A 142,291-nucleotide genomic window follows, 5' to 3' on the forward strand; every position below is an offset into this window, starting at 1 on the left:
GAAAAAAATATGAACGGATTCCTATGCACACTGCACCTATTTTATTTGTAGTGCACACAAAAACAGGAAAAACAATACAATATTTAAAACGAAGAATGATTTTATTCAACATAAACTTGTAAGTATTTCAATGGGGTGGGAATACGAGAGAGGGGCGGGGAGAGAGAGAGAGAGAGGAGGGTGACAGAGTAAGAGGAAGGAAAGGAAAGAGGTGCCCACGCCTCAGTCTCGTGGCAGCGGCAGCATCCGGCTGCTCCTTCCTCAGTGCCTTCCGGGTGAGAGTCCTGGCGCCCTGGGCCCAGCTGCAGCACTGGCAATGGGCACTGCTCCTTTGCACTACGTTTGCATTTCCACGGGCCTTCCTCAGCATTGGTGGGCTCCTCCAGGCTCGACTCCAGCCCCAGCTGGTCCATGGGCTGGTCCCTCCACCTTCAGACCCGCTTTGCGTGGCAACCAAGGAGGAGGAGGAGCATGTGTGAAGAAGGAGAAGCTGGGTGGGGTGGGGGGATGGCGGCAGCCGCCGAACCGGTGGTCCCTTCCCAGCGGTTTGAGGGAGCTGCCATTAACGGTGGCAGCGCCTCACTCACTCTCTCTCACACACACACCCCTCCCTGGTGCGCAGGTGCGCACTCGCACCTGGGATCGCGATGGGATTGATGGGCGGCCAAGTGGGATGGGGCTGGAGAGTGTGGTCTGAGAAGCCAGAAGGGATTGGACCCAGCTGCTTGCAGTAATAGCGGTTCAGAGGGAAAGAGGGAAGGAAGCTTGTGTTGACTGTGGCCATCCGGGCAACAGGAAGGAGGAGCCCCATGGGTTCTGCAATTGCCGGACAGGCTGGGTTCAGGACCCTGGTGGGCCAGATCTGGCCCACGGGCCCTAGTTTGAGGACCCCTATGATATACGGTACCTGTTGGCTCTTTATTGGTCCATTCTGATTTGTTTTCAGGGAGAGTATATGATGTTGCTTCATTATCTCACACTTTCCAGTCACTTTTGTTACCACAAAATGTATTTTTCTCTCTCTCTTTTTAAAAGGTTTGTCACAGAAGAGCACCAAATCTCCTTTAATTGCACAACCTAAATTTGCCAGTACTCGACTGAATCCCATCAGGAAACGGCTCCGGTGCGGAAGTTGCACAGTTTCCTTTTGGCCTTTCCCATGCATTCTTTTCACAAACCAGTGGCACTGGTTTCATATTTACAGTGGTACCTCGGTTTGCGACCGCAATCCGTTCCGCGGAGGCGGTTGCTCACTGAAGGCATGCTTCTGCACATGCGTGAAGCACCGATAGAGCGCTTCTGTGTGCTGCGCAGATCGCTTCTGCACATGCGCGAGCTGCGCAGATCATGTCTGTGCATCCAACGCCACGGAACCTGGATGTAAACACTTCCGGGTCCGCGGCAGTCGCTTGCCGAAGCAGTCGCTCGCCAAGTTAGGCATAAACCGAGGTTTGACTGTACAGAATTATAGCCTCTACAGGAAAAAAAGCCATTTGGAGTTGGGCTCTTTATGTCATCAACCTGTAGCGCTGATGTAGTAAATGGCACAGGCAGAAAAGGGCTTTTGCAATCCGCCGCCACCCTGCCCAATAAAATATTCTGTCAATATACCCAACCACAAGGCCTCAAGGTGGCTATGCTTAAAAGGATTTAGAACAAAATATGGGAAAGAAACGAAAGAGGTTCTGAGCATTGTAAAATACTGAAAAGTGATGAGGCCAGCTTGAGAATGTTAAGACACAATGTACACAAGTATCAAAAAATAAATTCCATATTGCAAAATGGATATCCAATCTCGCAGAGCTGCTTGTGAAAATATGTGTATTCATGGGGAGAAAGTAGAAAGAAAGGAATGCACTTCCGATCATGCATACATTTGTGAATTCAAAGACTCTTCATGAATAGCAAATTCAGTTCTTGCTCTGTCAATCTTACTCCTAAATATCAAAACCGAAACAGATGGTGCTACAGAGACAATGGCTTTGTATACTGGATGTTCATAGGTACCTCTGAAGCCAGAAGACATTATACAAAAGCCATTCCAGCAAACTCATTGTCACACAATCACAGGTGCAAATGATGTTTTAGGAAAACAATTTCAAGGAGCACATTCATATGGGCATAACACAGGCATAGGCAAACTCGGCCCTCCAGATGTTTTGGGACTACAACTCCCATGACCCCTAGCTAACAGGACCAGTGGTCAGGGATGATGGGAGTTGTAGTCCCAAAACATCTGGAGGGCCGAGTTTGCCTTTGCCTGGCATAACATATTTGATATAGGTGAAAATGCCACAAATATTTTGGATACCTTTTCTACAGGAGGAGAATTAATTACGGTACTTAGATATATGTCAATGGTGAGGGGAAATTGTGTTTTGTTTCGATTTTAACTGATTGTGGATTCACTAATAGCTGAATGGGGGGGGGCATATTTCACAGTGATATAGAAGTGCACAAGAAGTTAGCATCCAACTGCAACCCTGTACAATTTATATCAAGGCAATATTGTGGTCACTCAAAAGTCGGTCATCTGAAAGCAAGAAAGCATTTTCCTCCATTCTTCCCCACTAGTGTAATGAATTGTGTCTCACAAGCAGCAGCAGCAGCAGCAGCAGCAGCAAATGGGAACTTGAAACGAAGTGTTGCAGTGCATCCTTAGCTGCTAACAGACTCGTGGAGGAAAAAGAAAAAAATAGGAGCCAAAGGAACCACAGAGTGGTTTTCTCTAGAAGCTCAATAAAATTCCGTAAGGCCTGAAAGCTCACAGACCTTGTCAAAATATTTTATTTTTTGCAGGGGGTGGGAGCTAAAAGTGAGTTTGTGGTTGCACAGCAGCCCTTCCTTCCCAAACTATAGCACTGTTCGATTACATTGATATTTGCAAACAACAGTTCCGGTTTCCGCCTGCAGGAATGGCGGACCTGTTTTCCATCTCTCTGACCTTCGTAAGGAATTTGGCGGTTGCTAGGGGAGTAAATGGCAACCCCCTACCCTCTCCGGGGGTTACGGAGAGGGGCCGCTGGCCCGCGATGCGCCCAGACCCACTCCGACTGTTTTTGGAGTGGGGGGAGCTTGGGCTGAGCACTTACGAGGGCCAGGACTCCCGGACGCTAATCTGCATGGCGGGGATTTCCATGGTTAAAGAAGATAATTAGGCTTAAATCTATGGACATACTTCAGAAGGAGGGGAAGAAGCGCTGTTTACTGCTGAGAAATTTATGCTGCTGAGGGAGAGGAGTCAAAGATTGTACTGCATCTGGAAGAAGGATTGATGGGGACGGAGCGATAAGGGAAGTGAGTTTTTATTTTTTCTTCATATATGTTGCCTCGTACCTTCCCGGACGCGATGTCCTGGCTTGTTTGGAGTGAAAGAGAAGCAAAAGACTGTGTGAGTTGAACTTTATAACTGTTGTTACTGAGCATATTTTTTAAAGATGTGGAGTTGCCGATGAGAAAAGCCCCCCCCTAGTCGGACGGAAGGAGTTCTGGACGCGTTCGGAGGATTTATGAGCTGTGACGCACTTTAAATTGGAGCAGCGACCTGAAGCTAAGTTCAGCTATAGGGCAAGGAGATCCATTAATTTACCAAGAGTTTATGGTTTGATGTTTGGGTCTCCTGCCTGGAAAAGCTGTAAATTCTATAAAGATCGTAAATCTTCATGGCTATGAGAGAAAACGAAAGTGATTTGAGCTTTTTAAGATGGCGCTGCTTTGAACTGCTTCGACGCAACAGGGAGCTCCACTAAGAAGATTTATGGGGAGGCTGGACTGATTAACTCACACAGGAGAAAGAACATCTGTGAAACTTTGTTTGATATTTATCTCAGCAGCTGGGAAACAATCGGATGAAAGTGGAAAACATCTATGTGACTGTAAGGGGAAGATCTGGATTATTATGAACTTGGAGGACGATTTGAACTTTAGAAAAAAGACGGCAGTGGACAGTTGCGAGGAATTCCCAATTTCTTGAAGCATGGGAACCCAAATAAAAAATTCTTTAGATGATTTGGCATAACATTCGGTTTGATTGATATATATATGTGTATAATTTGAAATATTGAATGTGATATAATTGGTTTTAATTGGAAAATTAATAAAAATATTTTTTTTAAAAAAAAAAGATATTTGCAAACAACAAATTAAGACATGAAAAGTGTTCCTGGACTTCACTGGTTCAGGGTGTGTGCAGGGAGGTGAGGGGCATTTGCATGATCTGATGTTTTTCCATATGGGAAATCCCCACACATAGAAAATGAAGTGTGAGAGTCCAACCTAGCTTCCCTTCTACCCCGGCAATACAAGAGTTTTGAACGTCCTGGGAATCTTTTTTTTTTCATTTCAGAAGCATTCATCCAAGTGATCTTCCACCTGCTATTTGAAGCGTCACAGACGGGAAACACATTCACCAGCTTATCTGTGTAAAGCAGGATTTGTTTCATTCAATATCTTGGGCCCTGCATGGTTGCCAAGGCTTCCTCCTTCTCCCTACCTGCTTCTTGTTCTTACTATATGGTTTTCTTACCATATCTCTGCTTTTCACCATCAGTCAATTGCAAGGAGGAGGGAAGACAGTCAAGACTCCTGCTTATGAAGGGTTCGTTTCACCAGAAGGCCTTGTTGTGTGGGGAGAAGCAGAGGGACTTTCCAGATGTTTCTTTTAGCGTGCACAGATGTTGCTCAGGTCTCAAAATATTGTTCCGTATGGAGCTCATTCCGTTGCAGAGATGTTGTTATGCCCCCAAGCTGAAACATTACATAAGGGCAGGATATGAGTTATATCACTGGTGCTGGATCAGAGCTCGTGCTAATAAAGTGCTAAAAATAAAACTCATTTTAATCTTTGTCTGGAAAGGTCCGTGCACCATATGCTTTTTTGTTCCAAGCTGTGCATTGCGTAGCCATATGGTCCCGAGCAAATCATTTATCTGGGCTTGTTTACGCATCTGCACAAGAGATAACTGACAATACCTTGACATTGCTATTGTGAGCTACTGGAAATGTTGGAGGGGGGGGCGAAACTAGCTTGCTTGTTGTGTTACAAGCTCCCGCTCGTCTTTTTAGGCTCATTATCACGGGTTAACATTTATTACTCCAGGATGCAGGATAAGTTGTCAAGGATCTTTCTATGAAAAGGCAAACCACCGTGAGGTGCAAATATTTAAATGTATAAACAACCTTCACACATACAAGGAGATTAAAAAATGTGTGCAGAGTCTCATACTCGAAGTCTTAAAAGTCCAGTATAAAGTGCAATAAAGTCTGACAATAAAGTGCTATGATGTATCATGCGTTCTTATCTCTTCCCATACGTTCTTATCAGGGCCGGCTCTTCATAGACCCCCGGCGGCGCAGTGCACCATGGTGGGGGGGGGGGGGTAAGCTGGGCGCCGGCCTGGTAAGGAGGGCGCCGCGCGGCAAAGCCGCGCGGAAACCAATTGCGCCCTGCGAGGGCGGGGCGGGCGGCGGAGCAATCTCCGCCCCTCAGCACCAGGGCGCGCGATCTGCTCAAGACGCCCCTGGTTCTTAGCTCATCCAAAGATAAGATAAGATCCATGAGATAAGAACGTATGGGAAGAGATAAGAACGCATGATACATCATAGCACTTTATTGTCGGATTTTATTGCACTTTATACTGGACTTTTAAGACTTTTAAGACTTCGAGTATGAGACTCTGCACACATTTTTGAATCTCCTTGTATATGTGAAGGTTGTTTATACATTTAAATATTTGCACCTCACGGTGGTTTACCTTTTCATTGTTTCGCCAACATCACCGTGGTTGTCTCTTTGTTGCTGCTACTCTAAGGATCTTTCTATGGCAGAAAGACTAGTTTCTACTCAAGTAGAATTAAGTAGGTCTCTGTTGCATTGCTCTTTGCTCCTTTGAATCTGCTTCCTATGCTTTACCAGGAGGAACAAGAATTACCTGTGGATACATAACTCTGTACTGATGACAGGTTGGCTGGGAATAGATCTGGATGAAGGAAATTTCACATAGACATTTCATTCTGAAATTTCCTAAGACTAAACGCAGAAATAAGATCCAGTTGATAGGAGATATCTATCCTCTGTAGCACCCCCCAAAAAGAATGCTACTGAGAATGTTACCGAGTGATGGCGATGATTTAATTGATTTCTTACCTTCCCTTTGCCACAAAGTTGCAGGGCAGGTTACAGCTGCAATTTTAAATTTTGATATTAAAAAATCAGTTTAAAACAAATACAATCAATATATCTCATGTGTCAAAGCTAAGGGTAAAGAGGTGTGTCTTCAGTATGCAAGGGCACAACATAATTTCTTAGAGAGAGAGAGAGAGAGAGAGAGAGAGAGAGAGAGAGAGAGAGAGAGAGAGAGAGTTACAAGCTTGGTGGATCCGGGGAGGGAGGGGGTACTGCAGACATAGTGTGGAAGCCAAGAGGTGTTAGCAGACCTTGCATTTTTGGTGGATTAGATTAGAATAATCAGTATCTGGAGTTTAAAGGTTTTATTCATGCAGGAACTATTTACAGAATGCATGGAGGCAAATATATAGAAGACATGTCTGGAGAGAAACAAAATGGCTCAGCTTTTAGGGGTGGAGTTAACTTAGACAGAGAGCTACCAACAAATGCTGGCTAGACTGCTACACAAACAGGGCCCTCTGGTTGTTTACAGCAACACATGTATTAACAAGAAGCTTAAGAGAAGGAAATGCATTTACTTTCCTTCAACAATAGAGTGTATCCTCCTAGGAAAATCCAGTGAAGTTCCCTTTCAGTTCTACAATCCTAGGGTAACTGACCATTGGAGCAGATTGTTCTTTCTGGCAAGAAAACAAATTAGTAGCAACTGCTGCTTCTTTGGCCAATGGATGGAACCCAGCCAAGTCTACACAACCCTTACCATAATGTGAAATCTCTTGCAAGTAAAAATCATATACAATATTAAGGTTTTTCTTTTCACCTTTGTCTAGACTACATATGTAAGAGCTTACTACTTCAAGGGGCAAATGAAGACATTATCATGTGCAGGATGAGGATAAGAGTCACTATGCAGAAGCAAACGCTGTGAGAATTGGACCAAAACTGTAGTCTCATTTTATACTGTTACAAGGTGTATGTCTGAACCCACATACATGCCTACCACACATGCGTCTTCAGCGTACAGCTCTGAGAGGACTGTAATATTTTGCATGGAGTCAGTACGTGCCTCCATTTAAAATGGTGTACACCTTTCACCCTTATGCCCATAAAGACCTTTGTACAGCAGAGTGTAAATAAAGATTGGTTTATTACATGGAAATGAAGCATATGAAGTATATAGCCTTTAGTCATCAAAGTTACACATATGCTGGCAGCAATAAAATCATTAAACATGCACCGTAGCTGTAAAGAGTAGAGTCATTCGCTGCTGAAAAACCTAGAAAGAATCATCTCAGGAATATGCCTTCTCTATGGAGAAAAGAAAACCAGGTATGTGGGAATATAGCTGTACTTAGAGCAAGCAGAGCACATTGGCAGTGATATGAGATAAAAGTTTCAGTGGACAAATAAAGTGAAAGAAATGAAAAAAAGGAAAACAAAAAGTGCTTTAAACTGTAATACAATACAGTTGTACAATACAACTAAAGATGAATTTGTGAAATCGAGCATGATTAAGTGGGCACAAGGTGTGGGTCACAATATTGATTATGAATTATGGGGAAAGTTGTGGAAAATAAATATGAAATTCACGACATGTTATGCGATAAAAGAAAATATGATGAAAATGACCCACAGGTGGTATTTAACACCCACCAGATTGACGAAAATGTCTAAAAAAAGAAAAAGGTATATGTTGGAAGTGTAATGAAAATGAGGGGGTTTTTCCGCATGTGGTGGTCCTGTAAAGTAATTAAGGAATATTGAGAAACTATATATAATGAATTTTTAAAAAAATAATTAAGAAAACTTTCCCCACCTGTGATGTCCCAAAAAAACAAAAGAGTTTATTACTATATGCCACTGCCGCAGCTACCGGTAGAACCTTATCGGCACAAGGGTAGAGAACAAGTATAGTACCCACTATCCATTCTGAAGGAAACCAGCCCTGAGTGCTCACTGGAAGGACAGATCCTGAAGCTGAGGCTCCAATACTTTGGCCACCTCATGAGAAAAGAAGACTCCCTGGAAAAGACCCTGATGTTGGGAAAGATGGAGGGCACAAGGAGAAGGGGACGACAGAGGACAAGATGGTTGGACAGTGTTCTCGAAGGCACCAACATGAGTCTGACTAAACTGCGGGAGGCAGTGGAAGACAGGAGTGCCTGGCGTACTCTGGTCCATGGGGTCACGAAGAGTCGGACATGACTAAACGACTAAACAACAACAAGGAAGAACGACACTGTAAAATGTTTCAATATGCCGAACTGGCTGCTCTGACGAACAGGATAAGAGAAAATAAAGATAAGTAATACAGGGAGGAATGGATAATGTTTATTGAATAGTTTAAGAACCAGTATAAACAAATACATAGCTTAGCAGATCTTGAGTACAGTGGTACCTCGGTTTACAAACACAATTGGTTCCGGAAGTCTGTACTTAACCTGAAGTGTACTTAACCTGAAGCGAACTTTCCCATTGAAAGTAATGGAAAGTGGATTAATCCGTTCCAGACGGTCCGTGGAGTACTTAAACTGAAGCGTACTTAACCTGAAGTGAACTTTCCCATTGAAAGTAATGGAAAGTGGATTAATCCGTTCCAGACGGGTCCGCGGAGTACTTAAACTGAAAATACTCAAACCGAGGCGTACTTAAACCGAGGTATGACTGTAAATCTAGCAGAGTTGAAATAGAGTTTTTAATAGATAACAAATTGGATGATTAAAAAGATGTGGATTACACGGAGTAGTAGAAAAGCAAAGGAACCAGGATAAGGGTGGAAGGGAAGTCATATGGTATATGTATACATGCTGTAATTGGTACAAAGTTGTAAGTGGGACTGGGAAAGGGGAGAGAGGGGGAAGGGGATAAGTATGCTCCCTGTTCCTGTTTTTGAAAATGCAAATGAAATAATAAATGGGGGGAGGGGACTGTAATACAATGCGATATTTAGGTATATAAATAATGCTATTATTCCGACGAGTATACATATAATTATTAAGTCATTATAATTTTTACAAGTGTGTTCCAAGTGTCATCATATTTATCCATACACTTTTATAACTCCCCCTGCTACCTTCTTCTGAATTGTAGGGAGATGCCCAGGCAGTGGGACATCTCTGCAGCATGCTGAGGAGACGTAACCTTCTCACTACACTTCTGATTGCTTTGCCATGGGGTCTTCTTCTTACATTGTGGCATCAGTACCCAACTACCCGCTACCTCAGCCTTCTGAGAAGTAAGTGCACCAGGCGCAGCCTTACAAAGAGCTTCTGTGACTTTCCCCCCATAGCAATTACAGGGGGAGGGGAATTAAAATAAGAATGTGAATGTGGTGAAGGTCTCGGTGGCACTGCAGTGGGTGTTTTATGATTTATTCTCTCTGTTCGACTTGCCTTAGAGGAAACAGATGAAAATGTGATGGCCAAATCTCTCTTCAATAATAGCACATCGCTCGCAAGGGAGGATGGACTTTCATCAGCTCAGCAGCCAGCTGTTGGGGCAGCTCCAAAATTAATCTGGAGCTATGTGTACTCCAGGCCTCTCCCATGGTCAGAGGCTCTGCCTGCCATCTTTGTGATCACCCCGACCTACAGCCGGCCAGTGCAGAAGGCTGAGCTGACCCGTGTGGCCAATACTTTCCTCCACGTGCAGAACCTCCACTGGCTGGTGGTGGAAGACTCTCCCAGAAGGACCAACCTAGTATCCAATCTGCTGGAGAAGACAAGGATCAATTTTACACACCTGAATGTTGAGACTCCCAAGAGTCTGAAGAACACTTTAGGGCTCCCATCTCACAAACCGAGGGGCACGTTGCAGAGGAATCTTGGACTGCATTGGTTGAGGGAGAAATTTGGCACCACACCGCCACCAGAGGGTGTGGTCTACTTTGCTGATGACGACAACACCTATAGCCTAGAGCTCTTTGAGGAGGTATGAGACTCGAGTTTAGGGTGGTTTCATCTTTGGGGTCCATTATTCAGGCATCACAATTTTGTTTTCTTTCTGACAAGCAGATGCGCTACACAAAGAGGGTGTCCGTCTGGCCAGTTGCCTTTGCCGGGGGCCTGAGGTATGAGTCCCTAAAGGTGAGCTCAGCAGGCAAAGTGGTGGGCTGGAAGGTCGCGTACGACCTTAACCGGCCTTTTGCCATCGACATGGCTGGCTTTGCCAGCAGCCTCAGGCTGATCCTGGAGAAGCCTCAGGCCACTTTCAAGCTGGACGTGAAAGAAGGTTACCAAGAAACTAGCCTGCTGAAGGATCTGGTTGCAATGGATGAACTGGAGCCCAGAGCTGCCAACTGCACAAAGGTTAGCATGGCCAAAATGTTTGTGCAATTGCCTCCCCCCCCCCCCCCGCCATCCACTTCCACTATGGAAGGTGCCTCTCATCAGAGATTAGGCAGGCCAAAAGTGTTTTGTGAGCGCGTCCAGTTCTGTTGCATTGGACACAGAGCTTCTGGGGTACCGCAGATGGTGCCGTAACTATGACATCCAACAGAAGGTTTGGGGGGGGACCAGATTTTAGCGTCGCACAGGGGTGCCACTGAAATTTGAGACACCATGGTCTGCCACTGGGTAGGCACCCACTGCCGAGCGTTTCTGGCATGTTTTAGCATCTTACGGCAATGAACCTTAAAGTTTTACTGATATTTTATGAAATGCCTTGTGGCTCAACATTGTGTGGCTACAGAGTGTGCTTAGTCTTCATTTGGGGTGTTCCCAAACACTGGGGTTCCACCAAGCCCTCTGATCCCCCTCCCCCTTGTGCAAATATGGGTTGTTTTGGTTACAAAGGGATCCGTGCTCATGGAATTGTTTGTTGGTTTGTTTCATAAAATTTATATCCTGCTTGATTCTAAAAAACAAACAAAACCCACCTTAAAGCAGTTTATAGAAAGATCATAGAATCATAGAATCATAGAGTTGGAAGAGACCACGAGGGCCATCCAGTCCATCCCCCTGCCAAGCAGGAAACACCATCAAAGCATTCTTGACATATGGCTGTCAAGCCTCTGCTTAAAGACCTCCAAAGAAGGAGACTCCACCACACTCCTTGGTAGCAAATTCCACTGCCGAACAGCTCTTACTGTCAGCAAGTTCTTCCTAATGTTTAGGTGGAATCTTCTTTCTTGAAGTTTTAATCCATTGCTCCGTGTCCGCTTCTCTGGAGCAGCAGAAAACAATCCTTCTCCTTCCTCCATATGAAATCCTTTCATATATTTGAACATGGCTATCATATCACCCCTTAACCTTCTCTTCTCCAGGCTAAACATACCCAGCTCCCTAAGCCGTTCCTCATAAGGCATCGTTTCCAGGCCTTTGACCATTTTGGTTGCCCTCTTCTGGACACGTTCCAGCTTGTCAGTATCCTTCTTGAACTGTGGTGCCCAGAACTGGACACAGTACTCCAGGTGAGGTCTGACCAGAGCAGAATACAGTGGTACTATTACTTCCCTAGATCTAGATGCTATACTCCTATTGATGCAGCCCAGAATTGCATTGGCTTTTTTAGCTGCTGCATCACACTGCTGACTCATGTCAAGTCTGTGGTCTACCAAGACTCCTAGATCCTTTTCACATGTACTGCTCTCAAGCCAGGTGTCACCCATCCTGTATTTGTGCTTTTCATTTTTTTTGCCCAAGTGTAGTACCTTACATTTCTCCTTGTTAAAATTAATCTTGTTTGCTTTGGCCCAGTTGTCTAATCTGTTAAGGTCATTTTGAAGTGTGATCCTGTCCTCTGGGGTATTAGCCACCGCTCCCAATTTGGTGTCATCTGCAAACTTGCTCAGGATGCCCTCAAGCCCATCATCCAAGTCATTGATAAAGATGTTGAATAAGACTGGGCCCAAGACAGAACCCTGTGGCACCCCACTAGTCACTACTCTCCAGGATGAGGAGGAGCCATTGATGAGCACCCTTTGGGTTCGGTCAGTCAGCCAGTTACAAATCCACTGAATGGTAGCATTGTCCAGCCCGCATTTTACCAGCCTCCCTACAAGAATATCATGGGGCACCTTGTCAAAGGCCTTGCTGAAATCAAGATAGGCTACATCCACAGCGTTCCCTTCATCTAACAGGCTTGTAATTTTGTCAAAAAATGAGATCAGATTAGTCTGACATGACTTATTTTTCAGAAACCCATGCTGACTTTTAGTGATCACAGAGTTTCTTTCTAGGTGCTCACAGACTGTTTGCTTGATGATCTGCTCTAGAATCTTTCCTGGTATTGATGTCAGGCTTACTGGGCGGTAATTGTTTGGGTCCTCTCTTTTCCCCTTTTTGAAAATAGGGACAACATTTGCCCTCCTCCAGTCTGCTGGAACTTCGCCTGTTCTCCAGGAATTATCAAAGATTATTGCCAGTGGTTCTGAAATCACCTCTGCCAGTTCTTTTAATACTCTTGGATGTAGTTCATCTGGCCCTGGAAACTTGAATACATCTAAACTAGCCAAGTATTCTTGTACTACCTCCTTACTTGTTCTGGGCTGTGTTTCCCCTGCTGAATCATCTGCTCCATATTCTTCAGGTCGGGCATTGTTTTCTTTTTTGGAGAAGACTGAGGCAAAGAAGGCATTGAGGAGTTCTTCCCTTTCTCTGTCCCCTGTTTGCATTTCACCATCTTCTCCTCTAAGTGACCCCACTGAAGATAAGCAATAAAATGAAATTACAATTTGAGTACACAGTTAAAAAATTAAAACGGATTAAAATTACCTCAACTCAAATTAATCCCACATTAGCAGGAGTGATTGTTATTTAATTGGTTTTTGGTTTTTTGTGATATCCTGTGCCATCTTTTAAAAGGGAAGGTTATTGCTTTGTTTTGTTTTTTGTTTTGATTATTTACTTGGCGTTTTTATCTTATATTTTATTCTGTGAACTGCCCTGAGATCTTGTGACAAAGGGCGGAATATACATCTAATTCATTAATTCATTACTAGAAAGAGCAGTATCAACATGCCCTCCCAACAAGGCTTGCAGTTGCTATCGATGTATACATGTTCCAGAGATTCTTCTGTTCAGACATTACAGTTCTGTTCAGATGTATACGTTCCCAAGGCTTCATGGATGGCTGCCGTGCATATTTGCCAATATTTGCCTCCAGGCTCAGCCATGACATCCTAATAAGGAGCACATTCCTTCCGTAGGTCTTGGTCTGGCACACGAGGACAGAAAGGCCACGACTGGGTAATGAAGGCGAATACGGATTCACAGATCCAAATATGGAGGTGTAATCGGGAAATCAATAAGAAACCAAGAAGAGACAATGCAATGCATTTTAAGTTATTAAATGGTATGGTGTATTTTTGTTGTTGCTGATTCTCTAATCTAGTTCAAGACAGATTCAAAGAGAAATTATATTTCAAGAATAAATTTGGGGGAGGGATGCTGATACCTCCTTCAGATATCCACAATCCTTTGCACAAACTTAATTTCAAGCTCTGTTGAAGATTGTATTTAGCCGCGCGTTTAGGAAAAAAATGCACTGGTTTAATTTCTGATACAGATGCGTGAAAATGAGAAAGACGGACCTTTGGCTGTGAAGATAGCTTCATGCATGGTGCTTAGATAGTCAGTTTAACATTGTCATCCCCCCCCCTGCACTACAGCTAAGCTCAGATGATACTCAGAATAGCTACCGTACCCTTGGCATGCTTCAATGGAGACAGTTGTAGCTTTTAAAAAGCTATCAAGTCAACTCTTAGTTCAAGAAGACCAATAAATAAATAAATCTGCATTTAGAAAGGAAACCTGTGACCTTGATAAGAACTTCAGTTCGGATTGAGAAAACTATGCCTGTTTAATTGGGATTTGAAAGGATGGGAAGGATGAAAACAATGCAGTCTAAAAAGGAACTTAACAGTGAAACCTATGCACCTTTACCCGGAAATTTAATAAGCATGCACAGGGTTGCAGCCTATTTAATATATAGTACCACTTTAGATCTGGAGGGACGTGCTTTAAATAGAGGATGGACTATTGTCTTAACTCCACAACAACTTAATACAAACAAGAGTATATCCTCTTCATTTTATTAGCATCATCACTTTTAGGGACTCTGGAGCCACGCCCTTTTAATCAAAGTCAGCTTTTATTCCACCACCACTACTGTCTAGCTATTCAAAGCCCTATTCAGACATTCAAAAGAATACCACCCCATTTTTGTGCAGTTTTGTGATTTCTCCCATCCCCCACTGGGTTTACGGAACTGAAGTCAGTGGGATTCTAGGCAAAATGTTTGTTTATCAAAGTATTTAGAACCCGATACCAGTGCAGTTTACAAATGTATAACACAGTACCTCTCCACACACTTACAGTTTAAGAAGACCTGGAAAATAAAGGGAAAGGTCTTGAGTACATGGAATAATCTGAGACTCAAATGTTCATACTAATGAAACCAGTATAGAACTATTATGAAGGCTGACTGGGAACCTGACTATAATGACTATGACTAGACAAGCTTACAAGGTGATGGTAGAAGAGGTCCAGACTGGATCTGACTGTGGTAGTTTGGCATGTTTACATCCAGAACATCCACAATTAATTAGAAAGGGGTGAGCCGGCTGAAGATTCACTTCAGCAAGTGGAAGGAATTTCACAGACGTGAACAACTTAGATCTTATGATCCTAATCAGGGGACTCAGCTAGACTGGTGTAGAATAAGCGATTTATATGTGTTGTATGTGCAAAGTGGATGGCGCTGTGGTCTAAACCACTGAGCCTAGGGCTTGCCGATCGGAAGGTTGGCAGTTCAAATCCCTGCAACGGGGTGAACTTCCATTGCTCACCCCCAGCTCCTGCCAACCTAGCAATTCAAAAGCACGTTGAAGTGCAAGCAGATAAATAGGTACCGTTCCGGCAGGAAGGTAAACGGCATTTCCATGTGCTGCTCTGGTTTCGCCAGAAGCGGCATAGTCATGGTGGTCACATGACCCGGAAAAACTGTCTGCGGACAAATGTCGGCTCCCTCAGCCAGTAAAGCGAGATGAGCACTGCAACCCTAGAATCGTTCGCGACTGGACTTAACTGTCTAAACCTTTATGTGCAATATAACAGTGTGCCACCAGATGGCGCTGTGAGGTACCATTTTTTCTGTACCTGTTTTCCCTGTTTAAATTTACAACGCATTTAACTGAAACACTTCTTTGATGTGTCTAGTTCCAGCACAGTACTTATTTATTATTACTATTTGTTAGGGCTGCCATACGCCCTAACAAAGAAAGAAATGAAACTGGTTCCAGGAAGCAGTGTCTGCAGTGATGCTGCTGATAAACAGCAAACAATAGGAAAAAGGAAGCAAACCATGGAGATGCTGACAGCATGTTTTGAGGCTTCGCCAGGTCTGTTCAACCTTCTGCAGCTGCTCCTGCCGTCACCCACTGTTGTATCTGGAGCTTTAATCCTATATAATAATGTCCAAGTTGTCCCTGCGTCCAGTTGTCCCGTGTGTCCCTGGGTCACTGCGCATGTGCCCCAGGGATACAGGGATTGGACGGAGGGACAACGGCCAACCGCCGCTCCGCCAACCGCCGCTCCGAAGTCCAGTCTCATGCTGGAGGTGCGCGGCGAGGCGGCGGGGGAAAGAAGCGCTCCCCCCGGCAGCCTTGCCGCGCACCTCCGGCATGGGACGGCGCTTCCTCGGCCGAAGCGGCAGCGGGCGCCGAGGGAAGCCGGCTTTGGCTTGGCGGCGGCGGGAAGAAGAGGAGGAATTCCTCCTCTTTTTCCCGCCGCCGCCAAGCCAGTCCCCAAGCCGAAGTGCGGCGCGGCGGGGGCTTTTCGCTGTTTGACTTCCCGGAGTGAAGGGGGAGGCAAACGGCGAAAAGCACCCGCCGCGCCGCACTTCGGCTCGGGGACTGGCTTGGCAGCGGCGGGAAGAAGGGGAGGAATTCCTCCCCTTCTTCCCGCCGCCGCCAAGCCAGTCCCGGAGCCGAAGTATGGCGTGGCGGGGTTTTTCGCTGTTTGCCTCCCCCTGGGGGGAAGGCAAACGGTGAGAAGCCCCCGCTGCGGGGTTGCCGGCTCTGTCGGGTGGGGGGGAGGGAGAAGCAGAAGATCTGATCGGTCTTTGGCTTCTCCCTTCCCCTGCCCAACAGAGCCGGCATTTGGCTCTGTCAGGTGGGGGAAGGGAGAAGCAGAGGATCGGATTGCTTCTCCCTCCCCCCCACCCGACAGAGCCGGCAACCCCGGGATCTGTGCTTTCTGTCGGCGGTGGTGGGAGGGGAACGAACGGAGAGAAAGGGCTGCTTTCTCTCCGTTCGTTCCTCTCCCCTCACCACCAACAGAAAGGGCTGTCGGCGGCGGAGGGAGAGGAAGGAAGGAGGAGAAAGGGCTGCTTTCTCCTCCTTTGTTCCTGTCCCTCTGCCGCCGACAGCAAGGACAGGTCCGCGGCGAGGCGGGGGTGTGTGTGAGAAGCGCTCCTCCCCCCCGCCGCCTTGGCACGCAGCGCCGGCATGGGACGGAGTTTCGGAGAAGATCTCCCCCCCCTCGCCGGGCACCTCCCGCATGAGACGGGGCTTTGGAGACCTCCGAAGCTCCGTCCCATGCTGGCGCTGCACGAGAGCAGCGTTCTAGCGCCCGTTTCTAAACGGGCTGAATTCCACTAGTCCTAGAATAATAGGCAAGTAGGGCTTTATAATGTAGTAATCTGATTGGCCGTGGGAGCCGTCCAATCCGGCTCCATAAGGGAAGTTTGAACCAGCCTATCAGGTGTGACCTGGGGTGTGAACAAAGGATATATAGCCAGGCAAGCACTGGCAGACACACCCGATGACTGACTGTTTTTATTACAAACTGAAATAAACTCCACAAAACTGAAGGATCTCTCAGAGTATATACTTCACTGGCAACACGGATGGGATTCCACTGAGCTGACCACAGTGCACCACACCACAGTTGACTGCTGCCCACATCGCCTCAGTGCGCCGTGTATCCAGGCTTCAGCTCTGGGACCCAAGGAGCCCAGATGTCCACCAACTGCAGCTTCACGCTGTTCAGCCCAGCTTCTGGAGACTGGGATGGGTACACTAACCGGTTCCAGTTTCTCCTAGAAGCAAAGGATATCACTGACGCTGCCAAGAAGAGGGTGACCTTCTTTAGCATCTGTGGAGAGGAAACGTTTCAGATCACACAGGTGCTCCTTGCGCCCCAAGAGGTTGTCACCGTTCCTTATGATACAATCATGGAATGGCTGAAGGGGCACTTCTCGCCACAGCCCTTGGGGGTAGCTTGCTGCAGCACCTTCTATTACAAGTGGCAGGCCCCTGGGGAAACCATAACCGGGTATGTGACCTCCCTCGGTCATGCCGCCCGGCTCTGTAATTTTATAGAGTTTGGGAACATGCTCATGGGTGGCCCGAGGGACAAGAAGTTGCAGCAGTGCCTCTATGCCAAGAAGGGCCTAACGTTCCAGCTTGCTCTGGAGGAAACCCTGGAAACCGAAGCAGCAGAGAGGTCCGTGCAAAGCTCCCAAGCGAGCCTATCGTTCCAACCAAGGGCCTACTGCGAGGACCTCACAGACAGCTCAGAATCCAACTTGGAAGATGTACACCGAGTGCAGCGGCAAAAACAAGCAGTGCATTTGCCACAAATGCCTCGGCCACCGGTAGCAATGGGAACTTAGAGGGGAGGAGTGTTGTCTGGAGCTTTAATCCTAGAATAATAGGCAGGTAGGACTTCAGAATGTAGTAAACTGATTGGCCATGGGAGCTGTCCAATCCAGCTCCAGAAGGAAAGTTTGAACCAGCCTATCAGGTGTGACCTGGGGTGTGAACAAAGGATATATATAGCCTGGGGTATGGGAGGGGCTGACAAAGTAAGCCCTGAGAGACACACCCGATGACTGACTGTTTTTATTACAAACTGAAATAAACTCCACAAAACTGAAGGTTCTCTCAGAGTATATTTCACCTACCCAGCTGCCCACCTTCCAATTTACATGTTTTGTACCCCCAGGCCCCCACACACCCACAAAAGGTATTAAAAATGGTGTCACACAGAAGCAAAGGAATCCGAACATTCCCACTTCACCTGACAAAAACAAAAACACCCCACCTCTGTTCATCCGCCGCTCTGAAGGCCTCAAACACACATACGCACACCAACGTCTGATGCTTTGGACATGGTTCCCCAAAATCATGCAACATCAACCAACCGCACAGGCTTCCTAGCTTCAAGGGTAACGTTTTGTCCATTTGACAACCCTGTTTTTATATTGGCATAGCATTTGGGAGTACCTTAATGGATATTAATTACCTTTAACGAAGGTTGGATTTCTCTGAAAACCAAAATAGGATCAAAACATTTTTGTGTGTGTTCACATTGGAGTAATTGGGGCATTTGCTTTGGGCCATGTTTGTTTGTTCAGCTTCCAATCTTTCTATTTACATGGGCTAAGATGGAAACCATCTGAGTCTGTCTCTTCTTGGCTGACAGTTCCTGGGGACCAATAAAAAGGGGGTTATTGCTTGCAACAAATGTTCCCGTTTGCTTCAATGTTTGATTAAGCACTCTGAAGCTAGGTCGTTCTGTGTAGAAGAGCACCTTGAGAATTGTGTGCTATCCACCTGTCTAGACTGCCGATTATGGCTATCTAGAAATGGCCATGTTTTATTAAAAAGTTAGTTATGAGGATTCATGCAGGTTCTTCACGATTCTTCATTACACAAGTTTCTTGGTTTCGAGGTGCACCCATCAAAGAACAGCAGGGGATTTATGACCAAGAGTCAAATTAGCAGTGAAGCTGTCTGGGGCTGCAAGTTTGTGCCCTCACTCTACTTTTACTTTAAAAATAAAAGCATCCACCTCTTATGGATGAAAAGAAGTACTTAAAAATTGGTGGTGTCAGTGGTGTCGCCGCGGCGGCGGCGGCGGTGTGCCCCAGGTGCCATGTCTGGGGGCGGGGTGACAAGAAGGCACACTGCGGGGGCTCACAACAGCACGAACAGCCACCGCGGCACCGCAACCGCACGTGGATCCTCCATTCGCAGTTGCAGCCATTCGCAGAGGAGCCCAGTGCCAGAGGCAAACCGCTATGTGCAGCGCATGTGCAGTATGTAGTGACACCGCACATGCACTGTACATAGCGGTTTGCCGCCGGCGTCACTCGAGCTCTGTACGGACAGCGGTGGAATCCCTCCGTTGCTGCTACAGCCGCAAACGGAGGACCCTCCATTTGCATCTGCAGCCGCGAGCAGAGGATCCCAGCACCATCCATACAACGCTGGAGCGGCGCCGGCGGCAAACAGCTATGTACAGCACATGTGCCGTACGTAGCGATGCCGCACACGCGCTGTACATAGCGGTTTGCTGCCCCGGGTGTCACAACGCCTTCGTTCGCCCCTGGTGTTGTGTGTGTGTGTTGACATTCTGGCAGCCCAATCTTATTCTTGTTCCTCATCCACCCACAGCAAGTTCCACTGATTTCATGCTGCTTAGTCCTACAAAGTGTGTATTACAGCCTGTGGCTTAAAAAACAAAGTATGTGGCTTGATCTGACTGTCTATTTGTAAATGAATGATTGCTGTTAAAGCAGAGTAGAACGAAGAAATACATTTGTCATTTGAATGAGCATTTTGCCCAATGCCAGTTTCTCATTTGCATTGCAAAACAGTTGTAATTAAATTTCAACCTCATGTGGAAAGGTGATTGATTTGGATATTTTTTTTTAAAAAAAATTAAGTTTCAACATTTTTTAAAGAAATACAATAAAAACAGCATTCCGTCTTTTCTCTTATTTTTGTCGACTTCCCACCTCCTTTTCCATGGGGTTCTTGTTTCTCTCCTTCTGCTGCACCCTATCTTCTTGATTTGCATCATCACGTAGCTCCTATTCAAAAGTTATTTGGTGTAGAAAGAATGGCAGTTTCAGATAGAATGGAGAGAGGCCTACAAACACAAATCTGTATGCACAGAGGCTTACAGTATTTCAGACATGAAAATGAATTCATGTAGACTGCCCCTCCCTTTGGTGCTGGCGCTGTAGTAACAGTGTCAGAATAGGTTCAAGGAAACCAAGGCTCAAATCGCCACTCACCCATCAGACACACTGGGAGAATTTGGGCTAGTCACCTACTTTTCTCAGCCCACCTTATAGGATGGGCTGTGAGGATAAAAATGGAGGGGGAGGAATGATGCATTGAATGCTACCTTGAGATCCTTGGAGAATGTGTAGAGTTTATTTTCTACACAGAACAATATCTGAAAAGATGTTCCCTGTCTTATGGTTACTGTTCCATTACCTTACACATCTCCTGAGAGACCTACCTATAATGCAGACCCTCTTCTCTGGATAAACTACCCTTGTCCATTCTCGCTTTCAGAATGCTGCTTTGCTTCAATGACAGCAGACCTTCTAAATTGGACTGAGTATTGGGATCTAGCTTGAAAACATATCTGTAAAGTATTCTGGTGAAGGATTTCATCAAGCACAGACTACCCTTCTTTCTGACAGACTGCTTTGCGTCAGTAAGTTTGCTGTGCCATGTGCAGTCTCTGTGGCCTTGGGCTAACTTAGCAGGTCTGTCTCATTCCTGAATACAGCACTAAGGTCCCAAAATCAGATTTGCAAAGATTGGTGGTGTATATTGTTGTTGTTTAGTCGTTTAGTCGTGTCCGGCTCTTTGTGACCCCATGGACCAGAGCACGCCAGGCACTCCTGTCTTCCACTGCCTCCCACAGTTTGGTCAGACTCATGTTGGTAGCTTCGAGAACCATCTCGTCCTCTGTCGTCTCCTTCTCCTTGTGCCCTCCATCTTTCCCAACATCAGGGTCTTTTCCAGGGAGTCTTATCTTCTCATGAGGTGGCCAAAGTATTGGAGCCTTAGCTTCAGGATCTGTCCTCCTAGCAAAACTGGTGAGATAGTGGAATCAACCCAAAGGGGTTTAAGGCAGCAATATACTAAGCTTGAACCTACCAAATAAAGTCGCATTTTAAAAACTAACTGGGAAGCATAAACTTGGTTTTAATAATTGATGGTGATGATACTTAAAAACAATTGTAGCATGTCTATAAATGTAGTGGAAGCTGGCAGCCACATGATCTACTAGTCATTCTGATGCATTTGCTGCTTCTCAACTTTTTCTTTTAATCTAAAGGCATTGTTATGTTTCTGCTATGAAATGTTGATACTCTCACATTGTTATAGCCCCGAGAGCTGTGCAACTTATATCTCTTATGTTTTGCAACACACAGCGAAAGTTGCAAAACAGGACAGCCAATATAATGTGGAGGGTGGAACACTTGCCCTATGGGGAGGGGTCGGGAAATGGCTTTTAAGGGCCTTTTGCATGTGAGGCTTTTTAGATAAGAAGAATAAAAAACAAGTATGTGGCATGAATGTGTTACAGAGAACGAGAGGGAAGGATTCGCTTGAGGAGGAGTCAGTTGAGAGAGAGGGAGAGGGAGAGGGAGAGGGAGAGGGAGAGGGAGAGGGAGAGGGAGAGGGAGAGGGAGAGGGAGAGACTCCGTCTGACAGGCGCCGATTCCTTCTCCGTAGGCTAAGGCAGGAGCCCTAGTGGACTCCGTTTCCCAGCATGCAACCCCACCGAGAGGGCCTAGTCGTCACGTTGCATCTCGGGAGCTGTAGTCCTAGAAACCCTTGTTATGCAAAAAACACGGGGATGAAGCGAGGAGGTGGGAGGGTCCCGACGACAGCCCTCTGGACGGAAGTGTTGCACACGCGCGTTCTCTCAGGCGGGCAGGTGAGCAGCCCCATCTCTCGCCCTCGGCGGCGGCACCTGTTCGCTTGTCAGGCTTCTCTGGGAGCCGGGGGGGGGGTTGCGGGGGGGGGGAGGGAACGGGGGCATCGTGTGAACCGTCCAGAGGTGGCGGGTGGGGGCCGGGAACCCAAGCAGGCCGGGGGGTTGGGGAAGAAGGCAATACATATAAAGTTGCCCTTTGTCCCGCAAGAGTGAGTTAAGCGACTCTCAAAGTCTGCTCGACTGCAGCCTTTAAAATAATAATTAAAAAAAAATACTTTGTATAAACAAGCAAACGGGCAGATAGGGGTGAGGGACGGTCGCCTACTGCTGGCACCGAAAGCTAAATCGAGGGGTTTTCGCTTCGCTCTCGGTCTCCACACACAAACACGGAGTAGCTTTTCCTAACTCGGGTCTTGCTGGGTGTGAAACATTTCAAGGCGCGGGATTCAGCCCTGGATTTGGGCTGTGTGGCGAATTGTAAGGCGATGATGGGACTTTGCGCTTCAACTTTTGAGGGGTGGTTTTTTTGGGGGGTGGGTGGGGTGGGTTAAATTAAAATTTTCCCGCCTCTGCCAGCGCTGCTGCGTCCGCTTCTCAACCCTCCTCTTCCACCCTCACCCCCCACGGTTGTTTTCCCCTCAGAGGAAAAATACGAAACGTCACAGTTCTGGGTGACAATAATAATGATAATAAAGGAGTCCAAGCTGTCATACGCTGACTTAATCCCGCTCAGAGACGCATTGTGGGGATAACAGGCTGTGTTCCTGGCCTTGGTACGTGATTTTTAAAAATGGCAAAGCCAGGATTTTTGTTATTTGGGCCGGGGGCAGGCTTTTGTAAGAGGGGAGGGAGGGGCAAACTTCAGATTTGTATTGGTTTTGATTGATTTGGGGAGGGCAGCTTTTGAATGATTTGGTTATGCCCATGTTTGTGAGAAATAAATTAATAAGGGGTTCCCCCACCACCACACATATGTACGATCCGAGTTGCATAAGACCTGCGAGGGGTTTGCTTTTTAAAAGCAGCTTTCGTCACTTTTTGAGGACTCGCAAAGCAGTGTACAAACAGAGTCAAGGCAAGATGTCATGATGAAATAGCCACCATTGTAAGCATACAGGCTAGAATAAAATTCTTCCTGCCCCACCGGCTAGAGGATTACTGATTCACAGCTATGGTAAAATCCTGAGGTTCTCAATTGTGTTCAATAGGAAGCTCTCACCCAGCATCACCCTAATGGAAGATTCAAAAATGGCTTCCAGTGTGAATGCGCAAGCTCCCTGTTTGCGCAATTGATGGTTTACTCCGTTCTGTTGTAGAGTAGGCAGTTTTCTCCAAGAGGCTTCTTGCCACTTGCATCTGCGCATGTGACTTGGGTCACTTGGGTATGAAAAAGGTGAGCTGGCAAGGCTCTTTTACCTCCTTTTAAGATGTCCCCACCAATCCTGCTGATTTTCAGCAGTTGTGAAAAGTCTGCATATGGTTGAAAGTCTTTGTATCGATCTGTCTGTATTCCTCCCCACCCCCATGTTCCATGACTGACTCCTGATATTAAAAAGAGTATTGGGGGTTCAGGCATGATATATTCTAATAGTGTGCTACACTGTTCTATAAGATCAAGTGAGTATTTCCCCTGTGCTTCACGGACGCTGCGTTCTGGATTTTGAAAACCCTGAGAGTCAAAGACCATTTGAAAGAACAGTCATTCTTGTTTCAGTGACCTAGGACATGTTTGAGTGCCAGATCAAATTACATTCAACTTTCCCTGTCTGGTTGAAAAAACACCTGTTCTCAGATGAATGGAGAGGGTCAACCAGCTAGCAGTGAACCACACTGAAACTCTTGCACTACTGGGATTATATTCAAGTAGTTCAAAACACCCAGCTGCCATAATAATTCATAGAACAGCAAGAAAGGCCATAAAGTACAATTGCTTAGCAAATAAAAATGATAATATATGAGAACAGCAATGAGAAAATATATTATTAATAATTCTTTTTTTTCTTCTGGATGAGTAAAATGCTTTTTAGGACAACAGTTTACTTAAAACACGTTTTGTAATGGTTTTATGTACAACAATCTATTTTACTGTGTTAGAAAATGATAATTCCTGTGAACATTCATGCGAGGTGTGCTCAGTGTTTTCATTGCTGTTGCAAGTTTATCTTGATACCCAAATATGTTGCTAGTCCTTAATATTGTGAGTATGCAATGCGGTTTCTTCCCAAGTAATGCATTTGGTTTGTCTGTTTACTACAACATTTGTAATTTCTATTTTCAAGTTTTATTTGCCTATGTCTTAGGTGGCAAAAATTAAAATGCCTGTGTTTTAAGTAGCATAGGGTGCTGCCTCTCATTCACTTGCTAGTACAGTATTGGTTATATTTGCTTGTACAAAAGTAGGGGTCCAGTCCTATATTGCATTTACATGCACTTTGCAAAATGGGCTGTTCTTCTGAATAAAGTATGCATAGCATTGCTTTGTAAAATTAAGAAAAATGACAAATAAATATAATATTATGCTAATTAAGTGTTAAATTATGTATTTTGTATTGTTAAAGCAGCAAAACAATTTTAGGTTTGATAAATAATTAAGTAAGTATTGAATATATTTGAATTTCTCACTGAATTGGAAGCCTGGGATTCACAGTTTCTAAAATTTTAAATCTAGGCAAACACACCACCAAAAAGGACTGGCTCATGCTTAGCAGCGAAAGAATGCTGAGTCTCAGTTGGAAAAGAGAAACATAAAACTTAGGGTTGGGAGGAGAAATACTGTAGATTATTCTGATTCCTGAAGGAGGGCCGGGCCAACTGACTGGAACCCTGAATAGGAGTACTCTACACTGCAATATTGCTTTAGATCCTATTGTATTATATGTAATAATTATGTTTGGGTTAATCTTTCTCCTGAAACAAGAGTTTCAGTAACAGAAATAAACTTTATTGGCTAAAAAAACAGAATTTTATCTGAAGTGTGGAGATCGTGATCTGCACCAAAACGTAATTTTAAATACCAGCATTTTGAAACTGTTCCTACTTCCACACCACAGTGGCAAGTGGGAAACAGGTGACTATAGATTGCCTCCAATAAATGCTCATACATTTATATAAATTAGATACGTAAATGAACTGAAAGTCACAGCCCTCCTACTTTGGCTAGAAGGAACTGCTTCTGCTGTCAGCCTTTTTATCCATCTAACTCAGTTTCATCAAGCCTTGACTGGTGGCTGTTCTCTAAAGCAGGGGTCGGCAAACTACGGTCTGCGGGCCGGATCCAGCCTAATTGCTTTCAGGATCCAGCCCACGGACGGTCTGTGGATCAGCGTGCGCCGTGGGGATTTTGTTCATTTTTTTTTGCGCTGCCATTTTTTTCCTGTGCCGCCATTTCCCCCCTCCCTCTCATGTATTGCACCTCCTCCTCCTCCCTCCTATTAAAAGTGCGAGCAGAGGTGGGCGCCAATCGTGGCCAATTGCCTGCAAAGGTGTGTGAGGCCTTGGCCAATGTGTGGGCAGTGGCTGCACGTGATCAGCGGCTGCCCCGCAGCGTGGAGCCAAAATCATCTCAGTGACGGGAGGAAGAGACCAAGCGGCGGCGGCTCTGCCAATCAAACGCCACGCCTGGTTTACCTCAGTGGTGTTTGATTGACAGAGACGTCCCCGCGCTGCTTGGCCTCTTCCTCCCGCTGCCACTCAGCCTCTTCTGCCGCCACCGCCTTGTACCCACGAGAAGCAGCAGCGGCTGCGGCAGGTAAGGTAAGCGCAGCGGCTGGGGTGGGGAGGAGAACTACTTGCCTCCTTCGCCTCTTCTTCCCGTCCTGTCCCCCCCCCCCCCGCTTCTCCAGCCCGCCACAATGTCTGAGGGACAGTGGGCCGGCCCGCGGCTAAAAAATTTTGCCAACCCCTGCTCTAAAGCTTCTGGCAGAGGGCTTTCATAGTCATGTTAGCTGAACTGCTTTTGACTGGAGACACCAGATGAACCTGGGACCACCTAACATGGTCCCAGGTTCATCTGGGACCACACTAACAGATGAACATGGGACCACCTAACATGGTTCCTGCTTGGCAGGGGGTTAGACTGGAACTATGATTCTAAGAGGTCAAACAATTGTTAGTTTATAGTTCATATGCCATTATATCTAGTTAGAAGTCAAATGTATTGTTAGCACCTTTTCATTGCTTTTCTCATTTTAATTGCAGGTTGGATAATAGAAGAATGAATAAATATGCACAGAAGATGTTTAAAATCTAAGATGTTTGATCGGCAATAAGGTTGCATTATATCCTGTGAAAACATTGGGCATTTTCCAAAGATGCTAGCTCCCTTCTTCAGCTGCCCAATGAGAACATTTACTGTTCCATTGCACTGTACCCATGAAGTTAAAATGTTGGTGTGTCTTGAAGAATTAAGTGTTTAGCCTGAGTATGGCTTTTGGAAAGAAAATGTCCCTTTCTCGAGTAGAAAATCCCTGCTTTCTGCTTTTTTTGATAATCTTTCAAGCAATATTCATCTTGATCCTGTATCGAGGCAGCAATTCAACTGTATATCGGACTTCTTTTCCGCTACCTCCCCCATTGGACTATTCACAAACAGAGGATGTCTATACAAATCTCAGTTTGTTCACTCGTGCTCCTGATAAGGCAAATATGCGGTACTGCACTGATTCATCAATATTAGGTATGTATAAAATAAAAAAGACACAATAAGGATTCTTGCTTTTGTCTTCCTCACTCTTAATGTTTGCAGCTTGATGTTGGTAATGCATCCTAATGATTTGAGTTACACATGAAAGCTGTATTTGGCTGTGATCCTAACTCCCATTTAGGAGCAGCAGTGCTCCATGAAGTAGTGGAGCCACCATCTCTTCCATTTCCTGGTTGTACTGCTCAGGGAGAAGGAGGGACACACACAGTAAAATTTCCAATTCTCACTATGCCAGCTCCTGGCTGGTGCAGCAGAGGGGCCTGGATCAGGCCCATTGGTAGTAGCTGGACTGACTTAGGCTCCAGAAGAACCTCAGCTGGGTGCAGTGGGATCCACCTTGTTCACAGAGCATACCCCACACTGCCAGGACTGGGTAGAGGGAAACCTCTGCTGCGTTCCATCTCTCCAGTTAAGCTGATTGAGTTTTAGGATTGCTTTACCTATATGTCGATGTTGGGTGGTTATTGTACTGGGACCGATGGGTGAAAGCATCTTTCCTAGTAGCATTAATTTCAAATATTACATCAATCTTTTAGAATATATAATTTAGATGGGAAATTGCACCTGTTTGCTTGTATTTTCCAGTGCTGGAATTGCAGAATATTCATTAAACAATGTACCGGTATGTGCTTCCTTTTTTGAGTCAACAAACATCATAAATACCTGTAGCTACCGGTATATCAACTACTTTGTTTCTGGCACGGGATTGTCTTTGTTATGTGTTTCATAAATGGTTGTTTTGTTGTGCTTAGAGAACCTTGGCTAGTACAGGAAACATTGATTTGATATTGGATGACCTTCCAGTGGACCCATGTGTTTGAGCTGTTTGGCTGTGGAACAGTCGCCCTCTGGAAGTTGGAGAGTCTCCTTCCTTGGAGGATTTTAAGCGGAGGTTGGATGGTCATCTGCCATGGATGCTTTAGCTGAGATTCCTGCATTGCAGGGGGTTGGACTAGATGACCATTGGGTCCCTTCCAACTCTATGATTGTATGATAATACAATTTTGATATGCTAATTAGGTAATAAATTATACATTTTGTGTTGTTAAATCAGTAAAATAAGTTTTGACTTTATCGAGTCAATAAAGTACCGGTACTGTACTGTGTGTATTTACTGCCCCCCACCCCACCCCAAATTATACATTACATTATACATTACTAATGAAAGTAAGGCAGTTTACTTCAGGAGTGTTTTCAGTTTTATATCCTCAAAATGCAGGCACAAAAGCAGACAAATTTATATTCAGGCATTCCGGGCTATGCCTGGGGGACAGGTTTAGCAACTGTTCCCTTCTTCCAGATGATGTCATAGCTGTATGCTACAGGGGCAGTCAATGATCTGACTTTCTGCATAACTTGGGCGTTGATGAGATGTGATTTTGGTATCCCAGGCCTTCCAAATATTCATACTCACACATCTGCCATACAACAGCAGATACACAACTTTGGCTTTGTATTAAAGGTAAAAGTACCCCTGACCATTAGGTCCAGTCGTGACCGACTCTGAGGTTGCGACGCTCATCTCGCATTATTAGCCGAGGGAGCCAGCGTACAGCTTCCAGGTCGTGGCCAGCATGACAAAGCCGCTTCTGGCGAACCAGCGCAGCACACAGAAACACCATTTACCTTCCCGCTGTATTTATTTATCTACAGTACTTGCACTTTGACTTGCTTTCGAACTGCTAGGTTGGCAGGAGCTGGGACCGAGCAACGGGAGCTCACCCTGTCACGGGGATTCGAACCGCCAACCTTCTGATCGGCAAGCCCTAGGCTCTATGGTTTAACCCACAGCGCCACCCGCATCCCTTAGTGGCTTTGTATTGCTTTGCTATTAAAGCTACCTCATGAGCAAAGCTCCATTGATGTACTGTATCTTAATCTGAACTCACAAATGTTGCCCAACACTTGGACTTTTTATACATAAGGTGTTTGAGACTCAGTCTACATTAGTCTACATTAGTCTGACAAGAAATTTTGATTGTCCTTTTAACTTTTTGCCTTTGTTGTTGAAATTTAAGAAACCCTATGTTAATTTGGCTGGTGAACTTGCTTTTGTATTGGGTTGTAGGATTGTGTTCTTTTTGCATTACTTTCCTATATTAATCTTCCATTGGAAGCAGTTGCTTTTGCTATAAGTAGCTATCCTTTTTTACAATTGCTGTTCATCTTAAGATGTTTTTCAGTGTGCTAGATATTAGCATCCAGTACCTCTTATCTTGCATATTGCTATTTTTAAAAACTTAATCTTTTTCAGTAACTACTTCTGAATAACTGCCTAACTCTGGATTTGTGCTTGCATTGTCTGCTCCACTGACTGTTTTTTTTACTGCTGGACTGGTTTTGACATAAGGCCAAACCATAGTTTAGCACAGGGGTAGGGAACCGGCTCTTGTGCTTGCGTTGTCTATTCCAATGCCTGTTTTTCTTACTGCTAAACTGGTTTTGACATAATGCTCGCCATAGTTTAGCACAGGAGTAGGGAACAGGATCTGGCTGACAGGACAATTCCTTGTGCCCCCCCCCAACTCTGACAGGCCTCTCACCTGTCCATCACCCAACATCACTATGATTTCAGTTGACCAATTCTTTCTTTGCAGCGAAGTCATCACCCTCGGCTTGTGTTTTTCCACATGACGGGGAGTTCAGAATTGTTTATTAATGTTTTAGAATAACCTCCAGTTTGCTGTGTCATCCAAACCCAAACTGTGTTTAATCTTAACTATGGTTAGCAAAAGCATGCTGACTTGGACTCAAACTCCCATCAGTCCCAGTCCTCCCATCAAATATGAGTGAGTTGTAGTTCAGCAATATCTGGAGGACTATAAGTTCCTCCGTTTCTTCTCATTACATTCCAATTAAGCCAGTATTATAAGGTGGGGAGTGAGATGAGAGGGAGTTGTGACGGTACTATATCCTAGGCAGCATTCATTTGGTTTTGATAAAGCTTGTGCAAATCATTCTGTGCGGCAGTGGCAATATCAGCAAATAGGAGCCAGGCAAAGTATAGTTCCCATTCTGTGACTCCTGATGGGAAAGCAGTAGATTTGCAGTAATGAAATTCACACACTTTAAAAAGTGACACTGTCAATCTTTCAGTCCTTGTCTAGGGAAAAAAAAGAATAATAGCTGAATCAATCGAAATGGTGTAGTCAGGTTGTGGAAGAGATGGTGTTCTTTGCTTTTGTATGCAGTTAATGTCTAGGGTCCTCATTAGTAGTGAGAAGAAATAACTTCATTTCCATATTCTTGAAGGGTAAGGTTTGCAGTAGGCTGTGCTGCTTTTTGAGAAGATGAGTGTACCCATGATTGAATCATCAGTATAATCTGCTTAGTTATCAATGAAGTCTTCCTGCACCAACCATGGCCATAACTAGTGCTGGATTGTAGTGTGGTGCAGGCGGTTCCCTTGCACAGGGTGCTGAGCTGAGGGGGCGCAAAATAATAATAAATAATAATGGTAGTGATGATGGTGATGATAATGAAACCTATATTTATACAGGCACCTACTGAGAAGATCCATTTAAAAAGCAACAGCACTAAAAAGAATTATTGTGAAGATAAGGAATATTTGGGGGGGGGTATGTGCCAAAATCTGTCCTTGCCCAGGGTGCCATATTACCAAAGTCCTCCCCTGCCATTACTCTTACTGAGAACTGTTCTTTAGCCTTTTCCACATGAATCAGTGTAATTTTCAGAGCAGATCTGAACCCTCCTAGTTTAGAGAGTTTGTTGGAAGCTGCCCAGAGTGGCTGCGGCAACCCATTCAGATGGGCAGGGGATTATCGTCATCATCATTACTTGGTATGTTAGCTTTAATTTTATATTCCTTAAGTAAGTGTGGTTTGACTTCCTATGCTCTCCTTACCCTTTCCCTCCCCATGAAGCCAACTGAATATCTTGAACCGTTTAATCCTCCTTGTTCTGGATAGCTTATTCTTACTGGTGTTGTCACTATTTTCCAGACCATTCTAATTATGTGATTTATTCAGCTATTAAAAGAGATCAACAAACAGTGTGGCCAAGTGTTGTTACTCACAATGCTTGTCCCAGTGTGGTCTGTCTCCTGTGGATACATGAAGACACACAGTATGCTCTTCCTGTTTTCTGTTTCTTCCTTGTACAGGTGCAATCATTGGATTTGCTTGAGTTGAAGGAACCCAGTGTTTGTTCTATACTGTACAGGATTAGAGTATAGGGATACTCTAGTCTGCAGTAAATCCATTCTTTACATTCCTCCTTCACTCTAAACCAGTGTTTCTCAACCTTTTTTGGGCCACAGCACACTTTTCTATGAAAAAAATCCCGCGGCACACCAACTCTGTGCCGCCCTATATTTAGTTTAGTTTGGAGGGGAGACGTACCGGTAAAGCATGCCGCTGAAGAACTGCTGCGCGGTAGCCAGGCGGACCCACCAGGCGCAGAGCCTGCGGAGCGAGCGGGGACAGACCCCAGGCGGGCAGACACGGGCGCGCAGCTGCCGCCGCCTCCCTCCCAGCCACCCCAGGCAGCCGCCGCCGCTCTGGCCCGGCGAAGGGAAGCCCTGCGCAGCCTTCCCCGCCTGCCTCCTCCTCCCCAGGAGGGCGATTTGCATTGTCACGTGCCTGGCGGCTGCCAATTGGCAGCGCTGACCCGCCGGAAAGGAAGCCGGCCGGGTCACGACGCGGGCGCTCGCCTCGCGTCGTGACCCGGCCGGCTTCCTTTCCGGCGGGTCAGTGACGTGACAGTGCAAATCGCCCTTCTTGTCGCGGCACACCAGCCAGTGTGCCGCGGCACAGTAGTGTGCCGCGGAACACCGGTTGAGAAACGCTGCTCTAAACCAGCTTATATCTGCAATTTAGTTGTAGTGTCCTTGCTGTGCTGCTGCAATGTCATGTTGAACTACGTGCTGGCATAGCAATTGGTGTTCCCTTGGCATAAGAAGGATCAGTCCATCAGAATAGTAAATAGAGTTGGTCAATGTATAGCTTTATACCAGCCTCTGGTATCAAGGCTGCTATTGATTGTGAAAATGGAACACTTTTAATTTAAAAATGTTAATTGAAGTGCTATGATCCCACTGACCCAAGGAAGCTGCATTGTATACTTAATAGCTCTTGCTATTTAAAGGCAAATTAAGTACTGATTCCACAATTATTTATATTTTCTGTGAAGTACTTATATAAAAAACATGTTGGAATTAAAAAATCTACCTAGAGTTTGTAAGAAAGCAGTTGACTAGCTTGTTATTGCAAGGAATTGGGTGATTTGTGCCTGTCCCTAATTGATTTTGCATTCTGACATAATGGCCTTGTTTGGATGAGCCTTGGGATCATGTACTCATCCTTGCACAACTGCAAAGAAGCATTCATTTTAAACTATCAGCAGCTTGCTGGGGCATCTAAGCTCAGGCAAGCTGCAAATCAAATTGTACTCTTATGAAGCTGGCTTGCTTCAGTTTAGTTTAGCCACAGTTTAGAGTTTGGATGGAATGCTAAACCAGTTAATCTTAAATGGAAGTAGAAGCTTCTAATCCCCTCTGCATCCTTATTAGAGGAGAGGGGAAATGCACAGGCCTGAGGCTTGCAAAGGCTTGCTCTCCTAATGCTAATTAGTGGTTTAGTCAGTTATGTCTGAGCTCAGCCAGAGCCTCCCACACGCATTCTTTTAGAAGAAAAATGTTTAAATCAGCACCTGTGCTCTACCAACTATCCTTGTAGGAGACTTTATCTCAATGAATAACTTATTCTGAAACTTGTAAGATTTGGACAGGTTTTCAAAGTGGTTTTTCTCACTTCCTCACCCACTTAACCCTTCTTCTCATACAGTTGGACCCTTATCCGTCACATTTGACACACTACCCAGTGAAGAAACGATCATCAGCAAAAACCCGTATGTCCAGTCAGGCGGTCGCTACAGCCCTCCCCATTGTGAGGCTCGCTACAAAACTGCTGTCATTGTGCCACACAAGAATCATGAGAAACACTTGCAGCATTTCCTCTATTATCTCCATCCTTTCCTTCAGCGTCAGCAGATTAACTACTGTATCTACTTGATTCATCAGGTAAGCCAAACCAAAGGCACGCTGAAAGTCTCTTTAACATGATTTTTTTTAATAAAATGAGCTAACGCAAATGTTGTCTGATAAGTACAGAATACGGGAATGTGCCTGCAGTTTCAATATACGGCTGTCTATAAAGTGCTCCTCATAAAATCAAAATCTGAAAAGTTGAAATGTCAAGGATGCTGCTGCTTTCTAAATTGCAAGTGTTCATCTTCTAATCAGCCATGCTGCTTTTTTAATGCCAGATGGAGTACATGCTATGAGTGCTGCTTAGTCCAAACTCTTCCTATGGATGTTTCTATGAAAATAACGTGATCTGCTGGGGATTTTAAAAAATTAAAAATAAAATCACATGTAAAGATCAGAAACAAGGGAAGTACTGAAGAGAAGGCCATTTGGGGAGGGATTAATTTGTTGTTTTGCATTTCTAGGTGTGAATGTGTACAATTGATATCAGGCTTGAATGTTACAAATTCTGTGGCCATCACACTAATTATTAACCATGTAAACTTCATTTTACAGCTGTTAACATATTGCATGCAATTCCAGTCCTGAAATGCTGGCAATCTTGGTCCAGTGATTATTAGCTCCATTTTGCTTCTTCCATTTCCTCAGATCCTCATTCTCCACTTACCTTTCTTCATGTTCTTCTTTACTTAATAGCTATTCTTCACCCTTATTTTAGCCTCCTTATCTCTCGTCCCATAGTCCAGCTGCTTGTGTGAGGTGGCGATCCCTTCCTAACCACTAGTTTTGTCTTTCCTCACAGTTGCTGGACTGCAAACTAGTTTCTTCAACGATTGATACGCCTAGCATGCCAAATATCTCAGTGTCACAAAAGCAACACAATATATTATGAGTGCCCTCTAACCAATCCATCATTGTGTTCTAAGGCTGATTTTCATTTTCTCTTTTCAGGCTGGAAGTGGCCCATTTAACCGAGCAAAGCTTCTTAACATTGGAGTCCGCGAGGCCATGAAAGACGATGACTGGGACTGCCTGCTTCTGCATGATGTGGACCTCATTCCAGAGAATGATTATAATGTTTATGTCTGTGATGAATATTTCCCCAAACACCTTTCCACTGCTATTGACAAGTTATACTACAGGTAATAAATATCCTAAGGAAAGGGTATACTAGGCCCATAAACCATAATATTACCATTGGTTGGGGTCGGGCAGGAGAGAGGAGAAGAAATGTAACACAAGTAGTACAAAAATGCAAATAGTACAAATTAAAATGAATTTATTAAATAATAATGTTAAAAAATTATAAGGGTTAACACTGGGCCAAGTGCTTTGCAGTCAACCAGCACTTTTTCAGGTTCTGGCAATTTCATTGTTTATGAAGCAGTTGGATAGAATACATCTACTCCTTTTCACCTTCTAACATTGCATGCATATCAATTAGGGTATGGAGCATAAAACCACACAGGTGTTCTCCTGCATGCACTTCTTTTGTATGGCACTTTGAACTGCAATCTTACTTGGGATTGTAAGTCCCATTGAATTTACAGTATTTGCAATTTATTTTTATTTGCAAATACAACAAACTTTTAGGAAAAATGTGGCAGTGAGAAGCATACAATCAATAAAATGTTCTTCATAAAACAAGTAGAAAATACATCAACACAGGAAAGCCAATGAGTTTTCAGTAGGTGTATAAGCGCCAATACTGCAAGTGCCTTCCTGGTGTTCATTGGAAGCACATTTCAAAGTGCTTTGTTTCTGTTGCAAGGAAAAACTGTTTTCTGATATTCTCTTACTTCTAAGTATGCTTAAATCATGGCCTTAACCTTGAGATGTAAAAGAGAAGAAACTTGGAAGGTGTGTTTTGAAGCATACTGAAGTCTTGAACTTTTTCCAGAACTAATACCGTACAGTACTCCCTGTATTCACAACACTTCTGGTACAGCATCAGGAGCACTAAACTTGCATGAATGTGAAAGTCATTGTGTCCTGATGCTCCATGTAGGACCAAAGAAAAATAGTAGTCTAGTTTGTTGTGCCAGACAAATGTACTCTTTGCTTTCCACAGTGCAGTGCAATATTATTATTATTTTGGTAAACTGATCTAGGTTTATTTCTTTGTAGTTTCCCATACTGGTCCTTTTTTGGTGGTGTAATTGCTTTGACCCCAGAGCATTACATGAAGATAAATGGGTTTCCAAATACCTTCTGGGACAAAGATGGTGAAGATGATGACATTGCTGAAAGGTACTATTGAGGAACAGGCGTTGAAAAAGGTTGTGATAAATTCAAACATAACAACAGTTAAGTTGTGCCTGTTTAAAAGAATGATGTGAGAACTCTCCATCGCTCAATAGGACCTCTGTTCAGAAAGTGGTTGGTAATTACTTCATTTGATGGGTTGGATTTAAAGGTGCCCTTTTGCGTGTGGAATGTGTTTTCCATTCAAAGAAGTACTGTTTTGCACCTTTAGCTAGAAAAGTGTGAGAAAAGTTGGCTGAAATGGCAGAACATTCGAAAACCGTCCTCTGAAAGCTGCTATTCCAAGGACTTTGGCGGGGCTCTATTGTACAATCTATAAACAAGTCTGAAGCTGCACTGCAGGAAACAGAAAATTTCACTCTGTTGTTTGTTTGTTTTTAAATCCAAACTCCTTGTAAGATGTGACAAGCTGCTCAGGAATTTCCAAAGCAGTTTATGATAAAGGGTAGAATACTGCTGTCTGAGATAAAGGGGCACCATACAAGCCTTTGCAGACAGCTAAATAGATTGGGATGTGTACAGGGGGCTACAAGGTGGTTTCTTACTGGGCGTTGAATTAAATGTCAGCCAGTTGCTAATTTGAGCAAAGATTAGCCCTATCAAACATTAATGTGGCAAAGTCTTGTGAAATTTCTGTTCATCTTTCCTGGGTTTTTTCCTGTTCCCAAACATGGTTGACAGAATATAAAAATGTAAATGGAACACTTTGTTCTAACCACTGTTCAAAGCAAATGTGGCTGATCTGTGGGCAGTATCCAGGCCTCCCCTCCCACCCATGTTTTGCGCCCCTCAAGATGGCCCCAAATTTAATTTTTGTTGAAAGACAAAATTATTTCCCCATTTTTCTAGTTGTTAAAAATGTATTATTAACTTTAGTGTGATGCCAAATTGTTTTTGTGCTCTTCATGCTCCCTATTTGCCCATTTTTTAAAAAAATAACATTATTATTATTTTATTGTTATTAATGACCATTCCTGAGGATCTCGTCCTGTGATTCTATGGTGCCTAATAATTTTTTTGACACCAAATACCCCCTTCTCTAATTCCTCCTTTAAAAATTTGTTAATGAATGATAAATAATTTAAAATAGTGCAGAATAGCAGATGGGAAAGTATTTTGGAAAGTAGACTTGATAACTGCAGTTCTCACTTTGGCCCAGTGCTTCATCAGGCAGTTAAAGCAGAGAAATCTGACACGGCATCGCCGGCCTGATAACTTTCATACTGGCCACTGAGACTGTGAAGCCATTGTCAGCATATGTGGTTGTATTAGGACAATGTTACTCCTATGCCTGCCCCCCTTTCAAAAAAAGGAAAAACCATTTCTAAGGAACAGCATTGAAGCTCATCAGATTGAACTTCAAAGAACCGGTTTGCTATATCTAACCCTGATACAGAGTGGAGGCTGGTGCTAAAATCTGTTATTTCGGGTTTCGCGAGGCATTTTTGAGCAGAGACAGAGCAATGCACCCAAGGTAGGACAAGAAAGAAAACGGATGACCTTATCTTATATAATTCCACCCACCAAGAGCAAATTATCCAGCCATCTTATGTCTGTATCACTGCTAGACAGAAAATAATTGATAATCATGAACTCTTAGAATATGCCAGTCCTAACCATTTCACCTTTGTTGCTGTCTGCCTTGATTTTGCCATTTTTATGAAATGCATGTACTTTTATGAAATGCATGTACTTATGCTCGTAAATTAACGTTTTCACCATCTCTTCACTTCAAAAGGATTGCTATAGCAGGAATGGGAATAGATCGCGTTCCACTTTATGTTGGGCATTACAAAATGATAGACTATGGACAAGCTGCTAAACGTGTACAGAACCTTAGAAGGTGAATACAGATTTTCTTCTTTTCATAACCAGTTTTATGTGCACTACACTTCCCTTCCCAGCAGACAGGGCTTGTAACACATTGCATCCGCACCAGATCAAACCATACCATCACCTTTGAGCCAGGATATATATTTTAGTAGTAGAGACTTGTAGTCTTTGGCACCTCAAATTCATTGTTTATCAATGTAACTACCAGCAGGATGGAGCAAAATATTTAAATACCTGATTGGTAAACATCTCGCCAACAGCCAGAGTTGAGGCATTCCAGCAGCTCTACTGGAATGGAGATAAATGAAGAGCAGAGGTGCCTTTCAGCTACATCATCTGATGCAGAAACTCTTCTCAGCCTTAGCTGTTGTGGCTGCTCTGAGCTGAGAGATACTGTATATGCTCAGAGGCACACCAAGCAGATTACTGGACTGCCCTTGGTTCATAGCACTCAGATAGATTGAAAACCATGCCGCTTTTTGGCTGCACCTTGCCTTTTTGGTATTGAAGGCTCTGCTCGTGAAGGTATTCAGTCTGCCACCAAATTTCCCGAAAGAGCTTCATGTGCTTGATAGCACATTCCTGGGTGAGGCACCTCCTACTTAGGCAAATTCTTGCAAAGGAAAACTTCTATCTATCCACATTTCATAGCCCTAGAAAACTTCCTCTTCATTTCTGCTTAAAAACCTAGACCTGTAACATTGATATCTGATTAGCATTTTTCTCTCTATTGTCCCTGCCTCACATAATTCCACCTTTACTTTCCCCTCTAGCCCTGCTGAACTGAACACTAAAAAAACGTGGAAAGATGATGGGATGAATTCTCTGGAGTACAAACTCTTGGGAAAGAAGAAGTACCACCTGTATGTTAACATTACTGTGGATATTGGGGCTCCACCAGTACTACCACCTGAGGGCGAAAGCAAAGGAAACAAAGCTTGACTCTGGCAGCATTGGACTCTTGCAGTGCTGGAGTTTGCTGGGTACAGAAGGACTGTGTGGTACAGAGACATGAAGATGCATTTTAAAAGCGTCTATTTACAAGTAAAATAATAATAAAAGTCACCACGAATGAACACGCGAGTATTAAGTTTGTGTATTTTTGGGAAAGCATGCAGCCACTGTAAAGTGCGATGTCTACTGAACCCTGCACTCTTAACTCACCTGCACAGTTCTTGAAGAGCAAGTGTTAGATCTTATAACCAGTTACACTGTGATGTGGATACTTGGCATTACTGTATCCTCTTAACCGTATGAATGTAACGTAAATTTATGTGTTTGTTCTATTTTAGACCTCTTGCATTTTGCATTATAAATTCTGTTCTCTTGCACCAGTGTTAACGCTTTAAGATGGCACTTAAGTATTAAATGTGTTTCAAAGTGTTAATTTTGTAAAAAAGTTTATTTTTCAATGAATTTAAATAAACTGCACTGAGTATTAGCATTTTGTCTCAGCTGCAATCATTACCTGCTTTTCTGAAGGATCATTTCTCTCCTTAGGGGCTTTGATTTGTTCCAGAGGTTTCTGATATACAGTACACGGCAAGGGAAAACTATAGCCAATGAGTTGTTTGCCTCTTTCCCATATAAAAGAGCACATGGCCATTTTACAGTAAGGCATGGGTGTTAGGAGCTAACTCCCTAGTTCACATTCCTCCCTAAAGCAATTCCATCTTAAACAGAGATAAATGATAGTTGAGGAGTGAGAGTGGCCAAGGTTTGCACCCCATGTGGACGTTTGTTGTAAAAATTAAGACACCTGCTTCTAGGTGTATGTAGCTCTGTAGCACTCTGCTATATTCATAGAATCGTAGAATTGTCAAGTTGGAAGAGACCATGAGGATCACCTAGTCCTCTTTGAGACCATGCACAATATAAGCACTTGTCAGAATGCTGGGTTTTGCTTTACAGAAGGTGCACAGTGCTTCTGCGTCTTCCATTAGGGCATCCTGTACTGTGCCTCTTTTCTTTAGAGCATCCCTGATGTGGACCAGTCAGCTCTTGGGAATGTGCTGCTAAACTTTCTGGTACCAACTCTCGGTTTTTCTTTCCTTTCCCCCCACAAGCCTCTAGCAGAATTAATAACCTTTCTATTCAAAGCAGTCAACAGAAGCTTTTACTCCATCGCTTCATTATGCCTTGAGATCTGATGATTGCGCCATAAACAGGTGGTGATCATCTTTACTTATTTCAGTGCAAATGGCAGGGGGACTTGACATGTGAGAGATTAAGCATTTGCAAATTGCTTATGCAGTGCATTCAGTAATGTACTGTACAGTGAAGATGCATCAGTACTTCATCTTGTGTAGAACAACCATATTACAATGTTTGTTAGGTGTGAAGCAGGCAACAGGAACGTAAGGGTAGCCCTGTGTACTGGCCGGATTCCCCCCACTGCACAATTATTCAGAAGGGAGCATCTGGCTTGCATAGAGAAGGTCCCTGGTTCAATCCCTAGGATCTTCAAGCAGGCCTGGAAAAGGCTGCCTGTCTGAAATCTTGGAAGAGCCACTGCCAGCAAGTATGGGCACTAGAGAGCTAGATGGACAATAGTATGACTTCGTATGAAACAGCTCCCTATGTTATTAAGGGAGCTGCTTCAATAAGGGCAGGGTTTGCTCCACAGGGATGCAAATGACCTCACTTTTTCAGTGCACATAAAAGCTCTCTTCAGCTAATCGATTATGCATTGTGCAGCATCACTGAGGGTGAGGCCAACACAAGTTCCTATTGGCCACTTCACCCACGAAATACGCATTGTGTATAGGTGGTGGCCATTTTGCACAGGGGTTGCGTTCCTGACCCCTGCATGTGTCAGCGGAGCACAGGTAAGTCCGCCCCACCTCTGTCCAGCCCATTTTCTGACCACTTCCAGGTTGCAGTGATGCACGCATGTGCAGACAGTCATGGCTTGTATCTGCCTTGCATACTGTGGGGAAACGATAACATATCCACTAAGAGAAGTGGCAGGTGGTATCTACGGAGCGACTTGCAGACAGACAACTTGAAATTGTAACAACAAAGGCTTAATCATAGGAGCAGACCTAATGAAGTCTATGCAACTTAGTCATGACTTGATGCAAGTCTCAGTGATTTATCTATTCTAAGCATTACAGCCCACTTTCATTTTGAACACCCACCCAAATCCAATTACTGTACTGTTTTATTGAAAAACGCTCAGGATCAGTGGGCAAATATCAGTTGTATAATTTCTTTAAAATGCAAAACATTTCCTTCTAGGAACTGTTGAAACTTTACTCCCCCTCCCCAAAAACAGGTTCTACTTTTAGTACTGTAGCCTGAAATGCATTAGATGCACCTAGAAGCTATACAACCACTTTGTCATGCCCCCCCGCCCCCCGCAGTTGTTTCCAGACCACTTTGCATGTGTGCATTATGCCTTTGAGGAAATGCATGGAGGAGCTTCAATATTTACTTGCACAACCTCTCTGCATTCTCTTGCTGTCCTTAGGCAACGGCACCACAAACATTTTTACAAACCAGCTGCAGAATTAAATAAGGTTTCTCACACACCCTTAAGCTGACAATGTAATTGGAAAGCTTCACCAAGACAATGGAATGCTTTTCAATATGCTCCATATTTTATTCAGAGTTTTCAAATCTCCCTCGTTCTCACTGTGGGTATTCTTAACACAATGGCATCAGATACCTTTACCTCAAGAGGTTATGATGAATGCTTGTTCAACTGGCTGAAGAAAAAGCCATTTCCAACATGGCTATTCTATTTTAAAAAGAATTGCCCATTGGGTGAAGAAGCCCTTTATCTTTGCACCTTGGAAAAAGCATGGCAGTATTGTCCTTATATCCCTGTTTCCACTTTAAAATGGTGGAGATTCAACATCAGCTATCAAAACAGATAGCTTTCAGGCAGTGGAAGTCAATTCCCTCCAGAGGAAGGAATTAATATTTTTAATCAAAGAAAAAACCATGATCATAGAGTTATTCAAGTTAACTGCAGTCGCCAACTGGCCAGTACTGTCCTGAAGTCCAGGAAGAAAATCTAACAAAGCTACTAGAGATCGGGTGCGGGGGGAACCCTATTCTTCCCCCTGTAATGTACTTGATTCAGTTGAAACCACCAACAAAAAGGTAGGTGCTTGTTGTCGGTCCTGGAAGTTGTCTTCCGTTACCCATCCAGTTCATTAGGCACAAGCGATGGTTATGAAATCTTGGTCGGCCTGCCAAAGTCCACTGTGATGTTGGTGTACAAAGGGTTGTGTTCCACGGAGAGCAGCTTGTAAGAGCAGGAGTTTAGCCCGTCTGTTTTCCACACTTGAGGTACCTGACGCAAGAGTTTCATTCTGAACAATTAAAAATAAAAATTGGGTAGGGTGGGGTGGAGAGAGAACAGAAAAGAGGGCATGAATTAAAACGTCATGAAGGTTCTGTTTTAGAGACAGGTACACTATGTAAAACTTTGAAAGCAGATGAATCTTAAGTTCCAGTGGTTGAAGATGCAAACTGCAGTTTAAGAGGCAATACAGACCTGAGCAAGGACAACTTCTATATATGATATATTGGCAGGCTTGGTGTTTCACAATCCACTCATATGGGTACCGTGCCCACACTATGCTTAAACCAGGCGTAGTCAGCATTGTGCCCTGCAGATGTTGCAGGAGACAATGCCCATCATCCCTGACCATTGGAAATGCTGGCTGGAGCTGTTGGAAATTTTAGTCCAAAACTTCTGGTGGGCACCATAATGGCCACCCTGGCTTAGACCGTATGTCAGTTTTCCATTGACTCACCTCTGTCGATTTGCTTCATTGCCTCGGTCTCTTGTGTGGAAGATCATCGTGTATTTGGCCACATGAGGAGAAGGCCGGATAACCTTCATCTTCTGCATTTCAACTCTAAATGCAAATATAGCAATGATTTGCAAGCATGTCATGGAGACGGGGGGGGGGGCAGAGAGAATGAGGCTTGAGAATGATGATCAGAACCTCCCAACCTCCCCCAGCACAAAACTATAAAACAAGAGGCACCTGACTCACACCCCCTCTAGTGCAGCAGTGCGCAGGTCCCTATTACCTTCAACTGAAATGGCAGCCACACTGTGCATTTTTGTACAAGATGTAATGGAAGACCTTTAACTGTTACGTCTGCTATTAAAAATGTGGGGCACCATCTCAAATTTTCTGATATCCCTCCATGGGGTGGGGCAAACTTTGGAGCCTTTTAAATTCATTTAGCGCTCCCAATCTGGCTATGCAAATAAGAGAAACAAGGCTAGCAAGTGCTCGTTTGCTTCTTCCTAATCCCGTTTCCTTGTGGGTGGGCCATAGACAGGTCATCCATCCACTGATTTAAAAAACCATCATATTCTGGTTAGAACCCCACTTCACCCAATGGCATGCACTGAAAGAGTTCATGGGGGAGGCGAATGCAGCTTGCACCTGACCTTAGCTATTGAGTATAGCAGGTTAATTACATACTGTATCTTTAGGTGCCAGGTGAAAGGGTTTTTCTATATCCAGGCCTTTGGCTGATTAACATTCTATGGCCTTTAAAATGTCTCTGTGGGAGGTTGGCTCCTGACCCCTGGTGTAGACAATACTGAGCTAGACAGACCAGCGCCTTAATTCGGTATAACATAGGTTCCTATCTTCCTATAGTGCACATGCCAAACAGAGATACCTAGAGCTGTAAAACAACCAGTGAAAGAAAACCAATGATGATGGTATTACAGCGCAAGACTTCATTTGCTTAGGGATTCTAGGGAGTCACGTTGAAGGGACAAAATCCACGGAAGGCTTTTTACAATTAGAAGCAGTTTGTTGAAGGACAAGGCCTAACTAATCACTAACAGACTCAAAAAGCAGCACGGCAGCACAGCACTGAGCAAAAACAAGTTCTCAAAAAAACAAACAAACCCAAAACCCTTTCCCACTCTGCTCTATAACCCGACTTCATTTTGTAAGAGTACAGTATATCCGAGGGAACTGCTGCCCTCTATCGGACTCATGGATGACAGCAGCACCAAGGACATTCTTTTTGAGTACGGACATTCTCTAGCCCAGTGGTTCCCAATCAGGGGTCCGGGGATACCTGGGGGGTTCAGGGGACACACACCCAGGGGGTCCCCTGCCAGGGACTCACTTATCTTGTTAACTGCACAGTGAAAGTCTTATATGGATCATCCAGCCTCTGCTGAAGACCAGCACCTCCTTGCTGGCAGGGGAAAAACTTGTGAAAGTGTTTCTGGGTGGCAAGTGAGCTGGGATTGAACAAAAACCTCTGATACAGTTTCTTACAGCTCTTGCAATTGGAGGGGGATGGGGGAAGAGAGAGCACAAACAGCTTGTAGATTCACATGCTTATCATTAAAAAAAAAATGTAAAGGATCCCTTCCCCTTGCTCTCTACTTTTTAACTGAAAAGAACTTCTACAGTATTTGGATTCAACGACTATCAGTTTAATGGTCTATCCCACTGCTTGTAGGTAGGGTTTTCTTGCCTTATGTGTTTGGGATTCTTGTCTCATCTTGGAAATCCAACAGGGGAAATAGCTAAGTCAGTGGTTTTCAACCAGTGTGCCGTGGCACCCTGGGGTGCCTTAAATGATGGTCAGGGGTGCTGCAGGGAGCACTGGCCTCCTTCCCTCTTTCCTTCCTTCCCTCCTCTGATACCCTCTTACATCTCTGCTGCCCAAAGGCTTGCATAGCTGTTTGTTGCAGCAGCCCTGGCTACAAGCTCCCCAGGCAAATGGTGCCTCTAGGGCTGACCGGGGGGGGGGGCTGGTTGCCAGGAGCTGAGGCAGCCTTGGAGCCAGCCAGTCCACCAAGCCCTTGCTGTTGGGAATGGACAGACAAGTGGGAGGCTGGGCAGGCAGGCAGGCAGGCAGGCAGGCAGGCAGGCAGACGCTGCGCTTTCTTGTGCTTGCTGTGTGCAATGCCTGCCGAGAAGAGGGGAGAAGAAAGAGCACTTCACAAGGAAGGGGTGAGGGGCTGCCGGCTCTTCAGGGAAAGGGTGGCTTAACTAGGCTTCTGAGGCTCGGAGCATGTTTTCCCACAGGGGAGTCACAGAAAGAATGTAGTTGGTCAAGGGAGCCGTGGACTCAAAAAGGTTGAAAACATCTGAGCTAAGCAAATTGCCACTATGGTTAGCACAACAGCTCACCCTCTGATGATTTAGTTTACAGTAGTGCTAGTTTCTTTTCAACATAGTGATATATAGCAGCAGCTAAATACCAGTACATGCTGACATATCACCATGACTGGAATTTATCTCGGCTGCTTCTTCCCACCTTTGGGAAGGAAGAAGCAGCCGAGATACATGGCCCAGTCCTACACAGCGAGTGAGTCCTGATGCCTCTCAGACTCATATGCGAGCCGAGGAGCATTGGGGCTGGCTTTGCTGAACTGCTCAGCTGGGGGGTGGAAGAGGCCTCCCGCCCCCCAACTGGAGGCTCTGTTAACTGCTTGGCTGAAGGGAGCGGCAACCATGCACCCCTCAGCTGAGCAGTTTAAAGAAGCAGAGGAAGGAACAAGCTGCATCATGCCTCGCCATGAGGGCAGAGTGGGATAGTGGCTTCAGTCGGCGGTATATCACTGGTGAAACCACCGCCACTGTGCTACCAGCGCCACGGTCTGCTCCTCATCAATACATCACCCAGGTCTATTTAGTGGAAAAGGCAGCCTGGGTGGATGTTGTTTCCATGTTTTCTGTGGGAAGCTATGCAGCTACATTAGGGGGTGGGAGGAAACAGATGTACGGCAGAATCCTAATAAATAAAGAAGTTGGTTGTTCCTATTAGGCAAACAGCAAAAATAAAAACCTCACTCGAAATAAGTACTGTATTTAACTAATTAGTCTCTTTAAGCCAGGGATGGAACTTGGGCACAGGAGGACTAAATAATAAAAAATGATTATTATCACTACTACTGCTGCTGCTACTACTACTACTGTTACCAACAATACATAATCCCAGCTGTTTTTTATTTAGTCTTCACCAATACTGTATCAAGCCCTGACCATGCCTTCACCTATGCCTTGAAGGTGCAAGATCCCTCAGTTAGCAGAACCATATGCTGCAATGTTTTGCTAAGATGTACCATCTCCGATTACAAGTAAGGAATGGCATGTTTGAATACTCTCTCGTATAAAAAAGGCCTTCAACAAAAAGAACACTTGCAAGTTAGGGACACAATTGCTTTTTATATTTTATTCAGTTGTAGTGAAGCAATGGAGACAAGTTTTTCCTACTGTCTGGGGATAGGCAATTTGTGGCAATATCACAAATTTTATGGTCTCTTTGTTTAATAGGGGCTAACCCACATTTTCTTCAAAAAATTGCTTTGCACAGGTAACGACCATAGAGGGGGTTCCCCCCCAAAGTAGGGGGGCCATGGCTTTGGCTTTTAAAAAATAGGGGATCCTCAATAATTAGCTATCTGGGAACCACTGCTCTAGCCACAAACTGCAAATTACATGCAAGAATACATAGGAATCCCCCAACCAAGGAAAAACAGTTTTCTGATGAGGAGATTAGGAGCACAGAAGCCTGCCCACCACATTTCCCCAGAAACTTTTTGTTCCCCCAGCTGATTTTTTTCTCCTTTGCAGAATTCTAGACAAGACTTTACCTCCATTTACAAAATTCAAGTAGGACCCTGCAGGAGGCGCAGCAGAGATTGGGAGTGCAGAGGAGGAAGCACAATTGCACACACCACTTCCATGTTCCTTAGCTTCTCCTTTCAACTCTGTTTTTTCCTTAGAAGGGGGGGAGGAGGAGGAGAAGCCACCAGGAGCTGGCATGTCTGTGTAACATGTAGTTCTGCCCATGGTGAGCCCCACCCAGAAATGCACAGCTGCTGCTCAGACCACACAATTGCAGATGTTGCTGCGTGTTGGTCCTACTCCAGAGCTCTGGGGAACTAGAAATTGCTGCCAGCGCTGGATTTCAGCTCCTCCAGGCTTTGGTGTACTCATCTCAGGGGAATGGTTATATGCACCAGGGACCGTAAGCTGGCAGTAACAATTTATCTAGATGGTCTGCAGATCATCATAAAAAAATTAAGAGCCATTCCTTTTGGCTATTTCATCTTGGAACCATAAAATAAGTAGCTGGTGGTGACTGATAGAGCTGGGCATGTGCAGCATCCATGCACTTATTGATAAAATCTTCACTGGCAAATAAACAGACCTCAGTGAAGGGTATAGGGAGAAAGAGAAGCCAGAAATATGGAGAGACACCGGATCAAATTGCCAACTGACATGGTTGAAAAATAACTCCTTTTTTAAACAGTTGGTTCACAAGATGCAAGAAAGAAGAAACTAAATGCCTTCCCTCAGGACCCAGCTGATGAATAAACTTTCAAAAGGAGCCAAAGTTGACTCTGGTTGTTTTTTTTAAAGAGGCTTATACCATAATAAACTTGCTAGTTTTTAAGGTGCAACAAGACTCATTGCTGTATTTCTTGCAAGAGATAAACACAGCTGCGACTGGAAATTGCTGCCATCTACAGAAAAAGACTGCCTCTCAATCCCAGTCCGTCCCTTTTTAGCATTCAGTCAAGAGGAACAATGCTTCTATCTTTCCTTTTTATCAGCTTGCAGTATTTATTTTCTTGTAAATGACAGTTCTGTTGACATTCAGAGAGGAAGGTAAACAGAAAGGATAAGATCTCTGAGGCAGCAGTAAACAGATCCTGTAAGCAAAAGCCAATCAAACTGTCAATGCAGCTGGCAAGCAAGACTCCCTAACAACAGCAAGAAGAGCCAGCAGTTGAGAAATGCTGACTTATGAGAAATTTGATTATGGTACACATCTTACAGGAGACTTAATGCTTTAATATTACCATGATTACTGTTTTCTTTTTTTAATTCCACACACTGCACATTTCTGTGGTTTCAATGTGTTAGAAATTGCTTTTTCTAGCGACTGCATGCTAGACATTTGCACCTCTCTCAGTGCAAAGCTATCAATGTCCAGAAGTTTCTCAAATTTCTACACAAGTACTGTATATTCCTGCATATAAGACTACTTTTTAAGCCCCAAAAATCTTCTCAAAATTGGGGGGTTGTCTTATACGCCTTTGGGGGGTTGTCTTATAGGGACCCAGGTGGCACTGTGGTTAACCACTGAGCCTAGGGCTTGCTGATCAGAAGGTCGGCGGTTCGAATCCCTGTGACGGGGTGAGCTCCCGTTGCTTGGTCCCAGCTCCTGCCAACCTAGCAGTTCGAAAGCACGTCAAAATGCAAGTAGATAAATAGGGACCGCTACAGCGGGAAGGTAAACGGCGTTTCCGTGTGCTGCTCTGGTTTGCCAGAAGCGGCTTTGTCATGCTGGCCACATGACCTGGAAGCTATACACCGGCTCCCTCGGCCAATAATGCGAGATGAGCGCGCAACCCCAGAGTCGGTCACGACTGGACCTAATGGTCAGGGGTCCCTTTACCTTTACTTATACGCCGGGTCCCCCGTTAACCGAGCTGCCCCTCGCCTAACTCTATATTTAAAATAGAAAATGGGGGGGGGGTTCGTCTTATACGGCGGAATATATGGGAGTTAAAAATTTGAAATACAGTGGTACCTTGGTTGTCAAACTTAATCCATTCCGGGAGTTCGTTTGACTCCTGGAACGGTTCAAAAACCAAGGCGTGGCTTCCGATTGGCTGCAGGAGCTTCCTGCACTCAATCGGAAGCCATGTCAGACATCCGGCTTCCGACAAACGTTCGCAAACCAGAACACTCACTTCCAGGTTTGCGGTGTTCGGGAGCTGATTTGTTCAACAACAAAGGTGTTCGACTACCAAGGAACCACTGCACTCTTAAAATATATGCAGAGTTTGCCGCTAATAGTGAGCACAAGATATTTGCGACAGACAGAATTTGTGATAATACTGCTATTAAGCGCCGTTCCAGGTTATGCAATTTATTGATGGGGACACCACAACCATCACTGAACCGTCCAATGACATCATTCCAACTGTGTTGCGGGGAAAATAGTTGTTTTGCCAGCATTCAGGTTGATAAAAGCAAGTTGAGAAAGAGATCAGCTGCATTTTTTTGAAGTTTAGTCAACTAACTTGACCTGCTCAATATCTGAGGTCTAAAAAAAAAAACCCCAATGAAAGAAGTCTGTCTCCATGAATGCCATGCCCTTTGTGAATTCAAAGCTGTCATTCAATAGCACAAGATACCTTCTGAATTCACAATCACCACCACCATTCCTCCACCCTTCTGGGAAAGTGATATTAATAAATATGAATGACCTTCCCCATGGTGCCCTACATGTATTTTGGACTATAACCACCATTAGCTCCAACCATAAGCTTGTTTTCTTTGGGGGGAGGGGGGCTTCCCCTCAAGTTATGCTTTGTCCTTAGTTGCTGTGATGCACCTGCTTTTCCAAGGGCAATAATGCAGTTGTGTTTTGCCAGCTGGAAATAAATTGTGGTAGCATCATAGATGTTTCTTAGATGGTGCTTTGGTGTTTGAAGCAAAAGTGCATCACAACCCCCCCTCCATCTCATTTTAAATGCTGTGCCCATTTTACAGTCCTTCTTCCCCTCCTCCTTTTAATATTTCTTTGGTGGGTGGTCCTCACCAGTTTTAGTACTTAAGCATATATATGTAATAAAGAGAAAGCAGGATTCTTTCCCGCTACCCACATTAGGTAAGGCCTTAAGTAATAGTTAGGTACAAGGGGGTCAATTTAAAAGATAGGGGCATATGAACCTGCCATACCATTGGCTCATCTAGCTCAGAATTGTTTACACTGAAAGGCAGTGGCTGTCCAGGGTTTCAGGCAGGAGTTGTTCCCAGCCCTACCTGGAGACTGAACCTGGGACCTTCTGCATGCAAAGCCAATGCTCTATCACTGAGCTACAACCCTTCCAGCAAGCAGACAGTTTCTGGTCACTAGTCAACCAGTAACGATCTCATCTAAGTGCAGTCAATTCAAACTAGTGTCTGTACTCCTGTCAAGATTTCATATCCCTATTTAGGCTATTTATATTGCACAAGCTTCTCATCTCCAACTCGCCCATAGCACTTCTCTTCCCCTTCTGCATTCATTTTAAGCAACGTATGAGTCATAGCCAAGGAGCTCCCATCATCCACAGTCTGCATCACCCACTTTGCTTAGGTGCGCAATTACCTGATGCGGAGGTCATCATCCTCTGCTCCCCAGCCCCAGTAGTTGTTAGAAAATCCATTCACCTTGGAAAATTGCTCTCTTGTTAGAGCAGTTACGCCCCCAAAGTATCCTTGGTAACGCAACCTAGGAACACATAAGAAGTGGTGGAGAAAAGTCTTTTCAGAAAGTGGCATAAACCCAAACATATCCTTTATCAAAAAAAACTATTTTATAGCCAAAAAAAAGTTCAGTTACCCATCTGTTGAAGCAAAAAATGAATAATGAAGTGTGTGTAGAGATATGCTCTCAGGGGCCTTGCCATGTCCTGAGCAAGGTAACAATTGCTCAGTGTTAGCTCTCCCATGGCATGGAATGTGACTCAAAGACATTTCATTCTGTGAAATGAGAAAAGCCCTACAGATATAAAATACGATGGACAATGGACAGGACAACTGGTAGGGGAAGCTCCTTGAAGATGGGTAAGGCTGTGCGCATATATACATAAAAGGCACTCCACATCTTTCTCCCAGGCTGGCAACCAGCAGCCCTCAGGCTAATTTTATGTAGCTGTTGGTCTAATTTCAGAAGCCCTCTGCCAGCATGCAGCTCATACCACCTGTAAGAATAACTCATCCATCCACCAGCAAGCCTACTGCACAGGAAAAGAGGTGGAGTAGAAAGAGAATAGGGGTAGTCCCACCCACACTTTGATCTGGCCCCACCTGCTTCTGGCTTCATGTTCACTCTCGGATGACATGCGGTCCCTTACAGATTACACTCAAGAGGGAGCAGAGTTGCTCACCCCACTGCTTAGAAAAACATGCAGAGGAAAAAGTGAGTCATGCCAGGTCTCTCTCACCTGCCCAGAAACTGTATCCACCTTCTGTCTTATCATGGCTCCCAAGACAAGCTTTTTTCTCATGGGTTGCAGTGTGTGTGTGTGTGCGTGCGTGCGTGCGCACACACACATGCATGTAGGATACATAATATGATGGGTGGCTAGGGTGCCTGCTTCAATTCTGCTTGCAAAATTCAAGCAATGGTAATCACCTGTTGTTAGTGCCCCTACTTCTATCACTATGAAAAGGGCATGCAAATCAACTCTTCTTCCGAAGATGCAAGTTCTCTCTCCTAGCTCCTACCTGTAGCCTGTACTGTTTCTACCCACTACCAAGTGCTTTGGCTGACTGCCACACATGTAAATGTTGAAGTCATTCTCTGGTACCAAGTCCACGTCATGGAATATGAAACAATCCCAGTTCTCTTCCTTCAGGGCCTCCAAGTACCCCACATTCAGCAGTTTTGCTCTGTTAAACGTGGCACTGCCAGCCTACAAACAAGAAAAGGAAGCAATTCACGTCAGACCTGTTAAAACTAAGTGAACTTCCTATCAGAATGTTCTCCTGATCACACGTTTACAGTATCCTTTCCTGGCTCACAGCAACTGTACCAGAAAAGCAGCTGTGGGGTTGAGAGAAAAGGTAATGCAAATATTATAAATGAATAAAAAACATATGCTTGTTTTGAGCCCAATCCAGCTCTAGCTGCAAACAACTCGTCTTGCATGTACAGTGTCTCTCATCCCATCAGCAGCCACCCTTCCTGGCTGCCTATAAAGGAGAACATAGGGCAACAAAGGTGCCCTCCATTAACTTGGCTGAGACCAGCTACCATTTGGCTGCTCCCCTCCTAGAACTGCCTCAATCAGTATCGGTAGCTATGCCCTTTGAAATATTGCTAAGACTACTGGCTGCTTAATCTATTCAAATGCCTTGTGGTTGTTTTCACCTAGGTCTTGGGCTACATTGGAATTTTTTGTTTTGTTTTGTTCTTGTAGTTTTACTTGTTTACCTTATAACAGAATTGTTAAGTTGCTGGGAAAGTTCTCCACAACCCATGGTCATTGACAACAACAGAGGTATGATAATGTAAACATTTGGCATTCAGTTTGCAACTTAAGTTTTAAAATACATGGGTATGGACTCCTTTCTTGGAATTACAATATTAATCATCTGCTTGTTTACCCAGAAGTAAGTCCCACTGTGTTCAATGGGGCTTATTCACTTGTAAGAATAATTAGGACTGCAGCATCAAACTTATATTTTGCATTCTAAAGTTCACTAGTATTTCATTCACTCTACAATAAAAGATGATTTAAAATTGAATATTAATTTCTTTTCTGTGTAACTGAGACAATATTGTTTTGCCCCCACTTACTCTTCTACAAACATATATAAAAATACATATTTTCCTTCTCTCTTTTGAAATTGAGAGAAACTCCTTCAGCAACCTAACGCCTGTTACAATGGCAAGGATGTGTATACTTTTTTATGGAGAACAGAGACACTCACAAAAGCATTCAGAACTCTTCCGGAATAGCATTCACCAGGCAAACAGGAAATGAATAAAAGATGAAAAGCCTTCTTAAAAGGAAAAAAGAGCTCCTCTTTTCTCTTTCATACAGAGCTGGTTTTATAAAAACCAAGTATTGACGAATATTAAAGCCATACTATTAGCTGCTTTTGTTTTAAATTAGACTGAGACTGCCAAGATGAAGCAAGTTGTCACTTCAGCACTGAACTGGAGATTCTAGGCAGCTTCAGGCAAAAAGTAGGTGCTGCAAAAGGACAAGAGGTCCACCTAGCTCATTATTGTCTCCAACAGGGGAAAGGAAACTTTGAACTCAAGAGCCGCATTTGTTCCTGGGCAGCCTCCCAAGGGCCACGTGTCAGTAGGGGCCAGGGCCAAAGGCAAAATGTAATGCCTCGGTGAAAATGAAATGAAATGAAAATCCTACCCTTCTATAGTAGGGTTCTATACACACATATATAATAGTTCTACACACATTCACACTCTCATCTTATCCACTATCCAGATGAGCAAGAGGCATATTATTATTATCATCATCATCATCATCATCATCATCACCCCGCCCATCTGACTGGGTTGCCCCAGGCACTCTGGATGGCTTCTAGCATATATAAAAATATAAAAGGTTCCCTATACAGCGCTGCCTTCAGATGTCCTTCTGAGTTCAAGGATGCATTACAGCCAGGCAAACAAACTCAAGAAGGGTGTGAAGCTGGAACAGACCTGGGTAGAGGTCTGAGGGCCACAGAGAGGGGCCTGGAGGGCCACATTTGTCCCCTAGGCCAGAGGTTCCCTAATCCAGGCCTACAATGACTTGGAAGCAGATCTTCACAGCTTCAGACACCTTAAGGAAGAAGTTCTAGCCAAGTGTACAACACTTGCAACATACTTCAATGTTCCGCCAGGAGAGCTTATCTAAAATCTTAGCCCACCTCAGCTGATTAGATGGCAAATATATGTGCAAATATTACTTCTGAGCAGAAGAGTGGTGCAGTTTAAGGAATGGAACTCTCATCTCCTAGCCCCCATTTGTATTATTTCAGGAGATTTGGAAATTGTTATCACATTTAACCTCATTTAGGTTCCCACTAAGCCAGAATGTAATTGTGTACAAAATAGCATCAAATCAATGTCAATTTGGTCTACTTAAGAGTATTTGCATCCATCATGGAACTCAAGGTGGTGTACATGGGATTCTCCAGCCTCCTATCCAAGCCCTGACCAGACCCAACCTGCTTTGCTACAGCGATGTGGCTGCATTATACCCCCTCTGACCCCATCTTGATCCATGTAGCTTACAAGCCTAGGAACAGGAGCAGCCAATAAAATAATGGATAGGTAAAGCAGCTCTGGAGAACAAGAGACCCAGATATACCATCTCCAGTTTCCACTGTAATCTTTTTTTAAAAAAATAAAAAATTGAATAGATAACATATTATTTATTAATAGGAGACTGACTTATGAAACATGAAGCGTGAGCCAAGAATATATGTCACTATTGCTATAAATGCTGCCACCTTTTGCACTCAAGGGAAGATGAAGGCCAAAGAACATTTTATTCTTTACAAAAAACACCACCTCTAAAGCAGTGAGTGCAAGGGAATTTCACCAAGCATAGCTGAAGGAAGTCAGGCACACACAAAAACGCGAGCCAAGCCCCAGGACACAAACAGCCAATTATTTGAGCAAGACACATTTCTCAAGCCTGGCAGCTTTGAGAACAATGCTCTACCAACAGTGCATAAAGTTAATTTGCCACCCGCTCCGCTTAATTCATTTGATCTGCTCTAAGCTCTTGCAGCAGAAGACGAAACTCATCAGCATCGGTGCACATGGGGACTCCTAACCGCTGGTAACACACTGATATGGATTTGTATCAGGACTGGAATGTGCCTGAAGCAGTGTTCTGACTGCCAATTGCACAAACAGACAACAGTCAAAAGACCGCAAGACACAACCACAGGGCAGGAAGGTTTGGATTCACCCCTCATCTCTAGCTGCAGATGTTCTATATGGACCCACCTGGTGGATGATATAAATGCCATAGTCCAGCTGCTGCCGCTGCAGAAATGGGTGAAGGTGCTCCAGCAGGTACAACAGGTGCTTCTCTCGGTTGCGATGTGGAATCAATATTGCGACACGTTGCTGAGCTGAGCAGCCTTCTGGGCGATGGCGCCCCTTTGACACTTGAGGATTCTCTTTCTGCACCTCCTCCAGGGTGAGAGATGCCTTAAAGAAAAGCTTGCTAGGGCCTCCTATGGGAAAAAGCATGACTTCAGTCTCATCTTCCTAAACTATAAACACAGCTGCTGTAAGTCATAAGAGCAAATTAACTTAAATGCTTAGGAATCTGCAAAGCCATTTCGGAGACTGAGGAGGTTTATTTGATGCTTTGTTTTTTAAACTTGGAACTATACACTAAAATCTTTTGTAAGCAGCTGGATTTGACCAGCAAGCTACTCCTTAAGTTACCTGGGGGAGGATGATTGGGGGCGGGCAAGCAAGATTCTTCCTCAGTGTGGTCAGCTGTCAATTAGGCCTTCCATCCAGAGGTTCCCTGGGGCTCCTACCTTTGACTCTGTACCATAATCCTAAGAGCAGGCTAGAAACATAACCCCCAAACTGGGAACTAGTAACCGCAAACCCTAAAGGGAACTCTGCAAAAATTGTAAAGCAGTGGAAGGTAAGACGACCAGAAGTTCATCATCCCTGTTATCAAGGTCAGACTCATACATTATTGATGTGGTACAGGAATGGCTTTTCCACTTGGTCCAGCAATATCTAAATAGTGGAATCATGTGGGGTGCCTCGATTATGGAGGAGATGCTCGCGTTAGCACGGTTGGCTGCCATCTCACAGGTTTCAGCACAGAAATGGAAAAGGATCTCCATGCAATTCTAATATTTGTTGGCATAGGATTCAGCCACAGAACTGTGACATATGAATCACCTTTTTGAATAGTACTAGAAGATATTATGTCAGACAGAGAAATGTAATGCCAAGAGGAAAACAGAAGGCTGATTTGTACAAGCTACAAGTGTTTTCTCATCTATGTGCAAATGACAAATTATCCTTAAGACAGGGATAGGAACTGGATCTGGACAGCAGGCTGGATCCCTAGCTTCCCCCACCTAGGTAAAGGTAAAAGTACCCCTGACCATTAGGTCCAGTCGCAGATGACTCTGGGGTTGTGGCGCTCATCTCGCTTTATTGGCCGAGGGAGCCAGCGTACAGCTTCCAGGTCATGTGGCCAACATGACTAAGCCGCTTCTGGCAAACCAGAGCAGCACACGGAAACACTGTTTACCTTCCCACCAGAGCGATACCCATTTATCTACTTGCACTTTGCTGTGCTTTCGAACTGCTAGGTGGGCAGGAGCAGGGACCGAGCAACGGGAGCTCACCCCGTTGCGGGGATTCGAACCACCGACCTTCTGATCAGCAAGCCCTAGGCTCTGTGGTTTAAGCCACAGCGCCACCCGCGTCCCTTCTCCCCCACCTACTGTGGGCCAAATTTGAAAGGTGGGAGGGACTGCCCACCTGTCAGTCACCTGACATTATAATGACACCAGTTGACCTGTTTTCATCCCACAAGGCCTGCAAGCCCTGACAATCAGCTGATCATTGGTGTCTGCAGAGAGCGCTGCACAGCTCTTTGAAGCCCTGACAATCTGTTGATAGTTGAGGCTTCAAAGCCTTATGGACAGCTCCCTGCTAGCACCACCAATTACCTGATCATTGGTGGCTTGCAAGAGCCACACAGAGCACCATACACAGGGTTCTGCAGGCGCAATCTTCTTTTTGGCTCAGCTGCGACTTTACCTGCCTCACTCCCAACACCCTGTATAACATTGGGGTATGGCAGGTGGATATGGCTTGGTCAAATCAGCCTTGCAGGTCCAATGGGGAGGCCTGGCAGGCCTGATTAGGCACACAAGCCTGAAGTCTCCCCCCCCCAACACACCAATGCCTTAAGGATTTTAGGGGGGGATTCTCCCCTCTTTGACTTTTAAGCTAAAGCCCCAAAATCCATGAAGTCTTGCCTTAAGACTGAGATTGGAAAACTTGAATCAACTTACGCAGATACGGAGACAGAGAGGGACACAGGGGCTTCATTATGGGCAGTTTCACAGTAGGCATGGTGTTCTTGTTTGGATTTTCCGTTCGCTCCTCTGTGATAGTGGTTGGTTTTCGGAAACTCCCCACAATGCTTTTTGCTCTTGGAGTTTCGTGCACAGCATCCACTAGGTAAGTGGAAGTGGCCCAGCCCACCAATAAGACACACAAGGTGAATAGCATGAGCAGCTTGAGCTTGTAGGAGACATGAAGGCTGGCATAGCTCAAGCCCATGGCCTTGCCTGGTTTATACGCAGCTCCCTCGACACTGTCCTTGACGTCTCCTTGTCACAGTGCACTTCGAGGAGAGCAGGAAAGTCAAGATGAAACAAGGAGTTCTGTGATGCCGCATTCTGACAAGTCTCCTCTGACTTTTGAACTCATGTCTTTCTAGCTCAATGATAAGCGGAAGGCAGGCATTACAAGAGTCGACCTGTTCAGAGAGAGACGAAAAGGTCATTCTATGCCATCACCCCTCCAACCTCTAAACAGAAGAGTTGTGCAAAAGCTATGATACCAAAACACAAAGGTCGTGGGAAAGTGGGGTTTTCTTCCTCCCTCTGTAGTAAAACAAGCTCCAAAACTAAGCTTCATACATAGAAAAAAAATCTTAATTTCCCAAGTGTTAGGCAAGCAGTTGTGTCGTGAAGAAACCATAGCTCAGTGACAGAGCGTATTTTTGCATGCAGAGGATCCCTGGCAAAAGACAATGAATAGAGTAGGAAAGACCCCTCTACCTAACAGCCTGGACAGCTGCTAAATAGACAACTGGGGTAGGTAGAGAGCAGTATCGCCTGGTATAAGGAAGCTTCTGGTGTTCCTATATTCTGTGGGGCAAGAGAGTATGTGAGCTGCATGAGTGGAGATTTTGGATTATGCCCCCAGTGAGTACAGAGTCTATTAAGTTGAGAACAGATGTTATAGCAACCAATTAGTATAAATGCAGTTCAAGAAACATATGAATTACCTAAGAACCTGGAATCAGAGAATTGCAGAGTTGGAAGGGACCACAAGGGTCATCTAATTCAACCTCCTCCAATGCAGGAATCTTTTTGCCTGAAGTAGTCACAAGTTACAAGCTGTTCAAGAAATGTATGATCTCCACTTTTCTTGGGTGATTCAAAAAAAGCACTCTGGGTCAGGTAGAGTTTAAAGCAGCCTTTCCCATCTTGGTGCCCTGCAGATATTTTGGTCTATTGGTTCCATCACAGCTAATGGTCAGGGATGATGGGAGTTATAGTACATAAAAACAGGAGGTATACTCCTGTGATGGGCAACCTTTTTTTGTTTGTGGAGGGGAAGTAGCAGGTAAACCAGCTTGTAATCATTTTGGTGAAAGGTGGCATGTGATGATTTAAAATAAATAGTTGTCAGGTGGACAGTTTTCTTGCTGGGGACCCAGCCCAGGGGGAACAAGTTATCTCAGCTTGAAAAAGAAAAGATGAAAGAGTGCTTATTGGCTGGACAACTGGGGCACAAAACTCCCTCACATCTCCCCAGAGTAGTTTTTAAGCCTAAATAGAAAAATTGGGCACAATATGATTGCATGTTTAAACAATCATACGTAGGAAAGGGAAGATAAAGGGAAGCCAGACACATCCCATGGAACCAAAACACATGAGGACTCCTATTTTCATATACATCTGAAAGAAGCCTTAAACGCCCACCCCCACCCCACCCCGGATCCTCCTCATCAGCCATATCATCCTAAGATGACAAGGTAGCATTCAAATAGGGCAAGTCACCAATGGTTCTTTCCCCTGCAAGTACACTATTAATACAACAGTAGGAGAAATGCAATACTGAAGGGTAAAAAACAAGCTCATTAAATGCTAAACACACACACACACACACACACACTGATCAATCTGCAAGTTCAAGTGTGACATTTCAGTCTCAGCTCAGCAAACAGCTATGCAAAAAGGAAGTAGGGAGGCTGAATATATGGTCTGATGTCCGGTAGATAGGCAAGGTACGTGATTTTGAGGAATGCATCTTTGCAATGCTATGTGCCAAGCATATGATGCAGGAAAAAGAGAGAGAAAAATACACTGGGGTTAAAAAGTCCAATGTCCACCAAGCAGAAATTTTAAAAAAGTTGTAGAAAGTGATTAAATATGCAACAGGGATAGAGAAATAAAAAAGTACAAGAACTAAGCCACTGCATGGACAGTTTTTCACATGCACTATCTTGTTTCCACTTACAGTATTTAAGTTACTAGTTTGTGGCAAGCTCTGAAACCGGCAAACTAAAATTTGCACCTGCCCTCTAAGCAAATAATGTTTTGCAACAAACCTGCAACTAACTAACCAAGCGGAATATACAAGAGAAGATGACAAAAAGAGCTTTTTCCCATACCGCCAACTCATGAGATGTGTAGTTTCAGGGTCCACTACATTTTGTCATTTTTTCTTGTAATTGTATGTTTTTGCTTTAACTGTTTTTAATGTATTTTTAAACTGTTGCAACCCCCCCCCCCATGAGACCTTAGGGTGAAGGGCAGATAATAAATAGTACACATTCAAAATAAGCAATATGGCGAAAAGGCATTGTGATCGTGAGACCTCAGGACATGGTGTAGCTACTATGCCAGTATTATCTGAAGATGATTTGTTGTTTTCCAGTATTAACTATGGACTGCAGCTTTGGCAGTAATGCTCATTTATTTATTCACAATTATATATAGCAATGGTGTTTTCGTGTATTGAGAAATAGCTGCAAATAGGAGACTGCAAGGTTTTGTACTGGCTTGGTGTGGACATACGCCATTGAATGGAAATGGCCTGTGTTTTTCTCCTTTGGTAACTAATGGCCCATTTTAAGCATTTGAAAATCAGAAAATAATGCTTCTGCAGAAGAACCACAGACGCAAACACACTGCATAAATAAATGTATAAAGCTGGAGAGGGGAACGGTTTTTCATTCCAGGGGCTGCATGCTCTTGCAAGCAACCTTCCGGATGCCATATGTCAGAGCTGGGTGGCAAAAAAGAGGGTGAGGCAACAGATGTGACTCTCAGTTTTGTACAGAAGGCTAAATTCCAGCAAAGAAAAATTCAGAGCTTTCTACGTGCACACACACTTCCACCCAGGCACTCAAGGACACCTTCCAGCCATGCAAAAGCTCTCAAGGAGAGAGCAGGGCAGGGCAGGGCCAGTGAGGCTGCAGCCTGGGGAAAGTCCCAAGGACCAGACAAAGACGCACCCAAGCCTTGGGTTCCCCACTTCTGTGTTAGGATATCCCATACAGAAAGACATGTGGTGCTAGCAGGAAATAATATACAGTGGAACCTTGTGTTACGGACAAGATCCATTCCGGAGACCCGTCCGTAACACGGAACTGACACAAGCTGAAGTGCCATGTCTGCGCACAGTGCAATTTAGCGCTTCTGCGCATGCAGCGAAACATGGAAGTATCCCGTTACGGTACTTCTGGGGTGCCGCGGGATGCAACACGAAAACACGTAACCTGAAGCGGATGCAGCATGAGGTATGACTGTACTGACTGGGCTATGCTGTTTTTATTGCAATTATTTGTATGTGTTTTCTATCAACGCTTACTTGTTTTTTAATTATTCCACCCCCACCTCACTTTCAGCTGTTCTTATTTTATCTGTAAGTCGCCTTAAGTCCCTGTCAGGGGAAAAGATGGTGTAATTATTATAACAGAGCACTTACTTTGCATGCAGAAGGTCTTAGGTTTAATCCCCAGCATCTCCAGGTAGGACTGGAGAGAAGCTGCCAGTCAGTTCAATAGGGAGCTAGATGGACTAAGAGTCTGACTTAGTATAAGGGCAGCTTCCTATGCTCCCAAAAGAAATTTCAGAAGAACATTAGAAAGGGCTGGAAAGCACAGACTAAGTTCATTTGCATTCCTTACACTTGCAGGCAGATACACTTCTACTTAACAAAAAAAAACCTGAAGGCAAGGTAAGCTCAAAATACCAACAAGAGATAACCTGAAACTGAAAGAACAACTAAGACCTGAGTTCAATGAATGCTTTAAAATTCACCCCTTTCCTAACTTTCATAATTTCTAATATGGCTTCAGCTCCTCTTCTTGCTCTCTACGCTGAAAATCCCTCCACTGGAGTAAATGTGATCAAGCCCCCATTTAGCCTGGTCCATTCAGCCTGCAACAGAGACTCGAGTCAAAGATGCAGCTCATCCACTCGCTCCCGTTTCCTTCCTGCTGCTTGAGCCAAGAGAAACCGAGCCCCTTATACTTACTTGATCCTGCCACCGCTGCTCCTCTTCCTGCTGCGGTGAAGCTGTTTTGTCCTTATCACAGCTACGAGGACTCCAGTGCCAGGTGGCAGGGCACTTTTCAGACCTGAAACCCCACACCATAAAGGAGCCTCTGTTGCCTCTCAGGGATTCAGGAGGAGTCTGCTCAAAACTGCAGGAGCCACTGAAAGAAAAGTCAACAGTTTCAGCCTTCCCCTATTAGAAAGCCACTCCCTCACCCCTTCTGATACATTTAATTCCTCCCACCCCTTCTCTTTTCTTTCTAGCAAGACGTGAAAAGAAGCAACATCGGGGAAATTCTGGAGAGCTGGAGCAGGCAAACACTCACAGATGCCTGTGCAAAAGTGGCCTGACAGAATCGGGTTACCAAAACATACAAGCCCGGTTTTATTTCTGTCCTGCAAGTTTCTCTGCCTTTGTAGGAAGTCATAGATCACAGAATTGTAGAGCTGGAAGGGGTCACGAGGGTCATCTAGCCCAACCCCCTGCAATGCAGGAATCTTTTGCCCAATGTCCATGACCCTGAGGTCATTTTGCCCAATGTGACGCTTAAACCCACAACCCTGAGGGTAGGAGTCTCATGCTCTGCCAAGTGAGCTGTCCCAGCTTCAAGATATACCACCAATTCCTTTGTGAGTTAAATGTACCATATATGCCACCCACACAGCATAGCTCCTGGGTTAATAATAAATAAAACTAGTTTGGGGAAGAGCTGGTTTTTCTGTAACAGTAGTCAGGCATGTGCTTTGAATGCAGACAGCCCAAAGTACAATCCCCGCTGTCTTCAAGAAGGGGTAAGAAGGTTCCATGCCTTAAACCATGGAGAGCAGCTGCTAGTCAGTGAGTAGACAATACAGAGCTCAATGAACCATTGGCCTGACTCAGAATAAGGCCAGCTTCCTATGTTCCTAGTCCATAAGCATGAACAGGGAAACAACATATAAAGACCAGAGTGGGAATCAATTTTTACTTAGTAGACACACTGAAATTAATCAACATGACTAAATTAGGTCCATTAATTTCAATAGGTCTACTCTGAGCTCAATTGATGCCACCCCAGCATAGGAATAGCAGCTTCCCACCCTCCTTACCCTGCACTTTGCTTCTTCACTTACATGTTACAAATCCTGCTAAGGAGTTTTAGCAGCCAAAGTGCTAACAAAATTCAAGAGTTATGTAAGCAGCAAGTTGCCCAGGAAGTCCAACATGTTTGTAACAAACAGTTTGTATAATCTGGTCTGGAAATGAAACCTGAGGATTCAAGTGAATGCCTAGGAGCAGGATTTCAACCAGGCTTTAACCAGGTTAACACTTAAGATTATATGTGATCTGAGCACCACAATGCAGCTGCATTACTAACACCTGTCTTGTTTAATTTGGTTCATTCACCCCCTAAAAATCACTTTAAAGCCATTTAACAATTAACAGTCATTCTTGTTTCAAACTAAACTTATGATACATCCTAGGAAATGTTTCCTCCCCCTTGGTGCTTAGGAAATCTAGAATTTCAGATGTCCTCTGACAAATAGTAATAAACTCTAGTTTTATTATCTCTTTGCCAGTCTGTAAAGGAAAACATTTTTTCTGCTGCCTTCTCCTGTACATTAGGCATAATTATTGAAATTCCCTGTGCCAGATAAGACAACAGACTCTGGATGACAGGTGTCAAGCAGACAATGTAATTTCCTTTTGTCCTCCTACAGCTTCCAGCTGGAAGGTACTTAAACAATGACCTTAATTTAGGAAAAGTAATCTGTTCTTGCTCCATTGAAATCAATGAGGCTGGTTAGTTGTAATCCAAGCATATTCTATTCATTATGTGGGGCTTTGGGCATCATTAAATTTATCTGGCTTGGCTCCAACACTTAGAGCAATTACTAATATTAATTTCAAATGTGATAAACTTTCTGAGTATATAAATATCCTGCTCCTGGGAGATGGAAAGCAAAGGATCCAATTCATTCTGGGAATCTTTTGGAACTGCTGCCCTGGTGAGAAAAAGCAGTGTACCTTGCAGATGCCAGAGGGCAAGGCAGTTTCTATTAGCAAAACCAAAGAAAAAGTCAGCCACACATATCGAGACAAATTATTTCCTCAGGTGATGGTTGCATCCAGAAAATTAATTAGAAGTTGGTTCAATTAAAAGAGGTGCAGCAACTCCTGCGCACAAACACTCATTAAGTTTCAGCAATAAAAGGGAGCAATAAAATGACCCATGCTGGGATGGGAGAGACAGCAAATTAAATAGCAAGCACTGAACTTCCGTCTCCTGTCTGTTGAGGCACTGTCAGCACTCATTTGATGTACAACAGCTGCAATCCTAATCCTGGTGCATTCCCTGGTGCTGCCACATAATGATGCTTACGGTGGGGCTATAAGGCAAGGTTAGTAGGAGCAACCCTAAAGAGCCCCTCTCTTTTCATTTTCACTGCTCGCAACTTCACCTTGTAGCCACTACCCACTTTTGGCCCTGCTGCCAACTTCAAGGACCGGGGTTACTAAAGAAAATGGCCAGGAGTTTGCTCCAGATAGAGGAACACATAGAGAAGCACAACTCAAACTGCGCAATCCTTCTGTCAAAGCAAAGCACACTTCAGCTGTCTCAGTTGTGTCAAACTGGCTCAGCATATTTGAGAGCAAACAGCAGGTGCCTGGAATGCTGTGGTGGGGTGGGGTGGGGGTTTTGTGGGAAACCAGTGTGACAGGCTCTGTTGTGAGCTCAATTCATATTACCCCCAAACCCAAGGCTTCTTTTTATTAAGAAACGGCAACATTAGGTGCGCTTTTTAAAAAAACATGATTAAAACGAAGTATGATTTGTCCCCTAAAAGGAATTTGCAGGAGGAAATGAGAGATAGGAATAACTTCCTGTCTCCCAATAGTGCTTTTCACTGACTGGAAGGGAAAAACTCAGGCTTTGCTCTGTTGTATTCAATTGTTGATGAGGAAGGAATGGAAGCACTGAGAATTAATGCATATGCCTCTGTATTAGTGTCTAAGTAATCCTCACATGCTGTGTAGTCGTAGGAGGACAACATACATGCTTACCAGTGTTTGTCTATAACACTTGTCCTAACAAATTAACACTGGTAAAATGACTTCAAGCCACAAAAAAGTTTATACCTCTTGGCTAAAGGCTTTTTAAAAATTAAAACAGCATATATGGAATTCTACTTACTTTTGAAAAATGTGTTTCCACAAATGTTCCATTTCTCCCTATCTATCGGAAATTCTGTTACAAATCTTGCATCCTAGTTTTTTGGGTAATAAATGAAATGTTCAGTTGTATTATTCTTCTAGAGCACTGGTTTTTAAACAAGAGTGTTATTCCCAACAGGTCTGCAAACTTACCTAAGGAGAATCACATCAGCAATGTAATGGTGATCTTTTGAACTGAAAATGAAAGCAACTAATAGAGGAAATAGGGAAAGGAGGGAGAAAAGGCCACAGCTGCTAAGTAAGTAAACCAATGATTGGGGATTATGGGCGTTGTCCCTATTCTAGAATGTAATCTGTAAAGTATCAAATGTTGGAATTATATTTACTAATACAAGTAACTGCGCTTTATAGAAGTTAAGCTCAAGTATCAAATGTATTTCTGCAAATGTCAAAAAAAAATGAGATTAATCATCCAATGTAAACTGTTTTAACATACAGTTCTTAATAGCACGTAATAGTGCAGATGAACGACTTTTGGAGTAAAAGGATCATTCAGCCAGCTGGGTACAATGCCCAGAAACCTTAGGTCAAGGGGCTGATCCTGCTCTTTCTTGAGTGTTTTTGTCTGGCTAGAATGAGTTCTTGGAAGTATAATGAGTCTTGCTTGTCCAAACGGAGGATGCTGAGTTGTGCATGTAGGGTTGCCAGACTCAATAGTGGACAGGACTTCTGTGTCTTTAATTGCCCTGCTCTCTTTTGAGTCTGGAAACCTTAAAGAGAAACCAGCAGACCCTTTGCTTGGAAATTAAACAAAGGGTCTGCTGGCTTCTCTTCAAGGTTTCCAAACTCAACAGAGAGCAGGGCAATTAAAGGCACAGAAGCCCTGTCCACTATTGAGTCTGGCAGCCCTATGTGCATGTAAGAAACCTCTTGAGTTTTGCATGCCTAGCTTGTGGCCAACTGTACAAAGGGTGCATACCCTGCCCCCCCTACTTTGGTCCCTGCCCCACCCACCTGGGCATGCAATCCTCAGGTTGCCCACAAGGAAACACATCCTTTGAGTTGAAAAAGGTATCCTATTCCAGAAGCAGAGGATCAGGTTCAAATCCCTATTCATATATAAAGGCTCACTGAGTAGCCCCGGGCAAATCATCCACTCACTCTAGCTTAGCCTACCACAAATGGTTGTCATCCGGCTCACACAGCTAACAGAGACAAACAACTGTATGGAAGTCAGCCTCCTCCCAGACAAGCCTCCCTTTTCGAGTCAGCCATCAACCGAGGCCTTGTGTACAGATTCACAGCATTCCAGGCACATTCCTTGAATTTCCCTCTGACAGCCACCCAAGTCCATGCACTATCCCAACCAGAGCTTTATGAGAACTGAGAGGAAGTAGAAAAAACTATGTGCTCTATACAGTTCTGTTTTAAAACAGAGAGAGAATGCATTAAACACACATGCGTTTCCACTGGGCGTTTTATATACCACCCAGGTATAGCAGGATCTCCTGTGAGGACCCTCCCAAACGCTAAGAGCCCATTCCTCTCCTGTCCCCATGCAGCGGCGCTACTTGTGTTGTGTGAGACGCGCATTTTACGCACCTCCGGCTTGAAAAGCGCCCGGCTGCTGTAATTACGCCCCAACACGCCTGGTCATACTCGCCGCCACCCCACCCCACAAACCCCGGACACTTTTACGGAGCGGTGTGCCCATAAATCCGCTGCCCCGCCACGCTGCAGCCTGTCTCCTCACAGGCAAGTCCCGCCGCGCTCAGGGGGTTCCGGCCCTCAGGAGGCGACCGGACTGCCTATTTACCTTCGGAGGAGGCTTGCCGACCACAGCGGGGGGTTTTACGCCCGAGAAGGCGCCCACGGGCTCGGGCAGCCCCAGAGCATCCCTTCCCCGCTCCCTGAAGAGGCCGCTGCTCTTACGCTGGAAGCTGGTACGCGGGAAGCGGGCCGCGGCGCAACCCGAGTCCTTTACGCGCCGCCCAGCCGGGCGCCTCTGGTCCGGCTGTTACATGGGGCTTCGGGTATCAACCCAAATCCCCCGCCAACCACAGAGACACGGACAGAACGGCAGCCTCCGATGACCATAGAGAGATTCCTCCCGGCAGATAGAGCGTCACAGAGCTTTGCCCACCCCCACCTCCCCACCCCCGCCACGGTTGCCTGGAAACGAGACCCGGCGTTTCGCTCGCGCGCGCGCGCAAATAGCGGTGCGTCCTGGTTAGCGCGCTTGGCGTCTCCTTCCAAAGGCTCCTCTTCCGTCTCTGTGTTGAAATTGCACTCCATATTGTATATACAGTAGACCCAACCACAGACAACCGTGACCTTGTCAATTCTCCTCCAACAGATGTCCTCGATTGAAATAGGACTGCTTCAGCCTATGACATAATACCAAATGAAGCCATATTGAAATAACAGTGGTGATATTGTTTCCCCTGTATTCAGTAACTCGCAGTGGCAGCTGCTTTTATGATAGATAATTATATTTTGTTTTACAATTTAAAGTACTCATTTAAACATCCTTAAAATAGCAATGACTTCCCTCCTCTTTCCATGGTTCATTTTACGTATCATAAATCCCTGCATATTTTACAGAAACTATACCATTCAGTATTCCATCCATCAAAACTTATTTACACTGTTGAATTGATCTTAATGCTGCCACCGTTTTTAGCTGTACACCGTTATTTCCCATATATTCAATAAACGTTTTCCAATCTTCTTTGAACGTATGTTCTTCTTGTTCTCTTATTCTGTATGTTAAGTCTGCAAGCATATTCTGTCAATTTGAGTTGCTATTCTTCTTTGGTTGGAACCTCACCCGTTTTCCATTTTAGGGCTAACAAAACACAGGCCGCAATGGTTTTATTGCTGGTATGTGATTGGGTTGGAATGCTTATTTATAATTAACTGATGTTTCAATCCTTTATAGCTTGTTTTACAACAACTTAAAAAATTATGTTCATACTGTATACTCAAAGTGAGTTACTTGGATTACCATGCTATGCTTTGAAGTTGTTCAATATTTGTTGGTTATAGTCATTATGTATCGACTTGCATCTTTGATGGTGGTTGTTGTTTTTTTGTAAATTTTTATTCCAAGTAACATTTTACAGATCAGTTTCATTTGTTGAGGCATTAGGAAGAAAAGGGGGAGAGAGGTGGAGGGGGGAAAGGCGAGTGGGGTTGGGGTTGGGTGGCGTCATAGCTGCCAAGTTCTCCCTTATTTTAAGGGATTTTCCCTTATGCTGAATAGGCTTCCTCGCGAGAAAAGGGAAAACTTGGCAGCTATGGTGGCGATGTTTCTATTTTACTTAATATATGTGTGGGGTTTCGTGTCAGCGTCGCATGTGCAGGTTCTCTGCTATTCGCTTGTGTTCCTTTGGTGGGGAGGGAGGTTGCGGGTGTACAAGGGTGTGGTTGTTTGTTTGTGATTGGCTGTGGTGAGCTTTGTTTTCAGGTGTGAGTGGGGTAGGTGGGTGTTTTGGATCAGGTTAGCCATACTGATTCGTATGCTGTTGGTGGATTCTTACAATCCAACACCAAACAAACCTAGGTCACGTACAGTTCAAACATAAACCACAAAAAACACAACCTGCTGACAAAATTACATGCAATGTCTAATTTATCTCCACATAAGGGTAAACAATATAGTTGGTGGGTTCTTGTCATCTTGTTGGGCTGTGTATGTGATAAAGGGGAGCCATACCAGGGTGAAGGCATCTTCTTCTATTTGTCCCCGTGTCAGTTTCATTTTTTTCATTTTTCTATTAGGACTGTTTCCCACACTACTTGGTACCATTGGTCCATGCTTACTCCTGACAGGTCTCTCCAGTGTTTGGTTCTGATGTTTCTGGCTGCTGAAAGTAGGTGGGTTATGAGTTCTTTGTGATGTGAATGGGCGTTATTGTCTTGGAAGATGTTTAGCAGGGCCAATTCTGGGGTGATTTCTAATACTTGCTTAGTTATTTTACATATTTCTCGTATGGCTGTTGTCCAGAATAGTTGGATTTTGGGGCATTCCCACCACTTGTGGAGGTATGTGCTTGTGGTGGTGCACCCTCTCCAGCATTTAGGTGAAGTTCCTGGGCGCATTAGCGCTAGTTTTCTTGGTGTTAGGTACCACCTGTAGGTGAGTTTCAGAGTGAGTTATTTCCTTTTCATTGATGTGGATTTAAAGGGGGGTTTAGACCATATTCTGGTCCAAGGGTTGGGTTAATCTCAGAGCCTATGTTGTACTTCCAATGTTTTTTAATTGCATCTAGGGGGGTTCGTAGGATTTTGGAGTAGTATTTTGTATATTGCGGATTACCATCCCTTTGCCGTGTCCCTTTGTCGTTAGGAAGAGGTTTTCGAAGGTTGTCAGGGGTCTAGTTGCTGCTGATTTTACTACTGGATTGTTTAAGAGGGCATGTAATTGGTGGTGTGCTAACCAGGGCATTTGGGTGTCTTCTAGTTTGTCCTGTATTTCTTGTGTTGACAAAGGTTTGTTATTTTTATAGAAGTTTATTAGGCAATATAAGCCTTTGGTTTGCCAGATTTTGTGCTGCATGATGGAATAATGGGTGGTACGCCAGGGGAATTAGTGGGGATGGGGGTGGGGATGGGGATGGGGATGGGGATAGTTTGCCTATTTCTGCCTTCCATGCTTTTAGCATGGTCTGTGTGTACCTGTTAAGTGTTGTGGGTATTTTCCTTAGTTTGTTTGGGAGGAGTGGGTAATGGGTATGCTGAGGTGGAGGTTTTTTTCAATTGTGTCCTTCTCTAGGTGTATCCATTGTTTTATCTCATCTTCTAGTATGTATGAGATTATATGGCATACAGGTACTTGGTTGGCAGTGTAATATGCTTCTATGTTGGGGATTCCCCATCCTCCTCCTGAGGAAGGAAGGTGCAGGTATGACTTGCACCTCTGTTGTGTCGAGAGCTGCTTTGATCATATTTGCATGGAAAAGCGGCATATACATTTAAATTAAATTAATAAATATTGCAGCCAGTTGTCCTCTGCACTGATGTGTTCACTAGGTAATTGGGTGTGATTTTCTTATTAAGGCTGTATTGGCTTTATGTAATTATTTATTTAAAACATTTCTAAAGACAGGTACCATGAAAACAGCTTTCCAAGATACACCAGTTGTCTTGCTTATTCTATTTATCCCACATATGACATTTGTTAATACAATACCTACAGTAGAAGTGTGAAAGCAAGTTTTAATTAACTGCACTGCCGACCTTTCAGTGCAAATTGATCATATGCGCATATTTGCCCACAACAACAAGGAATGCACTTGGTAGAAGAGATTTTAGTTTAGATATTTTCTTTTAACTTTTGGCACTTGGAAAACTTCTTCCTATACCCTACTTTAAGGTATGTTATGGTAAGTCACATCTTATTTATTTATTACCAAGCAACAGCCTTTAAAAACATACACTATGCACTTGTAGTGTTTTTGACGTGGTGACATACATAAAATAAGGGTGGTGCTAAAGGATAAGGATTGGGATCCTAGGGATGTAGCAGGGGACTCTAGAGGCAGGTGATGTAAAGATTCAGATCCACAACTTATAATTAGGGTTGCCAGACTCAATAGAGGACAGGACTTCTGTGCCTTTAATTGCCCTGCTCTCTTTTGAGTCTGGAAACCTTAAAGAGAAACCAGGTCTGCTGGTTTCTCTTTAAGGTTTCCAGACTTAAAAGAGAGCAGGGCAATTAAAGGCACAGAAGCCCTGTCCTCCATTGAGTCTGGCAACCCTACTCATAATCACCAGCTTAGATCTAGATCTAGTCTTACCCAAAGCAATATGCATGGTACATACATATATATTTAAAAACACAATCAAACACTAGGTGGTGCTAACTAACTGATTTATGCAAATCTTACCTGAAAACTCTAAAACAGGGCGAGCAGAATATCTCTGGATTATTAGTACTGTACCGGTAGTTTGACAAGAATTTCTGAAAAGAAAAAAAAAAGAATTTCTGATTGCCAATTATTTATAGCAGCAACAAAATGACCCCTCCCCCAAATATAGCTCTGTAAAGATGAATGTGTGGGGTAACCAGGTATATTTTGGGGAAGTGTCAACTCTGCAAGATTCTACACAGCTACACCTCTGCCAAATGATTTATATGACTCACGTTTCTGCTACATTTCACAGTGTCACATAAATCTAGAGATCCCACCAGGTATTTCACATAAACCAAAAGTAGGGAACCTGTAGCCCTTCAGATGTTGTCCTAATTTAAAAACTAATCTGTGGATTTGCTTCTGTTTGCAGCACGAAACTAATTTGTGGTAAACCTGCCAGAGATATAATTGATCCTGAATACAAATGTATATAAAGCCCTGAGGACTACTCAGGCAGTTAAACTAAACGAGATAGTAATTGGCTCGGAAATAACTAAACCGTATAGTCAAATGTTCTGCATGCATCTTCGACATATATCCATGTCAAACATACATTATTAGAAACTGCTAAAGATAAATGCACCATTAAACAGCATATAAATAACTACTTCATAGATTAGAAAGCACTATAACATTATTGTTAAGAATAATATTTCCCTGTGGATTGTAGTCCAAAACATTATTTTAAAATAAGTCATGAAATTGTGCATGGGGGGGGGGAATACAAACTCCAGCCCCATTTTTATTGCTACTTATGCAACTACACTTATTAAACTTTAGTACTATAACAGGAAGTGCCTTTAAAATTAATTTTAATCTCTCTTTTTTTAATGTCACAGGCTATTAATTCATGCTAAGTGCCAATTTGCCTATACCTGTACATTTTTGTAACCTCATAACTCATAAAGGAGTGTGGCCAATCAGCCGCCCCCTTGACCCTTGCCTTGCTAAACTTTGCTTATTAGAATTAACCAAAAGAGGTTGACTGGATGCATCCAGGAAGTGATTAGTGTTTCAAAGGAGAAGGTAGTGTTTGAGGTGTATGGGGAGGGGTAGTACCTCTGGTAGAAGATACATTGTGTTCCTTCTGGGGTAGTTTGTCCACCATTGGTCCCCATTCTTTTCCCTTCGTCTTGTTTTTTTATTTTTTATTTTATTTTTTGTCTGCTGTGTGTTAACATACCAGGTAGGGTTTTTCAACTTCCTCATTTCTTTTTAAAAAAAAACAAAACATATGATATTCAGAGCTATACTGATGGTCAAAGATAAGGCTGCCGTACGTCTGGAATTTCCCAGACATAGCTAGGATTCGTCCTTCAAATATCAGAAGTGTTTGCTTTTTTGGCTCAACAACTTTTGTGTCCGGATTTTCACTTTTTGAAATATGGCAACCCTAGTCAAAGATTGTGTTGGGGCTAATGCTTGATTTTTGAGCAGGAGAACCTGGCTTCAAATTCTTCTTCGACCATGAAGGTAGTAAATATGAGCCCTCTGGTCTGTTATCATCCTAAAATGGGCACTTCAGAAACTCTCATTAAGGAAGGTAAGAAGTCTCCACAGCAGGGGCATCCATTCCTCCCATTCTGAAATAAGATTTAATTTCACTTTTATTTTTGTCTCCCAAGTTATCCTCCAGTTGATCTCCAGTTTTCGTGGCTTATTTGTCAAGTCCAATTTCTCTCCTATCTGAAAATGTTGGGTATTATGAACTTCATTGTTTAATAGTTCAGTGGTTTGTAATGACAATCTCATATTTCCTGTTTAAGAGTTCGTTAAACTAAATGCCTTTTAAACAAAAGCAACAGGAATAATTAGTGTACAAACAAGGAGGACAGACAGGAATCTGTAACCTTTGGCTGTTATTCTTGGCAACATTAATTATTCTGTAATCTTAAACAGTTCACTGGCCTCTCCATGGCTCGGTTTACCCGTCTATGAAATAATTGAAATATTTCACATGCTTTAATTTTAAGGTGATGAGTTATGAGAGTGAAATCTTGCTGGCATCCCAGGAATGGATCTTTAAATGAAGATGTTGCATGTGCAGAGGGATTCTTTTTCTTTATTTCATAAATAGTTTTATAAACACCATGTCATTGTGCTTGAAAATGAAAGAGATATTGCAATTATTTTTAGTAGTGGCTTTTCATCATGTCCCTGAATACTTGTACAAACCTAAATTTTTTGAAACTTGCATATTTTAGTGACACTCATAGAAAGGTTTCATAGAAAAGTAATATATACAAAGGAACCCTACAAACTTGGGACCAATAAATACTGACAATTTCAATGTACCCTGAGCAATTGCTCTTGACTCACTATACTGCCTCAAACCATATTTTATTAGAGATTTTGATTGTTGGAGAACCATAGGAAACAAATTTATAAGCGGCAGTTCAACCATGACCCAAGCTCCCTTTGGGGGTATTTTAGTTATGGGATGTCTTAGGGCAAGAGTTTGGATTGGTTTGTCAGCTTCATGATAGAACATGCATTCCTTACTAACAATAAATCAGCATTTGCAAACCTTTTATAATAAACTCATAGTACTAGCAGCACAACAAACAGAAGCTAAATGATCAAATGTCTTAAAGCAACCTTGGTCCAAACAAAAAACCTAAATACAAATCCAATGACTGCAACCTGTCTCTGAATGTAGACATTTTGAAGTGAAGTAATGTAATCTGTACTCTTTTAATCAATTAGGTATATAATTATTTGACCCTGCATGCTTATTTGACCTTCAGAGTGTTAATGTAAACTTCATATCTGCACACCAAGCTCCTTAAATTACACTCTGCTAGTGATTTCATGAAAACAGCACCGGCCTTTCTTCTGAGAATAAATATCATTGCATTTTTTATTTCCTGTTCCAGTACGCCACCTGATGTGGAGATTCTTTACATACTCAAGGCTGCCTTGAAAATGCTTACCCCAGAGGGTAACAACCAGAAGGAAAGTGAAGTTCAGGGCGCTCTTTATACTTCAGTAGATGTCCTGGGAGTCAGTCTACTAGCTTCTATTGGTTACTGGACCCCTTTGCTTACATGCTACCCCCTCCCCCAAAAAATACCACCAGAGCTCAAATATCTTTGCTGAGGAAGAAACAGCTTATGAGATGTATACCAGACTCACAAGTTTCAATGTAATCTCCTGCCCATTCTTGCATGGAAAGTTCTCTCAGTCCTTATCAGGTGTTGTTGAATTAGGACTCCTGTGAATCAGGTACTAGAGCACCCCAGAATAATTCACCAGGAGAGTAAACTGCAGAGAGATTCACAGGCCATAGCCTATAATCCTCTAGGTTGCAGGACAGGTGAAAATAGACAGCCAATCTCATGCCATGTCTTAGCTCTCACCCAATACATGCAGACAGAGGCTCTAGCTTGCATGCAAGAAAAATACATTTCTTTCAGCAGGTAACAGTGCAGGCTCAGCAGCAGACACAAGGCTCAGGGGTTACAGTTCAGGAGCAAGGCAAGAAGTTCGGAACTGGACAGAAGTGGCGAAGGTGTCCCAACAAGCTGCCCCACCCTGCTTGCCAAGCTTTTAAAGACAAGGCCTTGTAGGAATGCTGAGGTTGCAAACACATGCTCTGTCAGGGTGGGTGGGTGTGATCTCATCTCCAAAAGCAGTGCCTGGTTCTAGGCAACAATACTGTGTCCCTCCTGTTCAGGCTCCCATTCAGTCACTGCCAGCTCCTGTTCTGCCTCCTCTATTACCGTAACTGATCAAAGTTTCCACTGAGGCTTCCTGCTCCACAGGAAGGTGAGATCCCTGTTATCTCTTCCAAAACAACTGAAGTCAGGGTAGAAAGGGGGAAATTTCTCTCCTCCAGCTTTGATATCCACCATTCAGGAACACCCCCATATCTTCCTCCCCCTTTTCTACTTTCCCACTAAAGTGTTGTTGTTTGGTTTGGTTTTTTTATTGGTCCTTCTATACATTTTCTGACAGTAAGAGCTGTTTAACAGTGGAACAGACTCCCACAAGAGGTGGTAGACTCTCCTTCCTTTGGGGTTCTTAAGCAGAGGGTGGATGGCCATCTGTCATGTAAGATTTAGTTGAGATTCCTGCATTGGACTAGATGACCCTCAGGAACAATTCCAGCTGTACAATTCTATGGTTCAATACCTTTAGAGAGTGAGGATGTGCCACATATTAGCAGCAAGGTCGTTTTCTCCGCACTGTATTTGAGCAAGTCGCATATGCACTTGTTGTACATACCAGAGAGAAGGTGAGGAAGTACTTCATTCAATGCTCATCACCTGATTTGTTGCCCCGCGTCTGCAAACCCCGCCCCCCCAAACAATGAAGGTGTCATCTGTGGGTGTCCACGCACATGCAAGGGATGTCTCGAATTTTTGCATCTCCATGGAACCACAGCTTAATTTTTTTAATTGGATGGAAGCTGGTGAAGGGATAATGCATCAAACAGCAGCATTTCTCTATAGCTGTTATCCATCCATTGTCCTGGAGAAGCCTAACCTTTGAATATGTCTCGATACGGTTTGTAAGGTTACTCTTCTGAATAATATTTTGGACAGTATATACTTAACAGCTACTTTCATAGTATATCGATGCATATCGAACAGACAAAAAACTAGGAGTGAACGATTTAGGTTTTCGGAATGCATGTAAGTCTCTCTGCATCTTTGAAACAGAAACAAATGGGCCCTTTTTCTTTTCTAGAAATGCATCTGTGGCTTTCAATCAAGCAGACCACTATCATCCTAAAAGCCACTCTAGTGGCTGTGGAGCCATATTGGTAAAGCAATATCCATTGCTTGATTGGTTGAGCAGAGTCGTTCGGCACTTACCCAGCTGAATTCTCAGCAATAAACATTACTAATATCACAGCATGGAAACCCAGTGCAGTTTGTACAAATCATCAAGGCCAGATGAAGCACTTTTATGATTAGCTATAAAGCAGAGGGCAGGGAGGATTGCTTTCTCCGATTTTTGTCTCTTCCCAAGCAGAGGTGCTACATGCTTGCTGTTGCAACAGAAGAGGGTGAAATGTTGGCTCAGTAGAACCAATTATTCCAGTGCTGAAAGTTGAGACCTAGTGTGCTGTTTGGGGACGTGGTGTGCCTTCACCTCGTGCCCAAGTGGGGATTTGAAACCCTGGTCTCTCAGGTCCTAGTCCAACACTCTAACCACTATACCACACTTGGCTCTCTATGAAACTATGACCATCCCACCCATTTTCCACCCAAGAATACACAACACCATGGCCCCATGTGGAAACCTATCAACATTTTATCCTGCAACATTCAGCAAACTCGGCAACCAAAGCTGAACTTATAAATAAACAAGGTTTATATCACAGCCCCATCGTCGTACATGGAGGCTGGTCACAACAATTCAAAACACAATACACAACAAAATGAAATACCCATTAAAATGTGTGTTTATGGTGCAAATGCCCTGCCCCGTGTCATTTCTTGTCAAAGCATATCTCATATTGTTGCTGACAGAAACAAATTGGGACCTACTGAGTCAATATTTTGCAAGCTGTTTTTATTTTTGAGCCAAGGACCCAGGCTTGCTCCCACCACTGGCGCTGAAGAAATGCCTGCCTTCTGTCCATAACTAATATGCAGCTTAAACACACAGAGAAACTGAAATGAATACATTTTAGTTAATAGTTCCTTTGACACAGAGAAGCTTGCGCATCACCATTAGGTTACTGACTGGCCCAATAAAATAGATCATTTGGTTGATTTTTGCATTGCTATCTCTGTAGGACTAGCATAGCCATCGGTACTTTGATCTACTATGAATTGTCAGGGGCATTGGGGTTGTTAGCACTGCTAACAACTTAATTGATGTGAACAATGCAAGGGAATTTTAGAGATAGAAATTCCAAGGCAGATATAATGCTTGTTCCTCAACGTGTGCCTGTTTAAATTTTCCTAGCCGTAGAATCTAGCTTGTTTGACGTAAATGCTTCATAATTCTGGGATGAAAGACCCTATTGAAATATAAAGTACTGCTAATCATAAACTTATCAGCATCACCGCCCCCATCCCAGTACAGCAAACAAACCAGAAACTTGTCCTCCGGCTCTCTGCCTGGATATAGGCTTGAAAGTACTACATCTGAAACATGGTTTCTGCCTACTATTATGGGGCACGGTGAGGCTCAGACAAAAATTTGCAACACTCAACGAAAGGAGGTTGCTCAAACAGTTTCTCTAGTTTGATTTATTATTATATTTTTACTATTAGCAGGGGTGCAGGGAGAACATTCAACTTTTACTTCTACTAAGGATCACACAAAGGTAACTCGTAGCTGCGCCCCAAAATCCATTCCTAACGTAAGTGGTAGAATCTAGGCGGGCTACCATATAAATTCAATTTCTGTTCCAAATGCTGGCACACATTCACGTAATGTAGGCAGTGACATAGCATGGATAGGGCCACAGGGGCAGTTGCCCTAGGTGCAAAATTCTTAGGGGTGGGAAATTTCAAAAGAAAAAAAAAGTAGTAATAATAAATAAGAGCACACCCTCCCCCTCACACAGAAAATCTCCCAGTGTTTGCATGGGCGGTTTTGGATGACGGACAGCTGCTAGGGCACACTCTGCATGGGCTTTAGCTAGATACCCATTCCCGACCAATCCCCCGTCCCACTCTCCACCATCCTGGACGCTCACGGGGCACCACAGCTGCCACTCAGGTAGCTTATTGAGCTATTGCCCCTCCCTTCATTCCAGCCTATCATTCCACATATCAGCAGGCGGTACCAAGGATACTTGTCTTGCCCCAGGTTCTGGCAACCCACGCTACACCACTGAATATATGGCACAGAAGAGTGAGGCTGGTTCTCACAACACAATAAGCCAAATTGGCAGGGGTCTTTCCATCCCTGGCCCTTTTTGCTCCTGGCCATGTTGAGCTGAGTCAGAAGTTGTCCTAACATGTCATCCAAGTGTTGAGCGAGGAGATTTCAATCTCAAGCCCCAGTTTGGAAGGCATGCTAAGCCAAACCCTGGCACAGAAACGGAAAGGATTGAGGAGAACAAAGCAGCTGAGGGCTCCTCTCTGGGGGCCTGAATGTTTGCTCAGTTCCAGGAAGCCATATTTTGACTTACCACGTCATGTGAAAATGTTCTCCCTCTCTCTGTGTTTTTATTTGCTTCTCTATTATATCTTGTTGTCAACACATACTATGTTACAGTCATACATAAAATAATAAGAAAAAGATATAAAGCAAGAACAAATGATGATAATAATATTTCAATATTCCTCCAAAATTATTTCAATCCCATGGGAGAGGGTTACAAATGTGAACACCTTTGTCATGGGAGGTTAATCAAGGAAATGTTTGCTGAGTCATTTCCACTGGGCCTTGGCAAGCATGGAGACATCTCAAGCACAGTTAAGCATGTCAGCTAAATCACTACCGGTAAGTGCCAAACCCTGGCATTCTCTCAATTTGCCATTTCTGCAAGCCAAAAAGAAGAACCGCTTTAAAAATAAACAAATCTCCATTTATTTGAGTCTCTCCTGGAAATGGCAGGAACAAGTCCAGCTTAACACTTAAATTGGGAAAAAACACACAAATACAATTCCTAAAATCTTGATACCAGTTAGACATTCCCCCCAGCTTCTGTGAATGCTCTGGCCAAGAGATTCTCACAGTTTGTCGAAAGTGAGGTTCCTTAGGAATTGACTACTCTGCAGCTTTCCACACACTAAGGTGCCCAGTGTTGCCTCAAAGGCTTTGCACTTGGTTGACTATACTTCCAACTACTTCAGCTACTCATTTGTTTAAGGCATTTTTATCTCACCATTCCTTCAAAGATCTCAGAGCAGAATACATGTTGGTCTCCCTCCTTTTTAATCATCAGCTGCCCTCAGTGGTGACACTTGCAGAGTGCCTTTCTCAGAGAAGTTTGCCTACCGCCTTATTACCATTTCAGGCCGCATGAATGTGCATGTGTGTGTTGTAAAGCGGAGGACTAAGCTGCAGTTTCCCAAATATTGCTGGACCACAACTCTCTGACCTCTGGCCAGGCTGGATGAGGCTGATGGGAGTTGGAGTCCAACAACATTTGGAGAACCATGTGTTTCCCATCCATATTTTAAACCACTTATCACATGTTGCAATTTTGGTTATATTCTTCTCTTTGTTGTTTTAATTGTAATTTCTCATCATTTATGTTTGTGAGCACCCGGAGAACAATGTGATTTGGTGGCTTTATAGAAATATAGTTAAGAATGAATGAATGAATGAAGAGAAGGGAGGGAGGAAGATTGCCTTGTGCAGTAGTTTAACAGAAAGTTACTAGACAAAAGTTGGAAGCGACTGTGTGGAAACCCGATCTTTTGTGCAGTTCCAAGTGTAGGTTGGAGGCTCATGAAACTTAAATCAAAGACCATGAATGTGTCCTCAAGGTGTCTTCAACTACAACACCATCATACCTGACCATTGGCCATATTGATAGCAGCTGATGAAAGTTGTAGTCCTAAACATTCAAAGGACACCAGGTTGAAGGAGACTGATGCAGTCCTACAGAATGGGAGGGACAGCCTCTGGCGGCAACCTCCCAGCCACCCTGGGTCCTGTACCACCTGAGCGAAGGTGATGTGGCTGACCACCCTTTCCCTGCTTACGTAGGAACTCGCTGCCCCAAGGTAAAAGGGGAATTTTAAATAAAATTATAAGGCTTCCCTTATCATCCCCAGTAGGGATGATTTAATTGGGAAGAGTTGGCATCAGTTGGCATTCTGCATCCTGGTCTCATATTCAGAAAGGCTAGGAAGGCTAATTTGTTTAATGTTTATGGAAAATATAAACAGTTGAGTCCTGTTAATTTCTTGCCTATTGTTGAGAAAATCTGGCCTTGGGTTTGTTCTCCCTCAACTGTTGTGGGTTTTACTATATACAATTCACATAGCTGTCACTTCCCTGGTTTATTATTCCTTTGCTTCTTTTAATTTCTTTCATACAACATGTCATCTCGTGCAGACACTTGCTAACCAAGGTGTTTATTTAATGTTTATGTATTCTAAATATTTAAGAATAAAAATCATTTCCAGACATTTCCCTGCCAGCATTTTCAGAGGCCAACCTAACAATACTTGTCTGTCTGATCCCAGACTTTTGTGTTTCAAGTTCCTTGTTTCAGGTGGGGTGGGGGGATCTATGGATCCCTCCCTCCACTCAAGAGAGCTTCACTGGAGTTGAAGGGTGAAAAGTCCATCAGCTCTATCCAGTGCTATAAATCTGTCTCTGGAATAACCAAGTTTGTCTTCATTCTGCATTCTGATAAGATGTCATTACAGGAGTTATTTTAATCAAATTTTCAGTTATTACATTAGTGCATACTTACATGGGGCTTCTCTCAGCTAGCATATGGTGCTTTAAGTCTTGTGGCGAGGAAGAGGATGGAAAACATTTGCTTTTTTAATTATCATTTTTTTGCTTTAAAAAATGGAACCTCCAGCCAGACAATAAAATGGTCTGGAAGCTTCAGCCAGTTCATAACTGTAAAATCCATTGCCTGTCTAAGTTGGGTCAACATAAGCACATCAATGCCCTAATTCTTTTATGATTTTATTATAAAAATGTTTGAATTGTTATATTGGGGACAACGTTTCCTATTTTGCAGAGGGCAACTCCCTATTTGAAGGACTCTCATATACTAGTCCTCTTTTGAAGAGCTGTCTGGTACAAGTATGGTTTTAAATTGAAAAACCATAGAAGGGAGAGTAGAGCCTGGATATTTTCAATCGCCAGCTGGGCTATAACCGTGTACCTATTGCCATGTACTCTGGTTCCACAATAGATACCAATTTTGCAGTTTCTTGAGCAATACTGCTGCTTGGTGCATTTCCCCTCCAACCATCTTCCATCTAGTTTGAAAATGTAAGCTACAGTTAAGCTGAAGTGTGTACATTTGAGAGAACAGCGGCATACTCTGAATGAAACCCAGTGCTTTAATGTTACCCAGTTTCATTGGACTCAACCTAGCTCAAGCACTTTAAATACAAGACGTACAAATATAATCTTGTACAGCTTTCATTTCATTTATTTTCATGGTGCTCAAGGAGGAAGAGTGCCTGGGAAATTCTGACCAAATGGTTTTATTTTCCCAAAGTAGGGTGGACTTCTGAGTCACAAGGCGTTGGGTGTGTGATGGAAGATTTAGAAGTCAGGGGAGGAGTCAAAGTTGGTCTCTTATGACTCTTGACAGAAATGAGCAAATGTACCAGTACTCTTGCATAATATTGCTTTTAATAAACTGACACCTCATTGCTGCGAAGGGTTTCCTGTGAGATGTGTTATGATGTGGATTAGCCTTCCAGGGCAAATGACATGGCTTGCAACATTTGAAAAGCAGAGATTATTCATTAAACCAGAGGTTGCCAATCTTTTGGCATTGGTGAGCATATCTGCAAACCGGAGAAACTGTTGTGGTCACCACAAGCGTAGTGCAATCCAAGCACACACCGCAAAATATTGGCTACAACAGAATGCTTATTTCATGCCTACTTTCAGACGTGGAAAGGCGGAACAGGGAGAACACACTGCAGACATCAGGGGAGGCATCTTGCAGGTGCATTAATTCCCATAGATGCCACATTGATGTTCCCTGCATTGAACAATATACTCTAGGGGACAGTCTGGTATTTGACAGGACCTAGACTTGGTGACCTAGTTAGACTCTATTGTATCTTGTTCCTCCACAATATGCCCAGAATCCATGTAGTGATCTGAATAATACTTCTGAAAAAAAGATTCTATCAAGCTGTCCAGCTATCCACATCTACTTTCCTCTAACAATAATGCTGAGAAAATGACCTGCATATATTGTTGACCAGAGAGCAAATAAAACTGTCTATAATCTGGCAAAAGTCGGAAATGTGCAACAGGCAGCAAGTTGGCCACTAGCATGGATTAAACCAGATACCCCCAAACTTTGGCCCTCCAGATGTTTTGGACTACAATTCCCATCTTCCCCGACCACTGGTCCTGTTAGCTAGGGATCATGGGAGTTGTAGGCCAATGTAGGCCAAAACATCTGGAGGGCCAAAGTTTGGGGATGCCTGGATTAAACCACGGGTAGGCAAACTAAAGCCCAGGGGTCGGATCTGGCCTAATCGCCTTTTAAATCCGGCCCGCGGATGGTCCGGGAATCAGTGTGTTCTTACATGAGTAGAATGTGTCCTTTTATTTAAAATGCATCTCTGGGTTATTTGTGGGGCATAGGAATTGGTTCATTTCCCCCCCCCAAAAAAAGTCTGCCCCCCCACAAGGTCTGAGGGACAGTGGACCCACCCCCTGCTTAAAAAGTTTGCTGACCCCTGGATTAAACTAAAAGTGGTTGTGTAGGCCACATTCCTACAAGTTAATTCATCAGGGGCCACATACTAGCAATGGGTGGGTACAGAGTGGTAAGTGAGCAGGGCGGGAACCAGAAATGATTGTGGCTACTGCTACCCCTTTGAATTTCTCTGTCATGGGCCCTGAGGGCTGTGGTTGGCTGTGCAAGGAACGAGGAGTTGCCAACACAGATGAACCCGGGAAGGGATCCAGTGGTCTGAGAAGGTCTCTGGTTCTGATCCTTAGACTGGGAAAGCAACCTAACAATTCTCCCGGAAGGCTGAACCAGTCCTGTCTGTTCATGCCGGCACTGGCATCTCTGTGACCTGAGTGATGGAGGAGGCATTACTGCCCTCTCAGAGGAAGATGGAACAGGCAAGGAACAGGAGGGGCAGGAGTAGACATGATTTCTGTCAATGGTGGAGGTGGTGGCATGATAGTACCAAACCATGCCCCTCTCATTAAGTCAAGGTACCTTGTACCCTAAGGCCAGTGGCAGAGCTTCATGCTCTGGCACTTGGGGCGGGGGCTGGTGCCTGTTCTGGGGGCGCGCTTCCCGGAGGGCCATGGCGTGCCTCCCAGGGGCACGTCGCGCCTCCTGGAGAGGCATGACATGCATTCCGGGGGCGGGGCGGTGCTCCCCCCACTGTGACCTGCCCCCACTGCCCCTATCTTCCTACGCCCCTGCCTAAGGCCACTCAAGTTACAGTGGTACCTTGGGTTACAGACCCTTCAGGTTACAGATGCTTCAGGTTACAGACTCCGCTAACCCAGAAATAGTACCTCGGGGTAAGAACTTTGCTTCAGGATGAGAACAGAAATTATGCTCCAATGGCGTGGCGGCAGCAGGAGGCCCCATTAGCTAAAGTGGTACTTCAGGTTAAGAACAATTTCAGGTTAAGAATGGACCCCCAGAACGAATTAAGTTCTTAACCCGAGCTACCACTGTATTTGGGTGCCTGAGGCAGGCAATCCCAAAAGTGTCTTTTCCCATTTCTGGCAGTAAAATATTAACATATTTTAAATACATATAAACACTTGTGTGTGCATAGATAGATAGGTAGGTAGGTAGGTAGGTGTCCAGATACTATGGTGTCCAGATCAAGTGAAGTAATATTACCACTCTATTTTGCCTTAGTAAGACCACACTTGGAATACTGTGTCCAGTTCTGGGCACCACAATTTAAGAAAGATGTTGACAAACCGGAACGTGGGCAGAGGAGGGCAACCAAGATGATCAACGGTCTGGAAACCAAGCCTTATGGGGAGGACCTGGGTCTGTTTAGCCTAGAAAAGAGGAGACTGAGAGGAGATATAATAGCCATCTTCAAATATCTCAAAGGCTGTCATATGAAAGATGGAGTGAGCTTGTTTTTTCCTGGCCTGGAGAGGAGGACCCAAATTACAAGAGAAGGAGATTCCGACTAAACAGCAGGAAAAACGTTCTGACAGTAAGAGCTGTTCAACAGAGGGACGGTCTCCCTTGGGAGACTGCGGACTCTTCTTCCTTGGAGGTTTCTAAGCACAGCTTGGATGGCTACCTGTGTGGATGAGATTCCTGCATTGCAGGGGCTTGGACTAGATGTCTCATGGGGTCCCTTCTAACTCTATAATAAATATTTCATAAGTTCCAGTCCTTTCAGTTGCCCAAACCCAGTAGCCTGAGGCGGCAGCCCCACTCTCTGCCTAATGGTAGAGCCGGGAGGGACTTTAGGGCTAGTGACTGCATGGCACAGGCGGTGGCGGAAGGGGGGTGGCGCCAGGGGAGAGACAGGGGCCACCCAAACAAAAGCGAAAGCACTCGCTTTGCTCCTCAGGGTCAGCCAAGCAGCCAGGAGGACCTCCCTCCTCCCTCCTGGCGCTGCCACCCCTCCCTCCCCCCCCCCGTCCCTTCTCCCGCCTTCACGGGCCAGCCAGACTCCGCCAGCAGCCAGCAAGAGAGAGAGAGAGAAGGGATTCCTGGCCGGGTTCCAGGTCGGCGCACTAATACAAGCTGCGAGGCTCCCGCCTGACTGACGCCGGCGGAGGCTGCCTGCTCGCTTGCTGCTGCTGCTGCTGCTGCTTTCGCGCTGGCCCTTGCCGCCGCCGGGTTACTGCAGCCGCGTCCCTTTGCATGGTGAGTACTCTTGAGGTTTTTGTTTTTTTCTTTTAAGCGAGAGCAACTCGCTCCAGAGAAGTTGGGGCACCAGCAGCCGCCAGCAGGGAGACGGCGGGCTAGGGAGGAAAAGGAGAGGCGTTCGCCCCACGGGCAGGTAAGAAACTTAGGCTTTCCTTCCCCTGCCCTGCCAGAAACACAAAACTGGTTGGAGTTGGCATCTTCCCCTGCAGACTTTCTCCCCACCCCCGCCCGGGGTTTTCTTTTTTGATTTCCTTTCCTTTCTTTTTTTTGGCTCTTCGTCTGAGCTCTGCTCTCCCGACTTTTTGCTGTCTGCTCCCTTCCTCAGATGAGCTGCTGCTTGCAAGCTTTTCATGTTTCTTTTTTGCATTGCACTTCGTTTCATTAGAGGCGGGAGCTGCATCCTGCCTAACCTCGGCTCAGCAGAAGGTGCTAAGCCCTGAACCAGCCCCTCGAGGGGACTTGCGATGATGGTGCGTGTATATGTGTATCATGCGCGCGCGCGAGAACACAAACACACGGTCTCTCATTTGATCTTGCTAGACGAGACCCGTCTATCTTGTGCCTATAATGCATGCATAAAATACATGGAGAGATGCTTAGGCTGCCATCCTGTGCCCGCTTTATTGGGAGCAATCCCCGCTGACCTCGGTGGCCCATACTTCTGAGTAGACATGCCTAGCATCGCACGCATGGTTAGCCTGCTCTCTCCCGTGGCGGGCTGCAACCCTGCGCGCACCTACTCGAGAGTAAGTCGCAGTGAGCGCAGCGGCAGCCCCCGCTATCAACAGAAGGGCGCGCGAAGCGCTCTGGAACCGGAATCACCAACAAAACAGTATAGTGTAAACTGACCGCGCGGTGACATCGCCCTTGTCTATTATTAACCTGCTGCCACTGCTCCTTCCTTGTTGGCATCGTTGTAGAAGCTCACACTATTTGTGCCAATAAAGGGAATGTGCTAAGGACGAACCTCTCTCACTCTTTGCGCCGGAATAATTCTGTTTTATCTTCCCCTCCCGCTCGCTCCCTCCTCACTTCGCTACTCTCTTAAGTTTACAACGTGAGGTCCTTGCAGAAGGCGGTTGGGGGGGGGGGAGAGAGACTAGAGACAGGAGACAAACTGACGCCAGCATTGTGATGGGAAGGAGGGTCGCCAGGCGAAACGTTTTCACGGCTGGTTAAACGCTGTCAAGCCTTCCTCAGTCTCTTTTATTTTGATTCCTCTCTCTCCTTTGCGAATCAAAAGTGAATCCGGTTCATTTTTTTTATTTCTTACGTGTTTTTAATAAAAAAAACCCCAACCTTTTAATTTCTTATGTTATGGATACATTTTGTTTAAGAAAATGTATCCGTACAGTCTCATCATCAGAAATAAAGGAGCACTTTAAAAACTACCCACATCATCATCATCATCATCAAAATAAAAGTGACTCTTTAAAAATGGAATAGATTTATTGTGCCATAAGGATAATACCCCCACCCCTTCCAACTTGGCATAGCTGCCAAGTTATCCCTTTTTTAAAGGGATTTTCCCTTATGCTGAATATGCTTCCTCGCGAGAAAAGGGAAAACTTGGCAGCTATGCTTCCAACCTGCTTGGCCCCAGTTTGAGGTTAAGATTTGCAGTATGATCTCATGCATGTCTACTCAGAAGTAAGCTTGCTCCCCGGTAGTTGTGTCCAACAGTGCATAGTTAAAACTATGGAACTCACTTCCAAAGGGGACTGACAGCCACCAACCTAGGTGGCTTTAAAAGAGAATTGGACAAAGAGATCACTATGGAAGACTTCTAGCCTTGATGGCTGTGCCCTGCCTCCACAGCTGGGAGGCAGCAATGCTTCTGAATTACCAGTTGCTGGAAACCACTGGACAAGAAAGTGGTCTTGTGCTCAAATGCTGTTTGTGGACAAGCATCTGCTTGGCCACTGTGAGAGCAGGATGCTGGACTAGATGGGCCACTGGCCTGATCCAGCAGGCTCTTCTCAGTGTTATTACATTGCAGCCTGACGAGGTTACCCACCTAGAATTTGTCGCCATCTAAAGGGAATTTTGGGCCGAAGTGTAAAACATAACTTATTAAAATTAAATGGTCATGTCCAAGCCAAAGGCTTGCAAAGAATAAGCCACTGGCAGCCACTGATGGATGAAACCCAGAACTGGTGTTGTCCTGAGTAAAGTACCAGTTGAAGAGAAGGTAAATTGCAGGTGCCGTTGTGCTTTTTAAAAATATCCAACTTTATTCCTGTTACTGATATGTGTGGAAGTGACGAATTTGTAGTTACTAAGTGTTTTCAGGCTTGTTCCCAGCGCTAAACATTCAATTTCATAGTTAATAACTTTCCCCTTTCTACGAATAGTAATACATGCATAATCAAATGTTCATATTCTAAAGGGCAAAATCATATTCTAAGGTGGGGTAGCATGCCCTCAGGGAATGGATTTTCTCATAGCCTGGAAATGATATGCGTGTTTCTTGGAATGTAATCAGGTTTGTGACTGTCCAGGTAGGACGCTGCAGATAAGAGAGAGAGATGTCACAGTGAAGCCTGTAAATACATGCTTTTAAAAGGCAATCTTTAAGGATAAGCAGCTATTGTCTTCTGCAATGCAATCTAAAGGTACTGCTGTAAGATTATTTTAAGAGCAGTATATCCCAGAGCAATGGGTAGAACAATGGTCACCATTCAGATTATCTTTATAGTCCACCCACACAGAGCTCTTCTTTCTGATTTGATAATTGCCTCAGCTGCTGCCAAAGCTGCTGTTGTTGGGCTGATTTGTGTTTGACCTTTAAAATGAACATGCCTTCAACCGAATGTCTTAGTATGTTGTGTCTTCTTACCCTGCAATCCTGCATATGGTTTCCTGAGAATGAGCCCTACTGAAAACAATGGCATGTTCTGTTCCATAGCATGTTCTGTTCCATAAGTTATACGAGAGAACATTTGGTTAATCGGCTGCAGAAAATACACTTAATTTCAAATACTAGAGATAAGGTTCAGATATACTTTTTGTCATTTTTGGGTACTAATCCATGCGCTGGAACAGTTCACATTAATTTTAATGGAGCCCATGTTGAAAACAGTTCATTGTAGATTCCCAGTGGATTGTTCCCAATTTGATATCCTTCAGATGTCGTTGGACTACATCTCCCATCAGTCTCAACCAGCCTTTGAGTCCAGCAAAATCTGGAGGTCACCACACTGGTCACTCCTCTAATAGACTTCCTTGTATTGCTACATGGGGTTCAAAGCAGCCTGCAAATTATCCCCGCCTCTTGAATTACTGAACAATTAACAGGGAATCTAATCATATTTTATTTTGGGACACAGACTACGTTTGGGACACAGACTACGTTGGACACAGACTACTGACAGTTCCGCAGTGTGGGCCATATATTGTTCATTGGTAACACTGGTAATCTTGTCCCTTTTTTAAGTCAAAATGGGGATGTGAGCTTAAAAAATGCAATATTTATAGACTTTTGCCTCGAGCTGGGAGAACGTAATGCTGAGAAAAGCTGTGGAAACATATTGCGAACTTGCGGTTCATGACTAAGTTGTGTGGTGAGGACCACACTGTGATGAGTTCTCTTATTATGTGATGTTTCAGCTTCAGGGAAGGCAGGAGAAGGATGCGCTTACTCTGCTAATGACTCAACTGAATGGAGCGGTTCCAAGCTGCATCGCTGGCAGGATGATTTCTTATTACATGCAGCTGCTCTGGTCCTGGTCTTTCTCACACCTCCCCGAAAGTGGAGGTGTGTTCCTTGGGTGAAGGAACTCACACTTGGGCACACCTTGGAGTTAGGTGTTAAGCCAAATCTGAGTTGGGAGTAAACATGATGATAAGCAGAGGAGAGGGAAGGCCGACTTGCACTTCCTGTTTCACACGCTTGCCTACCTAATTCAAAATCCATTGTGCATTTCCTTGCATTAGGAATATGTCCTTAGTTTACTAGGAAAGAGATACGAGATAAAGAAATGCAGCGAAGGTGAAGTGCAGTTGTTCAGGCTCCAACTCTTCCACTGCCCCCTTTTAGTTGCGTCTGAAATAATTCTCAGTTTGTACCAAACTTATTTATTACATTGGGGGAAAAACAGGTCATTTTGGGTGGTCAAAGCAGCATGTATCTATCATCATTTTGTCCTGGTAAGTTAGGTCCATGGTTAGGTCTGTACGGCTTCATGGCTATATAGAGACTTGAACTTGCGGCTCCACAACTCTAGTCCATCACACAGTAATGACTTATGCCCCGCTGGCTGCCAGGACTTGGCTGTGCTCCTTGCAAAAGTCTTCACTTTCATTTTGGAAGCCTGAACTCTTGGAGAGATATAAAAACACCATTGTCCCCAGAGATTCAGTGTCTCCCAATCTGATGCTTTTATTCCAGTGCCTTAACTATTAACCACCCACTGCTTTTATGTCCAACTATAATGCAACTATAATGCAGTTTGACCAAACTGTGGGAGGCAGTGGAAGACAGGAGTGCCTGGTGTGCTCTGGTCCATGGGGTCATGAAGAGTCGGACACGACTAAATGACTAAACAACAACAATAATGCATGACTGAAACAAGTTTGCTAAGGCTCAGGAAGGACAATTTAATAACAAAATAAAGTAACAGTTTCCTTCTTGTTTGCAAGTTGAGAGGGGGCTGGGATGTTTCTTTCCTTATCTGTATCTCAAAGGTAGCCCAACCTCTTTCCTTTTGTTGCTGAAAATAATGATTCCTTGCTATCTCTTGGAAAGCCCCCTTTGCTAAATCAGTTCAGGCTGACCATCTCCTCAAATACTATAAATCTTGGCCCTTGGCTGGAAGGGAGCTAGACACTGCTATCAGTTCTTCATTTGCACCTTGATTGCTATCTGGGGTTAGTATCCAGTCACTGGTGAGCTCCATGAGAAGTGAATGTGTGATAGAAGAGATGAAAGGAGGAGGGTGTGCTTAGGTTTGTTGCTCCATCCTGATCAAATCATGCTTTGGAGGAAGAGGAATGTGGCATCTGAATAAAGTCTGATTCAGGGGTAACTCTAAAGTATGGTTCAGTGTTGCATGCATGCACCCTGGGCTTCTGGCCTCTCCTCCCAGCTTCTGGAGTGGTTCCAGTGATCAGAAGCATTGCTTCCATTTCAGTCAATGATAGCTTATTGCTGCCTGTAAACCTGAAGCTGTGCTTAATCTTAGATATTGCTATTATTTACTGCATTTATTTGTCACTTATTTATACATACAGTGGTACCTTGGTTTACGAACTTAATCCATTCTGGAAGTCCGTTGTTAAATCAAAACGTTCTTAAATCAAGGCATGCTTTCCCATAGCAGCGGGGGACTCAATTTACAAATGGGACACACTCAACAGGAAGCGGCACATGTTCTGCTTCCAAGGCAAAGTTCCCAAACCAAAACACCTATCTCCGGGTTTGCAGCGTTGTAAATCCAAGTTGTTCATAAACTAAGCTGTTCTTAAACCAAGGTACCACTGTACAGTGTCTCAAAATGACTATGGTGTAGGGCACGGGTTGTCAACCTGGTGCCCTTCAGATGTTGCGGACTACAATTCATATCAGACACAGCCAGCATGGGCAATAATAGTCAGGGATTACAGGAGTTGTAGTTCACAAGCTTTGGGGAGTGCTCTGTTATTGGCTAACTCAGGTTTAGGGAAACAAGCCAACTTCATAAACTATGGCTTGAGGATAGCTTCTTTTAATAAAGCACCCTAAATACTAGCAACATTTTGTCTTGATTCAGGCATAATTATAAACAGCTGTTAGTTAGAAACAGAGGTGAAGGTTTCCTACCGGTATCTCTTCCTCATTGCCCACTAAACTCTGGCAGCATCAATCACCTGTTTTTCCACCTCTCTTGATGGGGAGCTTTAATTCAGCCTCCACACCCAAGCAGATTGCCTACACAGGTGGATGCGACAGCACAGGCACCTGTCCAGCAGGGAGGGGAAGTTTGTTATGTACATCAATCCTGATTTGGAAACATCTTTCCATGTCACTCTTTGTCATTTATTCTGATGGCCCTTACATAAGGATAACCCGGTTCTCCATTTAAGAAACAGGAAGCCCTAATACTGAGATATAGGGGTAACATTGCACACTATTCATATTTGCAACCATGTGCTTATATTAGTACATGGTTCCAGGGTTTTTGAATCCCAGTTAAATAATGTAGAGGGTTAAACTGAACCTATGCCCTGCAAGGAGATACTGCTTATATTAATTACATTAGAGATAGAATGATAGGAAGATGAAATAGAATTAATTGTTTTAGTGTAAGTTGGAGAGCTTCTTTCTTTTTCTCCTGTTTTGATACCATCCAACTACCGTATTTTTCCATGTGTAAGATGCCCCCTATTTTTTGGGACTCCAAATTAAGAAAACACCCCTCAGCACTACCCGTGTATAAGACGAGCCCCAATTTTAAAACTACTGTATTTTTTTGGTTAAAAAACCTAGACACAGAAAAATATGGTACATACAAATAAGCAATAATGTGTTGGAATTAATAGTTATATTGAACAACAGAAATAGCATTTGTGTTTCAGACCTTTCACTTGGTTTGTGCATGGATTAGGGTTAGAGTTAAGTACAACAACAACAGAGTGAGGACTGCAGTAAAAAGGAAAGAGAGTAGACAAGTGTCTTAACTATTTAGGACAGCCTTTCTCAAACTTGGGTCTCCAAATGTTGTTGGACTACAACTCCCATCATCCCTAGCTACCAGGACCAGTGGTCAGGGATGATGGGACTTGTAGTCCAATAAACAGCTGGGGACCCAAGTTTGAGAAAGGCTGACTTAGAACATATCACAGGCCAGATGTTCAAGAAAAGGAGGCAGGAAGGTGCTAATAGGTGTTCTAGTCCAAAACATAGGTGGTCATCTGGTTGGGGGAAGTTTTATCGAAAGGTTATGGGTTTGTTCTCTCATGCCAAAAACTCATTGTCCTCTCATTTTGATATGAAAACAATGGTTAATGTTAATGTAGGCAAATGCTAGATTCTGTATGGTATTTTGCATTGAGCTATCAAGGTGGTTCTTTGCATTCCTCTTATTTTTAGCTTTCCCTCCAGCTCATTATGAGTATGTACCGGTTATTCTACAGTACTTTGATGGAGGAGACCTTCAGACGACTACACTGTATTTATAAATGTATGCATTATTTAGGTGTCACAGGAGACTTTTGAGCCCCATCTCTCGTTGGTTCACACATCACAGTAAGCCATAGTTTCAAACTGTGGTTTACTGTGAAGGAGTAAAAATGTACCTGCAGTAGCATGCAGCTCAGTTCTGGTGGGTAAGCTTGAGTTTGTTTGGAATTATAGCGTACCATTACATTGAAAATGGCATGTTGAAATGCTCAGGACCACAAAATCACATTATAGCACTTACAAAAAAAAAAAAACCTTAACTGTGGATTGTTCCAAATACATTGGTGCTGCAGTCTTGACAGAGAAACCTTAGCAATTTTTCTCATGAAATTTACTAATGTGACTTTATTGCCTGTCCTATATTCCTGCCTCTTCTTTTAAATATTCAGTTGTCAAGACATCAGCAATATTCATTTTTTTAATGCCTCTTTGAACAGGAACTTTGTTTGAATCCGCTCTGTAGCTGCTTTTGAAATTTGTCCATTTGCAATTTTGACCACTTGCACTTATTGCAAAGTACATTAGTAGCCCAGAACTAAACATCTGAGGAGGCAAAACCTTATCTTGCGAAAAGGGAAAGAAATAACTGTTGTGTACAGCTTCTTTTCAGACGGGAAGATCTGCAACACTTTTCTTTAGCTATAAATTATGCACAGGACATTATTTTCTTGCTGGATTTCATAGTGTATGTCGTCTCCCAATTGAAAGCCTCATGGCCCTTAATTGGAAACGACATGCCATGCATCATTTTAAGCTGCAAAGGGTAGACCTTGCCAGTGAACATGAGAGCTGCGGTACCTGAAACACACATGGCCTCTCCCTCAAAAATGCTGCCATTTCAATGGCACACTGACCCTGTTGCTGCCCGGTGGGCAGATATTGTTTAGAAAAATATGTGGAGTGATGTCTTTCACCATGATCCTCCTCCTCTTGTGTGACATTAAGGTGCCACATTATGGCTGGTCTGATGTGTTAGGGAAAAATCTAGGTGCAAGCCACCTAGCCTACTGGGCAGAGCCCGTGGATCCCTGCGGAGCAAAGAGGAGACCAACCTCAAACACCGGAGCAAAGATTGAAGACCAACGTTTATTGTGCAACAGGTTCAAAGCAGGATTGAACACCGAGAGAGGGGCGACAAGAACTTTTAAAACTTCCCACCTAAATCCCAGAATACAGTTCGCACAGCATCACTGATACATCATCTTTATATCACTGACATGTCACAAAAGGGGAGGGGTAGACAGGGGTTACACTACTTCAACCTTGGCAAACATGTCCAGACAAGTCCTTGGTTCAAGATTAGCATAAGCAGACATGTCAGGGCAAGACCCAGGTATAAGATTAGCATAGGCAAACACCTCTGAAGTCCCACCACCCAAAGTACAATACAACTTCCTTTGCATGTCTGGACCCCTTGGCAAGTCTGGTGATGGGATTAAGCCAGGGGTCCCCAGACTACGGCCCCCGGGCCGGATGCGGCCCAATTAGCCTCCCAATCCGGCCCGCGACGACCCCCGCCGCCCGCTGCCGCCGCCCGCTCTTACGGCGCGCGACGGTGATCTTCAAAATCGGCAAAAAATCGCCGAAAATCCTTTGTGCGCATGCGTATGGGCCTCTCCCGACCCAGAAGAGGTCATTTCCGATGCACTTCCGGGTCGGGGGAGGCCCATACGCATGCGCACAAGCGATTTTCGGCGATTTCCCCCTGACCGTGTGCGCATGCGCACGGGTGCGCACTCCCCCGCTCTCCGGCCCGCTGCGCGCGCACTCCCCTGCTCTCCGGCCCGCTGCGCGGTCGGCGCGGCGGGCACCGGCCCGAAGCCCGGTAAGTCTGGGGACCCCTGGATTAAGCTTTCCTTGGCCAACAATCAGCTCAGCAGTTATCACCTCTGGGCACTTTCGAAGGGAAAAATAGGTTTGGAATGGAGAAAACTGGCAAAGGAGTTGATTTTATATGATTTTTTTTAAAGCTAGGCAACTTCCCTGAGCTGTCAAGTCAAAAGGATACATTTATGCATAATATTTGTAACATTTAACAACTTTAAAGATGTGCCCCCCCCCAATTTCCGTAACAGATGCAATGCAGCACTAGTTAGAAATAAATAATTCCTATTTCTCAGTGACATATTTTGTGGGCAGAAGGCAGCATTTTTCAATAGTTCTATTTGCACTGGAAAATTTCTCTCTGTGGTGCAGAAGACCCAATAGCTGCCAAGGTCCAGTAAGGCACGGAATAGTTCCATCTTACTGTGGCCTCACATTGCATATATACACCAACTTTACTTAATGATATGCAGCACAATCCTTTACAACTTAACCCCCCCCCAAAAAAAACCCTTCCTTGGTCTAGTCCAGGCATCCCCAAACTTCAGCCCTCCAGATGTTTTGGACTACAATTCCCATCTTCCCCGACCACTGGTCCTGTTGGCTAGGGATCATGGGAGTTGTAGGCCAAAACATTTGGAGGGCCGCAGTTTGGGGATGCCTGGTTTAGTCTTACCTGCAGCTGCTTCTATTGAAGTCACTTATGTTTCTACATATAAGACTGGAAGATTGCACCTAAGGCCTTAGCGAACTTCATAGACTTAACAGGATTTTTGAGATTTGGACGTCACTTAGGATTCTTCCTGCTTCTCTGATTCAGTGGCTGCTGCTGCTGCCCATCAGGACTGGTTGTGCCAAAGGCATGGAGGCCAACAGAAGGTGGAGCCAGAGCCAATTACAGGCAAAGCCAACTACAGTAATTCTAGTTTTGTCCCCCTTCTTGCTGAGTTCTACAAGAGCTGCACTGAGATTAACAAGGAGGGAGCAGATAGACAGAGTTAGTCCCTGGACTGGCTCTAAGTAAGAAAGGAAGCAGGCTGGGGGTTAGCTGAGGGAAGAATGAGATTGGTGGGCCAGTGCTTCATGTGCTCTAATGGAGTAGCCTCCACAGTTTAGAAACCTTGCTCCAGGAACTGTCTTCAGAACTTCTGTTGCTGGGTTCTAGGTGACTTCAGGTGTAGTCTGTCCAGCTTATCCTCTCCCCTTTGACCATCTGGCACCTGCCTACTCAGCACTCTTATCTTCCTGTCCCTTTGCTTTCTTTAGAGCTTACAGTGCGGGTAGACTCCAACTCCCTTCAGCCCCAGCCAGTGCGACCAGTGGTCAGGGATGATGGGACATGGAGTCCCAACAGTAAGTGAGAGTCGCAGGCTCCCCGTTCCTGGCTTAAATTGCCTCTTTCTCGCGCTGTGCAACCTGAAACAACCATTTCTCCTATTATTTTGCAAATTTATAAATAGTTGTATGTAAGGAGAGCTGTTTCAAGAGGCAGAAGTTGCCAGAAAGGCTGCCAGCTTTGCTTGGCCCAAAGGAGAATCTCCGCATGCTCTGGACTGTGTCAAGTCACTTGTTTTCTAGCAATTTAGCAGACAGGAATTGCTGAGAGAAAAACAGCGTGACAATCTCAGACTGTAAGAAGGATGCCAACTAAAACATGCTTAAATAGCTATTAACAAAAATATTTGTGGGCACCACAGTGCTATATTCTGAAAATACCTCTGCAAGTGTAAAACCAAAATATTATAGGGATACTGTTTTGTGTGAGCATGGCTTGATCTTTTGCAGTTACTATTGATGGATCACTAAAATGATTTTATCAGCTACCCCAGGAATGAGGAACCGAGGGCACACCAATGTTTTTAGATGAAGGTGTGGGGCTTGTTCTCTGCCTGAGAATGTTTGTGCCAGGAGATCTAAAAGATTAGTCAGAATTTGGCAAGAGGGAGAAAAAGTAGGTGTAAGTTTTTGGTGCTGTCTCATAGAAGCAGTTTTGCGGGGCTGTAGGGGTGCTTTCTGTTTGGGTTTAGGGACTGTTTTGGGATAGGCGCTACTGGCCAGTTTGTCTGCTTGTAATTGCAATTGCAATTGCAAACTCTTTGTGCTGTGAAACCAGTGCTTTACCAGTGGAGTTTTGTTGTGCCCCTGAGAAATGGTCTGAAGCTCAACATCAAAAAAACCAAGATCATGGCCACTGGTCCCATCACCTCCTGGCAAATAGAAGGGTAAGAAATGGAGGCAGTGAGAGATTTTACTTTCTTGGGCTCCTTGATCACTGCAGATGGTGACAGCAGTCACGAAATTAAAAGACGCTTGCTTCTTGGGAGAAAAGCAATGACAAACCTAGACAGCATCTTAAAAAGCAGAGACATCACCTTGCCGACAAAGGTCCGTATAGTTAAAGCTATGGTTTTCCCAGTAGTGATGTATGGAAGAGAGAGCTGGACCATAAAGAAGGCTGATCGCCGAAGAATTGATGCTTTTGAATTATGGTGCTGGAGGAGACTCTTGAGAGTCCCATGGACTGCAAGAAGATCAAACCTATCCATTCTTAAGGAAATCAGCCCTGAGTGCTCACTGGAAGGACAGATCGTGAAGCTGAGGCTCTAATACTTTGGGCACCTCATGAGAAGAGAAGACTCCCTGGAAAAGACCCTGATGTTGGGAAAGATTGAGGGCACTAGGAGAAGGGGATGACAGAGATGTTTGGACAGTGTTCTCAAAGCTACCAACATGAGTTTGACCAAACTGCGGGAGGCAGTGCAAGACAGGAGTGCCTGGCGTTGCTATGGTCCATGGGGTCACGAAGAGTCGGACCCGACTAAACGACTAAACAACAACAACAACAATGTCAGCATTTACAACAAAGAAAATGTGTGATGGAACCATTTGGGTGGATAGGGAGTCATTAGGTATTGTGCTGGGTAGCAAAGTGTACAAGGATGATGAATGCATTGCCAATCCCTTTTCCTTTTGTGTCATGTCTTTCAGGTTGTAAGGCTGAGAACAGGAGGTGACTTATTACTGATATGTGTAAGCTCCTCCAGGAGCTCTTTAGTCGTTGCTTTTTGGCTGAAGAGTGGAGTGAAAATGCTTTAAATAAATACACAAGTGTATAAGTGGTGTACTTGTTGGAGTGTGCATGTGTGGAGGTTTTGAAACTTTGATTTTTATGTTTTTTTAAAGGCACAGGGTGTTCTCTTCTTTACGAGTGAGCTAATGGGTATTTTACAGGGCTAGTAAGGTTTTATTTTTTTCCATTCTATCTGTATGGCTGTACAACAAGTGAGACTTTTTATACCAAGATAGAAAAAGGCTGCTGGATGATGTCACTGGTCTCAATGTCACCGAAAGTGCCAAATCCATCCACAGACTCGAGAGAGGGCTGTCTAGACAGATATATATGGGTAGATAATTAGAAAAAGCCCACTGTTTCAGTTCTACTGCTAGAATCTATAAAGGATTGCAATTTTGTTCGGCTCGAGAACTACAAAGATTCTAGTCCCAGCCCATTATTCTGTACTGTTGTGAGTTTAGTGAGGGGTAGTCAGTGTGTTGCCTGAGTCCCTTCTAATTCGTGAGTCCTGGATCCAGCATGGTTAAAAATCAAATGGAGGATTCCATGCTTCTCTGTGTGAGTTAGTCCTAAGGACCATCTTAGTATGACAAAATAAGTAGCACTGTGCCAGAGGGCAAATAGCAAATAGGTGAGCCCCTCCCTTACCTGGCTGGTAGTGAGAAAAACAAAAGCCAGTGTGTGTGTGTGAGTTGGGCAAGAAGCAGGCAGCGACCAGAGAGGCAGACCCATGCTTGATTTATCCTTTTTTCCAAGGCTGTGAATACTGTATGTGAGAAGCCAGAACTTTTGTTGTATAAATGCTGTGAGCCCCTTTATCGTAGGCTCAGGTTGTACATATGTGAAATAAACCATAGAGACACCACAGTCTCCACTGTCTCTCATTCCAAGGAAACTGAACCCTGGATTATGGTAGTTCCTGGAGCCTGTAACAATACTATTCTATTCGATGCCTTTTTGGTGCAGTATTTATGTCACTGGACAGATGCACCGCACTGGAATCCAACATAGCTTTCTCAGTCTGTATGGCCTGCTTCCTGAAAGTTGTGCAAGGTTGTCCCAATGCACCAAGGCAGTCCAGAGGAAAAACGATTGAGAACCACTGCCTTCAAGGATATGACTTGCACAACTATGGACCTCAAGATTTGTTTTGCATTGTACAGCTCCTATGCGCCAAGGCTTGAACTCTGTTCCTGCAAATTGCAGGGTCGTGTCACCTCCGTTAAGTTCAAAGGAACAGCAAGGCAAAACTGTTTGTTCTTCCAGGGACTTACATCATCGGCGTGAGAAAATAATCTCTGAAAGCACGTCCGTATCGAGTATTGCTCAAACTATCTAATATCTTGTTGCTGTCATTTATTTCCCACTGGTGCTATTATGCAGATGGTGTATCTTGCTTCTTTGTGCTGACTCACTGTGGCAAATTGTATCCTAGAATATGATAAGGGCCACATGGCTAAGGGCCCCCCCCCCCAAAAGTGTGGAGGATCAGTGTTGGTGACTGCCCTTGGTGGCCTTCAGTGTAATTCCAGCCCTGAAATTATGCATTATGCTTAATGAGTATATATGTCTTTGCCTCACCCAAGCAGAAAGGAGGGCTAGGCCTTTTAAAACAGAGCAGCAAATCCAGAGAAATGCTTGGGCTAGGCTGCTGAGCAACATTTTGTATTAGGCACTTTAGAAAACACAATGCTAGAATCTTCCCGAGACTGTGGCTGTACCACAAAGTGTTTCCACTTTTATTATTTATCATCCCAGTTTGATCCCAGTGGTGATCTTATGTGAGGAATCTCATTTTATCCTTGCAGTAACCCTTTGGGGTAAAGATAGGCCCTGAGAGACTTTCTGAATCTTTCTAGGGAATGTCATAGCCAAGAAGAGATTTATACATGGGATTCTCATATCAAAACAACAATAAACTACACTGATTCTCTCACTGCCAGTGGCATGGCTTTGAAAAGTGTCTATTGATATCACTCCTGTCATTTCTGAGAGACTCTTAATTCTGTTCATGCTTAGATCATAGCTGCCAAGTTTTCCCTTTTCTCACGAGGAAGCCTATTCAGCATAAGGGAATTTCCCTTAAAAAAAGGGAGAACTTGGCAGCTATGGCTTAGATGGGTTGGGGTTTTTTAAAGTGACCACTGCCGGTTTTTTATTATAAAAATTGCTCCCTTTCATTTGCATCAAACAGCAAGCCTGCCTATTTTTCAAATATAATTATTTTTGTATAAATGCCATCACCCACCAGCAGTAACAGCATTGCGGAGTCATGCTGATGTCACAGGTAACTTATTTAATCTGACCGAAAGAGATAACAATGTTTATTTAAAGCCTTGTTTTAAATGGGGAGCTGAGGTAGGGGAACCACAAGACAGCATTCCGAAATGTTAGTTTTAAGATCTGGTGATTGCCTGGCTATAAAGTTACATTAACTTGTCAGGAGACAGATAAGAAGCCTAACAGTAAAATGGCAGGCATGTGTTTTGGTTGGACTTGGGCTTCACTGAGGTGAGTGGAACACTCCCAGATACCTGTGTCTAGTATTGCAGCCTAAGTCTCCCCAGTCCCTCAAGTTCATGCAGATAGACAGACAGATTTGCTACTCTCCTTTTTGCATCATTGGTTTGCTCTTTAGCTCTGCATAGCACCTCTTTCTTCCATCACATTTTTTGAGTGTGAGTGAGATAAAGAAGTGAGCCTGATGGGTGGACTTCCTATCACCAAATTGTCCTGTCTGAACTGTTTTTAAGAACTTCCTCCTCCCAAACCATCCTTCGCACTCCTAAAGCCAGGTGTGGAGAACCTATGTTCTGCCTCTTGGTCAGAACTGTTTTGAAAGAAAGGAATCAAGACGAGCTTTTAATTTGCTTGGTTAGGTTTTTAATAGCCTGAAGCTCAACTTGGTTTTTAATTGGTTCCAGTTGGCCTTTTGCTGCTGCTTAATTTGTTTTTTATGAAACATTGTTTTGCTTTCAAACGATGTAATCTTCCCTGAGCGCCGTAATTTTTTCTTAAATCTTTTTAAACTGCAGACTGGAAGGATATCCGTTTTCTCAAACAGATAAAATGAGTGTGAAGGAATATTTCATTTATTTATTTGTAAGGAAAATTTACTTTTATTTCAAAATTTTAAAAATTACATCAAGTCTTCACTTACAGAAACAAAATGTAAAATACGAAGCAAAACAAAAACAAAATCATACATGCCGAAACAATGTCTCAAAATGCGTTCCACTAATAAACAATGCTTCCAACCCTTTCCATTATATCTGGTTCTTTTTGTTGTTGTTTTTCACAGGTTTATTTACATCGAATTAAGCTTTTTGTTTTTTCCACTGTTTTCTTTTTTGCTTTTTTATATTTTACAGATATTGTTCTAATTCTGCCAATAAAATGTTGTTGTTATATGTTTTTAAATACTCCCTGAAGATTATCCATACTTTTGATATTTTTTGGTTACCTATGTCCCGCACCCAGCCCGTTAGTTTTGCTAATTGTAAATATTCAATCAATAGGGCTTGCCACTCTACAGTGGTTGGAGGTATTTCATCTTTCCATTTCTTTGCGATCAGTGTTCTAGCGGCAGTCAAGCTGTACATCATAAGTGTTCTGGTTTCCTTTTTAAGATTGTCAGGTAGAATACCCAAGAGGAATGTTTCAGGTTTTTTCTTAAATCTTTTTAAACTGCAGACTGGAAGGATATCTGTTTGCTCAAACAGATAAAAAAATAATTGAGTGTGAAGGAATATTTCAGTGGAATGAAGACCTGTTCGTGTTCCTACAGTAAGAGGAGTAGGTTTATACAGGCAAACACAGAAATGCAGACAGATCCCAGCTCCAGGAATTTGGAGTCTTGCTTTCAGAAATGGCACAATAATCTGTGTACTCGTCACACCAAGCTTTGATGGCTGCAATGCGTTATATGCATCTTAAAGCCCGTTCAAAAGCTTCAGCTGGTTTGAAATGCAGCCCCCCCCCCAAGACCTGATGGGGCAATTAGGTGGTTGTATCTTGTGACACCATTGTTGTACTAGCCACATTGGTTCCCACTTTGCTTCCATTCCCAATTTCATGGAATTATAGCGTTGGAAGGGACCACAAGGGCCATCCAGTCCAGCCCCCTGCAATGCAGGAATCTTTTGGCCAACATGAGGCTCAGACTCGCATCCCCGAGATTAAGAGTCTCATGCTCTACCGATTTGAAGTGGTGGCTCTAACCTTTTAAAGCCATTAATGAAAGCAGCAGATTTAACCCTCTCCTTATTAACTGATGGTAAAGGTAAAGGGACCCCTGACCGTTAAGTCTAGTCGTGACTGACTCTGGGATTGCAGCACTTATCTTGCGTTATTGGCCAAGGGAGCTGGCGTACAGCTTCAGGGTCATGACTAAGCCGCTTCTGGTGAACCAGAGCAGCGCACGGAAACGCCATTTACCTTCCCACCAGAGCAGTACCTATTTATCTACTTACATTTTGACATGCTTTCGAACTGCTAGGTTGGCATGAGCCGGGGCCGAGCAATGGGAGCTCACCCCGTTGCAGGGATTCAAACCGCCGACCTTCTGATCTGCAAGCCCTAGGCTCTGTGGTTTAACCCACAGCGCCACCCGCGTCCCCTTAAACAGCTTGGGTCCAAGTTATTCAAAGAACCTACTGCGCCTGTACCCCTCTTGCCTGCACATTAAAATAAACAGTGGAATATCTTCTCATTTTATCCACCTCTGAGGTCAGTGAAACTGGTGGGCATGAGGAAGAACCTTTCTCCATAGTGGCCATGTGGCTTTGAAGTCACTGCCAGCTGACCTTTGTAAAGCTTTTGGGCTTTAGGTCTTCGGAAATGGCTTTGGCCCACTTATTTAAACTGGTGTAGTGATGACTGGTACCATTGGGGCAGGACTTTGGACCTGCAGTCCAGGGCCTGCTCAGCAGAATGAGCAGAAGGCCTCCTAAATGCATCAAGGCTGCCCTACCACATTTTGAAGTAATTACCATCTACAGAGGGAGGCCACAATAAAAGCCATTTAGTCCAGAGTCTAAAATTTTCTAAGTCTGCCTGCATGCTCCCTGTCAAGGGCACGTCCCCAGTGTACGTCTACTATTCATACAGAGCAGTACATAATTTTTATTCTTCTTGATCATGTCATCATCAGAGTCCTTTTTTCTCCCTGCCCGCAGGCATCTTCTTGGTTGTAAATTGGCAAGGCTGATAAAAGTACTAATGCCTCCATAGTAGGATCTTCCTCCAAAGTCCAGCTATTAAGAATGGATTGCATTGAAATCAGAACAGCTCCAAGAACACAAAGTGAAATTTTAAGAATGAAATGCTCCTTCAGCTTTACCTTTACCTTTAAGAGAAATAGTATAGAATCCATCTAGCTTCATTTTAAACTGTTGTTTCAACAAGTCATCAGAAATCTGTGCTGGTTAACACACAGTTGGGGGAGGGACTCCACCCCCCCCTTCTTGTCTGAGACCGAATGCCCCACCTTTTGTCAGGGCAATGACTATGATCATGTGATCACGTGTTTTTGTTCCTTGGTGGCCCCTCTCAGCCAATCTCCTGAGGAAGCTGGCTTGACTTATCTGTTAGGCCTTGCTAAATCCATTGGTCAAACCAACACATTTCCTAAATTCAGAAATTATGGGGAGAACCTGGCACCCAGGAATTTTTGGAGATCCTTGCCCCCTGCCAACACCCATAACAATATCATAACTGCTGGGTGTGATGCACATGTAGGTCCAGCAGGACCCAGATTAACATTAATATAACCTTGGAATTATCATTCCACCATAATAAAAACAGTGCCAATTTTTTACACGTTTATTCTCTGTTGCATGTATTGCATCGTAATACTCAGGAGTAGATCTGGGGAGGAGAGGGAGAAGTTCCATTGCAGAAATGGAAGTCCTTGTGCAAATGAAATGGATTTGTTGGATTCAATCCAGTGGGCTTTTAGATATCTAAAGACGTGATACTACTGTACTAGCTTAGCAACTTCACAGGCAGAACTATAGCGTTCCAAGATCCTTTCTTGGCTCTCCCTGCTTTTGTTTTTATGTGGAAAGACATTAACTACATACCCAGTTTATAGTAATTTACATAGTGAGTAAAGTTTATTTTAAAGTGGCTGCAATCCTGTGCCTGTTGAATTTTGCTAGTGCTGAAGAGTCTGGTTGTGATATAGATGCTGTCTCTATTTATTTTACTCAAGTGAACAAAACGCAGAAAAATGAACAAATAAAATTGGTTCTGTTTCAAGATGAGTTTTTAAAAAGAGAGATGAAAAAGTATCTGTATCATGTCTGACAGAACACTGCTCTTTTATTGCAGAATTGTTCAATATTGGGAGACGCTTGCGATGAAATATCTCTAACAACACCTTGGATATGTGTGGACGAGCCTGATTTTGAAAGCAGCTGTCCTCCCAGTGCTGAAATTTAGGCCTCATTTTTTTAAAAAAGAAAGAAAGAAAGAGCTACATATCTGGTGTCTTGCTTTGCAATCATACGTATTATCTCCGATTCATATGCACTCCAGCACCTCGATCAGTTCTTTGTTCTCCTTCACCAGCCCGGCTGTGAAGAGACTGCTGGGCTGGAAGCAAGGAGATGAAGAGGAGAAGTGGGCGGAAAAGGCTGTTGACTCCTTGGTGAAGAAGCTAAAGAAGAAGAAGGGAGCCATGGAGGAACTGGAAAGGGCGCTCAGCTGCCCCGGGCAGCCCAGCAAGTGTGTGACAATCCCGCGGTCTTTGGATGGGCGGTTGCAAGTGTCTCATCGCAAAGGGCTGCCCCATGTCATCTACTGCAGAGTGTGGCGCTGGCCTGACCTGCAGTCTCACCATGAACTGAAAGCACTGGAATGTTGCGAGTTTCCGTTTGGCTCAAAGCAGAAAGAAGTGTGCATTAATCCTTACCATTATCGACGCGTGGAAACACCAGGTAAGCAAATCATCCCAATAATTTTTTTAAAAGTTCTTACGTTTTATTGGTTTTCAACAGTAATGCCATAAACATAAACAAAACAACACGTGGAGTGCCTATTACTGGCTTGTCGGTTACAAAAAGTAACAGGTACATACATGGTAAAGTTCATTGATTAATCTCCGGAGAGATACCATGTGTTGTAACAACTGGGCTGATTTATGGATGTGACCAGTGAACAAAGAGTGCTTGCCTAAAAATTTGTCTCTCTTCACCTGTCCATGAATAACTCTCTTGCATTGGGTCAAGCGTTCCGAAATTGCTTTTTCCCATAGCCATGTGTACTGTGAAGGCAAAATAAGATTTCCCCCTGTTTCCCATTTAGCAGCTATTGCCATCTTGGCAACAGCTAAGAGAAAAGAGACTAGGGTTGGAGGTGGAAACGTAGGGTTAAAGTTGCTCTCAGGTGACAAAAGTGCTAATTTGGGATCCAAGATCAAATTATGATTATCAGAGAAATTTCAGAGAAAACATTTCGTTTCCCCATAGCATTGCACCCTCTCCAATCTAAAAATAATTTTTGATGCAAAGGCTACCACTGCATTGGGTTTCATATTTTGTAAGAAATCCCATTATGAAACCATAAGAACAAGAGGAAAATATGGACTCCTTGATGAGGAAATAAAACTGATTCAGTTTTCTAGGTGAGAAATCTACGTTGCTGTTTTTAACTAGGAACCAAGTCCTGCTGCTTCAGGATAGAAACAGCCTTGTTAAAGCTTGTGATTAATCTGACTACTTGGGTTGGAAGTAATTTTAAAGGCTACTTTGTGATAGTGTGTAAGGGTGGTGGTGGTGCTCTCCGCAAGAAATGGTGCTGATCACTCAAAGCTATACATATTTCAGTCTTTATTTACATATGTCCAAAGCAGCAGACATCACTCAGCCATCTGTATTGTCGGACTCAGATCCAGGAAGTAACTTTTGGCGGCTTTTTCTCCAACATAAAAACTTGGGAAGCCCTACTCTCCGCCTCTGCATTTTACGTTTCCACTCCCGCGTCTCCCTGGCTGACGGGACCTGCATAATTCTCCCCTCTGTTCCTGAGCTGGTAGAGCGGTGCTGAGGCTCCTGCTCAACATCCCCGAGCCCTTTCACTCCCTGGCTACTTCCTGCCACCCTTTCCCCTTCTCCTACTGCTATTTCCTGTCCTCCTTCTCTCAGTCGTCCCTGCCCAGCCTCCTCCCTCTCTACTCTTAAGGTCTTGCTGGGCAGTGCTCTGACACAGTGGTAGCAATCAAACATCATGGTTTTTTTTTAAAAAAAGCCATCAGGTGAAATAAGCTGTGCTGTGATTTGTTGTGATACAGCGTTTGTTTTTATTTATGGGATTTATTCTTTTGAAGTGTGTGAGCCAAGTTCAGAGTCACTGATGAAAAGGCAAAATGTTATTTTTATTTATTGATGTGTTTCTTTGTTTTAAATACCCTGCCCTTCCTCCTGTTTGGAGTCCAGGGCGGATAACAACAGTCCTTTGCAACCATGAAAATATTTTTTTTTAAATAATTTTTATTCAATTTCCAATTTATCCAATTAAAATAATAAAAAAAACATTCTTTTATACACAATATTATAAATTTTCATCTAACAATTTACTCTGCCGAGCTACGACTTCCCCCCCTCCCTTCATGCGGGTTTCTTGTTTACTACATTTTTGCAGTTCCTTTTTGACTATTTGGTCAATTCATAGGATTTATTTCAATCCTGCAAGTGTTTTTAAAGATCTACAATTTTTCTCCATATAATCCACATATTTACTCCAGTCTTTTTGAAACCTTGTCTCCCCCTGTTCGCGGATCTTGCAAGTCATCCTTGCGAGTTCTGCATAGTCCATCATTTTAATCTGCCACTCCTCAATCGTTGGAATTTCTTGTAATTTCCATTTTTGGGCTAACAAAGTCCTAGCCACGGTTGTCGCATACATAAACAATACTTGATCTTCTTTTCTAATCTCTCCTCCCATTATTCCTAGTAAAAATGCTTCAGGTTTTTTTGGGAAAGTATATCTAAACATCTTTTTCAACTCATTATATAACTTCTCCCAAAATCTTTTTACCTTATCGCATGTCCACCACATATGATAAAATTCACCATCTCTCTCTTTACATTTCCAGCAAGTTTTGTCACTCATTCTATACATTTTGGCTAATTTAACTGGTGTTAAATACCATCTATACATCATCTTATACACATTTTCTTTCAAAGCAGTACATGCTGTAAATCTCAACGTTTGAGTCCATAATTTCAACCACGCGTCATAATCAATATTGTGCCCAAAATCTTTTGCCCACTTGATCATCGCTTCTTTTGTCAACTCATCCTTCGTATACCATTCTAATAACAAATTGTACATTTTTGACAGAAGCTTTGTTTTGCCTTCTAGCACTTCTATTTGGAATTTGGACCTTTTGTCCTCAAAACCCATTTTCCTGTCTTCCCTAAGAACATCATTTATTTGATGGTATTGTATCCATCCTGTTAAAACTTCTTTAATTTCTTCATAGGGTTTAAGTCTCCATCCCTTATCAGTTCTTATCAAAATTTCCTCATAAGTGGCCCACCTCCCCTCCATATTTACTTTCTTCACTGTTAATACCTCTGCTGGTGAAACCCACCATGGTTTTTTGGTCTCTAACAGCATTTTATTTCTTTCCCACACCTCGTACAGAGATCTTCTTATCACATGATTGGTAAACCCAGTATGAGACTTCTTTTTGTCATAACATAGATATGCATGCCACCCAAATCTATTGTTAAAACCTTCCAAATCTAGCAGATCAGTATTCTTCAACGTTATCCACTCTTTAATCCAACACATACAAGACGCTTCATAATAAAGTCTTAAATCTGGCAGGGAGAAACCACCTCGTTCTTTTCTGTCTACCAAGATTTTATGTTTTATTCTAGGTTTTTTCCCCTGCCAGAGAAATCTTGACAAAATCTTTTGCCATTCTTGAAATTGTCTTGTACCCTTCACCACAGGTATAGTTTGAAATAAGAATAACATTTTAGGTAGGATATTCATCTTAATTGCTGCTATTCTTCCTAAGAATGACATGTTCATATTAGTCCACCTTTCCAGGTCTTTCTTTATTTCTCTCCATACTGGTTCATAATTATCACTATATAAGTTAATGTTCTTTGCTGTCATCCATATTCCAAGGTATTTTACTTTTTTTGCCACATCAAACCCATATTTTAGATGTAACTCTTGCTTTTCCTCTTTCGTCATATTCATTGCCATCACCTTTGTTTTCTGTCTATTTAATTTAAATCCTGCTAATTGTCCAAATTTCTCAATTTCTTCTATAGCCGCTGCAACACTTTCGTTAGGATTTTCTAGAGTTAAGACCAAATCATCCGCGAAGGCTTTCACTTTAAATTGCTTTGCACCTACTTTAATTCCTCTAATAGTTGAAAGATCTCTTAATCTATTCAGTAGTACTTCCAGGACCATGATGAATAATAAAGGGGATAAGGGACACCCCTGTCTAGTTCCTTTTGTGATGTCAAAATATTCCGTTAATGTGTTATTAATTATCAATCTTGCTTTTTGTTCTGAATATATTGCCTCAATCCCATTCAAAAAAGAATCTTTGCCAACCATCGATTCCAGATTTTTCTTCATAAACTGCCAAGATATATTGTCAAATGCTTTCTCTGCATCCACAAACATTAATACTGCTGGCTTATCTATCTTGGTTTCCAGATATTCTATTACATCTATTATATGTCTGACGTTGTCCTTTAACTGTCTACCAGGAAGAAAACCAGCTTGATCCTTATGTATCATTTCATTCAAAACTTCTTTCAATCTCTTGGACATAATGTCTGCAAACAGCTTATAATCGTTATTCAATAAAGAAATTGGTCTATAATTTCTGACTTCTAAGCCATCCGCTCCTGGTTTTGGAATCAATGTAATATACGCTTCCTTCCATGTATTTGGGATCTTTCCTCCTGCAAGAATATCATTCATCACTTCTTCTAAAATCGGTATCAGCTGCCCGTTTAAAACTTTATAATATTTTGCTGATAATCCATCTGGTCCTGGGGCTTTTCCTACTTTCATTCTCGTTATTGCCTGATGTACTTCTTGCCTTGTTATCCTATTATTGAGTTTCTTTCTTTCCTCTTCTGGGATTTGTTTCAATCCGTGTTTGCTTAAATAATCACTGATCTTCTTCTCCTCTTCTTTCTTTTTACAATACAACTCTTTGTAAAACTTTTGAAAGGCTTTCTTTATTTCCTTTGGCTCCTCAGTCACTTTTCCTTCCATATTTATCTTCACTATCATATTTTGATTTTGACATTTCCTTAATTGCCATGCCAATAATTTTCCTGTTTTGTTCGCTGATTCAAAATTTTTTTGTCTCATCTGCTTTATTTTCCATTCTATCTCCTGACTGATCAACATAGAGAATTGTGTCTGTAACATCTTTATGTTATATTTGATTTGTTGATTCTCTGGTTTATCTATCAGGTTTTTCTCATTTTCCATGAGACACTTCAGGATTTCCTCCTTCTTCTTTTCTTTCTTTCGTTTCAGGAAGCTATTTTGCTGTATTAGAAAGCCTCTCATTACTGCTTTACTTGCATCCCATACCATATCAAGTCCAGTGTCTTTATGTAGATTCCAATGAAAATAATCTTTCAGGATATTCTTAGCTTTTACTACCACCTCTTTATCTTCGAAAAGCTCCTCGTTCATTCTCCACCTAAAGGAATTCTGGTCTTTGCTTTTCATTTCCATAAATATTGAATTGTGATCTGATAGTGTTCGTGGTATTATCTCTATTTTACTTACCCTGGGTACTAGTTCTTTGGAGATCCATATATGATCAATTCTTCCAGAACTTTGATTTGGTTCTGAAAAGAATGTAAACTGTTTAAGCGTAGGATGCTTTAACCTCCAAATATCCACTAGGCCCAGGTTTTCTACCAATTCAAAGAAGGATTTTGGTAACTTGCCTTCATTCTTCCTTTTCTTTGTCCTGTCCAATTCTGGTACTGTCACTCCATTGAAATCACCCATAAGCACTATCTTTTGGTCCATATACTCTGCTAACCTTTCTTCCAAATTCTTGTAAAATTCCGCTTTGTTCTCATTCGGTGCATAAATTCCCACCACCAACATTTTTTCTCCTTGGGTCGATATTTGGACCGCTATCACTCTTCCTTCTTCATCTTTAAACATCAGATTTGGGTCCAATTTGTCTTTTATATACAAAACCACTCCTCTCTTTTTATTTTCTACTGAATTTATAAATTCTTTACCCAACCTTTTATTTCTAAGAATATAATTGTGTTTTTTCGCCACATGTGTTTCCTGAAGACAGATTATATCCAAATTTTTCTTCTTCAAAATATGATCAATTTTATTTCTTTTCACTTTGTTATTCAATCCATGTACATTCCAGGTATGTATCTTCAATGATGCCATTTTACTTCCTAATATCAGGAAGATAGGATTTTATCTAGTCTTGGTCGGGTTCTTTACTTAAATCTTTATCTTCTTCCTCTTCTTCGCTCTCTGACTCTTTATCCTCTTCCTCTTTTTCCTGTTCTTCTTCTTCTGATTTCTCTTCCTCTCCTTCTTTTTTCTTTCTTCTCCTTCTTTGTGGTTTTGGTTCTTCTTCCTCTTCTGCAGTCGCTTCAGCTAGGATAACCAGGTCTGGGCTCAGCTCTCCCAAGAATTTTTCGTACTTTCTCAAGAATTTCCCAATGTCATGCATACTTGTCAGCACATGTCTTTTCTCTTTATAGAAAAACATTATTCCTTCGGGGTATTCCCATCTATGCTGGATTCCATTTTTCCTAAGCAGGGCCACCATTGCTTTATAATTGTCACGTTTTTTCAAAAATCTTCCAGGAATTTCTTTAAACACGATTATAGGCTTGCCTCCGATGATTAGCTTGTTGGTGAAGCTCAAACTTAAAATCTCATTTTTCATCTCCATTGTGTTGAGAACCACCACGCAATCACCAGGTGCTTTTCTTGCCTTGGCCTTTGCTGATTTTACCTTAATTCTGAATACATTCACAATTGTCTGGCTCACTTCTTCATCCGTCTTACCCATCCATTTCGCCAATTCGGCAATTATCCTTGACTTAATATCTTCTCCCGATTCTTCAGGGATACCCCTTAATTTCAAATTCAATTGCCTTTGCTTCATTTCAATTAATGCCAAATTATCAAGCATTTGTTCATGTGCCCGGTCCATTTTCTTCATACTATCTTTCACTTTGTCAGTCTCTTTTTTAACCTCCTTTACCTCTTTTTGGGTCTTCTTGATTGTTTCTTCCATTGTTTTGGATCTCACCGACAAATCTTTTATTTGGGTTGATAATTCTCCCACAGCTCCTTCAATCTTCTTATCGATCTCTCCCAATTTTTTATCCATTCGTTGTTCACTGTGTTTAAATTCATCTTTAATTTTTTGCCATAGAGCTTCTAAATCCTTGACTTCTTCTTGCTTTGAACCTCTTCTATCTTTTGGTGTGCTTGCTGCCTTCCTTTCTTCTTTACCAGCCATTCTTTTACAAAAAAACAGAAAAGAGGGGAAATTCCCCTCTTCACCACTAGGGGGACCAGTATTAATAAATTCCTACAGTTTACCTGCAATAACCCAACCACCCCCAGATGGCGCTGTAATAGATTCCAATACCTAGGATCAACAATTATTCCGTCTGCCACTGGGTGGATTACTCTGAAACCTCAAGTCTTTCCAGTACTTTTCCACTCCCAGAGACAGAGAACCAGCAGTTTCTATTTACATTAAATCAAACCCTTCTAGCAAGTTCTTTCTTTATCCCTCCAGCAGTCAAAGCACCCTTGGAACCTGAAACAAAGAAGCCAAGTCTCGCAACTCTTCAGCCACTTATAGGCTTAATCCACAGTTCGCTCCGATAAAGCCCAAAAAAAGAAAGAGAAAAGAAGCCAAATACTTCAGCCACTTGTAGGCTTAATCCAAATAAGGGAGAATCCCAGATCCGCAGTTCCCAAGCAATAAACCCCTCTTCAGCCACTTGCTGGCTTAATCCAAAATCGACCCCCCCTTTCCAGCCTCTCAGTTGGTGGGAAACGTTTTTACTTTGTTCTTAATTATAGCAAAGAAAAAAAAAAGGGCAGCCTCCGTCTTTCTCCCCTTCGGTGCTGCAGCGATACAAGCAAAGCACTCAGGCAACTCAAAGCTCCTCTGCATTCAGGGCTAGAGTGCAGAAAATATAAAGTTCCCAGATCGCTTGCAGTTCCACCCCCAGGAAAGAGACAAGGTAACAATATAAAAGCTCTAAGCAATTCTTTTCCACCCTCAAAAAATTGCCTTGTTACAATGTAATCAAGGACTTCTGAAAAACTCACTCCGCAGGCAAACAGTTTCACTTTCCGTCGCTCAGCTCCTACGATCACTTCTCTGCGCCATTTTCCCCCGCTGTTGGGACGGACTCCCTTTTTGCGCCCCACAGCTTCATCAATCCGATTGTTAACTTCAATCCAAAATCAATTTCAGCCTTCTTTATTCCTCAGATTAATTATAATTTAAGGAAGCTTGCTGCTTACCATCGGAAGCCAGAGACTGCACTTAACGGAGTCAGTGGTCTCTCCCCCTTCGCGCCCGCAGCTCAATCCTTCTCCCGGCTCCCACGCAGTAAAAACCGGGTGAAGGAGAGCACGCAGGGCGCTGCTGGGTGCCACGACACTCAGGGTAACCCCCCCTGAGGTTTTTGAGGTCCGCGGAGCCTTCACGTGACCTCTAAAGGCTCCGTTAAGTTCGGGATTCCCCGGAGGGCTATCCCGCGCTTCCTTCGATGGCCGCAGCTCGCCGGAAGTCTCTTGCAACCATGAAAATATACAGAATCATAAAACAATTGAAATTGAACAAATTCATATCAATTCTAAAAAATCCTGTAAAAATGTAATAGTGGGAGAAGAGAAATACATGACTAATTTTCCAGAATAAAGGGGAGACTAGACAAGATGCTGGAGATACATTACATTTTAAAAAAGCCAAGAATTGGGGATTGGATTGGGACCACTACACTGGGGAGGTAAGATTCATAGAATCATAGAGTTGGGCCATCCAGTCCAACCCCCTGCCAAGCAGGAAACACCATCAAAGCATTCTTGACATATGCCTGTCAAGCCTCTGCTTAAAGATCTCCAAAGAAGGAGACTCCACCACACTCCTTGGTAGCAAATTCCACTGCCGAACAGCTCTTACTGTCAGGAAGTTCTTCCTAATGTTTAGGTGGAATCTTCTTTCTTGTAGTTTGAATCCATTGGTCCGTGTCCGCTTCTCTGGAGCAGCAGAAAACAACCTTTCTCCCTCCTCTATATGACATCCTTTTATATATTTGAACATGGCTATCATATCACCCCTTAACCTTCTCTTCTCCAGGCTAAACATACCCAGCTCCCTAAGCCATTCCTCATAAGGCATCGTTTCCAGGCCTTTGACCATTTTGGTTGCCCTCTTCTGGACACGTTCCAGCTTGCCAGTATCCTTCTTGAACTGTGGTGCCCAGAACTGGACACAGTGCTCCAGGTGAGGTCTGACCAGAGCAGAATACAGTGATACTATTACTTCCCTTGATCTAGATTCAACCATTCTCCCCCGCTCTCTCAGTGTAAATCACACATCAGGTTATACTTGCGCTGTTAGAACAGTGCTGTGGTCTTGTAATGAAATAATTTGCAACTAAGCTCATAATGTTCTGTGTAGTTACAGAGCTACCCTAAATTGGTCAGATGTGCCATGGCAGATTTGGATTGTGCTTCTGTTCTGCACTTAGTGAAGCAGACAAATGACTGCTTTACCTCACTTTGCTGCTGTGGTTTTGCAAACTCTTGTCTCCTCCTTCAAGCGCTGCCCTAAAGTCACAAATCAGGTGTGGAAAAAAGCTGTTGTGGAAGTGGATTCCTGGAATGTAGGTGCCTTAATTGCATTTGCTTCTCCAAAGGTTTCTCTCTCCTTGTGGTTCTTGCTCATATTTGTACTTGTCCAGGGTGCTGAAACTTCAGAGGGTTTTTTTTGGGGGGGGAAGCTTCTTTCTTAAAGCCATACTAGATGTTATGCAAGGAATACTGTAATTCATTAGTCACCCAACACATAGATACCCATTGAAAAGCACCCCTAGGGCATGGACTCATTAACCCTTTACTGGGGTACCCTGACACCATTTACCCAATCTACAGTATGTCCTCCCAGCTGCTTTTTGCCTCCCTGGTACTGTGGACACTCATGGAAATTCACGACAGGATGTTGTAGGAGGGAGCACAGGAAAACAAACAAGAGACATTTCATTAACAGAGCCTAAGGTGGTGGTTGTTTTTTGTCCTACAATATTGTCACACCTGCACTCTGAAAGGATTGGAAAATCCTGTCGATGATGTGGAGAGGATTAGGTCCCAAGTGAGCTCACCTTCCCTCACATTGCTAGGATAATTGGGATTTACAGTGTTGGCCAGCCTCACCTTCTGAAGCCAGTACGCAAGACTGGTTCAGGGAGCGGCCATACCTGAACACTTCTGGAATTAGGCTCCTCTGCCAAGCAGTATGCCAAGCCTATGCTTTTGGTCTTCCTTGTTTTGCTAGTTCTTGCCCTTTCTTCTGAGAGAGCACTGGGGGAGCATAAGAGCGAAAGCATGGGTTGTACCTGGTATCTGAGACTATGGGCAGAGACTATGCCCAAATCTGGAAATACAGTATGTGCATTTGAGTGTTATGAGTCAATGGACAATGTGTATTTGTAAATTGATCTTCAGCTACAGTCTTTGGAATTGGCCTCTAAAATGATCAACCTGCTTTCCTGATTGCTTGCAGTTCTTGATTAGTCTCTTCCAAAGTTATTTATACACCTCATGTATCAGCTTTTTGGAATTTAACCTCAGTTCCTGTCTGGAAATATTTTTTTTTTAAATTGATACATGCACAGACATTTCCTTCAACTAATATCTTTTTAAAAATATGATTTAAAAACCCTAATTTTGTGTAATCTCATATGTCCTATAGGTTGCACAGGATAGTAGGGAGGGAAATGGAGGCATTTGTTTCACTGCATAATTCTGACCCACCTAGGATGTTAATGTTTTAACATCAAACATTAAGGGCATCCCAATACAGGCCTGCCTTCAGTTGTGTTCGGAAAGTTGTATAGTTGTTTATCTGTTTGACATCTGTTTAACTCAGCAATAAAATTGTCCACTCTTGAGTAAATGATTGTTTACTTCCGTTTGGCTGTGGCATTGCTCCAATGGACTTTCCTCCAAAGTAACAATAATTGCATCTATTCTTATGGCAAAAAGATGTGTTTTTGTCCTTCAGCCAATCTCTTCCATTGACTCATTTGCAGTGTAGTGCAGATATAGCCACGGAAAACCCCTTTCTTTCTTGCATTTATGTATCTTGAGCTTAAGATTATTCAAAAAGATTCAAGTTGGGTGTGTGTGCGCAGGAAGCCCTGACTGAGTCAGACCATTGTTCCATTTGGCTTAGTATTGCCTAGCCCAGGCATCACCAAACTGCGGCCCTCCAGATGTTTTGGCCTACAACTCCCATGATCCCTAGCTAACAGGACCAGTGGTTGGGGAAGATTGGAATTGTAGTCCAAAACATCTGGAGGGCCGAAGTTTGGGGATGCCTGGCCTAGCCTGATTGGCAGAGGCACATCAGGGTCTGAGACAGGGGACACTTACCAGTTCTTAACTGGAGATGCTGAGGATTGAACCTGGGACTTTCTGCAAGTGGTTGGGATTCCTCTTTTAAATAAATAATTTTTTAAAAAAAATTCTGTTTTGCTGCAATCTGTGGCAGCAGCAACAGAGCTCTTCTGGGTGTCCATTGCCGCCCCCAAAACCATCCCCACTAAATGCCCCAAAATTTCATCATAGCATAGCATCATGCCAAGGAGCCATGTGACTGCCACGCCCCCCCCCCCACAGAATGACACTACAATGTTCCTCTTTCCTCCCAACCCCATTCTCTTTCATGTTGTGTATTTTAGATTGTAATCCTGAAGGCAGGGACTGCCTTACCACTGATATATGTAAGTTACACTTGGGTGTTGCTGTTTAGTTTAGCAACTTGGGTGTTGCTGAAGAGCAGGGGGGGGGAATGAATATTGTGTCCTTTAATTATTTTAAACCTCCTTGCTAATACTGTTGCCATCACCTGGTAATCATAAATTTAATAATGATATTGGTTGATATGATGATTCATTCCTTGGATCCTTTCCTGGCTTGCCTATTATTGTTCTCCTTCCTGGCCAATTGCAACTTCAGGGGAGGTTGTGAATTAGATTGGGGAAAATAATTCAGGGAGGGAGATGTGAAAACACTTCTTCCAAGTCCCATACCCCTTTCTTAGTCAAATTAGCACTCCCTCTTCCCCATGGGTGTGTTTAGTTGGGTGGGGGGAAATGTTGGGAGAGATCAGTCAGTGTTTCTAGACCCATGAGTCAACAAATCTTCTGTTCTCATGTATTTTTTATTACATCTGTTAATGGAGTTAACAATATGTTGGGCAGAAAGCATTATCATATTCTGGGGGTAATTCCATCTGGCCCTTGGGATTTATTGCCCTATAATAGTTTCTCTGACTTCTGTAATACTTGATCTTTCAAATTTCTGTCAACATTTGGTAAATGTGGAATGGGTAGGTTTTTATTTTAAAGACCCCCCTCCATTTGCAGTGATGGGAAGGTGGCTCTTTCACGTATAATGGTAAAATTCTCCAAATATATGTGTGATATCCCTAATCACCACCCTAATATTATTATTGCCATACAGTGGTCTTTATTTCTGATGGGATAGATAAAGTAGAGTTTTCTCTTGTGGTTGTTGTTGTTTTGCTAGTGTGGAAGCCAGTTATTTCCCAGCCAGCCTCATTTCCCATTTCATACGTAGCATGTTTTTGCACATTTTCTCTATTTGTTAACCTGATGTTTGGAATATTAATTGCATCACATTCATGATTTTACTTTTATCAGTTCGTAGAACTTGGGAAACAGTAATTTACATTTTCTGAATAGTTATATTAATTGGATGCTTAGAATAAATATGTTTTGTTATTTGAGATTTTGTACCCTATAAATTTTGTCTTTAAAATATATATGCCAAGGTGATTCAGATTCTGCATTGAAGCCTTGCTACTTGCACCACTGAAAATTCTGCGTAGTGCTCTCCCTCCCTCCCTCCCTCCCTCCCTCCCTCCCTCCCTTCCTTCCTTCCTTCCTTCCTTCCTTCCTTCCTTCCTTCCTTCCTTCCTTCCTTCCTTCCTTCCTTCCTTCCTTCCCCCACCACCTGTGGTTTCTGAGATTTCAGTGTCTTTTCGCCCACCAATTTTCAGACCTTTGCAGCCTTAAGGACAAAGAGTTTTCACAGGTCTCCACTTGTGAAATTCCTAATATGCATTCACAGGTTATTTAATTTGAATTTGCATGTTTCCCCACCACCACCACCACCATTCCAGGAATTGCATACGTTCTTGCATGAAAGTTCAGTGGTATGGTGTGTGCTTTGCTGCAGGAGATCTCAGATTCAATCCCTGGCGTCTCTTAAGTGAAAGGATCAGGAGATTCTGGAGAGCTGCTTCCAGACTAATTGGGCAAGAGAGGCAAACGGGGAAACTGCCTAACACCAGTTCAAACTGTGCCCCTAACTGCTTTTAACACCGCACATGTTTTTCTTCTTGTTCTAGTGTTGCCTCCGGTTCTGGTTCCAAGACATAGTGAGTTCAACCCTCACCTCAGCCTCCTTGCCAAATTCCGGAACGCATCTCTTCACAGTGAGCCGCTGATGCCTCATAACGCGACCTACCCTGATTCTTTTCAGCATCCTCCATGCCCCCCTCTCCCGGCGTCCCCCAACATGTTCTCTCAGTCCCCTAGCAGCATGAACTACCCGGACTCCCCCAGAAGTTCCTCTACACCAGGAAGTCCTTATCAACTTACAGGTAAAAAATAAATGTCAGTCTCCCTGAACACTTTTCCAGTGCTGATAAACGAGTCTACAGTGACTTCTCTTTTGGGGACAAGAGGGTTGAGGGTGGCGCTATGGTCTAAAACACTTAGCCTCTTGGACTTGCCGATCAGAAGGTCGGTGGTTCAAATCCCCATGACGGGGTGAGGTCCTGTTGCTCTGTCCCAGCTCCTGCCAACCTAGCAGTTCGAAAGCACGCCAGTGCAAGTAGATAAATGGGGGACATGGAATATCAAATTTTGTGTGGTATTTGGTTCATACGAAAGCATACAATCCGTACTATTTTGGCGCTGGCAGTTGTATTTCTTTCATCATTTCATGTGACGTGCACTGTCGAAATATTTACAAGGGATGCTTAGGCCCTGCTTCTGATCCTTCATCTGAAACAAAAACCGTTGAAAATCCATCTTAATTTGGATGAGACACGGATTCAGTTTAAGTCAGAACCAAGGTTTTGGTCCTTCTCCAGTGAACGTAAACTAGTCAGTTAATGAAATGGCAGGCCCAGCAGCTTTCTCCTTTTCTTTCCCCCCTCTCTAGTCGAAACGCCACCTCCGCCTTACAACGTGAGAGAAACACCAGGAAACCACCATGGACGCTCTGTGCATGCAACCCCAGAGAATCAGTTAGTCCTGTCATTGCCCAATGGAGGTAAATCTGCCGATGGAGAACCTGAAAGTATGTAAATACTTGTATTGTTTTCTAGGGGGAAATGACACGAGCTATGCCTGATTTATAGGCCTCTGACAGGAAAAAAGAAAAAATCTAATCCTTTACCTGGATTAAAAATGATGCTTAACAAAAATTGCTTCCAGTGCTGAACCAGTAGAATACAGTATTATTGGAATGGTTCTAATTGATGTGGCTGGAATATTGGTAAGCTAGATAGTTGTTTGAAGGCTACCTCTGAGTTTAGAATAAAAATAAAAAAAATCCTTCCAGTAGCACCTTAGAGACCAACTAAGTTTGTCATAGGTATGAGCTTTCGTGTGCATGCACACTTCTTCAAATACACACGAAAGCTCATACCTATGACAAACTTAGTTGGTCTCTAAGGTGCTACTGGAAAGATTTTTTATTTTTATTTTGACTGCGTCAGACCAACACGGCTACCTACCTGTAATCTGAGTTTAGAAAACAGCCATTAGGCTGATAAATGAAAGCCCAAGGAAGCAGAATCATTCTAGTCCATACAAAATAAAAAAATTCCTTCTAGTCCATGTTCAGGTTGTGCTTTCTATGTATGTGACAACCAATGATCCCATCAAATCAAGGGCTGCATGAGGCACTCCTTTACATTCTTAAAGCATTAAAAAAAAATCTCCACAGACTAAGGCCACTATTCCATTGGTTAGTATCTTGTAGGCCTATTGGCCTATCCAAAGAACCCCTATAGGCATGCTGCTGTTGAGACACCCCATATTTTCCAAATCTGTTTGCCATGCAGCAGCATGAGGCAAACATAATCCAAAATCCCACTTCAGCAGTGTCAGGGGAACACCCTACAGAGAGCTTTCCATGCTTTGCTTTCCATGCTCCTGATTACAGCTGCGGTTTTGTAAGTCCATTTTTTTTATTGATAAAGTGAAGGTTAATTAATGCATTTGTCCTTTTCTGAACTTACCATCTCTAACATTGTTTTTGAGATAAGACAATTGGAACCGCTTACAATATTTGATATATTGAAGTTCGAAGGCTCCCTTGCAGTACCGCTGTTGCTGTCTCTAGTTGCAGCGACCAGTAAGGTTGCAGCCATCCATCCTCAACACATAGGAGACCGGAGGTGCCAAAGTACACTTTGCTTTTTCATTCATCACCATATTATCACATCTGAAAGGAGGACGTGCTAATGGTCCAGTTCTCCTTGGAACATCACACTTACAATGTGTAGTGGAGAAAGTGACTGCGCTGGTGCCTGCTTACGTCTGCCGTAAATCATACCTTGTAATGTACAAAGCCACTCTAATGCTTTCTATTCTAGCCTCTGTTCCTTTTCCAAAGGCTGCTCAAGTCGTGTTTGCCCTTTCCATTCCGCAGCTCAGCAAAGTGGATATTTTCAGGGTGCTTTGTGATCCCTTCGACCCCTTTCCCGAGTTTGCTATAATTCAAATCAGAACAGAATTATTCCGCCTGCTTCAGGACATGAGTTATTCCTTGTTTTTGCCCTATGGTAGGAGTGATAGTGACTTGCAGCCTTCAACTTGAGGGTGGTGGATTTGATGTATTGCCAGGCACTCTTTAGCAGTGTCAGAAGTGCACCGTATGTAATGCTTGGGGCTGTCACCAATCAGAAAATAAAAGCAATATATTACATTTTATGTGCACAGAAGGATCAGATCCACTTCAGGACAAATCTGCTGAATACACGTCATGCCAAGTTAATCAGGGTAGAATCAGGTGACATGGTGGGGGCATAAAAGCTCACCTCATGGTGCCCAAACACTATCAAACACTTTCCTCATAGGTCAGTTGCTCTTCACCCTTGATCAATATCCCTTTTGTCATTTACTGCAGCCAGAACCAGAAAAGGAACTTGCCATGGAGGCAACTCCTGACAGCATATGTGACTAGACATATTGTTGTGAGGGAAGGGGTGGCCCTGCCTCTTTTCTTCATTCTTGACTTTCCTTCCAGACTTCCGGCCCGTTTGCTACGAGGAGCCGCAGCACTGGTGTTCGGTAGCCTACTATGAACTCAACAACCGAGTCGGAGAGACTTTTCAGGCCTCTTCGCGAAGCATACTGATAGATGGCTTCACAGATCCGTCGAACAATAAGAACAGGTTCTGCCTTGGGCTGCTGTCTAACGTGAACAGGAATTCCACTATAGAAAACACCAGGAGGCACATAGGAAAGGGTGAGAGAAAGCCCCTTATTGCAGTGGTAGCAAATAATGTTTAGGGCTGCAGGCTGCTCCCCATTTACGCTGGGGTTGCGTTCCAAGGCACTCAAAGGTTGGGTTGTACACTTGAATACGGGTCCTACACCAGGAGGTATAAAGAGCAGGCCACTCAGGAGCACTTTGTTTGTTTTCCAAAGAGTGAGAACCCTGCAGCGAGTAGGCTCCTTCAAAACTTAGCACAGATTTTTTAGGATGGACTATATTTTAAGACTATAATGTCTCTCTTTCTCGAAAAAAAGTGTCATTTTTTTGTATTCTGTATATCACACAATGCACTGTTAAGCAAATAGTATACTATTTTGAATTGGCAAATTTAATTGGTGAAGGGGGCAGGCACAGACTACATCAGGATCTGCTGCAGGTAGACTATGCCCCTCACCCCCAATTTTACACGCACTAAGTCAGATGGGTGGGGTATACGAAAATAATAATAATAATAGTGTTCCATCTTTTGTCTTAGTACTTCAAAAACTGTAAACTGCCTTAGGTGCCTTGGCAGAAAGGCGGTACATAAATGCAGTGAATGAATGAATGAATTTGCTTTTATCTCTGTTGAAACCTTGTCTCTTTTCTTCCCCTCTCCCCCACCTCCCCTTTTCAGGTGTCCACCTGTATTACGTGGGGGGAGAGGTGTACGCAGAGTGCGTGAGCGACAGCAGCATCTTTGTACAGAGCCGCAACTGCAACTACCAGCACGGCTTCCACCCTGCCACCGTCTGCAAGATCCCCAGCGGCTGCAGCCTGAAGATTTTCAACAACCAGCTCTTTGCCCAGTTGCTGGCCCAGTCCGTGAACCACGGCTTTGAGGTGGTGTATGAGCTGACCAAGATGTGCACCATCCGAATGAGCTTCGTCAAAGTAAGGACTCCATTCTGTCTTCTCTACCCCCAACCTCACGGTTGTGAGCTGCCAAAGTGGCACGATTAATTGTTAGCGGAGCTTTTTTTTGAACAGCAGTCAGCAAAGCAAGTTCTGCAATTCAGACATGGGGGAAGAAGGTGTTGCTTGCGTGAGGCGCTGCATGTTAGTTCCTTTCTACCCAACCCTCACGTAGGATTCAAGTAAGAGTGACTGGGGAAATTGCCACATGCCTCTGTAATTTGTCAAGGTGGCACCTCCTATTCCTGACCATAGTTATTGGAAGGCAGTCGAGGAAACGTGGGTGGCTTTTGTTTAACCCACGTAATAGCCACATCTTATACAGGTGCACACTCTTCTGTGGCAATCTTCTGGTCTAATTATACACAAGGACATCTAGTTATTCAATCTGCTTATTTGGGTGAACAGCCTGTACGAATCGGATACTCCTGATATTTACCTAGAATCCTTTGAAACGGAGCAATGGATTCAAGCTACAAGAAAGAAGATTCCACCTAAACATTAGGAAGAACTTCCTGACAGTAAGAGCTGTTCGACAGTGGAATTTGCTGCCAAGGAGTGTGATGGAGTCTCCTTCTTTGGAGGTCTTTAAGCAGAGGCTTGACAGCCATCTGTCAAGAATGCTTTGATGGTGTTTCCTGCTTGGCAGGGGGTTGGACTGGATGGCCCTTGTGGTCTCTTCCAACTCTATGATTCTATGATTCTAGTATCTTAATCATATAAGTTGGTGGCACACCAGCTTTTTATATGAAGGGTAGCCCATGGGTAGCCCAGTGAAGCAAAACGAGTGTGTTTTGTGACTTGGGCATAGTCACCTTTCATATACTTGTCAGTGTTTTTAAACTACCAGCAGAGGGGGTTAAAGAACCACTTAATGAGAGGTGATATGCTGTGTCAGACACTGTTTCGTTCATATAAAGTCAGACGTGAGCATTATGCTGCATAACAGATGCCCCCCCCTCTCTCCAAAGTCTGATTTCTTCCTTCCGCCACCTCTGTATCCTATTAGCACAGGGGTCAGCAAACTTTTTCAGCAGGGGGCCGGTCCACTGTCCCTCAGACCTTGTGGGGGGGCGGACTATATTTTGAAAAAATAAATAAATGAACGAATTCCTATGCCCCACAAATAACTTAGAGGTGCATTTTAAGTAAAAACACACATTCTACTCATGTAAAAACACTAGGCAGGCCCCCTAAATAACCCAGAGATGCATTTTAAATAAAAGGATACATTCTACTCATGTAAAAATACGTTGATTCCCGGACTGGATTTAGAAGGCGATTGGGCCACATCCGGCCCCTGGGCCTTAGGTTGCCTACCCATGTATTAGCGGCTTGTGATTGACATGTTGAACTTAGTAACAAATAGAAGAGCCTTAAAACAAAGATTTTGGGTGATTTACATAGGAGTGATTACCTGACATTAATGTACACATTAAAAACTATAAATATGTTCGAGGTTTGCACCTTACACCAAAACAAGGTAAGAGAAAATATTCACTTGACTGGGTCACAAATCTGATCTCTCTTCCTCTAATAATATACGCCTTATGAAAGAAAATGTGTGCTTTTTTGATGGGTGAAGATTTGTCACTGAGTGATGATTTGTCTGTGCGAAACAGCAACTCACAATCTTATCGCCTCCAAGCACAGTGCTGCTCAGTGAATGCAGTTCATATGTTCATTTGTGAGCCATTCAGGTGAGTCATTCAGAAACCATCCTCAAAGCAAGTGCATTTGAGCTGCAGACCTTTAGCACCCTAGATAATGACCTAAGAGAGTGTAAAATCTGTTCAAAATTGAGACAATGCAATGGAGCTTTTTTGCTTTACTGCAGGTTTGTCTCTGAATGAACGAATGTCCTTGAATGAACGAATTTATCTTGCTGCGATTAATTTTATACTTTATTGCTCAGCCATTGGCCATCACAAACTTCTATTGCTAAAATTTGATCTGCCTTGACAGAAAGAAGAATAAGATGGCAAATGCAATGTGAGTGTTTGATGTTTTTTAAAAAAATCCTTTGGCATTTGTCCATCTGTTTTGTAGGGCTGGGGAGCGGAGTATCATCGGCAGGATGTCACAAGTACTCCGTGCTGGATCGAGATCCACCTGCATGGACCATTGCAATGGCTAGATAAGGTGCTGACGCAAATGGGGTCGCCTCATAACCCAATCTCCTCTGTTTCTTAAGAATCCTCTACCAACCACCTATGGGATGCAGAACTTTCTCACGTTGCAGCCAACCTAAATTTCTGTATGTAGCTGTAAATATATGAAAGTTTATGTATATAGTATATTGTTGGTGGATTTTTGTCACGCTATGTTCAGTGTTTTTCAGTTCATAAGATGGTTGTATGATCCGTTGTGTTGCTGCCTGCTGACAAAGGTATTGATGTTTGGGTTTGGCAGGCCAGTTTGTGGTTAATGGAATAAGACCAGTGTTATTTGTATTCTTAAAGGTAAAGGGACCCCTGACCATTAGGTCCAGTCACGGACGACTCTGGGGTTGCAGCGCTCATCTCACTTTATTGGCCGAGGGAGCCGGTGTACAGCTTCCGGGTCATGTGGCCAGCATGACTAAGCCGCTTCTGGTGAACCAGAGCAGCGCACGGAAACACCGTTTACCTTCCCGCTGGAGCGGTACCTATTTATCTACTTGCACTTTGACGTGCTTTCAAACTGCTAGGTGGGCAGGAGCAGGGACCGAGCAAGGGGAGATCACCCCGTCACGGCGATTCGAACCGCCGACCTTCTGATCGGCAAGCCCTAGGCTCTGTGGTTTAACCCACAGCGCCACCCGCAACCCTCATTTGTATTCTTAATAAATAAATAATAATTTAATAAAATTATGCACTAAGCGAAGTTAAATTCTACAGGCCCATATGCATTTTGCAAATCAAGCAAAGTTGGCTTGTAAAAACCTTGCTAGAATAGATGAAGCTCCATCTAGTCGACTTTCTGCAATAGTCAACCAGTTGCCTCTGGAAGCTCAGCAGTGAACGGCTTTGAATACCCTCTGTTTTGCCCCTGGCAGGGCAGTACTCAACACAGAATGTGTTGCCTCTGATCGCAGAGATTCCATTTATTTGTCACAAATAAATAGCATTTGCAGGCCTGCCCTCCATTAAATGGCCTATTTGTCATTATTTGGGGTAATTTATTGCACCTTTTGTCAGCCATGGGAAGGGAACAAAACTGTTTGGCAAGGAAACCCCACCCTCCGATCTCATACCGTGTTTCTCATATTTTAAGTCATCCCTACAAAATAAGCCATGGCAGGATTTTCCTGAGTTGAAGAAATATAAGACATACCCCAAAAATAAGCCGTAGTGGTGGGAGCAGGTCTGGATGGCGCCATGGAAGAGGAAGATGCCTGTCAGCGCCTGCAACCGGCTGCTGCTGCCCCTCCAAAATGTCCAGCAGCATGCACCGCGCCAAGCGCTGACCCGGCGGCGGGACTGGCAAGAGCCGCAGTGCGTGCTGCTCCAAGCCCCGACCCGGCGGCAGGACGCAGCAAGAGCCGCAGCGCGCGCTGCTCCGAGCCCCGACCCGGCGGCGAGACCCGGCAAGAGCCTCAGCGCGCGCCGCGTGGAGCCCCGACCCGGCAGGACCCAGCAGCGTGCCCTGCTGAAGCGCCGACAACGCGCCCAGCAGCGCAGCAGCAGCCAGTTCCGGGCGCCGGACAGGGGAGGTACCATACTGTAATTTTTTTAAAAAATAATAAGACACCCCCCGAAAATAAGCCATAGGCTTATTTTCTTGAGAAAAAAAGATTATAAGACATGACTTATAATATGAGAAACACGGTAGAAGTTGTGCCGATTCTTCACACAAACATAGCACTGTTCCCAAGTTTTCAACCATGCTGTGCCCACATCATTTCAAGCCTTAAGTTTTAAAATTTGCTTTCCAAAAGAAGGATAGTTCCAGTGCTGGAACTATGTGTTATACTAAACAGATGGCTGGTGCTCGCACATCTAATTCTCACCTCCCGCGCCGGGGTTTGTTTGTTGTTGTTTTTTCATGCGATGTATTATGCCTATTTAGTTAAGAAGACAGTAGTGTGACCAGTAATTTCCCTAGAACAATTATCCTAATATGCTCGGCCCTGGGCATTTCCCCATGCTCCCCCCCCCCCCACATCATCCAAGGCACATGCAGCCGCTGCTGAACACAGCCAGTGTTTTTAGTTCTCCCCCTGCAGTGTTGTGTAGGACAAAGTTCCTGTGTCGTGGCATCAAGAAATTGCGCAACTCCTCCTCCACACCCTCTTTGTTTATGTGTGTGTGGTGGGGGACATGCACCATCATATCAGGACATGAGTACAGTCATACCTCGGGTTAAGTACGCTTCAGGTTGAGTACTTCCAATGGGAAAGTTCGCTTCAGGTTAAGTACGCTTCAGGTTAAGTACAGACTTCTGGAACCAATTAAGTACTTAACCTGGGGTACCACTGTTCTCAGTACTGGGTATTAACGGGTTTATGCATTTTCTTTAATGCCCTAAATGTTTCCGGCAACTGCTTCTTGCTTGCTACAATATGTAGCTCCTTCCTTGAATTCTCTAGATAACTTTTTTCACGTAAAATGTCCAATTCTGCATTTTTGTGTATGTGAAAGGGAGAATTAACATAATAGTGAAATGCAAAAGAACAGATTTAAAAGGCTGTAATTGAGGGGTGGGCAGATAGTAGATTGTTTAGTCATTTAGTCGTGTCCGACTCTTCGTGACCCCATGGACCAGAGCACGCCAGGCACTCCTGTCTTCCACTGCCTCCCGCAGTTTGGTCAGACTCATGTTGGTAGCTTCGAGAACACGGTCCAACCATCTTGTCCTCTGTCGTCCCCTTCTCCTTGTGCCCTCCATCTTTCCCAAAATCAGGGTCTTTTCCAGGGAGTTTTCTCTTCTCATGAGGTGGCCAAAGGATTGGAGCCTCAGCTTCAGGATCTGTCCTTCCAGTGAGCACTCAGGATATCCTTCAGAATGGATAGGTTTGATCTTCTTGCAGTCCATGGGACTCTCAAGAGTCTCCTCCAGCACCATAATTCAAAAGCATCAATTCTTCGGCGATCAGCCTTCTTTATGGTCCAGCTCTCACTTCCATACATCACTACTGGGAAAACCAAAGCTTTAACTATACGGACCTTTGTTGGCAAGGTGATGTCCCTGCTTTTGAAGATGCTGTCTAGGTTTGTCATTGCTTTTCTCCCAAGAAGCAGGCGTCTTTAAATTTCGTGACTGCTGTCACCATCTGCAGTGATCATGGAACCCAAGAAAGTAGATTAGGATCTGCTAATAGATCTTGGGGAGATAGGGAGTAGATCAGAAAGGGACATGGAGAAAGCTAACAAGGAGTAGACTTTTATGGGAAAGGACTGCGAGCTCCGTTCATTTCTAGTACCTAAAACAAATTCCTGGGCTCAGAATGTGTTCAGACAAGAACTCTTGTGTCTTTTGCACCCGGCTCTGACTAGTAGATCTTGGGGCTTTAGAAAAAAGTAGCTCCAGCAACCCCTACTCTATATTCAGTTGTCACATTATTTTTATTTATTTTTTTGCATTTCATTGCCAGTTAGCTCCATCTTTCTGAATCGGACAGATTATTGCTATTGCTACAAATGTGCATCTCTGCTGCTTATTGGGATTTTGAGGGAATAGGAGAAATGAAACAGGTTATCAAAATGTACACAAGTAGAAAAATAGATATGGACAACATTTAATGGTATCTTATGAGTGCACCTCATCTTCAGACAGGATTAGTTATACCTGGGATTGCTAGTCTCTACCTCAAAAAAGTGTGCCTATATAAAGATGTTTCAAAAAATGGCAGGATGCACATTGATTTAAAATATAGAAACTTCATAGTTTCCTGTATTTGATGCAAACATGGTGGATTCTTTCTCTCACCAAACAGTATCTAGGTTACTTGTTTCACAGTCTAATTAGTGCAGGATATATTTGGGGGGGGGGGTATCTTCTTACACTTGCTGCGCTAGGAATCAAATGAGTGTTCTTTTTGCACCTTCCAGAAGCTGTGTAGCACATGACAGCAGTGGTAATTATGAGCACAGACTCTGAAATATCACTGGACTGCCAGCATCCTTAATTTCCAATGTTTCTAATAATGGACAGTTAATGACTATTAAATCATCCTTAGCTTCTAAGTCTGAGGCTCTCTTCAGCCACTAAGAGCAGAAGTAACTGAACCCAGCACATAGAAATCAACTAATTACTGCCACAGTGGAGCTGGGGGGTTGGGGAGATCCAAACCATTTCCTTCAATATTCCGTTCCGGCTCGTCATATAGAAATGGCCCCTTTAAATAGTACTTTTTGTACCAAGTTATCAACCAGTATAAAATTTATAGCCTTTCAATGTTCTCATAAATATGCCATCTGTTGAGATGTGCTGCCCGATTTAAAAGCCGTTTACTAGAAAAGCTATTTATCAATGGCCAGTTTAAGGAAAAGACATGTTTTAAGGCAGTTATGTGCGTGTCAACAATTCCAACCACACGGAAGCCTCTTGTGGAAAATCTTTTATCATTGTGGAGCTATGAGTGTTCTGTCATTATTATTTTTTAATGCACCCTAGTGTTCAGGCCTATTAAGAAATTACCTGCACAATAATTCTCACAGGAAGGTAGTGGATGAGTTGCTGCTAGTATTTTATTGGTGTTCATTGAATATTCCTAGTGAATATAAGGTGGTCCAATAGGCCTTTTATTCTCAGGTTTTGTTTTAAGTTGCCTGCATGGCTCAGTGAACTAGCTTTGCTGGAGTAAAAAATTAAACTTGTAATGCATAAATGATGGAGGTAAAATGTCAATGGTATCGCAGGATAATGTTGGCTGGATCTTGTGGTGGTGAAGCATAAACATTGTTTTATGAGTAATAAAGCAGAGGGCTTTTTTCTTTTGCATTTGAAAAGAGTGCTTACCTGCAGCCACCAGTAACCACAGCTAGAGGATCCTTTGGTCAGAACACGTGCCTTTCAGGTTTGAGATCCGGCACTGTACATTGTAGAAATGAAGGGCCACGCTACAGCCTTTGGGGAACACTCCCACATAATGAACTGCTGTGATCAGAAGCATCTCATCCCACTGCCTAAAACGAAGGATTCCTAGACACAGACTTCCAGACCATAGTTTTTAACCAAGAGGTAATTGTAGCTGAAACATCATATGGAACAATGAACACATGTCAGTTTTCATGGGCAGACCTTTAATGTACCATGAGTGAAGACAGGTTCTTCAACAAACTGCAAGGAGTTCTGTTGCATCGAGCCAAAAGTCTAATCCAGTCCAGTATCTTGTTTCCAACTGTGATCCGGCAAATATTTCCAGGATGTCCCCAGAGGACATGAAGGCAGTCTTCCTCTGTCGTTTGTTGGTATTCAGAGACATTCTGCCTTTAACCATACTGCTTCCATTCAACAGTACAGTTGGCAGTTTTGAACTCTGGGGAATAAGTGGTTTTCCGAGCGGGTCTCTTCAAAATGTGGTCAACCAGCCTTGCACTGCACTTTCTGCTAATTTTGCTGAGTGGAGCTCTTAGCCTTTTGGCTTAGAGTCGTGCTCTGAGTGCCCCATGGCTAATACCGGTAGTTGTTGGTCGCCCTATCCCAGGCATAGGCAAACTCCGGCCCTACAGATGTTTGGGGTTACAATTCCCATCATCCCTAGCTAACAGGACCAGTGGCCAGGGATGATGGGAATTGTAGTCCCAAACATCTGGAGGGCTGGAATTTGCCTGTGCCTGCCCTATCCAAAGCATTTTTAAAAAGCCATTTCTACAGTCCATCCCCTTGTGGTGTAGCAGCTGGAAGTTAACTACCTGTGGAAATAGTACTTCATTTTGCCTAAGCCAATTGTCCAAGTCAATTGTGGGAACAAGCTCATAGTGAAAACCTTAAGAGATGCTTCTCAAGTCTTCCTCCCAAAGTCACAAATGTAGACATTAAAAGATGCATACTGGACTGCAATCATCACACTATATAGATTATTTCTTCCGGTTTATGTGAATTTTACAGTCAAATACCATATTTGGATTCTCAGAACTAAATCCCACTAAATTCAATGGTGCTTACTCAAATAAATAAAATAAAATAAAGCTTCGGCTTATTCAAGGTTGTAATTAATATCAGAAACGCTTATTAAGGCTGCAGTTTTATACACAGCTGGAAGGCAATCCCAATTAACTACATGACACTTGCTTCCAAGTGGACATGTAGAAAATGTTACTACATAAATGTTCCTAAGTTACCGAAGAGGTTTTATTTTTTCTTGTGCAACACTAATTTTCAAGAATATGTAATTTTATGCAATTTGACAATTTCCATCAACTTCATTTGAAACATTGTGAAATATATGCATAACAGTAGTGTCTGGGTAGATGGGCATTTAAATCCTATATTGAATTATTCAGTACTAAACCCATACATCTAACATGGCAAGTAAAATTGCTTCGAGAATGTAGGAAATTGAGAAACGTTGCTCATAATGTGTATTTGTATAATTACTGTTTTGTAATTTATTAAATGCTGTGTGTGCCTGACTTTTCTGGGAGATTCCTTAGGCTGGCTGAGTGTGTAAACAGCCATGCATCTGAATAGAGAAGTAATCAATCCCTTTCACTGAACCGTTTCCAGGAATCCCTTTACTAATAACAACACAAAGGATTCTGCAGATCACATTTTCCATATGCTATACATTTGGGTGAGGAACCAGAAAAAGCTGGTGCCTCCAGTAGGTGACTCAGAATACTGGATGCACTAAATTGGTCAATTCAATCCCCTGAAGAGGCACAAACAGAAGCCAAAGAACAAAGATCTCTCTCATCCTTGAAGATTTTGACTTAGTTGTCCAAAATACTAAGAAAAAAATATAACTTTGCTAAGCATGGTATCAGGCTTCCAATAAAACAGAGACACTTCTGTAGCTTATTCCCATAGCACTAAAGGAGGGGAAAGGACATTCTTGCATCGCTCTTCTGGAAATAGGGACTAGGTGAGCTTCTGCCCAGTCAGGAATTCTCTGCCTATTAGTGACCCTAAAATATAGCAAGTGGATAGGGTGAGAGCACTAACAGCAGCGGCCAGTGTTTAATGGGCCCAATTAGGTACAACTACAGCTGTGGTTTGTCATGTTAATAGCTACCCAAATATAAAGAGACCATTATTCCTCCTTCAGACATTACCCTGTGGAATATGGTTTAAAAACAAAAAGCTGGATAGTAATCTGTCTTGTAGATTTGGTGGTGCTTCCCTTACTATAACTTGAATCTAGACTGTTATTTGTGAATATTTTTAACGTGCAGAACATTTCATTGTTTCCCTTGATTTTGTCTCTCGACTGAGTAAAACAATCACAAATAAGGTTGTAAATCAGTTACACATGACAGCTATCTGTAACAAATCCATCTTCCTTGTAGCAGAATTTCATTCGGGCCCCAGTATCCTTTGATTAGTAAACAAATAAATATATACTGATAGATAATTGCCAGAGAGATTATCTTCATTCAGGATATGACCTATGGATTTGTAACTAATTCGGAAGGTATAAGTAGATGTACTCAAGTATACATGATAATTATGAGTCCGAATACATACTACTACATCTGATATTTAATCTAGAGAAGCAGGAAGAAACCACAATTCACTTTTTGGGTAAATTAAAGCATACCTAACCCCCCAGACATAAACTCACCTACCTATGCATGTGGCTTTGCAAAGGTTTCATTTTTGACACCCAATAGTCATAGCCAAGTTGAATGTGAAATAGCAGCTGGAAAACAATGCAATATAAATTGTTCTCTCTGATCGGCTTCTTTCTGCAGCGTCCTCCATCACTATAACAACCAGATCAAAAGCTGCTACAAGAAATGTTCCTTAGTTCTTGCAGACAGGTTGCAGCAGACAGCTCTACAATGTTGACTATAGTGTTCCTAGTAACTTTGCCTAAGGACTTTTAAGGGAGCAACCCCAACCTCTCTGAAAGCTGGCTTATGGGAGGAAGAAAAAATGTCCCTACTTTCTGCCTTACCACAGGAAAAAACTGCATGAAAACTGATATGGCAGCTGCTGTGCCCAGACACAGTCCTTTACACTTACACTTACTGTTGAGTGTTACGCAATTGCAGTGTTAGTCAAACATTGTTTAACCCCAGAATTCAAAGCCACACTCAGATCTGTAAACAGGCACTGAAAAGCTCTACTGTCACTGTGGGCAGTTAGACTAGTTGAGTAACAAAGCAGATGTTTGTTTCCTATAGCTTCTCGTTTAAAGGCTGGCCAGTTAATAAATTTGACATGCTGTCATAAACAACTTAAATTTTGTTGGCTAGAATTGCCCTGCTGTACCAGTGATAAAATTTTGTCTTTACTGTTAATAAAGTTACTCTATAAATAAGTGCAGCAGCTTTACTTTCATGTCTAGAGTTGACAAATTTTTAGACACAAGTTTATTCCGTTTGAAAAGCAGTAACATACCAATAAATGGGTCAACAGCAGAATTAGAGTAGGAGCAACTCAGAACAAAAAAAATAAAATGTACCTACAGAAGCAGAAGGGTGCCATTAAAGAGAAAATAGAAAGAACTATAATCACAATTTGCTTATACAGTACCTTATCACTGTTGTTCAGAGGATTTCTAAGGCCAAACTGGCCTCTCCATCTTTCAGAGCTGACACACTTAAACCACTATCTGCAAATTTGCTTAATCTGCATGTAAAGTAATTTTGCTCTAGGACAGTATAAAACACAATTTATGACATTGATGTAGGCAAAGTAACGGGTAAGTTCTTCCTTATACCACACACAAAGTCCACTTTTCCACTCAAAGGTCCTAGTGAAAGATCGGTTTAATCCTTATCTTGTTTGTAGTACTATAAAATTTCATTCTGAGGTGCATGAAGTCTTTATAATGACATTACCATATCTGTGATTCAAGAGCCTCACCAAAACTTGCATACAAATTCAAACTCTTAATTTTCAAATTTACATGACAAGAGTAAATAGGTTTCTTGATAGTTCAAATTATCTGTTTAAATTCTGATACTGTAAACAGTCAGCTGCTCCAAGTGAAGTGGCAATAAGGTGGAACTCAACAACAAACATAAAAAACAGCCCAATTCTTGTGTGTCCAGCATAAATGAACAAAATGGCTTTAGAATGCATATTCATTTTCATACCTACTAATCATTTTACAAGCTTGAATGTGATGTGCTCTTTTATTTCCCATTAACATTACTACATACAAACAAAAAATATGCACCTGTCACTTAAGGGTGAACATGTCAAAAAGCAAGTACAACACATGAAGCTGGAACAACTCAACTTCTCAAAAGAATTAATGTAACAAAAGCTACTTGAACTGCATTATGGCTGAATTCATTAAACAGGCTAAAAAAAAAAGTTTGAAAAATAGCTGCACATGGCACCAATTCGGGGGGGGGGGAACCTGGCCAGTTCGCTCTCCATACTACCAAAGTCATGGTTGGCAGTAGTCATATTATTGGAAACAAATCCATACAAACCTAATTTGTAGTGAGATTTACATTGCTTCTATATCCATATAGATTAGCTACATTGACAGCCATTGTCTCTTCCAGCATGATTTTTAGCACTGGTTATAACCCCCACCCCAACTTTAAACACCATTTGTAAGAAACCTCAAAGCAGCTTACAAAAAAAAGACAAAATCAAGAAAAAATACAATCCTACAAAACATACAAAAGCTAGCACACTAAAACAAATTATAATTACCTCAACTAAGCATCTGGGTGGGCTTGTCTAAACAAGAATGTTTTTAGCAGGCACTGAATGTACCCATAGCTTCCACGCACACAAGGGTTCCCCCATCAATTTCTTATGTACAGGACATCTGCTTCCATCTTTGTAGTTAACAGAGGTGTGTCTGTACAAATGAACTATTGCATGTTTGGAGTGCATATACTTCTCTAGGGCAGGGCACATCACTGTACACTATAGGTAAGAAGTATTCAATTGTATGTTCAAAAGAAATGTTTATTTTAATCTTGTCAACTCGGTATACCAAGCACCACTTCAAATATGATAATTGCATAATGATCTTCTCACATTTGTATTACAATTTTCAACTGAACTCAGGTATATATTTCCATCTATTTGACTGCTTCCAGACCAAGCACCCTTTTTACGTGCACATTTGATCTCAGATATTCTCCTACCGGTAATAAATGTCGTCTTTCCTGAAGCTTCTTTGCTTTGTTAGCTCCAAAGTAGCTTCTATTACGACACCTTGCACTAACTGTAGGAGATTGCAAGGGGCATGTGTACAGAAATCCTCACTCAGTACAATGGGTTATATCAGGCATAGGCAAACTACTTTGGGACTAGTTACAGGTAGGTAGCCGTGTTGGTCTGAGTCGAAGCAAAATAAAAAAATTCCTTCAGTAGCACCTTAAAGACCAACTAAGTTTATATTTTGGTATGAGCTTTCGTGTGCATGAGCTTTTGTGTATCTGAAGAAGTGTGCATGCACACGAAAGCTCATACCAAAATATAAACTTAGTTGGTCTTTAAGGTGCTACTGAAGGAATTTTTTTATTTTACTTTGGGACTACAATTCTCATCATCCCTGACCACTGGGTTCTGTTAGCTAGGGATCATGGGAGTTGTAGTCCCAAAACATCTGGAGGGCTGAGTTTGCCTACGCCTGGTTATACGAAGTACAAGAGCAGTTTATCTCATACGATATAATTGCAAGGTAGATAATGACACTTTTGATGAGCTAAGATAAGCACTCTTAGCAAAATGCTGGAATATTTCATTCATATTTTACTGCACTAGACTCAATTATGTGCCCCATGAGATAATAAATCTGACAAGGAAGGTTACTGTAAACAGTTAATTTCCTTCATGCAGAATTGAAAACAGCAAGTCAAGGTGAAAACATTTAATTTGCAAATGAAAAAACGTGAACAGACAAGTGACATATCTTTTAAATTTGTATCTCTCAACACAGCTTAGAGCAGGGGTCAGCAACCTTTTTCAGCCATGGGCTGGTCCACCGTCCCTCAGACCATGTGGTGGGCCGGACTATATTTTTTTTCGGGGTGGGGGGGGGGGAAATGAACGAATTCCTATGCCTCACAAATAACCCAGAGATACATTTTAAATAAAATCACATTCTACTCGTATAAAAACACCAGGCAGGCCCCACAAATAACACAGAGATGCATTTTAAATAAAAGGACACATTCTACTCAAGTAAAAACGCGCTGATTCCCGGACTGTCCGCGGGCTGGATTGAGAAGGCGATTGGACTGGATCCGGCCCCCGGACCTTAGGTTGCCTACCCCTGGCTTAGAGTTCTTTCTCTAAAAACAGCAGCCTAGAAAACCTACACATTTACTTCAGCTTATCAATAACTAGTCAGGAAATTGCTATGAAAGAACAGGACATCAATTATATACAATATGTACAGTTCTAAAATGCTTTAAAAATCTGATGTACAAAGTTAACTTAAATGACGTTTTTCAAAAAGTTTCAAAAAATCCTTGAACACGTTCAAAAATAGCCTGAAAATTACAAAGATACAAAATTGATACTTTAATGTATCCTTGTATGAACAATTTGTGTTCTTTAGTAAACAATTCATTAACAAGTCATTAAAAATATAAAATTAAATAACCTCAAATGGATGCCTCTTTATGAATCATGTCAGTAATATACTGCAATACTCACACTAATACTTAAATCATGTTTACAAAAATGCTCATGAAATTAATACCAACTGAGTATACATTATTTTATAATGCAATATAGAAACTGATCAACTAGATTGGCCAGAGAGTCACACCAGTGTTAGAATGGTGGGCCAAATCTTGCTGAACTTCCCTCACAAAGCTGTAAGCCCAGCATTCCCCTCTCCTACATCCCTGAGTAACAGAGGCTACTAGATTGGCTCAAAGTTTACAATTTAAAACTTCCATAGAAAGTAAGTATTGCTTATTCATCGAAGAATAACTTTATGCAAGATAATAAAAATTTTCACTTAGTAAAACACTAAAATAATTAAATTGGTTTTTAACTGATCTATTAATTTCTGTCTCACAGAACACTAAAACTTGACTTCCAAAATATTAACAGAAGGCTTCAGTGGGCAGAGAGAAGATGTATCAAAGCTAACAAAAACAATTACAAATAAATAAATTCGGGGGGGGGGATCAAATAGGTTTTCTTACTTGTCCAATAAACAGAAAGTAAAACCACAGCATAAAACAGCTAGAGCAGCTTGTAGGCCTCTGTTAGTCAACTTCTTTCCTTCATCCACTATTCCAACATGAAACTGAGCTGAGGGTATTTGAACTACACTCCCATCCTCACACTGGTGCTCCTGGAAACTGTTGCTGCCTTTGCTCCAATGCTTGTTGACTTAGTAGCTGCTGTCGTTTCTGGAGAAAATGTACAACTTCTGGACTTCTCAGAAGTGACTAAAAAAAGACAAAGACACCAAATTAGACAATGTCTGCAATCTTCCCCTTCCACACACCGAGTACAATGTATGCAAGGATTTCTTAGAGCCAAAATATACCTCCCACCTCCCAACATAATAGATGTGGTGAGCATGCAACACACCTAACCAGGACCAAAAGATAAGGCCCTCTGCTCTTCATTTGATGCATTCAGCATTCTCATGAGCTGGATTTAAGTTCTGCATGTAGGGCCTAAAAAAGTGGTACAGAGGATGTGCCAAGAGAAAACATGATCACTTATGTTCAGCATATGAACTGACTTCTTAAACATCATCATTATGCAGGAATCCTCCGGACACTTTCTGTTTCAAAGGCCAGAAGCACTTACCAGTCTTTTCTGGTTCAACACTTGTTCCAAAAGTGTTGGTTTTGCTGGCCGATCACCAATGTTTCCTGTTCTTTGCTTTGATATGGAAACTGGACTTTCAGTGCAATCCTGACCACAGAAAACACAGAGGGAAAATATGTACTTATTCTCACTAGAAAGCACTAATAGGAAGTTTCAATACAAGACTTCTCAATAACTTTTCCTGAAAAATTATGAACACAGTGCAAATTAGTGCTGGCCACTGGGGAAGTGGGAATAGCTAAAAATTGTTTCCCTCCCTATCCTATTGATGGAAACAACTGAGTGGCAATTGGATACAACCCTCAGCTATTAATATGACACTGACTAGAAAGTCAATATAAAATGGCACAAAAACAACAGAATCACAATTATTGTAAAGCAAATGATTAATAATGTTTCTTGGCAAGAGTAACTAAAGACAGATTTACATTATACTAGGGGTTGGCAAACTACAGTCTGGGGGCCGGATGTGGCTCCCCAGGCTCATAAATCCGGCCCGTGGACCCTGCTGCCCGCTGAATCAGACCGTGTGTGCTGCGGACGCCTCACCACACAGGGACTGAGTTCTGCGATGCTGGCACAGCTTTTGGGTGGGTGGCAATGCTGGTGCGGCTTCGAATTGGCTGCAAAGCTCCTGCAGCCAATCCAAAACTGCGGATGGCTCTGGGCAGGCGGCGATGCTGGCGTGGCTTCAGATCGGCTGCAGGAAGTTCCTGCTGAGGTAAACCCGGTGCGGCCATGGACAGAGAGGCCGGGCAGCGGGTCTGGGCCATGCCATGGGCATCATGACGGGCACGTCGCAGGGCTTCAGCCAGAGCTTGGCGCGCCTTCTGGCCCCGCGCCTGGCACTGCTGCTGGTGACGCACTCGCCGGCCGTGCTAGAGCAGCTGAATGGCGAGCTGTGTGCCGTCTGCCTGCTGACCTGGCCTTGGACTGACCGCAGCGCATGGTACACGCTGCCTGGGAGCTCCACGGGGATGGGCCGATGGAGCAGTTGCTACTCGTCAACAACGCCGGTGAGCGGGTGCTGCCGAGACACGCTCCTGAGCATGTGCAGGGTGTGTTCCTCCTCCAGATCTGGAGGCAGCTGTGGGACCGGCTTGCAGGGTACTTATATTTTTCAAAATATAGTCTGGCCCCCCACAAGGTCTGAGGCACAGTGGACCGGCCTCCTGATTAATGTTGTTGTTAATTAAACTTCTATACTGCCCTACATCCAAAGATCACAGGGCGGTTTGTAGTATAAAAACACAAAATATATAACAACAACAATAATAACAACACCCCCTGAGTGATGTACTCTGATGTTTTAATTTATGTTTTTAATATGTAGTATGGTTTTTTTAAGCTACTCTGATACGTGGTATTAAGTATTGCATAAACGTTTAAACAAATAAACAAACAGAACTATGTGCAAGCTAACCTGTGGGCATTGCACCAGTGCAGCAATGTTGTCACAGAGATGGTAACTATATACAGTATATAAAAAAGGAACCACAAAGGGGCATTCTGAAGTTATTTCAGCACCTCAAAATATACCTACTCTTAGAACAGGAACCTGTGGTCCCCCTGGTGCTCATGGCCTCCCCCTGCCATCAAAGCCAGCCAGCCAGCCAGCCAGCTGGGGTCAGGAATGATCATGCTAGCCAAGGTCCTGCCACATCTAGAAGGCCACAGGTTCCCATCCCTGAGGGGGTTGCCCATGTTCAAGTGCCAGTGATGGTAGTACAGCTACACTGCTGTGCAAAAAGGGAAAGAACTCATTTTCCTGCTTCACACGCCTCACGACAGAAAACAGCCTGTCTGTAGGTGCGACGCGGAAGAGGGAACAAGCTTTTTTTTTTTTGTCCTTGCTCTGGAGCACTAAAACCAATGGCTTCAAGTTACAGGAAAGGAGATTCTGACTAAACATCAGGGGAAACTTTCTAACAGTGAAGAGCTGTTCGAGAGCGGAACTGTCTCCCTCGGGAGACTGCGGACTCTCCTTCCTTGGAGGCTTTTAAGCGGAGGTCGGATGGCCATCCGCCATGGATGCTTTAGCTGGGAGTCCTGCCTTGAAGGGGGTTGGACTAGAGCAGGCATCCCCAAACTGCGGCCCTCCAGATGTTTTGGCCTACAACTCCCATGATCCCTAGCTAACAGGACCAGTGGTCAGGGATGATGGGAATTGTAGTCCAAAACATCTGGAGGGCCGAAGTTTGGGGGTGCCTGGACTAGAGGACCCTTGGGGGTCCCTTCCAATTCTACGATTCCCAGCATTCCAACCCAGAGCAGCTCCAGAAATAAGCTCTTTTCAGAGGTTTCCCCGTGCCCCTCTCCTCACCTCAATTCTCCCGCTGCCTCCGGGAGAGATCCCAGCTCCAGCCTGCGCGGCGGCGGCGGCAACAGCAGCTGTGGCAGGACAAGGGGCGCTTCCTCCTCCTCCGCCACTTCCACCGCCGCCGCCCCCTAAGGCCTGGTCGCTCTTCTTGCGCTTGTACTTGTCCTTGTACATCTTGTTCCGGTGCCTCTTGCACATCCAGGGCTTGCGCTGCTTGGCCACTTGCGTGGTGGTCTCGTTGCAGCCTTGGTAGGTGCAGCTCTTGCAGCCGCCTCCTCCTCCTCCTCCCGACTGGGCGCCGCCCTCGTCCTCGTCGTCCAGATCCTCCAGGCCTCCGCCGGGGCTGCCGGCGCTGTCGCCTCCGCCCCCGTCGCCGTCCGCGTCGCCCCCCGCGGGGCCCAGCTCGTAGAAGACCATGAGGCCCGAGGGCGTCTCCGAGGCCCCCCGCGACGGCGGCTGCTGCGGCTGCCGCACCACCTGGGGCTGCAGCAAGGTGCCCACCGCTTCCCCGTCCCCGCCGCAGGGCTGCATCACCAGCAGCGTGAGCGACTGCGGCGGGGAGGGGGAAGGGGACGACGAGGAGAAAGCGGCCGAGCTGCCGCTCGTGTTCCCGGAAGGCTCCGTCCCTCCGGCAGGCCTCGCAGCCAGGGCCTCCCGCAGGGCCCCTCGGCTGCCACAGCAACGGCAAACGGGCGCCACGGACCGGGCGCTGACAAGTTGCCGGCTACTGCGCACGCGCGGGGAAGGCGGCGCGCACGCGTCCTTCGCCGGAAGCTCACTTAAGCGCGCAAGCGCAGAGGCGGCGACGGCTGGGCTTCCCCCACCCGTCCATCCCCGCGTGCGCGTTGCAGGCCCGACGTCGCGCATGTTCAAAAAAGGCCGCTAGGGTAAGCTGTCCCCTTTAAGATACTGGAGTAGCGGAGGATTTGTCGCGCGCATGCGCCGTTACGTTGGCAGCCTATTCGGTGGGCGGATGGGAGGCAACTGGGCTTCTTAATAGCGGGGTCGGGGAAAATCACTTACTCGGAAATAAGTTCCACCTTACTTCTGTGTGTTTTACTTCCCGGTTACAATGTAACAGTTCTAATCAAACAATCATTTTATTTGTATGCCGCCTTTCCATAGTTCGAACCATTCTCAAGGCGGCTCACAACATTAAAAAATAACATAACTGCAAATATAACAAAAGAAGTCATAAACAAAACATGAAAGTACACGACCAGATTGAACAATTTTCACATAAATGGTAAAACCCAGAATAAAGATACTAAACATTGTTGTATACTAAATATACAAAGATACTAAACACTGTTGCAACAACAGCAACAGCTGCACAAAAAACAACCAAAAGAAAACACAACCCAAACAACGCCCCAGCCAAGAGCCTGTTCAGCAGCTTTAGCTTTTGTAGCTGGAGTCAGTCAGGGACTTGCTCTCCCAAGCTTGGTGGGAAAAGGCCTGCAAGGCAGGGAGCAGTCTTCCAGGACGTACAGAACGTAAGGTTTATTAAACAGATGCAAAGTTTACCTATCATGAGAAGCAAAAGTGAAAATGGGACTAGAGGGGGGGTCTTTCCAAACTGACTGCAGTGGAGAATGCACAAAACGTCTGTAAAAAGTATAAGAAGTTCTGAAACCTCCTGAAATGTTAAATAAAAAAAATTCCCTCAGTAGCACCTTAAAGACCAACTAAGTTTTTATTTTGGTATGAGCTTTCGTGTGCATGCACACTTCTTCAGATACACTGAAATAGGAGTCCCCAGGCACTTATGTGGAGAAGGGGTGGGGAGGGGGTGGGGTGGGGAGGGGGTATCACTCAGAAGGGTGGTGGAAGTGGGTGATTGACTGACTGATAGCTGTTGATGACTGAAAACGACTGCAAATGGTTTTGCATGAAAAAGCAAGGGTTGAGATGGCTGAAGATCGCTTTATCATGTATAATGATATTTTACTTTGACCCAGACCAACACGGCTACCTACCTGTAACCAGAACTCCTGAAATGTTGACACAGCTCTGCAGAGATTGGGGGTGGCGTCCAACCTTTGTAAAGGGCAAAGGATTCCTGGATGGTTTAGTCCAGTCAAAGGCAACTATGGGGTGTGGCACTCATCTTTGTAACAATATAGAGCAGCAGGTTGGTGTCATAATGTTTCCTAAACTGTGGGTTCACTCCTGGGCAGAATATGTATCTTGTTGCATCCCTTTAAAGCCAACAACAGCTTTGTTGCAACACCACAGAAGAGAATAGGCATGCTATATGTGTATAGAGATTTAGTTTCATAATTCTATTATATAACAGCTTTATCAAACAATGACTATAAAATTGAGTGGATCACATCTCAGTCAGTACACTACTTGGAAGTGATCGCGTGTCATCTTGTCTAACAGCAAACACTAGATGCATTATTTTATTTAGAGAGCTCATGATTTGCTTTACGGGTTACGAATCTTAAAGTGGGCCAGAGGTTCTCCACCCCAGTTTTAAGGGTCAAAACCAGTTGGGCCTAGAAAGGCACTGGTAAGTAGTGCAGCTGATATATAAATCCAACAGGATTCCAGCAGCCGTGTTGTGAACCAGCTAGCCTTTCTAGATCTTCTTTCAAGGCAACCCCAAAGAGACTGTGTTGCAGTAGTCTAGTGTGCACATGATGAGAACATCGGCCACTGTGGCATGGTCAGCCCTCTCCAGATAGGGGTGCAGTTGACGTAACTGACAAAGCTGGGATAAAGCTTTCCTGGTACTGAAAGTTATTCTACTGAAATCTGGCCACAGTTTTAAGAAACAAACAAACTTATTTTATCATATGAGCTAGTCAAGAAGAGAGAGATCTTAGCACAATAGTAGAGTTTTGTGGATAGAGTAACTTAGGTTCACCCTTAGCATCTCTAGTTAAAGATCTCTACATGAGATCAGGGAGAGAAACTGCAAGCACCCGGTGTAGACTGACAATTGGCAAGAGGAGCCAATTTGCCTGACTGAGTATAGAGCAGATTCATAAGTGGCAAATTCCCTGGCCATAAATTATTATTTATAATTTATCTGTAAATGGACTATTGTGCTTTTTATCTTATTATATATATTTATTTAAAAGTACACAAAGGAATTTGGGGTGAGTGGGTGGGTGTTCTATCAGATTTAGCTTTAAAAACGTCATTGTAAAGCAAGACTAAGAAATGTGTGCATCTAATGGCATGCTAACCTTACAGAAAAAAACCATCTAAATGCAAATTACCTTACAACTGTTGCAGTATTATAAAATGCTTTTAAAAACCCCACCAAAGATGACAATATGGGATTTTAAAATGCTGCTTTGAAAGATATGTGAAGATGTGATCATATACAATATGAGTAGCATTTAGAACAGTTCTACATCACAATCCATTGCAGAGTCAAGGCACACCCAATAAACTCACTTATTGGTGCCTAACTTTGCACAGGATTGGGCTGTTAAAATTACATTTCACAAAGGATTTCAAAAGGCTTTTAATTCTACTGCTTCTAGAGGTAAGTAAGAGCCACAAATCTAATCCAAACCTTTGTTTAGCTTACAAGCAAGATATATGCAGAGTCAAATATAACTTTTTGCTTTATTATGTGAAGTTATCACATGAAGCTGATTATGCTGGGGAAGGAAATACAGGGCCTGTATCCCTCCCTCCCCCCATCACCTTCGGTTGCATATGTCAAATTGCAATCTTTTGCCCTAATGTTCATCACTTTATGCTTGTTTATGTTGAATGGCATTTGCCATTTTACTGCCCATTCACTCAGTTTGGAGAGGTCCTTTTTTGTTTTAAGGACCCTGAACAACTTCATATTATCAGCAAACATGGCCCCTTCACTGCTCACTAAGTCTAGAGTATCTGAAGAAGTGTGTATACACATGAAAGCTCATACCTAGAAAGCTTATACTTAGTTGGTCTTTAAGGTGCTACTGGAACATCTTTCAATAATTTTTTAAAAAATCTTTCATTATTGTTAATAAGTCTCGACTGTTTATGAACTAGTTAAAAAGCACAGGTCCCAATACTTTTTCTTAAGGGATTCCACTTTCTACATCTCTCCATCCAGAAAACAGTCCACTTATTCCTACTCTCTGCTTCCTGTCACTTAGCTAGTTCCTGATCCACACAAGGAGCTCACCTATTCTTTCATGCCTGCTATGCTTGCTCAGGAACCTTTGGAGAGGTATATTGTGAAAAGCTTTTTGAAAATGCACTGTGTCAATCAGATCACTTCTATGCTTGTTGACACTCTCGGACAATTCTAATAGGTTAGTGAGATGGGACTTACAGTACTCTTGCAGAAGTCATGATGGTCCCACTTCAGGAAGAATTGTTCTACCTGCTTCTGTATGCAAGAATAACTTTCTGACAGCTGTCCAGCCATGGAACGGACTACCTCAGAAGGTGGTGGACTCATTCATTCGTTGTTTTAAAGCAGAAGTTGGATGCCCATCTGCCAGGGATTCTTTAGCTGTGGTTCTTGCCATACAGGGGGTTAGCCTGGACGACCTTTAGGCTCCCTTCCAAATCTAAAATTCTATGATTCTATAGTTATTCAATTTTAAAAATATTTTCCCACAGCTTTCCAGTGCCAATTCTCAGGGAATTCTATCTTCCACATCCCTCCATTGAGAGAACAGTCCATTTAGTCCTGCTTTCTTATATTTAACCAGTTACTGAGGTTCACCAGTTAACCAGGACCTCGCCTCTTATTTCATGACTGCTAAGCATATCAAATCTTAAACCTCAGTATCTTGCAGAAGGAATCTAATTTCTGCTACTGCATTCAACTCCCAAGTGCTCCCACTGTGCTGTTACCCCAGACAGCTGAATTGCATTTGCTCTTCCTGCTTAAAAAATCACTGCAATATGTGTAAAACACAACTATGCCGCCTGATTACACATCAAAGCAGTATCATTTGCCATCCTGGATTTTTATTTTCACCCAGTGATCATAATCTATCCTGTTGGTGCCATGTTTTATTCAGATCTGTATGGAAAACAACAATCAGAATAATTTTAGTATTTGAAAGACCTTCATGAATGTTTGTGACATCATGCTTGAACTTTCTAATGAAACCACCACTTAGCTGTCTCATGAAAGAATGCTATTCCAAACAAGAAACTGTTACTGCTGTAGGGAGGATTCTTCCAAACCAGAAACTAACAATAGAAGCCAGCAAGTGGTCCCAGATTGTGTCTCTTAGCTTTTGTGCCAGGTAATTAAAGCTCTTTAAGGAGTCTTTTCTGGCTGAGACCTGTAAAGAACTAGATATCCTTCTGGTTCATTAAATTAAGAAAGGGCCTTCAAATAATGGCCTTTAAAATGTCAGAAGGCAACTTAGCATAACACTTGACTGGCTCAACATCATGCACTGAAGTCTTTCTTTGAAGTAGTTTGATGGAATACATATTTCTTTTGTTTCCTGCAATCCCAACAATGGCACATTGTGTATCATGCAGTTACAATTCTTGGAAAAGAGAAATATGAGTGTGCCTAAATCATTCTGCCATTGTGCAGTGGTTGAGTACCTGCTTTGCATACAGAAATCCCAGGTTTATTAAGTGTTGAGCATCACCAGTAATTAAAATATTGTGCAGCATGACTGGGAGAAACACAACCCTGACACCCTACAAAGCTGCTTCCAAAAGCTGTAGGCCATTATGAGCTGTGCAGTCCTATGGTCTAACTCACATGGTTCACATGGCTTATCTCACAACACTTTTGTAAGGATTTCTGCAATAAAGTATGTGAAGCATCTTGAGTACGTTATGATTACTTACAATTTCTATCTCAACAGAGCTAAGGGTAGCAAACACACCATGAAGTTAAAACAAAATCATAGAATTGTAGAGTTGGGATGGGCTTACGAGGGTCATCTAGTCCAACCCCCTGCAATGCAGGAATCTTTTTGCCCAACATGGGGCTTGAACCCATGACCCTGGGTTTAAGCGTCTCATGCTCATCCCACTGAGCTAAAAACATACTTAAAACATTTCAAAACAATTTTTAAAACTCCATCTAAAAGCATTTCAAAATATTCAGAACATTTGAAAAACTTTTAAAAGCAATCACATAGCCTCACAGTTGGTAATTCTGATGTTGCCAATTATCTTTCAGCCATCGAATACCCGAGTAAGCAAGAATGTTTTGAAATTTCTCCTGAAAGGCAATAATGAGAGAGAGAAGACACAAAGTGCATCATGGAGGGCATTCCACAGGTGGGGAACTGCCAATGAGAGGATCTTATTGTCTTAATAATTATAGGTAGTTTTATTAGATAGAATTATAACATAATGTTCTGCCTCCACTGCTGGACACCGTTGGCATCTGAATCCCAGTTTCTGGGAATCACAGTGGCCACACTGCTGTTATGCTCAGGTTATGTTTACAGGCTTCCCATGGGCATCTTGTTTGGCCACTGTAAGGACAAGATGCTGGACCAGATGGGCCATTGGCCTGGTCCACCTGGTGGTTCTTCTTATCTTCTTAATATAGCAACTGTCAGGGAATAGTCTGGATCTGAAGATTGGGGAATGCAGTTGAAATATACTCGGAGTCAAGAGTGAATTTCATGCTCTTTATTCAGCTCATAGTCATCAAGGAGGAGAAGAGAAGACGAATGGCTCTTTTCCCCAAACCATCTGCTTATATACATTATTTACACAATGGGCCTTGCGTGATTGGCTACTTCAGGGCTACACCTGTGGGCCAATTATATTGTGGATTGACTTCTGCCTGCAGCCTGATTGGCTGCTCCTACAGGCCAATCAGGTAGCAGATTCACTTCTGCCAGCCGCCTGATTGGCTGCTCCAGCAGGCCAATCAGGTTGCGGATTCACTTCCACCTGGAGTTGGATTGGGTAGCTCCCGCTGATTCTGAATCCTATTGTTCTAGGATTCAGCTCAGTACATAACAGCAGTCGCAGGCAGATCAGCTTCTGTCAGAACAGGAGGGGGAATATCCCCCTCCCCGGCCACCTCCAGCGTTTTCAGAAGCAGAGAGAGAGCCAGACACAGACACAGAAGCTGAACAGCTTAGAAAGGAGTTACCCAGCTATGAAATAATGACAAGGGAACCAGAAGGGAGGGGACAGCCAGGAGAGACGGCAATCGAGAGTGTGGGGGACCCCTTCCCTCACCATGGAGGCATCGGGAGGGAGAAGATTCCCGTTGGCGCCTTTCTTGTTGTGGAAGGAAGTCGGAAGGAGGGTTTAGAGTAGGCAACTGCCCTCCTTGCGGAGACCTGTGTATTTGTGCTTGCAAAACGAAGCTGTAATAAAAAGGACTATAAATCTAT

The 142,291-nt window shown here is 43.5% G+C and overlaps 6 protein-coding genes across 19 annotated transcripts; 4 read left to right on the top strand and 2 right to left on the bottom strand.

Moving 5' to 3' along the window:
* The first annotated feature begins 7,318 nt into the window (after positions 1-7,318).
* LOC118085304 (galactosylgalactosylxylosylprotein 3-beta-glucuronosyltransferase 1-like) lies at positions 7,319-15,526 on the top strand. Of its 6 annotated transcripts, none has more exons than XM_088668222.1 (5): positions 7,319-7,456; positions 9,218-9,362; positions 9,571-10,057; positions 10,141-10,434; positions 13,275-15,526. In XM_088668222.1, the coding sequence occupies exons 2-5, from the start codon at positions 9,298-9,300 to the stop codon at positions 13,359-13,361; spliced, it is 933 nt and encodes a 310-aa protein (XP_088524348.1). In that variant the 5' UTR covers positions 7,319-7,456; positions 9,218-9,297; the 3' UTR covers positions 13,362-15,526. The 6 variants fall into 6 exon arrangements, with proteins under 6 accessions (XP_088524348.1, XP_060129747.2, XP_088524344.1 ...); XM_060273764.2 differs by having other exon boundaries at positions 7,323-7,456; positions 9,525-10,057; XM_088668218.1 differs by having other exon boundaries at positions 7,339-7,456; positions 7,997-9,362; positions 9,525-10,057.
* A 1,204-nt stretch (positions 15,527-16,730) lies between these two features.
* On the top strand, positions 16,731-21,506 carry LOC148686002 (uncharacterized). The gene has a single exon (XM_088668223.1). It carries the CDS (start codon positions 17,087-17,089, stop codon positions 17,741-17,743), a length of 657 nt encoding a protein of 218 aa, XP_088524349.1. The 5' UTR covers positions 16,731-17,086; the 3' UTR covers positions 17,744-21,506.
* Positions 21,507-21,549: 43 nt separating this feature from the next.
* On the top strand, positions 21,550-38,071 carry LOC118085305 (beta-1,4-galactosyltransferase 3). Of its 2 annotated transcripts, none has more exons than XM_035115825.3 (7): positions 21,550-21,822; positions 26,020-26,497; positions 32,329-32,564; positions 33,483-33,673; positions 34,659-34,781; positions 36,535-36,639; positions 37,403-38,071. In XM_035115825.3, the coding sequence occupies exons 2-7, from the start codon at positions 26,245-26,247 to the stop codon at positions 37,569-37,571; spliced, it is 1,077 nt and encodes a 358-aa protein (XP_034971716.1). In that variant the 5' UTR covers positions 21,550-21,822; positions 26,020-26,244; the 3' UTR covers positions 37,572-38,071. The 2 variants fall into 2 exon arrangements, with proteins under 2 accessions (XP_034971716.1, XP_034971717.1); XM_035115826.3 differs by having other exon boundaries at positions 21,792-22,595.
* A 2,138-nt stretch (positions 38,072-40,209) lies between these two features.
* B4GALT4 (beta-1,4-galactosyltransferase 4) lies at positions 40,210-64,785 on the bottom strand. 4 transcript variants are annotated; one of them, XM_088668224.1, is made up of 10 exons: positions 64,441-64,745; positions 62,817-62,858; positions 62,644-62,716; positions 59,448-59,628; positions 55,181-55,650; positions 53,124-53,356; positions 49,874-50,061; positions 48,753-48,875; positions 41,399-41,503; positions 40,210-40,951 (listed from the first exon to the last, which is right to left on the bottom strand). In XM_088668224.1, exons 5-10 carry the CDS (start codon positions 55,449-55,451, stop codon positions 40,810-40,812), a joined length of 1,062 nt encoding a protein of 353 aa, XP_088524350.1. In that variant the 5' UTR covers positions 55,452-55,650; positions 59,448-59,628; positions 62,644-62,716; positions 62,817-62,858; positions 64,441-64,745; the 3' UTR covers positions 40,210-40,809. The 4 variants fall into 4 exon arrangements, with proteins under 4 accessions (XP_088524350.1, XP_034972095.1, XP_034972091.1 ...); XM_035116204.3 differs by lacking the exon at positions 62,817-62,858; XM_035116200.3 differs by lacking the exons at positions 62,644-62,716; positions 62,817-62,858 and having other exon boundaries at positions 64,441-64,785.
* Positions 64,786-81,683: 16,898 nt separating this feature from the next.
* SMAD9 (SMAD family member 9) lies at positions 81,684-120,923 on the top strand. Of its 4 annotated transcripts, none has more exons than XM_035115958.3 (7): positions 81,684-81,995; positions 100,388-100,995; positions 113,736-113,990; positions 114,557-114,667; positions 116,651-116,872; positions 117,519-117,775; positions 119,846-120,923. In XM_035115958.3, the coding sequence occupies exons 2-7, from the start codon at positions 100,584-100,586 to the stop codon at positions 119,987-119,989; spliced, it is 1,401 nt and encodes a 466-aa protein (XP_034971849.1). In that variant the 5' UTR covers positions 81,684-81,995; positions 100,388-100,583; the 3' UTR covers positions 119,990-120,923. The 4 variants fall into 4 exon arrangements, with proteins under 4 accessions (XP_034971849.1, XP_060129757.2, XP_060129758.2 ...); XM_060273774.2 differs by having other exon boundaries at positions 81,897-81,995; positions 114,557-114,694; positions 119,846-120,123; XM_060273775.2 differs by having other exon boundaries at positions 81,962-82,131; positions 114,557-114,694; positions 119,846-120,123.
* Positions 120,924-130,718: 9,795 nt separating this feature from the next.
* Positions 130,719-135,804, bottom strand: RFXAP (regulatory factor X associated protein). 2 transcript variants are annotated; one of them, XR_009557501.2, is made up of 4 exons: positions 134,988-135,804; positions 132,644-132,751; positions 132,419-132,507; positions 130,719-132,273 (listed from the first exon to the last, which is right to left on the bottom strand). XR_009557501.2 is itself a non-coding variant. In XM_035116774.3 (3 exons), exons 1-3 carry the CDS (start codon positions 135,513-135,515, stop codon positions 132,163-132,165), a joined length of 747 nt encoding a protein of 248 aa, XP_034972665.1. In that variant the 5' UTR covers positions 135,516-135,709; the 3' UTR covers positions 130,719-132,162. The 2 variants fall into 2 exon arrangements, 1 of the variants encoding a protein (XP_034972665.1); XM_035116774.3 differs by lacking the exon at positions 132,419-132,507 and having other exon boundaries at positions 134,988-135,709.
* Between the last annotated feature and the right edge of the window lie 6,487 nt (positions 135,805-142,291).

The sequence above is a fragment of the Zootoca vivipara genome, chromosome 4 (genome assembly GCF_965207765.1).
Source record: "Zootoca vivipara chromosome 4, rZooViv2.hap1.1, whole genome shotgun sequence".
In the NCBI taxonomy this organism is placed as follows: Eukaryota; Metazoa; Chordata; class Lepidosauria; order Squamata; family Lacertidae; genus Zootoca; species Zootoca vivipara.

What these genes read in the sequence shown, in the direction of transcription:
- LOC118085305 (XM_035115825.3), top strand. Translation starts at nt 26,245, where the DNA reads ATGGCTTTTGGAAAGAAAATGTCCCTTTCTCGAGTAGAAAATCCCTGC. An exon ending in GTATCTACTTGATTCATCAG is followed by an intron (nt 32,565 to 33,482) that starts GTAAGCCAAACC and finishes TTCTCTTTTCAG; the next exon opens with GCTGGAAGTGGCCCATTTAA. An exon ending in ATTGACAAGTTATACTACAG is followed by an intron (nt 33,674 to 34,658) that starts GTAATAAATATC and finishes ATTTCTTTGTAG; the next exon opens with TTTCCCATACTGGTCCTTTT.
- B4GALT4 (XM_035116200.3), bottom strand. Translation starts at nt 55,451, where the DNA reads ATGGGCTTGAGCTATGCCAGCCTTCATGTCTCCTACAAGCTCAAGCTG. An exon ending in CTCTCTGTCTCCGTATCTGC is followed by an intron (nt 53,357 to 55,180) that starts GTAAGTTGATTC and finishes TTTTTCCCATAG; the next exon opens with GAGGCCCTAGCAAGCTTTTC. An exon ending in GATGATGACCTCCGCATCAG is followed by an intron (nt 41,504 to 48,752) that starts GTAATTGCGCAC and finishes ATTTGCATTTAG; the next exon opens with AGTTGAAATGCAGAAGATGA.
- LOC118085304 (XM_060273764.2), top strand. Translation starts at nt 7,427, where the DNA reads ATGCCTTCTCTATGGAGAAAAGAAAACCAG. An exon ending in CTACCTCAGCCTTCTGAGAA is followed by an intron (nt 9,363 to 9,524) that starts GTAAGTGCACCA and finishes GACTTGCCTTAG; the next exon opens with AGGAAACAGATGAAAATGTG. An exon ending in GAGCTGCCAACTGCACAAAG is followed by an intron (nt 10,435 to 13,274) that starts GTTAGCATGGCC and finishes TTCCTTCCGTAG; the next exon opens with GTCTTGGTCTGGCACACGAG.
- SMAD9 (XM_060273774.2), top strand. Translation starts at nt 100,584, where the DNA reads ATGCACTCCAGCACCTCGATCAGTTCTTTGTTCTCCTTCACCAGCCCG. An exon ending in TCGACGCGTGGAAACACCAG is followed by an intron (nt 100,996 to 113,735) that starts GTAAGCAAATCA and finishes TTCTTGTTCTAG; the next exon opens with TGTTGCCTCCGGTTCTGGTT. An exon ending in TCCGAATGAGCTTCGTCAAA is followed by an intron (nt 117,776 to 119,845) that starts GTAAGGACTCCA and finishes TCTGTTTTGTAG; the next exon opens with GGCTGGGGAGCGGAGTATCA.
- RFXAP (XM_035116774.3), bottom strand. Translation starts at nt 135,515, where the DNA reads ATGCAGCCCTGCGGCGGGGACGGGGAAGCGGTGGGCACCTTGCTGCAG. An exon ending in GAGGCAGCGGGAGAATTGAG is followed by an intron (nt 132,752 to 134,987) that starts GTGAGGAGAGGG and finishes TTCTGTGGTCAG; the next exon opens with GATTGCACTGAAAGTCCAGT. An exon ending in TGTTGAACCAGAAAAGACTG is followed by an intron (nt 132,274 to 132,643) that starts GTAAGTGCTTCT and finishes GTCTTTTTTTAG; the next exon opens with TCACTTCTGAGAAGTCCAGA.
- LOC148686002 (XM_088668223.1), top strand. Translation starts at nt 17,087, where the DNA reads ATGTCCACCAACTGCAGCTTCACGCTGTTCAGCCCAGCTTCTGGAGAC.